Raw genomic sequence first — 103064 nt, 5'->3', positions numbered from 1 at the left:
ATCTCATAAATTGTTTTTGTTCTGTGTTTCAGAATCTGTGTTACTATAAACTCACATACATCTATAGTGACTGACCTCAAAGACCAAGTCTATTCCATATTTATATTCAACCAATAATGAGCAAGAGCCTATTATGTGAAGGTATATTAATGAGTAAAATGCTAAGGGCTGCAGGGGATACAAAAATATACCCCAGAATGGGCCCTTAAGGAACTAACATTCTCTCCCCTCCTTTGTGTCATGATCAATTATTGCATAAGATTTTGGTCTCCCTAATGCTCTGCTCAATGCCTTATTGATTAGAAAGTTTCTGAGATAAATGAATTCTCAATTGGATTAGCTCCTGCCACCCCCACTCCCAGTCCTTCTCTGCAGCTTTGCTGAGTTTGTGATACAGAATCAGACAGGTAAGTAGGTCAGCTTTTGCCAAGCTTATTACCTAGCATTTTCTTTCTTTGAAGTTCTCACACAGCCCAGCTATTCTTGTCACTGACACATACAGCTAGCTCTTTAAATGACAGCTTCTCTCTAACCTCATTGCTCCAGTCACCACGAAGTGAGGATATCTTTCCTTCCACAAAATTTACTCCATCTATGTCTCTTTTGAATTGCTCAGTTTATTATGTATTTTAGATTTGTAAAGATGCATACCTTTGAAAACTATTTTAAAAATTTAGTTGATTCCACTTCTCAGTTTTGAGTGTTTTTAACTATCTTCAAAAGTGACAATAGACTTTCTGAGTAGAATTCACTCAGAAAAATATAATCTGACTAGTTTTGAAACATAATGTAGTCACGATCAATTTAATACCTTTAATACCTTGGGCATGCCACCACTCACAGTGTAACCAAATGGTCATTGAGTCATTGTTTGCCTTCCCAACTTGTTAGTTATTTTTTAGGCACATATTATACAAGTAGTATTCAGCAATATAAAACTGTTTTAAAATATCTCGATTACATATGTGTTTATTATCCACAAAGAAATGTCACCAAATGGGACCAACCTCAGCTTGGGCAAAGATATAGGGCACCGAACAGGGTTCCCAGGCTTCCTTGTCTTCACTCTGTAGATACATCTCAGCCAAAGGAAGTAATTACTCAGGGTTGAGGGAAAATAGGGTGGCAGTAAACACTAGTTGTAATGCTAATACCTACATCAATCAATACTGTATTTCTTCAAGAGATTCACAAGATGCCAGAATTGCTCAGGCCCAGGAGAAGATACAAAATAAACATGGTATTTTCTTAGGTCTTAGGAGTAAGGACAGAATCTCTGGTGGGGGCCTTGGTGCATTTTTATAAATCATGGAAGACATCTGAGATTGAGAAGGAAGAAAATGCCAAAAGTAGGCTTTAATTTTTCATTTGATTTTTTACTCCAAATAAAAAATGAAATAGAATGGAAATAGAATGAAATAGAATGAAAATATTACATGGGAATTTATAATCCAGTCACAATAAAATATGTCATTTTACTGTTTATTCCTCAATAACAGTTAAGATATTGTCAACAATTTTAAGCATTATATGGAGTTTATGAAAAGGTACCTACTTTGACTTTTAGCAAACATTTGTGGAATGCCTGTTTGTGTACCAGGCATTGGGAAAGAGCTTCCAATCAAAATTTCCTGTTTGCCATTGTTTCTCACTCTTAGACTAGAGTTATGATCTAAAGTTACTGTCTGACTTTAAAAATTCATTTACTTGCAGATTACATTTAGAAAAAATATCTTTGGGATGAATATCAGTGCAAAATTTTAATCCCAGTAATATCTAGAAAATGCCTGTGTTATGATATTTAAATAACAATTTCTTTTTTTTTTAATTTTTTTTAACGTTTATTTATTTTTGAGACAGAGAGAGACAGAGCATGAATGGGGAAGGGTCAGAGAGAGGGAGACACAGAATCTGAAACAGGCTCCAGGCTCTGAGCTGTCAGCACAGAGCCCGACGCGGGGCTCGAACTCACGGACCGCGAAATCATGACTTGAGCCGAAGTCAGCCGCTTAACCTACTGAGCCACCCAGGCGCCCCTTAAATAACAATTTCTAACATACATACTAAGCTTTTTTATTGTTGTAAAATATACATAAATTTCTCACAAGTGACATTTCTTTACCATGTTCTGTAGCCATCACTATTAGTTCCAGGACATTTTCATCACCCTGAAAGGAAATTTCTTAGTCATTAAGTAGCCACCCCCTATTCCCTCTTCCTCTCAGATTTCGGCTATCTCTATGAATTTGCCTACTTTGTATATTTCATATAAATGGAATCATACAATATGGGGTCTTTTGTGTCTTGCTTATTTTACTTAGCATAATGTTTTCAAGATTCATCCATGTTGTAGTATGTATCTGTGCATTTCTTTTTATGGCTCAAAAAGATTCTATTATATTATGTACCACAATCTGTTTATTTATTCATCAGCTGATGGACATGTTTCCACCTTTTGGGTACTATGAATAATGTTGCTATGAATATTTGTGTACAAGTTTTTGTTTGAACACCTGTTTTCAGGGTTTTTTTTTTTTTGAGGGGGGATATATACCCAGGGGTGGAATTGGTCATCTGGTAATTCTATGTTTATTTTATTGAGGAACCACTAACTGTTTTCCATAATATCTGTACCATTTTACCATCCCACCAGCAATGTACAAAGGTTCTCATTTCTCCACATCCTCTCCAACACTTATTTTCTATTTTAAAAATTATAGTCATCCTAGTGGATTTGAAATGGTATCTAATTATGGTTTTGGTTGCACTTCTCTAATGATGAATGATGTTGAACACCTATTCCTAGGCTTGTTGGCCCATGAATTTATACCTTCATCAGAGAAATGTCTATTCAAATCCTTTGCCCATTTTTAAATGGGTTGTTTGTCTTTTTGTTGTTGAGTGTAGGGGTTCTTTATATTTTCTTGATAGACATGATTTGCAAGTATTTTCTCACATTCTGTTGGTTGTCTTTTCACTTTCCTAATAGTGTCCTGTGATGCATAGAAACTTTTTAATTTTAGTGAAGTCCAATTTATCTCTTGTTACCTTGTGCTTTTGGTGCCATATATATGAAACTATTGCCAAATCCAAGGTCATGAAGATTTATGCCTACGTTTTCTCAGTTTTATGGTTTTAACTCTTATGTCCAGCTTCATTCTTTTGCACATGAATATTGTTGTTCCAGCACCATTTGAAGAGATTATTCCTTCTTCATTGAATAGTCTTGGCACTCTCCTTGAAAATCAGTTGACCATAAGTGTATTGATGATAGTTTATTTCTGGACTTTCTATTTCATGCTACTGGTCTATATATTTATCCTTATAGCAGTACACACTCTTTTGAGTACTGTAGCTTTTAATACATTTTGAAATCAGGATATGTGAGTCCTTTATCTTTATTCTTTTTAAAGATCATTTTGGCTCCTTTGGGTTGCAATTCCATATGAATTTTAGGATTAGCTTTTCCATTTCTGCAAAAAAGGTCATTGGGTTTTTGATAAGGATTGCATGGAATCTGTACTCTACTTTGGAGAGTACTGCCATCTTAACTTTATTAAGTATTCCAAACCATGAACATGGGATGTCTTTCCACTTAAATAAATCTTTATTGCAGCAATGTTCTGTACTTCTCAGTGTGCAAGCTTTGCACTTCCTTGGTTAAATTTATTACCAAGTATTTTATTCTTTGTGATGCTACTGTAAATGGAATTATTTTTTAAAATTTCCTTTTTGGGTATTTTTTTTTTGCCAATGTATAGATATCAAATGACATTTGTGTGTTGATCTCATATCCTGCAACATTACTGAATTTGTTTATTAACTCTAAATAGTTTTGTGTGTGTGTGGATTCTTTGGAATTTTTAATATATAGAATCATGTAAGCTGCAAATAGAGATAGGCTTACTTCTTCCTAATTGGGATTCCTTTTATTTCTTTTTATTGCCTAATTGCTCATGTTAGAACTTCTGGTGCAATGATGAGTAGCAGTGATGAGAGTGGGCATTTTCTTGATCTTGAGATAGTTTTCAATCTTTCACCATTTAGTATGTTGTTAACTATTTGTTTTTCATGAATGCCTTTTAAGAGGTTGAGGAAATTCCATTCTCTTCCTAGTTTGCTGAGTGTTTTTTACTGGGAAAGAGTGTTGGATTTTGTCAAATGCCTTATCAATTGAGATGATCATGCTTCCCCCTTCATTCTATTTTTTTTAAATAAGACCATTATTTTCATGTCATTGTCCCAGTTTCTTCTAGCTGTTGCTTCCTTCATGCTATTAATGTGATATATTACATTGATTGATTTTCATATGTTGAAACATCCCTGTATTCCTGCAGTAATTACTAGTCTGTCATGGTGTACGATCTGTCTTTGGTATCAAGATAAAGCTGGTCTTACTGAATAAATAAGGAAGTGTTCCTCCCCTTTTATTTTAATTTAATTTAATTTAATTTAATTTAATTTAATTTAATTTTTTGGAAGAGTTAAGAAGAATTAGCATTAACTTCTCCTTACATATTTGGTAGAAAAAAAAATGTTTGGTAAACTTCTCCTTACATATTTGGTAGAAAAAAAAATGTTTGGTAGAATGAGTTCCCAGTGAACTCACCTGCTGCTGTACTTTCTTTGTTGGAAGTTTTTGATTATTGACTCAACCTCTTTACTTGTTATAGGTCTGTTCAGATTTTTTTATTCTTTCTTGAGTCAGTTTTGTTAATTTGTGTGTTTCTAAGAATTTGTCCATTTCATCTAGGTTATCTAATTTATTGGCAATAGAGCCTTTTTTGATACATTTGTTTATGTTTCAGTCATCCAAAATACCATGCAACTTATCTAATATTTATAAATGTTAAGTGCATATCATGTTTTCTTGCATTTACTTTTCTAAAGCAAATTGTATGTAAAATTCTGTAAGAGATTTAAACAAAATTTTCCCATGAGACTAAAGAACCAAAATTTTCTGAGAGGGATATGACTGATATAAATTTTCCTTCCAAGAAGCATAAACTTTCTTCATATTCTTTTTATTAAAATAAATGCTGGGGCGCCTGGGTGGCTCAGTCGGTTGAGCGTCCGACTTCACCTCAGGTCATCATCTCATGGCTTGTGAGTTCGAGCCCTGCATCCTGCTCTGTGCTGACAGCTCGGAGCCTGGAGCCTTCTTTGGATTCTGTGTCTCCCTCTCTCTCTCTGCCCTTCCCCCACTCATGCCATGTCTCGGTCTCTCAAAAATAAATAAACATTAAAAAAATTAAAAATAAATAAAATAAATGCTATTTATGATCTTGCTATTTATGCTCTTGGGGTTAACTCCTCTGTGCCTCAGTTTCCTCATCTGTAAAAATGGGATTAATAATAGACCTATCTCATAAAGTTGTTGTAAGGATTAAATGCATTAATGCATGCAAAAAACTTGGTTCTTAATTCATAATAAGCATTCAGTAATTATTAACAAATATTATTTTTATAAAGTGTCACCAATTGAGGTTAAAATAAAGAGCATCTAGACATCTTTAATGAACAAACTAATAGTAAAAGTCAAGGCAGCAATGTTGTATGGATACAAAAAGAGCCATATTTTTCTCTAGGTTTGTAAGACCCCAGACTGGGAGAAGAAGAATGAATATTTTGGCAAGTGTTCTGTCCCTAGAAAAGAAAAAGGTTCTTTTTATTAGTATTCAAGAAAGCAGGTCCTACTGAGTACAGTTGACCCTTGAGCAATACAGGTTTGAACAGTATGGGTCCTCTTATATGAGGATTTTTTTCCGATAAATACAATAGAGCCCTGTGCATGGGTTTTCTCTTCCTTATGATTTTTTAAATAACATTTTCTTTTCTGTAGCTTACTTTATTGTAAGAATACAGTATATAACACATACAAAATACAAAATATTTATAAATCGACTGTTTACATTACTGGTAAGGCTTCTGGTCAACAGTAGGCTAGCAGTAGTTAAGTTTTGGGGGAGTCGAAAGTTATACACAGGTCTTTTACTGTGTGGGGAGTTGGCACCCCTGACCCCCGTGTTGTTCAAGAGTCAACTATACAAAACTGCATTAGAGAGGCCCTCTATCAGGGTGGAAAAACCAAAGGCACTGTGCATGAATCCCATAAAGGAAAGCAAAGCCCTCACAGAGAAGAATCCGTTCCTTTACTTTAACATGAGTCTGGCCTCCACTGTGGGCCACAGGAAATCAGAGAGTGGATGGTGAGTGTTCAAAGAGATAATCATGTGTAGAAGTACTTCCTTTCAAATCACAGGCCTAGGCCTCCCCAAGAAGGTGATGATGTAACTAACACATTTCTGCTTTTGGTTTTTTGTTTTGTTTCTTATACCTTTTCCTCTCTCTTCCCTTAAATACATAAATACACTCTAAGGCTGATCCCTCCTTATCATGAAAAAAATGAATTCATGTCCATAATATAATGATTACATAAACATTAATGTGTTTTTCACTATCATTATTATTTCCTTTGTGGCTCCACCGATAACGACCACAAGATTTGCTTTGGGAATGGAAGTATTGTTTCTTGGTTCTCAACATTTCAAGAACATTTAAAACTGGCTCAAAAAAAAAAAGAGAAAAAAAAGAGTTTGGTTTAATTTTTTTTTTTTTTTTAATTTTTTTTTTTCAACGTTTATTTATTTTTGGGACAGAGAGAGACAGAGCATGAACGGGGGAGGGGCAGAGAGAGAGGGAGACACAGAATCAGAAACAGGCTCCAGGCTCTGAGCCATCAGCCCAGAGCCCGACGCGGGGCTCGAACTCACGGACCGTGAGATCGTGACCTGGCTGAAGTCGGACGCTTAACCGACTGCGCCACCCAGGCGCCCCCAGTTTGGTTTAATTTTTAAAGAAGGCAACTAAAATCAATCTACCTTGATATAAAATGTAAAAACACATTAATCACAGCATTGTATTTTAAAAGATGGGAATTTAGTTGATACTCATTTTTATATTAAGAAATAAGTTAATGACTTGTATATCTTAAAGGGTTTATCATAAAATGTTACTGCCCAGTGCATTTTTGCAAACAGTAAACAATTCACTGAGAGTATTAACATTCACATGTGTAATTGGAGTTTACAAATGTACAAAACTTTGGGTAATAAAGAGTTCAAACTTATTTTTCAACATCCGATAAGCTCATTCCCCTCAAACGGTTTGATTACAAAGAAGCACAAAGGGTTACCACCTGTGGCAAAATGTGAGCAACAAAAGCAAGGATGGTAACTACAGACTTGAGAACATAATATCCAAACAGTACCTGTCCATATCAAAAGACAAAATCAAAACATCTTTTATAACATAAAAGAAAACAAATCCATAGAATTAAATACTACTCAGGTGAAAGAACATTGTAGTGAATATAACATTTATTTTCTCTACATAAATTTGCATATCTTAAATTTAATACAAAACACCATGTGTCAATTATTCCAATTTGAGAATATCATAACACGTGGTTCTTAGTGAATCTAAATATAATAGGTTGAATATTTTAAAAGAACCCAAAGATCATTTTGTTTTCATCTGCTCATTATTGTTTTAATGCTCTAATGTTTTTCTTCACTCATTAGACTAAACCGATTTAGAAATAAAATACATCATCAAAGCTTATATAATACAGCTATTTCTGAAAAAAACTAAGTATTAGCATCGTCTTTAGTATGTCATTAAAATAGTGGTTGTGGTTAAACAAATACAAATTAGTGCAACTAATGTAGAATAAAGTTACAAAGCAAATGTTAAAAGTTTTATCTGGTGTATGTGCACTATAATAAAGGAAATCTGGATAATGGAGTAAAGTGTGGTTATTAATAAATGAAATTCCCAGTTGTGTTGTATTTAGGAGGACTGCATTTGTCTGCATATGTTAAACCAGGAACGTATGTTCACCACCCACCAGCTGTAGTTATGATCTGCTAAGAAATGACTTACTAAGAAATGCAGGATTTAATCCTGGTTCATCCACTCCTTTCTCCCTTGTTTTATCATCTTCACGTTGAGATTGGGCACTTTATGCCCAGGTATGTGGCATTGTGAATTTGCTAAAAAATGTGTCCAGTGGTGGTAGGATAATTTTCCTAAATTCATAAGGAAGAGGATATCTTCTTCACTTAGAAAACAAAGCACTACATTATAATTTGACAGTTACAACGCAAGCCCCAGCTCTTCCTAGACACAGTGGAGCAACCTAAAAAAGAAACAAAAAAATGTATTTGTTGGATTGGCAGGTACAAAAGTTGAGAAAACCATACCCAGTTTGAAAAGTACTGAAATAGTCTGTTTTTGTCAAGGAGCTCTGCCAAACCCTGCCGCCCCAGCCTTGCTGTGGGCCTGGTTCCTTCCCCCGGAATCCCTCCGGCTGCCAGAGTTTCACAGATTAAGTCGTTTAGGGTGTATCGCATTATTATGCAGTATTCGCTTCTCTTTAAAGGTAATTCTAAAAAAAACTGCTCAAGATTTTTCTACCTGACCCTTTGTTTTGGCCAAAATGATGCACGATATGGATAATGAGGAAATGCTGAACTTTAACTCTGTGGCCAATGTGGACAAAATATCAAGTATTATCTCGAAAAGCCCTTTACCAGATGTGCTGTCTCAGAGCACACCAAACACACCGCGTGCCTGGGGTCTGCTTATTCCAGGGGAACCAGTAATTTCACATTTACTGACTGCCTTCTCTGTGCATGGTGGAAAGGTCTAAACCCATTCGACTAATTTTTAGCAGAGTATATAAATAATAAATAGTACTCCTCCAGCTCCTGAGGAATTGAAACAAATCTGGTGAATAAACTCTATGACAATGAGACGGAAGTGCAGGGTGCCAGGGAAAGAGATAAGATCTCAGTTTATAGATAAAGGAATAATTCTTAAATCTTTCACTTACTCTTTTATTATTATTTTTTTAAGTAGCCTAGACACTGGGCAATTCATAGTGAAAATAAAAGTGTAGACAAGGATAGTTTTTAAATTTTTTTAAACGTTTTATTTATTTTTGAGAGACAGAGACAGAGCACAAGCGGGGGAGAGGCAGAGAGAGACACACACAGAATCCCAAGCAGGCTCCAGGCTCCGAGCTGCCAGCACAGAGCCTGGTGGGGCTCGAACCCATGAACTGTGAGATCATGACCCGAGCTGAAGTTGGACGCTTAACTGACTGAGCCACCCAGGCACCCCAAGGATAGTTTTTAAAGAAGGGCTACTTTGAGCACATTAAGACCTAAGAATTAAAACAACAGTATTTAGGGAAGGAGTGACTAATACAAAGTACTAAGAAAATGTGTTTTGTACTTATGTATGTAGGCGTACGTTAATGAAATGTTTTTGTCAAATACACGAAATCAAAATGACTTTCTAATCAGTTTGGCCTCTTTCCCAACCTTTCCAGTTGAATGACTGGATTTTAAGAACACACTGTAAGAGAATTCTCAGTTGTTCTCAATTTGAATCTATTGTTTTGATCACTGTTCTATCTCCCTGAACAATCAAATCACCTGCTTTAAAGCCAAATCTATTCACAGTATTCTAGGAGTAACCTCTAGGTCATTTCAATCACAAGTGTCTGTTTGTAATTAGGAGCTCTTCTCAAAACACCCATGACCTGAAGTCTTTACACTGTAAAGAGTTGATGTTGCCATAACAACCAGGGAGAAAGGCCAGCTTAGAGTATTTCTTCAATACAGTGCAGTCACCTCCTGCTTTGGGTCAAGGTGGGTTGTAGGGTGGGTGATGACTTCAGACTTTATAATCTCATTTCATTCCCTGACCAAATGTCCTCTTGTCCATTTGTTGGAACACTAAATGGAAAACATTTGTTTTTCAGATTCTGCGGCTATAAGTTCAAATTTAGGTGCTTTAAAATAGTAATAGAGGTGGCATGCAAACAAAAAAGCTATGTAGTCACAGATTGTTAATTTTGATAAGAGAGTAATTCAGCATAAAGTATTAATTACCTGTAATAACAAATCTTTTAAAAATATTTTTTAATGTTTATTTTTGAGAGAGAGAGAGAGAGAGAGAGAGAGAGAAAGAACACAAGCAGGGGAGGGACAAAGAGAAAGGGAGACACAGAATCTGAAGCAGGCTCCGGGCCCTGAACTGTCAGCACAGAGCCTGAAGCGGGGCTTGAATACACAAGTGAGATCATGACCTAAACTGAAGGTGGATGCTCAACTGACTGAGCCACCCAGGCATCCCAATAACAAGTCTTAAACACTGGCCAATAGATTTCCTTATAACTAGTCTAACAGCATAAATCAAATATATCTTAGAAAAAGAGATTTTTACATCTCATTTTGGGCTCCTTATCATTCATATTGCCATGGTGGGAGACTGATTTCATTTCTAATGAATTTCTGTAGCTCTGACTCAAGCCCTCAAATTATCTCTTCTTCCCTCTACCAAATAATCCTACTTAAACTTAAGAAACAAGATCAAGGTCACATGCTCAGTCCCTTTTTCTGTCTTTTTCATTTAAAAACTCTTTTTTCTCAATTCTGCTTCCTGCCCTTCTTTCAGTAGAGTGCCCTTCAATGTTACTCTCTCTTTCTAGCATCTGGAATCTCTACTCTTGTTTTCACCTCTATTTTGCAAAAGACCTGCAGCTCAAATTCTAACTCCATTTATTTGCTGTGTGACTTGGGTCAACTATTTAACCTCTCTGTGTCTCAGATTCCTCATCCAATAGAGCCTGGTACTTAAAATGTGTTTAATAAATGTTAACTTTCTATCATCATCATTATTTGAAAATTGTATGCCCCTCTAGCTCCTGCGTTTATTTTTCTCTTTACTTTTTACATTGTATGTAATCTGTCTCAAAATAAATAAATAAACATTTAATTTAAAAAAATTGCTCTAGGGGCGCCTGGGTGGCTCAGTCGGTTAAGCGTCCGACTTCAGCCAGGTCACGATCTCGCGGTCCGTGAGTTCGAGCCCCGCGTCGGGCTCTGGGCTGATGGCTCAGAGCCTGGAGCCTGTTTCCCATTCTGTGTCTCCCTCTCTCTCTGCCCCTCCCCCGTTCATGCTCTGTCTCTCTCTGTCCCAAAAATAAATAAAAAACGTTGAAAAAAAAAATTAAAAAAAAAATTGCTCTATTCCATTATCTTATCTAAGATATTGTCTGGTCATTCATTTGCTGTTTTCTTCACCTTCAATCCAACCCAGTAAGTGTAAAAAGAAAGAATAGATAGGACTTGGCAATATCTCTTGAATCCATCTATAGAGTTGACAGCTCAAGCCTTACAAGTGAAGCAATCTTCTAGATGTTTCATTTTTATCCAGCCTTCGCTTCCCCTGCTCCTGTCCCCAACTGCCACATGAACTTCCTATTACTGTATCACTCTCCTGGTTAAAAGTCTCCACTGGCTTCCTACTACCAAACTCTTTACCCATGGCCTTCACAGACCTCCATCCTGACCCCAACCTTGCTCTCTAGTAGGAACTCTTACTCTTGCTAAGCATGGATCCATATAACCAGCCACCCTTCCTCAATTATCTTGCGTATTTCTGCTTCAGTGACATTTCTTTTGTGTTTTTTCACACAGCTTCCCATTTCTTTCTACCTTTTTGAATTGGATCAATTCATTTAAGGCTTAACTTAAATCCAGCTTCTCCTCACTAAAGCCCTCTCAACAACCATTTTATTTTTTCTTTGACTTCATATACCACACAATACCTATACCATGGGACACTTCCCTACCAACTGTTCTACATTGTGGGTTCTCCCCTTACACATGCAGATCATACCTATTTAAGTAGCTAAGTTGTATGACAGTGGGGATGCTTTTAAATTTTGTTTTCTTGACAGTACTTACTACTGCTCCTTGTATGTAGGAAAACCTTGGCTCAATTAAACATTTGAGCATCTTTCAGTACCAGATACTAAATTGGGTCACAAAATTTCTAATTCTGTTCTTGGTAATGATGGAAACAAGGATCTCAGAAGATCATTCTTAGAAGTATGAAGCCCTCCAGAAATAGACATGGTTGGAATTCTGCTAATAAGCTTGCCAGGTCAAGACTTGTTAATATAATTTAAGATTGCTATCTTTATTAGGTGATGACCAGACATTTTATCTGCTTCCAGATATCAATAGCTTGAGTATTTAAAAATTATTGCTCATGTATGGATAATTGGTTCAAATTTTTCTGATTTCTATCTTTTTTCTTATTTTCCACCATCTCCCTCTCTTTTTCCCATAGCTCTCCTGTAGTCCTATCTGCTTTACCAATACTAGAATATCTCATCAATTCCCAGCAAGCAAATGGTGGCAGATCAAAACTATTAATAATTTCCTTGAGTATTAACTTCTACTTCAAAGATAATTTTGGATTTTAATTATGTTATAAAATTAAACAGTCCTTCTTGTTTTCATATATTTAATTCAGAGATGACCTTATCATGCTTATGCTATATATTTTGATATTGGATAAAATTTAAAGAATCAGTTTTACCAAACAAATTGTTTTAATAAAAACAGAGAAGTGTAATAATGAAAAATGAAATGCCATACCTGGGTCCACTCATTTGTCTGGGGATCATAAGCCTCCACTGTATTAAGGTAAGTCTGTCCATCATACCCTCCAACAGCATATAATTTATCACCAAGTAAACAGACCCCTACTGCATCTCTGCTGATGCTCATAGATGCCACTGCAGTCCACATATCTGTTTTGGGATCATATCTGAAAGAAAATTTTAGAACTGGAGCTGACATTGTCCTCACCACATTTTTATGTAAAAATTGTTTATGGATGAAAGACTTGCATATAAGACCTGATACCATAAAACTCCTAGAAGAAAACATGGGGGGAAGATCCTTGACATTGGTCTTCGCAATGATTTTCTGGATTTGACACCAAAAAGCAAAGGCAACAAAAGTAAAAATAAACACAAATGACCATATCAAACTAAGAACCTTCTGCATAGCAAAGGAAACCATCAACAAAATGAAAAGGCAACCTATAGAATGGGAAAAAATGCTTCCAAATTATGTATCTGATAAGAAGTTAATATCTAGAAGATATAAAGAATCATACAACTCAATAACCAAAAAACCCAAATAAACCAATTAAAAATGAGCAGAGGGTCTGAATAGGCATTTTTCCAAAGAAGACATCTACATCGCCAATAGGTACATGAAAAGGTGCTTAACATCACTAATCATCAGGAAAATGTAAATCAAAACTACAATGGCTGTTAGCAAAAAAGATAATAACAGTGTATGTGAGGATGTGGAGGAAAGGGAAAAACACTTGTGTACTGTTGGTGGGAATGTTAGTGCAATTGCTATAGAAAACAATATGGAGAGTCCTCAAAAAATTTAAAATAGAGATACCGTATGATCCAGTAATTCTACTTCTAGGTTTTTATCCAAAGAAAAGGAAAGCACTAATTTGAAAAGATATATGCACCCTCATGTTCACTGCAGCATTATTTACAGTAGCCAAGACATGGAAACAACCTAAGTGTTCATCAATGGATGAATGGATAAAGATGTAATACATCTAGAACACACACACACACACACACACACACACACACACACACAGTGTAATATTATTTGGCCCTAAAAAAGAATGAAATCTTGCTATTTCAAACACATGGATGAACCTTGAGGGCATTATACTAAGTGAAATAAGTCAGAGAAAACAAATACCTATTATCTCACTTAACATGTGGACCCTGAAACAAAACAAAACAAAACAAAAAACCTGGCACTCATAGGGTGCCAGAAGTAGGGCACGAGGTGGGGGGGGGGGGAGGAATGGGTGAAATGAGGGAGGGGGATCAAAAGGTACAAATTTCTATAGTTATAAAATACATGAATCATGGGGATATAATGCACAGCATGGTGATACAGTTAATAATAGTGTGCTTTCTATTTGAAAGTTGCTAAGGGTAAAAAGTTCTCATCACAAGAAAAAAATTTGTAACTATATATGGTGATGGATGTTAACTAGGCTTATTGTGATCATTTCTCAATATATACAAATGTCAAATCATTGTTATACACCTGAGACTAATATGACAATTACACCTCCATAAAAGAATACCTACATATCCAGAAACACCTGGGAGAGGCAGTATAGCAAAGTGGTTAGAGAACGCGCTTTGGATTTGGGCTGAACAATCTTAAGTCCTTATCCTTCCAATTATTAGCTCTGTGGTATTGTAAACTTACTTAAAATCTTTAAATCATAGTTTCTTTACTGGTAAATATTGCTCACCACATAGCATTGAAAATTAAATGAAATAATGCATAGTAAGCATTTGATAAATGTCATCTTAAAGATGGGTTCATTTATTACACTTGTTTCCTATTAGCAAGGAATACAATCTTGTAACAAAAATTCAAAGAATACAAAAATATGTAAAAAAGCAATAGCTAGCCTTTTTCATTCCAACTTTAATTACAGAGTCAAGTGGTAACGACTCTTAACAATTTAGTTAGTATTTGATCTTCTAAATATTTCACTTTTTATTCTGAGGACCCAGATGTCTATTTCAGAACATGTTTTTAATTCAATTTACTTTTTCTTTCCATGTGTAACATTAAAAGTTTTTTCATTAAAAAAATAAAAATAGTTTAGTTCTTTAAGCCTACCCCTTGTCTTATTACTGCTATCTAAAGTAAATTTGGACATATTTTTAGAAAAAATCAGTATTTCCCTGAAAACTTTTAATTTACAGTATTATAGCTTCATTTAGTAAATCCATGACACTTAAACTATCCAAAAGAGCTAAAGTAAATACTGAGACTGATTTATGGGTTTTGATTGTCCACTGAAAATCTGAGGAAATCAATACATGAAGCTCTGGGTTAAGATGGCTTATACACTCAATCATTATAGCTGTCCATTTTTGAAACGTCTTGTTCCTTTCATGAAATACATTACCTAGAACAGCCCAAAGTTGTCTAAGAGCAGATACATCATGCTACAATGACCTATACTGCTTGTAATACCTCTTGCATCAATGAACAATTTTTCATCAGGTGCGGTACTGCAGTGAGCTTGTAATGTATAAAGTATACAAAGGCTTCCATATTCCTTTTCTGAAATGTAACATGCAACAAGCATAGTCTGGATTACTTTCCCTAATACAGGGAAATGCAGGTGTAACTCTCCTGCTTTCTCAAAAGACAACAAACCAACCTTCCGTATTATTTCACAGAAAGCACTCATTGCCATCAAACCTGCATTTCACTTTTTATCCTTCTTCCAATCATGTATAAATAATACACACACACACACACACACACACACACACACTTCCAGTTGCTCATTAAAATCTAGACTCTTTGATAAGGCCTTAAAGACTCAACGTGATTTGCCCCTACTTCCACCCTAGTCCGCCTCCTTTCCTGACACTGTCTCCCTCATTCTTTGTTCTCCAGTCATAGTGTCTGCCTTTCAGCTTTCCGAATGAATCATATTCCTTTCTGCTTAGGAGTGTTTGTAATGTTCCCTTTGATTCTACCTCCTAAATCCATTCAATTCTCTCCATTCCTTAAATTAGACTAATAGTAACAGATGGGAGCCTGAACTATTGTCCAAATCGTCCATTGATGTTAGTCTCTTTACCTGGCCCATACTTGAGTTTCATGAGGCCAGTTTGGATGACTTGTTTATAGCCTTTCAGTCTGTTATTATTTCATGTTATTTCATTTTATATGAAAATGTGTTAGTAACGTTCCTCTCCTTTTTACTTCTTATTTAGCCTCCAGCCCCTATTCCTTCTCTCTGAAATTCATCAACCTCCTTTCCTTTTCTTATCAGGTACAGTGTCCAGTACAAAATTATGTACATAAGAAATGTTTGTCATTTGACTCAATTAATAAACTGTATAATCAATTCTAAGGTACGTTTTCTTTTTTTTTAATATGAAATTTATTGTCAAATTGGTTTCCATACAACACCCAGTGCTCATCCCAACAGGTGCCCTCCTCAATGCCCATCACCCACCCTCCCTTCCCTCCCACCCCCCCATCAACCCTGAGTTTATTCTTAGTTTTTAAGAGTCTCTTATGGTTTGCCTCCCTCCCTCTCTTTTTTTTCCCCCTTCCCCTCCCCCATGGTCTTCTGTTAAGTTTCTCCGGATCCACATAAGAGTGAAAACATATGGTATCTGTCTTTCTCTGTATGACTTATTTCACTTAGCATAACACTCTCCAGTTCCATCCACATTGCTACAAAAGGCCATATTTCATTCTTTCTCATTGCCAAGTAGTATTTCATTGTATATATAAACAACAATTTCTTTATCCATTCGTCAGTTGATGGACATTTAGGCTCTTTCCATAATTTGGCTATTGTTGAAAGTGCTGCTATAAACATTGGGGTACAAGTGCCCCTATGCATCAGCACTCCTGTATCTCTTGGGTAAATTCCTAGCAGTGCTATTCCTGGGTCATAGGGTAGATCTATTTTTAATTTTTTGAGGAACCTCCACACCGGTTTCCAGAGAGGCTGCACCAGTTTGCATTCCCATCTAAGGTACATTTTCAGTAGGCAGTAATACGATAAGAGAAGAATCTGAGTAGGCATTAGGAGACAGACTGACAGATGGGCAACTCAACGTTTACAAAGCTCTGAAGGAACTGCTTCGCATATGGTAGATGTTCACTAAAGAGTCATTAATTTGTCTGCAAGTGTCAAACTTTTCCTTCACAGGAAATTACCTTTCCACACAGTCTGAGAGTCTGGATGTCAAGTTGGATGCAGGAGCATCGTGTCCTCCAATAGCATACAGCAATCCATTCCAGGTAGTTACTCCGACTCCCCCTCTCCTTTTGGACATTTGCGCACAGAGTGTCCATTTATTAGTATGAGGATCAAAACATTCTACTGATTTGAGGCAAGAACTTCCATCACGACCACCAACTGCATAAAGTCTGTAAAAAACAGTGCCATCATTATGATTAAGACACAGAGGTTATTCTTATGGTATTTCATTGAATTTAAGATGCTACAGATTATAAGACAAACTGTCAATTTATGTGCCATCAAGAAAGAAGGTATGCTGGGGCGCCTGGATGGCTCTGCCGGTTGAGCGTCCGACTTTGGCTCAGGTCATGATCTCACAGTCCATGAGTTCAAGCCCCACGTCGGGCTCTGTGCTGACAGCTCAGAGCCTGGAGCCTGCTTCAGATTCTGTGTCTCCCTCTCTCTTTGACCCTCCCCCGTTCATGCTCTGTCTCTCTCTGTCTCAAAAAAATAAAATAAAAACATTAAAAAAGTTTTAAAAAAAAAAAGAAAGAAGATATGCTACCATTATATGACATATGTGTGTAACATATGTGTATGTGTATATATATACACACACACATACACTATATATACATACATACATCATGTATATAGATACGTAGATAGATAGATACATATCTATATATATAGATATCATCCTGCATAAAATAGAAGAGGGGTGCCTGGGTGGCTCAGTTGGTTAAGCATCTGACTCTTGGTTCTGGCTCTGGTTGTGATCTCAAGATTCATGGGTTCGAGCCCCATGTCAGGCTCTGAACTGATAGCATGGAGCCTGCTTGGGATTCTGTCTCTGCCCCTCCTCTGCTTGCATGTGCACTCTCTTTCTCTCTCTCCAAATGAATAAACATTAAAAAAAGAGAAAGTGACATGAAAGCAATGACCACTATTTCACAGCTGCCATCTGTTTGGCAGGTCACCACGGATTTTACAATGCATTACAATTTAGAGGTACAAGATGTGTCTTAGAATAAATGAAATGTGGTGTATAAATACACCATGACTTATTTCTTACATAGCTAAGATAGGACTGGATTATAAAGGAAAGAAACGAACCTTCTCTGCACCTACCACAGGCTAGACATTTTACCTGTATTAATTTAATCATACCAATGATGCTATGAGAAACCATTTATATTCCTGTTTCATGGGTGAAGAAACAGGCTCATGAAGATTAAGAGGCTAATACAGGGTCAGAAGCAGAACCAGGGCAGTTATAATAATGAGCAGTTGTATGGTGAGCAGTCGCCTGGGATGCTCTTGTAATAGTGAAATAGGAGGATAAAAGGATTGCTTGAAACAGTGGTATATAAATTAATATTTATTACATGTGAACAGTATCCTTCATTAATTCAAATTACTGCAGAGAATACTGTAAGTTATTGAAAATGAATATGGTATGTTAATGTCCTAAGTGTTGCCTAGTAGATAAATTTTAATTATCAGTCAATATATTTCATTAATTTAAAAGTCTTTTACTCTGAACTTAAAATATATAAAAAATATTTTAAATATTTGAGCATTTGAATATTTCTATTAAGCACAAAATCTTCTTGTACTTACTATTCACTTGGGAAGCTCTGTATAGATATTTTCCTAATCTTTTTTTCAAAAGAGTAAAAAAAATCAGTTCATTGCTTATATAAAAGTCCTCACATTTTGAATTTACAGATGCCTCAGTTAATATTTAACTATTTTTCTTACCTCAAGAAATAATATTTGAACTATACCAAATATCTGCCAATTAAAACTCTAAGTTATTATACTGAGGTGTATATATATGTGTGTATGTGTATATATTTAAAGACTTTTTTTAAATGTTTATTTATCTTGAGAGAGAGAGCATGTGTGGGAGGGGCAGAAAGAGAGAATATCAAGCAGGCTCCACACTGTCAGCCCAGACCCCAATGTGGGGTTTGAACTCATGAACTGTGAGATCATGACCTGAGCCAAAACCAAGAGTCAATGCTTAACTGACTGAGCCACACAAGCACCCCAAGACATTTGTTAAATTTTAATTCATAATGTAAAGTACACTATGCCACTTAAACTGGTTCTTTTTTTTTTTTATCTTCAAATTTTTCTTTAAATTCTAGTTAGTTAACGTATAGTGTAATATTAGTTTCAGGTATAGAATTTAGTGTTTCATCACTTACATACAACATCCAGTGCTCGTCACAGCAAATGCCCTCCTTAGTACCCATCAGCCGTTTAACCCATCTACCCTCCTGCTCAGCAATCCTCAGTTTGTTCTCTATAGTTAAGAATCTGTTTCAAGGTTTGCCTCTTTTTCTCCCCACTATGTTCATCTATTTTGTTTCTTAAATTCCACACCAGTGAAATCTTACTGATTTGTCTTTCTCTGATTTATTTCGCTTAGCATAATACTCTCCAGCTCCATGCATGTCATTGCAAATGACAAGATTTTGTTCTTTTTGAAGGCTGAGTAATATTCGTGTGTGTGTGTGTGTGTGTGTGTGCGCGTGCACATCTTCTTTACCCACTCAGCAGTTGATGGACATCTGGGCTCTTTCCATAATTTGACTACTGTTGATAATGCTGCTAGAAACATTGGGGTGCATGTACCCCTTAGAATCAGTATTCCTGTATCCTTTGGGTAAATATCTAGTAGTACAATTGCCAGATCATAGGGTAGTTCTGTTTTTAACTTTCTGAGGAACCTCCATACTGTTTTCCAGATTGGCTGCACCAGTTTGCATTCCCACCAACAGTGAAAGAGGGTTCTCTTTTCTCTGCATCTTTGCCAACATCTGTTGTTTCCTGTGTTATTAATTTTAGCCATTCTGACAGGTTTGAGATGATACCTCATTGTAGTTTTTATTTGTATTTCCCCAATGATCATTGATTCAAACTGGTTCTTAACTGAGATGATCATATCTTAAATAGCAACATGTGGCTGTAGCGATACCTTATTCTATCTAAACTTTATATTAATAGTATGGAAAGTGAAATTTATTTGAAACTGTGTTAAAAATTTTATTATCTCTTAAAAACTACTTTCCTGTGTTATTCTTAATGTTAAACTATTCTTATTTTCAACTAATACTTGTAGAATATTTGTCTGAATATAGGATCACAGAATATTAGAGGACACCAACAATTAGAAAATATTCATAATTAAAAAAACCATGTACAGGGGCACCTGGGTGGCTCAGTCCTTTAAGTGTCCAACTTTGGCTCAGGTAATGATCTCGCGGTTTGTGACTTTGAGTCCCACATCAGGCTCTGTGCTGACAGCTTAGAGCCTGGAGCCTGCTTCTGATTTGGTGTCTGCCCCTCTCTCTGCCCCTCCCATGCTCATGCTCTGTCTCTCTCTGTCTCTCAATAATAAATGTTAAAAAAAATTTAAAAAGCCATGTACACACACACAGAAACACAACAACAGGATTCAAGGCGCCACCCCCTCTTCACAGTGAACTCATGGGTCTTGACTATGAAAAGTGGTGTAGTATAGGGATTAAGAGATGAACTCTGGAGCCAGACTCTGGATTTGAAGCTTGGTTCTAACACTTACTAGCTCTGACTGTGGACAAGTTATTTAACCTCCACCTGCCTGAATTTCATCATCCAAAACATCTCTAAACCCTGTCTCAAAGGATTATTGGTGATCAAATTTAATATACTTTGAATAGTGCCTTACAATGGTTTAAGTGTTTAAGGGGAAAAATAAATTCTATCTCGATTTGTATTCTTTTAGAAAATAGCATTTTTATTTAAAAAATAGTTTTAAGCATTTATTTTGAGAGAGAGAGAGAGAGAGAGAGAGAGAGAGAGATTGCATGAGTGAGTGCAAGCAGGGGAGGGGCAGAGAGACAGGGAAAGAGAGAATCCCAAGCAGGCTCTGGGCTGTCTGTGCAGAAACTGATGTGGAGCTCCATGTCACAAGCCGCCAAGATACTGACCTGAGCTGAAATCAAGAGTTGGACACTTAACGAACTGAGGAAAATGGCATTTTTAGATCTTAAGTGTCCAGACAATGTTTACACTCAGTTGATGTTAAGGGCTAAAATGTATCAATAACATTTTCTGAAGAAACATGATCTCAAGCAATGGCTTTCAAATTGTTTTCTAAGAACAGAATTCTGTGGAGGACTTGAGGAGGTCCCAAAAACAGTGCATTTGAAATTTAAGTTTTAATAATTTTCAAAAATGTCACTTGGCTCAACTAAAGGCCATGAAAGATTCACAACTCATCTTTCTTTCCCATGACAGTATCTATTACAGTAAGAAAATAAACATTATGTCAAATTATGAAATTGTGCCCAATTGTATTGTACTATATGCTTTAAAATAAGACTTAGTCTTTTCTGACTTTTAAAATTAGGATCAAGAATGCAATGGGCTGGTGGATACTGAGATTTAACAGAAAAAAAATTCTACTACTTTTAATCTACAATACAGTTTAACTGAAAAGTTTCCTGAGATTCCAATTAAATTGCTCTATTAGTTAAAATAACTGTTATCATTTTCAGCTACTGATCTGTGAATAAGGATTTTCTTTATACTGAACAACAACAAAAACCAAACATAGAAATAATCTGGGTGTTTTTAAAAACAGAGTTGTTCTTCTACATTGATTTTTATAATAAGTATATGTTATAGGCTTAAACTTCAATTTACCTTAAGTATTGAGATTTTTATAAGGTTTCATTTGAAAGACAGATTCTACTACCAAAAAATATTTGCCAGTCAGTGGCTTAAAAGTAGCCTGAGCAATTGGAATTCTAAATAAAGCTTTTTTCTCTCAAACATGGTAGAAAGTGAAATTTTAACTTTTGACATTTTCAAGATATATTGACAGGATACAACTCATAAAAAAACATTCAAACAGTTCTCTTCTAAAGAAACAATTATATATATATATATATATATATACACACACACACACACACATCATGTGCATATAATGCACATATATATACATTTAAGAAACAATTATATTTTGCATCAGGAAGCATTGTAAAATTAAGTTCAAAATAACAAAAATAGTAATTAATTTAGGCTTTTCATTATGTAGATAAAAAAACCGAGGCACAGGGAAATGATTTGTTCTAAATCACAAGGAGTAGTGAGAAAAGATGCATAATTTTTTTCAATCTTCTTAAAAAACAACACGATTTCTATTTTTTCCAGATTCTGGATATGTACCTAAAAATGGAGAACAGGGGCACCTGGGAGGCTCAGTCAGCTAAGCCTCCGCCTTGATTTCAGATCAAGTCATGAACTCACAGTTTGTGGGTTTGAGCCCCTGCTGTCAGTGCAGAGCCGCTTGGGATTATCTCTTTCCCTCTCTCTCTGCCTCCCCCGACCCTCTCTCTCAAAATAAACAAAGAAACTTAAAAAATGGAAACCAACAAAATCTTTTAAAATATTGCTACTTTAGCAACGTGGATGGAACTGGAGAGTGTGATGCTAAGTGAAATAAGCCATACAGAGAAAGACAGATACCATATGTTTTCACTCTTATGTGGATCCTGAGAAACTTAACAGAAGACCTGGGGGGAGGGGAAGGAAAAAAAAAAAAAAGAGGTTAGAGTGGGAGAGAGCCAAAGCATAGAGACTCTTAAAAACTGAGAACAAACTGAGGGTTGATGGGGGGTGGGAGGGAGGGGGGGGTGGGTGATGGGTATTGAGGAGGGCACCTGTTGGGATGAGCACTGGGTGTTGTATGGAAACCAATTTGACAATAAATTTCATATATTAAAAAAAAAATAAAATAAAATATTGCTACTTTGTTTTAAAGCATGCTTAGAAAAATGTTAGTTGATAGATTTGCTGTGATTAAAGTACCATGTCATCTAAGTGGTATCAGGACATTCTTCAATAAGGTCCCACACTTCAGGTTATATTCCAGGTACCATGCTAGGTGTCAGGAACAAAAAGTTAGACCAGGTCACTCAAGACTATGATATACTATAGGAGATTGATGAGTAAATAACAACAACAACAGATTGGTACCTGCTATGATACAATCATACACATATTATGCACAGTAAAAATGCAGAGGCTAGAATGGACAATTAATATGGTGAGGGGCACTGAGGAGATGGAAGTGGAAAGTGGGGACAGTTTTCCAGAGATGACAGTTGAGTACGTTTCAAGGATGCTGAATTTGCCAGGTATGAAACCAGGGAAACAACACTCTAAGACAGATGGGATGGGTCAAAAGACAATGTGAGTGTGAAACAAAATACATTTTTCACAAATAAGTTAGTTTTGCTGGGGTGTAATATGCATGGGTAGAGGAGAGAGAGGTGGAGAGGGGTGGACAGAGGCAAGTAAGATATCTCTGTCTAGGAGTCAAAGCTGCTGTAGGTCTAGGAATAAGATTTTAGGTAAAGTGTTTTTCTTTTGTACTGTCAGAAAGAAATATTTCTAGCCAGAAATAAGGGCTAAGAAAAATGTCAGTGAACAAGAATTAGTTCAATGAAATAATCCCAGAAGTTAAAAAAAAATTTTTTTAATGTTTCTTTATTTTTTAAGAGACAGAGAGACAGAGTGTGAGTGGGGAAGGGGCAGAGAGAGAGAGGGAGATAAAGAATCTGAAGCAGGCTCCAGGCTCTGAGCTGTCAGCACATCGAACCCATCAGCCGTGAGATCATGACCTGAGCCGAAGTCAGACACTTAACTGACTGAGACACCCAAGCACCCCTCCCAAAAGTTTTAACTGAAGGGTCAAAACTGAAAAGATACTGTTAGTTTTCTCTTTTTTCTCATTCACTAGATTCTTTGGTGGCTAACTCTGCTACCAAAGAATTAGGAAGGATAAATTCTGAAATTCTTTCTTTATTTAAAACAAATGAAGAGAGGGGTGTGGAGATCACATACATTTTAAAAAGTAGGACATAACTAACATGTCCTGAGGAAATAAGACCTTAGGTGTGGAGAATAAGTTTAGGAATTCCCTGGGCTTGCACCAAGGGTTAACGGTTAACGAGGCATAAAGAATTACAAAACCATAGGGTGCTCTCACCCAAGTTTGGGTAAACAAGGTAAGACTCCCAGAATAAAGTAGGGAGGGGCCTAGGCCCCCAGAATAGAGAGGAAGAGGCAAAGGTCCCAGAATAGAGAGGGAGGCAAAGGCCCCCAATACATGGGTATATGAGGTAAGCAAGATTAGGCATTCAGATGACCCCCCCCCCCCCTCAATTTAGTACTATGGCAGAAAGCTGCTTTTACAGGAGGGAAGGACCAAGTTAGGTAAACAGGTAAATAGAGCTATGGACCTCTGCACTGCAGGTGAAGCTGCCCAGAGCAGAGCTGATTAGCAAAAGAAAAGGTGCCTCATTAACCCTGAGGTTATTTGACTTATCTGCCTTATCCCCCAGGGGAGCTAAGATCAACAGATAACTGGTACCTCCTGTCTGCCATTAACAACCATCTGCCCATCTGCCCAGTGCCAGGATTCTTCTATTGACCCAAACCACAAACACCCTATATCTTCAAAACCCCCTTCCCTCATGCTCATGAGTTAATGTTCACAGATGCATTGTCTCTTTGTGGATGCCCATCACGTTTGTAAGCCTTCTGATCTTAATAAATATGGGGCAAGGACCCTTATTCAGGGCTCTGGTCTTTTCCTGGACATTAGCCATCTGTTGCATTTCAATCCCGTGTCCTGCTTTCTTGCTAGACAAGAAAGAACTTTAGACTTAGAGTCTACGACACTTAGGTCATAAATTATAAACATTTTACTAATATTTTCTCATTTTTGTTTTGCCAATCGATCAGTAACACAATTCTACAAATAATTCTTGGTTTCTATATTTTAACTTTGATTCCTTCCCCTTTATGGAAGTGATGATAAAGCATTTTAAATGAGTAAAGGTATGCAACAAACAACTTTTATTTAATAACCATGCAGAGCTTCATTTTATGGAAGAAAGGTCTTTGATATGTATTTAGTCTCTGAGTTACCAAGAGCTATTGGTGATGGCTGTCCAAATCTGTTTACTCTGGTGAGAGCAGACTAGAGCCAAGACTACACCTTTCTAAATCCATTTCAGTTTTCAGCAGTTTTACCATGATAAGAAAGAAGTAAAAATAAAGATAAGTCAGTAGAAGAGATGGAAGGAATTACTTAGAAAAACACTGAGAGGGCCCATACTGTGCTTAAAACACTATATACTTTTGGGGCACTTGGGTGGCTCAGTCAGTTGAGCGTCTCACAGTTCATGAGTTCAAGGCCCACATCAGGCTCACTGCTTTCATTGCAGAGCCTGCTTCAGATCCTCTGTCTCCTCTCTTTCTCTGCCCCTGCCCACTTGTGCTGTCTCAAAAATAAAACTAATTTAAAACACTATATACTTTTAAAGCTATACAAACTACCAGATTTTTACTATATTGAATATTTATATAAAGTTTCTTCATGTAAAATAATTTGAAATTTACAATATCTGTACATTAAAATGAAAGCCTAACACTGCTAAGTTATTTATATTTAGAACTATGATAAAAAGAGACTATTTAAAAAAATTATTTTTATTTATTTTTGAGAGAGAGAGAGAGAGAGAGAGAGAGAGAGAGAGAGAAGGCACGAGTGGGAGAGGAGCAGAAAGAGAGGGAGACACAGAAACCAAAGCAGGCTCCAGGCTCTGAGCTGTCAGCACAGAGCCTGACACGGGGCTCAAACCCACAAACTGTGAAATCATGACCTGAGCTGAAGTCGGACGCTTAACCGACTGAGCCACCCGGGAGCCCCGAGACTATTTTAGAAGTTTGCATCACTAGGGGTGTCTGGGTGGCTCAGTCAGTTAAGCATCCAATTTTGGCTAAGGTCATGATCTCGAGGTTCATGAGTTTGAGTCCTGCGTCGGGCTCTGTGCTGACAGCTCAGAGCCTGGAGTCTGCTTCAGATTCTGTGTCTCCCTCTCTCTCTGCCCTCCCCTGCTCCTGCTCTCTCCTTTCGCTCTCTCAAAATAAATAAATATTAAAAAAAAAGGGGGGGGTGCCTGGGTGGCTCAGTTGGTTGAGTGTCTGACTTCAGCTCAGGTCATGATCTCATGGTTCGTGGGTTCGAGCCCCCCGTCAGGCTCTGGGCTGACAGCTCAGAGCCTGGAGCCCGCTTTGGATTCTGTGTCTCCCTTTCTCTCTGATCCTCTCCCACTCACGTTCTGTCTCTCTCTGCCTCTCAAAAATAAAGAAACCTAATAAAAAAAAATTTAACAGTTTGCATCACTCAAAGTATTTCTCTTTTATGATTTATTTATGAATATTTTTATTCATAAAAATGTATTTTTTATACATAAAATGTATTTTTATACATAAAAATGATGTAGCTCAATAAATTTGGTTTATTGTGTTTTAAATGGAATTTTAAATATTTCCTTACTTTCCACTTAGTACAGCCACACCTACTGTGCTTCTGGGGGTGGACATAGTGGCAACAAAATTCCACTGGCGAGCCTGAGGGTCCCATCTTTCCACTGTATTCAGATAGCTCCAGCCATCATGTCCTCCTACTGCATACATGGGACCTTCCAATACAGCCACACCTACAAGGGGACAGGAAAGAAGCAATGACTTAAGATTTACCACTAAGCCTTAAAGATCACATTTTAACTAAAATATAAATACACAGTTTACTGCCTATGATTTCTTCTATGAGTTTTATGGCTCCAGGTCTTATGCTCAAGTCTTTAGTCCATTTTGAGTTTATTTTCATGTTTGCTGTAGGATAATGGCCCACTTGCATTCTTTTGTATGTGACTATACAGTTTTCCCAGCACCATTTATTGAAGACTGTCCTTTCCCCATTGTATATTCTTGGCTCCTTTGTTGTAAATTAGTTGAGCACACATGCATGGGTTTATTTCTGGTCCACTGATCTATGTGTCTATTTTTAAGCCAAATACCATTATGTCTTCATTGCTATAACTTTGCAGTATAGTTTGAAATCAGGGGGCGTGATGCCTCTGCTTTGTTGTCCCTCAAGTTTGTTTTGGCTATTCTGTATTTTTGTGTGGTTCCATCCAAATTTTAGAATTATTTGTTCTATTTCTTTGAAAAATGTCATTGGAATTTTGAAAGGGATTTTATTGAATTGGTAGACTCCTTTGGGTGGTACAACGAACCTTAAACATACAAATTTAACTAAGGAAACATTTATAATAAAGGTATCTGGTTACCACATAGCTCTTCTTGGTGGTAGGGGGGTAGGTGAGGGGGAAAAATAGCAGTATAGCCCTGGTCTTGTAAGATTTTTTTTTTAATGTTTATTTATTTTTGAGAGAGAGAGAGAGAGAGAAATAGAGTGAGAGAGCGAACAAGCATGAGCGGGGCAGGGGTAGAGACAGAGGGACAGACTGAGAATCCCAAGCAGGCTCTGTGGTGTCAGTGTGGAGCCCAACTCTGGGCTCAAACCCACGAACTGTGTGACCTCAGCCAAAATTGAGAGTTGGACACTCAACCAACTGAGCCACCCAGGTGCTCCTGATCTTATAAGTTTTAGAGGCAGTATCTTGAGGTCCAACAGTGGAAACTTATTTAAAACTATATAAGATGCATACATTGCTATATTTAGAAGATTTTTTGGGGTGTCTGGGTGGCTAAGTTGGTTAAGCAACTGACTTTGGCTCAGGACATGATTTTGCAACTCATGGGTTCAAGGCCAGCATCAGACTTCAACACAGAGCCCGCTTTAGATCCTCTGTCTCTCTCTCTGCCCCTCCTCTGTTCTTTCTCTCAAAAATAAATAAACATTTTTTTAAAAATTTAAAAAAATAGGGACACCTGGGTGGCTCAATCAGTTAAGCATCTAACTCTTCATCTCAGCTTGGGTCATGATCTCACTGTTTGTGAGTTCAAGCCTTACATCTGGCTCTGTGCTGATGGCATGGAGCCTACGTGGGATTCTGTCTCTCCTTCTCTCTGCCCCTCACCTGCTTGTGCTCTCTCTCAAAATAAATAAATAAACTTAAATAACCTTAAAAAATAAATCCTCATTTAAAAATTTTTTAAAAACATTTATTCATTTTTGAGAGACAGAGACAGAGTGTGAGTGGGGCAGAGAGAGAGGGAGACACAGAATCCAAAACAGGCTCCAGGCTCTGAGCTGTTGGCACAGAGCCTGACGTGGGGCTTGAACTCACAGACCATAAGATCATGACCTGAGCTGAAATCCAACACTTAACCAACTGAGCTACCCAGGCACCCAATAAATCCTCCTTATAAAAAATTTTAAAAAATAAAAGATTTTTCAATAATTCAGATTTAAGATATGTTTGAAAAAATCATTTTTATTCCTTTCCCCCTATTAATTCAAATTCATGACATTTTACTGTAGTTAGAGGTGATACCACAATCATTGGTGTGATTCATCATCAGGGAACCAAGCCAGATTCATTTGTTCCCTTATTCAACAAATATCTATTTAGTGTTTATTAAGTGCCAAGCACTTAATAAAAGAACAGATAAGGGCCCTGCCATCATGGACCTAATATTTTAATCAGGAAACAGGCAAAATATATCTCAGGTATTGGTAAGTGCTAATAAGAAAAATGGAACTGAATAAAAGGGTAGAGAGGGTCAGGGAAGACCTCTTAGATAAAATTACATCTGAACAAAAACACAAATGAAGTTAGGAAGCCAGACAGAGAGACAACTGAGAGAAGAGATGGTGAGGTAAAGGGAGCAGTATGTACAAACTACACATACACACACACACACACACACACACACAGCTCCAAATATATATAAAATATATCCAATTATATGTGTATATGTATGTGTGCAAAGTTAACTAAAGGGCAGGAAGAAACAATAATGGGTCTAATTCAACTCCTTTAACAGTATCTTTGAAAATAAATTCTAGGAGCAGAACCACTTCTTCCAAATGAAGTCTTTAGGTAATTCTCACATATAAAAGAGATAAAAGGAGTGTTTCCTATGTAAGAATTTCTTTTATAAGGTCAAATTGATTTATTATAGGATAAATTAGTAAGAACAAGGCTGTCTTGAATGAAAGATCTAAAAAAAAAAAAAACTTAAGACATTTGAACTATAGGATTATTCTTCTCTGAACTTGCTTCAATAAAACCTTATATGGTACCTAGAATGAACAATAGTATTCTATGCACAATCTGGTCTGCATAAAACACAGCTGGATCATGGGCATTCTCATTCTGTGTACTCTAAGAATCTACCTTAAGTTAAAATTAAATTTCTTTTCTCCATGGTGGGGAAAAGTATGCATTTGAATCACACACTATTGACCCTGGATTTTATGGTCAACTCAAGGTTATAAGTCTCACTCATGCTGCTTTCAAGATACACTCCCATTCTGTGCCTATGTAATAAGTTGATTTTATGGACTAAAGATTAATATTTTATGGTTTCCTTAATTAAATTTCATATAGTTAATTTTTAGCTCCCCTCTCAATACCTTGCCCTTAATCCTCTGGTTTTACTGTCTTATCAAACTTGAAACTTAAGATCAACTTTAATTGAAACCTAATCACAAAAAGTAGAAGAACTTATTTCTTTGATTTTTTTGTTGTCCAACTATCACACCAATCTTCATGCCTAGATAATTTACATTACTGATACTGGCTTTTTTTGGCAGCCTCTGCTCTGGTGCTCAGCATTAATAAATTGAATGTAGTACAAAGCTATGCTATCTAAACTGAATGATGCCTTCATTGCTGCTCATCCATCTTTTAATTCATCTTTTATGATGACCTATCAAATTCTTTATTGCAATTAATTTAAACCTTTTCCAAACTGTGATACATTGACAATATAGCCACAAATTTGTCTTACCGCTGAATGCATGCCTATTTTCAATGTGACGCTGTAGCGCCTCCCATAAAGAACAGTGTCCATCAATAAATGAATAGATGAATGGTACACACACACACACACACACACACAGCCATAAAAATGATGAGGTCATCCCATATGAGACATGCATGGACCTAGAGGGTATTATGCTAAGTGAAATAAGTGAGACTCAGAAAGGCAAATCTAAGAAATGAATAAACAAAAAAAGAGCAGCATCAGAATTATAAATACAGGGGTGCCTGGGTGGCTCACTCAGTTAAGTGTCCGACATCTCATGGTTCATGAGTTCAACCCCGCATTGGGTTCTGTGCTGATGGCTCAGAGCCTGGAGCCCACTTTGAATTCTGTGTTTCCCTCTCTCTGTCCCTCCCCTGCTCACACTGTCTCTCTCTCTCTCTCTCTCTCAAAAATAAACATTAAAAATTTTTTAAAAAAGAACTATAAATACAGAGAATGAACTGATAGTTGCCAGAGGGGAGGGAGATGGAGGGCTGGGCAAAATGCGTGGAGAGGGAAATATAGGCCTCCAGTTATTGAATGAGTAAGTCATGGGAATAAAAGGCAGAGCATAAAGAATATAGTCAATGGTACTGAAATAGGGATGTATAACAGGACAGATAGTAGCTATACTTATGGTGAACACAGCAGAATGTAAAAACTTGTCAAATCATTAAGCTGTATACCTGAAGCCAATGTGACATGGTGTGTCAACTAGACTCAAATAAATATTAATATAAATACATACATACATATATAAATAAGAAGAGTAGTCTTGATCTCTACTCTTTGGATCTGGGCTTGCCCATGTGACTTGTTTTGGCCAGTGCAACATTAGCAAGTACAATGCTAGCAGAAGCTTGAAAATTCTTTGTGCACTGTGGCTTGCCTTCTCTTGCTGCTTTTGAAACCCTGTGACTGGCACCATGTGAAGAAGCCTGGCTAGCCTGGTGAATGATTACAGGCATGTGGCCCAGTTGTCTCTACCTCAACAATCTACCTACCACTACACATGTAAATGAGGCTATCCTAGATCACCTAGCTGACCTGTGAGCCCACCAGAGATCCATGAAAAAATCTAGCAGAAATCATCTAAGGCAGGCATGCCAGACCAGAAAAATGCCTCAGCTGACCCACAGTTCCAACAGCTAAATATATGGTTGTTGTTTTAAACCTTTGACCTTTCGAGTTAGGCAGCAAAAGCTGGGTGATACAGATTCATTTCAAGCCCCATCTAATTTTATGTCCATCTGCTTCACTCATCTAACAATTCTTTTTATTTCATCAATTCTGTCTCCTATCAGAAAAGATAGATCATCTGATATAAGGCCCTAAGTTATCTTCTATCAGCTCAGAGTGAGCCATAGTTCCTTCAGAGTAAAGATAGTGTCTTCTTCATCTTTGTACACCTACAGAACAAAGAGCATGATGGCACATAGTACCTGCTAATCAATGTCAGTTTAGTGTTTTTTTGAATGAAAGAATGAAAAGTCTCTATCATTATATTCTCTGTGCCAGCTCAAGATTTCTCTGGGTTTTTACTCATTTCTGCTTAAAAAACAGGGGATATAGATGAAAAACAATAATGCTAAATTTTTTTTTTAATTTTTTTTTCAACGTTTTTTATTTATTTTTAGGACAGAGAGAGACAGAGCATGAACGGGGGAGGGGCAGAGAGAGAGGGAGACACAGAATCGGAAACAGGCTCCAGGCTCCGAGCCATCAGCCCAGAGCCCGACGCGGGGCTCGAACTCACGGACCGCGAGATCGTGACCTGGCTGAAGTCGGACGCTTAACCGACTGCGCCACCCAGGCGCCCCTAATGCTAAATATTTTTAAATAAACATTTCAATCAGGTTAGATTAACACTGATTGACAGAACACACATTTTAAAACGTGTTACACTAGAATCCTTAAATATCCATGTTTTCACTTGTGCGAGTTGCTGTTACATTCATGTATATTCTACTTCCCAGTTAAAGAGCATGTGAAGGAATGCTTGGTGACTGATTGCTGCTGACTCAGCAGCTGCCACATTGGTTTTCTTCTGCCTGGTACAGAATGTAAAAATGCTGTGGAAGCTTAATGATGATATCATGAATGAACGTGCATGGTTATACTCACCAAGGCCATGCCTGTGGGTGGACATAGGAGGCATCACACTCCAGGTTTTTGTTTTGGGGTTGTAGCATTCTACAGTGTTCAAAGTCTTCAGTCCATCTCTTCCTCCAACCACATACAGTTTGTCGTCTAACACTGCAACACCAAACTGCAGCCTCCTCCCATTCATATTTGCTACAGGAGTCCACATATTTGTACGAAGATCATACTTTTCAATGCTTGTTGCTCCTTCACAGTAATATATAGATATTATATAAAAGAATTTCACATTTGAGTACTTTATGATTTTATACACATAAAAGTATAATTTATTAGCATTGACAATAATACTTTTATTATATTTCATTGAGCTCCTGCATGGTCAGGCCCCTGCTTATGTCTCTGACCTCATCTCCTACTATTCTCCTGGGCATACACAAGGCTCTACATTAAAAGGTCAAGTGAGAAAGGATTACTTGTAACAGCTAGAAGTGGCAGGAAAAGCAGGGAAGTTTAGTGTCATGGAACCCAAAATAAAAAAAAACTGTAGCAGGTAGTTTTGAAGGAAGATGGTGGCAGAATAGGACAACCCTAGACTTGCCTCATCTCATGAATACAACTAGATAACTATCAGATACTCAATACACGAGAAATCGGTACAAAGACTGGCAGAACAAACTCCACATCTAAGGGTAGGAAAAAGGCCACATCAAAGATGGTAGGAAGTATGGAGACATGACTTGGGAGAGAAATGGATCATGGTCAATGCAGTGAGGAGGGAGTCATGGTATTAGAGAAGGGTGAGAGACAAACCAGCACACAGGGAACTGCATGGGGAAAATGAATCCCCTTAGCAACTGGGCTTGGAAAATGAGAGGGCATGAATTTCATGAGTTCTTGCAACCAGTGGGGCTTAGAACCTGGGGTTTTAAAATTCAGCATGCTTGGCTCTTGGAGACCTTGAAGAACATTGGGGCTGCTCTTAGAGAAAAGCATATCTGCAAGCTGACATACAGCACAGAAACAGCGACCCGAAGAGCACCTGGAGACACAGTGGAGAGGTTAGTTGCTTATATCGGAGTGTGTCCCGGGGAGGCAGCATTCATGGAGAGACCTCTCTAGTAACAAAGAAACTGGCAGGTGCCATTCTCTCTCCCCATCCCTCATCATAAGCACAGGGCCACCTGCAGGAACCAGCACAGTGCCAACACTCACCACCTACCTTGCTTACATCCAGCCCAGCACCCCCCAAACTCCAGTGGAACTGCCCTTCCCAGTCACACTTGCCTTCGTCCCAGCACAGGGGACCCCTTTCTCCAGAAGACCAGCCAAAACTCCTGCCAACTCTGCATCTGCTGACTGAGGAGTTTTGTGAGGCCTCAATTCCAGTGGTGGTGGTGACAGGTCTCTTTTCACAAGCAAACCAGAGCACTTCTAGTTAAAATGCACTACATTCAGGCCAGGGACCAAACACTGCCCATAACAAGCAAAGAGAGTCTCTGCAGACAATTGGTATGAAGGATAAAGTGGCCAGGACACAGCAACAAAAGCACACGCAGCACACACTGTACACACTCCTGGAAGTACCAGGCCCTGGGGAACAGGAGATACTACACTGCAGGGTACTATAAGGTCTCTTCTTTATAAAGCCATTACTCTCAAGAACAGGAGACATAGCTGACTTTCCAGAGAAATAGGCACAGAGACTTAGACAAATGAGAAAACAGAGCACAAAGTTTGGCTATAAAAGGGAGGAGAGAGAGAGGAATTACTAGACCAGTTGAGAGAGGTTTTATTTTGTTTTTAAAGCTGGATAAACTTGAGTTTGCTTAAATGCTCATGGGAAAGATCTACTTGTGAGGAAAGAAGCTGTAAATACAGGAGAGAAGGGATCCTACTTAACAGTGAGGTTCCTGAGGAATCAAGAAAGGGCAATGTCAGAGCACAGATGTGGAGCTGGCTTTCCTAAGAGGAGGGAAGGGATATACATTCTCCTGCGACCTGGAAGGACAAGAGCCTAAGTGAACATCATGGATTTTGGAAACTATCAGTGTGAGAAGTCTGGGGATAACTGCCTGGTCCTGTCTCTCTCTCTCTCTCTCTCTCTCTCTCTCTCTCTCTATATATATATATATATATATATATATATATATTTTTTTTTTTTTTAAGAACTGGAAGATTCCAGGAACTTTTGTTTGCTTTATGAAATGAGAAAAAAATTTAAAAGCGCCACCCCTCTAAAAAAATCCAACTTCCAGTTATGAAGAGTTCAATTAGAATCTATTTTAATTCTAAGTGTTGAATATCATATGCAATCAGAGCTCTTTATAGAATTAAAATCATAACAAATATTTATTCTGAAGTATTTGTTATAATTACTTCATCAGAGCACTAGTACTACTGGAAACTCCTAAAATTTAGAAAGAGTTTTGTTATATATATTATACATATAATATTATATATATAATCTATTTAGAATACTGTATATATAATATATGTATTTCTTCTCATACATTATAGTTTTTATTTTATTAATTTAACCTATGAAAGTCTTAAGTTATTTGGGATAGATTACAAGTCTTTTTCCATCTCTGTATTCTTTTTTTTTTTTTTAAAGATTTTATTTTTACACCCAACATAGGGCTCAAACTTACAACCCTGAGATCAAGAGCCACAGGCTACTGACCAAGCCAGCCAGGTGACCCATCATCTCTGTATTCTTCACAGCAACAGAGTTTCTTGTATGCAGTAGCTGTTCAAAAATATTTTTTGGGGGGCGCCTGGGTGGCGCAGTTGGTTAAGCGTCAGACTTCAGCCAGGTCACGATCTCGCGGTCCGTGAGTTCGAGCCCCGCGTCGGGCTCTGGGCTGACGGCTCAGAGCCTGGAGCCTGTTTCCGATTCTGTGTCTCCCTCTCTCTCTACCCCTCCCCCGTTCATGCTCTGTCTCTCTCTGTCCCAAAAATAAATAAACGTTGAAAAAAAAATTTTTTAAAAAACAAACAAAAAAAACAAAAAAAAACAAAAATATTTTTTGAGCTTGAATAATCTTTCTTTATAATTTTTAGCTATAATGAGATTTTATTCATACACTCAGATTATTTTATGTAATAGTATACTTTATTCATCACTCTGAATTTGATCTTAAAAAATGTCTTCATTCCATTAAAAAGGCAATGCTAGTCATCTTTCCTCACTTATGAAGTTAAGGAATATTTCTTTCATTTTAAGTTCTTTCTTTTACTTCTAGCTCACTAGGCAGTATCATAGTCCTATGAACTGCTAAGTAAAATTTCCTTTGCTAACACCAAACATAATTCTTAAAATAAAAACAAAAACAAATATCCCCAAATAACAAATTCCTAATAATTACAAAATTCTGTGTAGAAGCTTAAAACTTCCTTGACTTATACTTAAAGATTAGCCTTTAAAAAAGTAAGCAGAAATATATGCTAACATTTTCTTAGTGGTTATTTAAAAACATTACCAGTTTATGTGTTAGGCTCTACACTAAGTTATATGTAGGGACCAAGAACCCAGTGATCAGATTGCCCTCCAATTAATGCAAATTGCTCTCCATTATAAAGACACTGGGTACAAAATAAGTTGAGGCCAGGGAAGATAGCTTGAATAGGATAGAAGGTAAGAGTAACTGATGTCTAGCAAAGACTCAGAAATAAAGTTGGTCAAGTAGTAAGGGCCAGATTACAGAAAGTCTTCAAACCTAAAAAGAGGAATTTATGTCTTATGTGGTAAGAAGTAAAGACTATTATAATTTTTAGCAGAGTAATGGCATATAAACAGAAGAAATAATGAAACAGAGGGTATAGTCTCCCACGTCAATGCCTGATCTGAATCCTGATTCCATCCCTAATTAGCTGTGTATTCTGGGGAAAGGTAGTTAACTTTTCTAAGTCCAGGTATCCTAGAGCAATAGCAACATTCAACTCTTACAGCTGTTATGAACATGAAATTAAAAATGATAGGTGAAGCACTTAACATAATGCCTAGCACATACTAACAACACAATGAGCACAATGAATGCTATTCCTATGTTAAATGAATGTGATCAAAAGATGTAGGCTGATAGGGGGCTACCTGGTACTAGAAAGTAGCAATGGAAATTTAGAAGAACAGACCCCTTTCAAAGACTATTTGGTGACTGTCAGAAGGTACGATTTAGAGGGAAGGGAGGGAGGGATGGGAAAGAAAGAAAGAGAGAGATATATTATTCACTTTGGGTACTTAGTATCTGAGTTCCTTCTCATGCAAGGGGAATTTTCCACCGTAGGAAAGAGCTTTGATGAGAGGCAGAAACCCATCTACCATGAAGCTGAAAAGACAGATATTGATCCTCATTGTCCTTGGAGGCTTAGGGCCCAGGAAGCTGGTAAAAATGGATGCTTAAACCTAGGATTTAAAATCTAAGGCAGGCATTATAAAGAAGGTGCAGTGGATATAGTTCCTGCCCATTTCTCAACAGCCTTCTTTATCTGCTTAAATGAGCCAGAGTTGGTATCCGTTGAAAGACACTGAATTACAGTTCCGAGTCCTCGAGTCTGGGAGACATGGGTCAGAACACACAAAATTTGAGATGAAAGTTGGACAACAAACAGATATTTTATACAAGTTGGAAATATGAGCATAAAAGCAACACAATGGTATAAGGAATACAGAAATAACCATTAAAGCCTTGAAAAAGAGAGGGAAAGATGGAGAGGAAGAAGTGCCAGTAACGACTACAAAGCTGAGCACCAGTTCCAAGCATGTAGTAAACACTTAATAAGTATTTGCAGATTGATTACCTGGACTGTAGAGTGCTCCAAAAATGCCAAATATTTATACTATAACTCTCATCAGTTATCTAACTTTATGTATTTCTGTAGCATTCAGTGATGAAGCCTATATTTAGAACTTCAGCATCTATAAATACATAGTACTCTATTATGTTCTGTGGGATAATATCTACAGCTATATCTTTGTTACCATGAGGCTAAAAGTTAAATCACAATAAAAGACTTTCGATTAGAGCTCATAGTTTTATATTCTTTAAAGATATCAGGTAGAAAAGAAATCTTTGAATGTGAATAATGCATCAAGGGCTTAAGTCATACAAATAATTCAAGAGATGGCAAAGGACAACCTTCATTCATCTGGCAAATATTTATTGATGTTATCTATGGGCAAGGCACTGATCTAGGCTCTGTGGGATATATTCTTGAAAAAAACAAAAAGCAAAAAACAAAAAAACCAAGTTTCTTGCTTTCCAGAGCTTACTTGTGGGTAAGAGGTAGACGATAAATCAATGGATCAGGTGCTATGAAGAAACATAAGAACAAGACAGAAAGAGGTAGGCCAAAGATTAGAGAGTGATGAACAGGTGATGACTGGCCATGGAAGTCTTCTTTGGTAAACTGATGTCTGGGAATCTAAGTGAATAAATTCTGCGAGGCATTCCAACATCAGAGCACATAGCATTCCAGTGAGAGGGAACAGCTAATATCCCCAGTGTGGGATAATGTTTGGCTTGTTACGTGAACAGGGAGGCCAGCGGGGCTAGAACACAAAAGAGAGGAGAAGTGGAATGAATGAGCTGAGCTCAGAAAGGTAGTCTGAAGTCAGACAGGTGTTGTCAGGGAATTTCAGGCGGCTATTAGTACTAGGAAATCAGAGGGAGATCAATGTACACTGAGAGATAATACACAGAAAGCTTCTAGCACAATACCTGACATTGGGTAGGCACTATATGTGGTATTTGTTACTATTATTGTTACTATTAGTAAAAACTGTTACAAGAACAACACAAAGAATTCCCAGATACCTTTGGTACAGATTTCCCAAATATTGAGGTTTTATATTTGCTCTCACTATATACGGGTATGTAGAATTTTTTTTTTTCCTGAACTGTTTAAGTTGTAGAAATGATACCTTGTACCCTAAATACTTCAGTGTGTCTTCCTCAAGACAAGAAACCCTATCACAAAACCACAATACAATGATCAAAATCTGGAAATTAACATTTATACAATGCCGTCATCTAATCTACAGACTTAATTTGGATCTTATCATTTGTTCCAATTATGTCCTTTATAGCAAAAGAAATTCAAGATGATGCATTATAATAGTTGTCATATCTCTTTAGTCTCCTGAAATGTGGAATAATTCCTGAATCTTTTCTGTATTTCATGATATTAGCATTTTGGAAAATTACAGACAGACTAGTTATTTTGTAGAATGTCTCTCAACTTGGATTTGTTTGTTTCTTTTCTCATGATTAAGTTTGGATTATACACTTTTGGCAAGCGTAACTACAGATGTACAGATGAGTTCTTCTTACTGTCTCCCACAAGAGGAACATACTACTGATTAGTCTTGTTACTGGCAATAAGACATCGATCATTTGGTTAAGGTGCTGTCTGCCATGTTTTCTCCACTGTAAAGATACTATTTCACCCTTTGTAACTACTAAGCAAGTGGTTGGAAGATACTTGGAGGCTAATTATCCTGTTCTCAAACCTTCACCTACTGATTGCAGCATCTATGAATGATTCTTGACTGAATTAGTTATCATTAAGGTGGTTGCCAAATGGTACTTTTTCTAGTCCCATCTTTCCTTCTATATTTATTAGTTGGCATTCAAAGAAAACCTTCCCTTCTCCAATCTTTATTTGTGTAAGAGTGGGCTCATGCATCCTTACTGATTTACTAAATGATAATCTTTTATCATCATTATCTATTTTGATGCTGAAATTATCCTAGATTTGGACAGTAGTAGCCTCTACAAATGGCCTCTTCTGTCCCTTGACTGTCTCCATTATTCTTTGACCACTTCTTTACTTTCTGGCACTACAAGATGTGCTGGGTTTATCTTGTCTTTTTCCAGTCCTGGAAACAGCCATTTCTCTAAAAAAGCTCATTGGCTATATGTATTACTAATTAAAGTTCTTTTTTCCCCTCTTCCCCCAAATAAAAAATGATTTAATACCTTTTGTTGAATCCATTCCTCCAACTGCAAATAGTGTTCCAACCGTTGACTTTCTAGGTTTTGTCCGAGGGCTTTGTAACATGGGTCGTCTCTCTGGTAATAAGTGGTACTTCATCGCTTCCATAATAAGTTTCTGACATTCTATATCATCCCGGAAAAGTGCATTATTTTCCATATCTGCCAGGAACTAGAAAAGAATAGGGAGTATGTACACCGAGTGACCAAGAAAATAGTAATTAAAAGAATAACCTGTATAGTTCACAAATGGGAATTATCTCATTGAGAAAAAAAATCCATGTGTGGACATCTATTTTTAACTAAAATGTGCAATATTTACAAGATTTACATTTTAAATTTCATTGAAAAACATAAACTGACCGGATAACTGGCATACTCTAAAACCTGAGTGGTGCTTATCTCTGGGTAGTGGGGAAACTGCTGCTTCTTAAATAAACTTTTTTACTGCTTTTCTATATTGTTTAGATTTTCTAAAATAAATCATTTTACTTTTTCTTTTAATTTATTTTTTTATTTACACCCAAGTTAGCATATAGTGCAATAATGATTTCAGGAGTAGATTCTTTAATGCCCCTTACCCATTTAGCCCATCCCCTCTCCCACAACCCCTCCAGAAACCCTCTGTTTGTTCTCCATATTTAAGAGTCTCTTATGTTTTGTCCACCTCCCTGTTTTTATATTATTTTTGCTTCCCTTATGTTCATCTGTTTTGTCTCTTAAAGTCCTCATATGAGTGAAGTCATATGATTTTTGTCTTTCTTGGACTAATTTTGCTTAGCATAATACCCTCTAGTTCCATCCATGTAGTTGCAAATGGCAAGATTTCATTCTTTTTGATTGCCAAGTAATACTCCATTGCATATATATACCACGTCTTCTTTATCCGTTCATCCATCGATGGACATTTGGGCTCTTTCCATACTTTGGCTATAAACATTGGGGTGCTTGTGCCCCTTCAAAAGAGCATACCTCTATCCCTTGGATAAATGCCAAGTAGGGCAATTGCTGGGTCGTGGGTAGTTCTATTTTTAATTTTTTGAGGAACATCCATACTGTTTTACAGAGTGGCTGCATCAGCTTGCATTGCCACCAGCAATGCAAAAGAGATCCTCTTTCTCAGCATCCTCATCAACATCTGTTGTTGCCTGAGTTGTTAATGTTAGTCATGCTGATAGGTGTGAGGTGGTATCTCATTGTGGTTTTGATTAGTATTTCTCTGATGATGAGTGATGTGGAGCATTTTTTCATGTGTCTGTCAGCCATTTGGATGTCTTCTTTGGAGAAGTGTCTATTCACATCTTTTGCCCATTTCTTCAATGCATTATTTGTTTTTTGGGTGTTGAGTTTGATCAGCTCTTTATAGATTTTGGATACTAACCCTTTATCTGATTGTTATTTGCAACTATCTTCTCCCATTCTATTGGCTTCCTTTTAGTTTTGCTGATTGTTTCCTTTGCTGTGCAGAAGCTTTTTATTTTGATGAGATCCCAATAGTTCATTTTTGCTTTTGTTTCCCTTGCCTCTGGAGACATGTTGAGTAAGAAGTTGCTGTGGCCAAGGTCAAAGAGGTTTTTGCCTGCTTTCTCCTCGAGGATTTTGATGGCTTCCTGTCTTACACTGAGGTCTTTCTTCCATTTTGAGTTTATTTTTGTGTATGGTGTAAGAAAGTGATCCAGGTTCATTCTTCTGCATGTTGCCGTCCGGTTTTCCCAGCACCACTTGCTGAAGAGACTGTCTTTATTCCATTGGGTATTCTTTCCTGCTTTGTCAAAGATTAGCTGGCCATACATGTTTGGGTCCATTTCTGGGTTCTCTATTCTGTACCATTGATCTGAGTGTCTGTTCTTCTGCCAGTACCATACTGTCTTGATGATTACAGCTTTGTAATATGGCTTGAAGTCTGGGATTGTGATGCCTCCAGCTTTGGTTTTGTTTTCAAGATTGCTTTGGCTATTCGGGGTCTTTTCTGGTTCCATACAAATTTTTAGGATTATTTGTTCTAGATCTGTGAAGAATGCTGTTGTTATTTTGATAGGGATTGCACTGAATATGTAGATTGCTTTGGGTAGTATCAACATTTTAACAGTATTTGTTCTTCCTATCTAGGAGCATGGAATCTTTTTCCATTTTTTTGTGTCTTCTTCAATTTCTTTCATAAGCTTTCTATACTTTTCAGCATATAGATTTTTCACCTCTTGGTTAGATTTATTCCTAGGTATTTTATGGTTTTTGGTGCAGCTGTAAATGGGATCAATTCCTTGATTTCTCTTTCTGTTGCTTCATTGTTGGTGTTTAGGAATGTAACCGATTTCTGTGCATTGATTTTATATCCTGCAACTTTGCTGAATTCATGAATCAGTTCTAGCAGTTTTTTGGTGGAATCTTTTGGGTTTTCCATATAGAGTATCATGTCATCTGCAAAGAGTGAAAGTTTGACCTCCTCCTGGCCCATTTGGATGCCTTTTATTTCTTTGTGTTGTCTGCCCATTCATTCTTTAGTAGGATGTTCTTTAGTCTCCCAAGTATTTGTTGTCTTCCCAACTTTTTTCTTGTGGTTGATTTTCAGTTTCATAGCGTTGTGAACTAAAAATATGCAAGGTATGATCTCGATCTTTTTGTACTTGTTGAGGACTGATTTGTGTCCCATTATGTGATCTATTCTGGAGAATGTTCCATGTGTACTCGAGAGGAATGTGTACTTTGCTGCTTTAGAATGAAATGTTCTGTATATATCTGTTAAGTCCATCTGGTCCAGTGTGTCATTCAAAGCCATTGTTTCCTTATTGATTTTGTTTAGATGATCTTTCCATTGTTGTAAGTGGGGTGTTGAAGTCCCCTACTATTTTGGTATTATTATCAATGAGTTTCTGTATATTTGTGATTAATTGATTTATATATTTGGATTCTTCTACATTTGGGGCATAGATGTTTACAACTGTTAGGTCTTCTTGGTCGATAGACCCCTTAGTTATGATATAATGCCCTTCTTCATCTCTTATTAGTTTTCATTTTAAAATCTAGATTGTCTGATATAAGTATGGCCACTCTGGCTTTCTCTTGGCGACCATTAGCATGATAGATGTTTCTCCATCCCCTTATTTTCAATTTGAAGGTGTTGTTAGGTCTAAAATGGGTCTCTTGTAAACATTAGGTAGATGGGTCTTGTTTTCTTATCCATTCTGTTACCCTATGTCTTTTGAATAGAGCGTTTAGTCCATTGACATTTAGAGTGAGTACTGAAAGATATGAATTTATTACCATTGTGTGTTGCCTGTAAGGTTGGCATTTCTGGTGGTGTTCTCTGGTCCTTTCTAGCCTTTGTTGCTTTTGGTCTTTTTTGTTTTGTTTTGTCCTTTCTCTCCTCAGAGAGTCCCCCTTAAAATTTCTTGCAGGGCTGGTTTAGTGGTCACTAACTCTGACTTTTTCTTTGTGTGGGAAACTTTTTCTCTCTCCTTCTATTTTGAATGACAGCCTTGCTGGATAAAGAATTCTTCACTGCATATTTTTCCGATTCAGCATATTGAATATATCCTGCCACTCTTTTCTGGCCTGCCAAGTTTCTGTGGATAGGTCTGCTGCGAACCTGATCTGTCTTCCCTTGTAGATTAGGACTTTTTTTCCCTTGCTGCTTTCAGGATTCTTTCCTTGTCTGTGTATTCTGTGAATTTGACTGATATGCCTTGTTGATGGTTTTTGTTGACTCTAATGGGAGTTCTCTGTGCTTCCTGGATTTTGATGTCTGTGTCTTTTCCCAGGTTAGGAAAGTTTTGTGCTATCATTTGCTCACATAAGCCTTCTACCCCTTTTTCTCTCTCTTCACCCTCTGGGACCCCTATAACCCAGATGTTATTTCTTTTTAATGAGTCACCGAGTTCTCTAATTCTTATATTTTATATTATATATATATCTTATATATAAGAATATATTCTTCTATTCTTTTGCCTTGGTTTCCCTCTTTTTTTCTGCTTCATTCTTCTCCATAGGTTTGTCCTCTATATCGCTGAGTTGCTGCCTTGCTTCATCCATCCTTACCGCTGTGGCATCCATTCAAGACTGCATCTCAGTTATAACATTTTTAATTTCGTCCTGACTACATTTTACTTCTTTTATCTCCACAGAAAGGGATTCTATGCTTTTTTCAACCCCAGTTAGTAATCTTATTATCATATTCTAAATTCTGGTTCAGACATCTTGCTTGTGTCTGTGTTGATTAAGTCCCTGGCTGTCATTTCTTCCTGTTCTTTCTTTTGGGGTGAATTCCTGCTGAGTTCTTGGTTCAAGTTATACAGATTGTTGAGTTAATCCTCAGATCAATATTTTAGGTGTGCAAGATGGTTTGGTGTTGTTCTAGCTGCATTTCAGGGACAAGAGACACAAGAAACTTCCATGCTGCTCTGCCATCTTGGTCCCTCCCCATAATTTATATTTTAAACAACTTCCCAGGTGATGCTGATCCTATACTTGGAGACCACAATTTGAAACAAATGGGCTAATCCAATGGATTTTCTGTCATTATCTTGTCTCTTTGAACAAGATCATAATATCTGATAATGTTAAAATTTCCTCCTTCTTAGACTGGAATCTCTTTTTAATCTTTATTTATGTTTGAGAGAGAGAGAGAGGGAGACACAGAATCTGAAGCAGGCTCCAGGCTCTGAGCTGTCAGCACAGAGCCCGACGTGGGGCTCGAACTCACAAACCGTGAGCTCATGACCTGAGCCAAAGTCAGATACTCAACCGACTGAGCCACCCAGGCACCCCAGACTTGAATCTGTTTTTAACAGCACTCCAGTTATTTAGGCAGGTTTAGGAACTACCACTAAATCCTACTATTTCCTAGGGTTCCACTCCTAGTGCCCTTGTGTTCTCTTTGGTCATGTCATTCTCTTCCTTTTGGCTTCAACAACCTAATAATAAATTTTCAAAACTCCTTCCTAGACTCCAAGAGGATTAAAGGTACCAAGAAGCTCTGGGAACATGATTCTTCCACTTTCTTCTCACCTTCAAAATCAGCTCTTCATCCTCAATTCCTTGTCTTAATTGACAGCACCTTCCTTAACCTACTTGGACAAATCAGAATCATTTTGGAGCCCTCTGTTATTTGTACCCTCCCCTTTCAACTGATCATTAACTTGTATCAATTCTAATTCCTAAATAGCTCTTGAGCCTGGTAATTTCTCTACCTCCACTGCCAGAGAGGGCTTAATTCACTTGCCTGAATCTAATAGTCTTCGTAATGGATTTCTACTTTGACCATTCCAATCCAATCTCTGCAACACTGTTAGAGGATCTTCCTAAATAAAATGTTAATTATGCCATTCTCTGTTTAAACTTTAGTGCTTCCTCAATGCTTCTGGGATAAAACACAAACTCTTTGGCATAACTAGAGATTCTGTTTCTCCACACCTTTTATTTCTGCTCTCAAGCCGTGCAAGCACTCTTCAAATTCCAGGGCATGAGGCATTGCTCATGACTCCATAACTAGGTATAATCTCCTATCTCTCCTGGGCTATCCTGCCCCCTCTTCTGGGTAGCTACACGGATTATTTCCATAATGCCATGTTCATGTATCTATCACAGCCCACCTCTCATTATACTGTAATTACAAATTTATGTTTTAATCTATTTCTTCCTCCACTTGATATTCTTCTTCTCACCCAGCAATTTTACATATAGTACATTCAAGAGGCATAATGGTTCTGTGAGAATGGCACAGAACTTAACTTGGGTTCAAGTTCTACCTCCATCTTTTACTAGCTCTATGTTAGTCAAGTAGCAAAGGCAAACAGAACTACAATGGAGAAGGACAGGAATTTATGCAATCACTTTATGATTTTGAGCATATGGTTTTACTTTTTTAGTCTGTTACTTCATTTGTACAACAGGTGTTAGACTAAATGGCTGCCTTTTAACTCTAAGATCTTACGCCTATGATTATCAGCAGTACCGTGGATAACAGAAATTTTAAAGAGTCATGCAAATACAGTATCATAAATATTTGAAACTGCAGCACTGAAGTCAATTATCAGGTTACTTAATTGCACAGATTTTTTTCAAAGTCTACTAGGATTTTTCACATTTTATTTTCTGTAATCTAGAAAAGGATAAGAAAAAAAAATTCTGCAAAGTATCAGTAAAATATAACTCTCTTTTTAAAACCTGATTTCAAAGGACATGTTTTACAATGTTATTTTTCCTGAATTGTCATAAATTCATGCAGTTTCATTCCTATGAATTCATAGAAAATTCTTCCTTCCAAAGAGAAGATCTTTCTTATAAAGTATCAGCGCTAATTTTTGTCTCTATAAGGTAGACAGCAAACAGTAACTTTTGCTAACAATGGCTGGAAATAATACATAATGCCCAAGATAAATGCAGGTAAGATAAAACTGATGGCACTTGAAACAACAAAAATCTGATCTCGAGTAGTAACAGCTCATTCTTTCTTCACTTTCAAGGCCTCTTTCTCTATTCAAGCCTTCAAGATACGCAGCAAAATAGGCAGTAGAAATTACTGTACAGAAGTCCCCCCTCCTAACCATGGGGGATATGTTCCAAGACCCTCAGTGGATGCCTGAAGCTGCAAATAGTACCGAACCCTGTGTACACTATGTTTTTTTCCTATACATACATGCCTATGAAAAAGTTTAATTTAAAAACGAGGCACAGTAAGAGATTAACAACAATACCAAGTAATAAAATAGAACAATTATAATACTGTAATACAAGTTACGTGAATGCAGCCTTTCTCTCTAAATATCTTATTGTACTGTACGTGCCCTTCTTTCTCTTGTGATGACAGAAGATGATAAAATGCCTGCGTGATGACCTGAAGTAAGGTGGATAACATAGGCACCGCGATGTAGTGTTAGGCTAACTAATGATCTGACAAGACGTCAGAAGGAGGATCATTTGCTTTCTGACCATGGCTGACTGTGGGTAACTGACACCACAAAACCAAACTGCTGATAAGGGGAGACTGCTGCACATTCCAGTTAGAACTGTACAAAGGGGAAACTATGCATGTAAATATGTTATGACTGATCACCTTGAATACACTAACTAGATGTCTCTCAATTCTAAAATGATGCTGATAATCCTACCATGATTCTTTATAGCACATTTGGTTTCACAGAGCCCTTTTCTCATCTTTATAGTAATCCTGTGAGACAGTCAAAGAGAATGTTATCTCCATCTGATAGACTAAGAGACTGAGGTGTGTGAAGATGCCCAGATACAGAATTTTAAAATGTCAGAGCTGGAACTCTTTATCATGTCTCAGTTTATATATCACCAGAATCCAGCATTTAGTGGATACTTAGTAAACATGTAGCAAATGAATTTATTGAATTTTTCTGGTTCCTAGTGTCCATTGCTACTTGCATTAGCAGCTTTACTAATTCTCAATTGCTAGGATAGGTTTCTAGTTGAGTCAAATAAAATTACTAACCCCTAAGTGAAAATGTTATTTAATTCATGCAATTTAGGTAGCCAGACCTTCTGGGTTGAATATATATATGCAGAGGGGCACCTGGGTGGCTCAGTTGGTTAAGCATCCAACTCTTGATTTTAGCTCAGGTTATGGTCTCACAGTTCATGAAATTGAGCCCCAGGCTGGGCTTTGTGCTCACAGCCCAGAGCCTGCTTAGGATTCTCTCTCTTCCTCCCCACCTCCCATGTGTGTGCATGCACACGTATTCTCTCTCAAAATAAATAAGCTTAAAAAAAAGAAAACATAAGCAGAAATTTTTTTTACCTAAGTATCTTTTCAACTATGCATTTCATAGGAGTATATGTAAAATGACCTTATCAGATAGAATAATCAAAGGAAAAAACCTACAGACATGTACATATTAACATAATTAGCATGAAGTAAATACTCAAATGTTGTTGAAATTATGATGCTGATTAAATAATCAAAAACAGTTTACCTGTGGTGCAAGAAGAGGTAGCCTAATATAAGCCAAAAGTTTACTGAGATCTTTCCGTCTCTGTTCCAAATCATGACGGACCCAAGTTAGAAGTGCATTCAGTATCGTCTCTTCATTAGGAATGTTCATGTCATCGCTGGCCAAGAGCTTCGCAATTTCGCTGGCTGGTAATAGTACAAATTCCTGGTTTCGAATTACTTCCATGAAATGTTCCTAGAGGGAATAAATAGCACATAAACAACACTGCTCCTCCTGTCCATCGGTTTATTTAAGATAAAATAAAAAATTCTGAATTAGATGCCAAAATACAGTTTGTACAGTTTGTACCTTCCTTACAATAGTATCACTAGGAAAGAAACACAGTAGAAAATAACATTTAAACTGCAATTATGTTGTTACATTTTAAGTCTCTATATCAGTAGAATTAAATTCTACCATTTGGTACATTTTAAAAATGGACCTGGGATTGGTACGTATTGCTTTGGTCAAGTTAGGGCATAGTTCTGGCAAGTCTTTCAAGAGATAGAAGGTAGAAAAAATGAATTAGACTCTGAGATGTAGGATAGTCTTAACATCAAATTTAGTTTACATTTGTAGTTGCCGAAGAATTTGGTTAACAGTACAGCTAAACACTTGGGTGAGAGATGAAGTTATTTCTCTTACCCAGAAAGGGCTGCCTGGCTGGCTAGATCGCTCAAGACCATTCCCAAGACCACAGAAGTCTTCTCAGACTCTGCCCAGGGAAGACTGTATGTCCTTAGGGCTATACTAGAACCTGATTAGCCTATACTAGAGTGTTTTAATGTAATTTATAAGACCACCCAGGATTTTAGATCTGTTTTAAAAACTTCTAATCTGATTTATGTATGAAATTCTTTTGGTCTCAAAGAAAAAGAGCCAAAGCAAGAGTGTTGACATAGAATGCACTGGGACCCTAAGCCCTTGCACCAAAGATCATTCATTTTCAGCCACATATTAGAATCAGGCTCCTTATAATTTGAAATGGGAGATAGAAATGACTTTAGCTGCAAGATAATGACTTTTGCTAGGTTATTATGCTAAACAGTCTGAAGAGACGGGAAATTTACTTTCTGGTGTGCAAGGTTACAAGTCTTAATGCATGGACTGTTTACATAACTATAAAATAAATGCAAAAGCTATGTATATTGTCCCTTAATGTTTTTCGTACATTTCCTAGTTTGCTATGGCTGTCTCAGCATACACTGTTCTAGTGAAATAGCTAGGGCTGTTTAAATTAGAGCTAGAGATAAGGACTGGTGACTATCTTCTATATTAAAATGAGAATTATATGTTCCACATAGCTTGCAGTAACCCAAATTAGGTACTAATCTAAAATATATCTTGGGTTGACATTCCTTTCTTAGAAATTCTTAAATAGGAAACCATACATGAATAATTAACTAAATTCAATTGCCTCAATTCATCATGATTTGTTAAAGATGCCCAAATGTATCTATTTTAAATGACTGATTATCATTTTCAGAAATGTATTTTAATAAAACCTTGATGTTGGCTTCAAGCAAACTGTTCGACCCAATTATATACTGACATTATAAAATGATTTGGTAACACATAGCAAGAGCTATAAAAATGCTTAAGCTCTCAGCCTAGTTACCCCACTAGCAGTTTAATACTTTATAAATAATTCACAAGGGAAAAAAAAAGCTGATGCTTCTCTAATGATGCTTCTCTGAATTATTATTTATAATAGTACAAAATAGGAATTAGCCTAAAGGTCTGGCTATAGGGGTTTGTTACTCAATGAACTATTAAGCAGGTATTAAAAATTTCAAAAACAAATATCATACAGGTACATGGAAACATTTATTACATAGTATTAGGAAAGATTCTCAAGAAATCAAAATTTCTTTTTTTCAACTTTAATTGTTTAGTCATTTAGTTATAGCAGATATGTGATTAATTAATTTTTAAATTTACATCCAAGTTAGTTAGCATATAATGCATATATATATATACACACACTCACACACACATACATATACATCTTCTTTATCCATTCATCCATCGACGGACATTTGCTCTTTCCATACTTTGGCTATTGTTGATAACACTGCTATAAACATTGGGGTGCATGCGCCCATTCGAAACAGCACACCCAATTCCCTTGGATAAGTACCTAGTAGGGCAATTGCTGGGTCGTAGGGCAGTTCTATTTTTAATTTTTTGAGGAACCTCCATGCTGTTTTCCAGAGTGGCTGCACCAGTTTGCACTCCCACCACCAGTGCAAAAGAGATCCTCTTTCTCAGCATCCTCACCAACATCTGTTGTTGCCTGAGTTGTTAATGTGAGCCATTCTGACAGGTGTAAGGTGGTATCTCATTGTGGTTTTGATTTGTATTTCCCTGATGATGAGTGATGTGGAGCATTTTTTAATGTGTCTGTCAGCCATTTGGATGTCTTCTTTAGAGAAGTGTCTATTCATGTCTTTGGCCCATTTCTTCACTGCATTATTTGGTTTTTGGGTGTTGAGTTTGATCAGTTCTTTATAGATTTTGGATACTAACCCTTTATCTGATTGTCATTTGCAAATATCTTCTCCCATTCTATTGGCTGTCTTTTAGTTTTGCTAACTGTTTCCTTCACTGTGCAGAAGCTTTTTATTTTGATGAGATCCCAATAGTTCATTTTTGTTTTGGTTTCCCTTGCCTCAGGAGACACGTTGAGTAAGAAGTTGCTGTGGCCAAGGTCAAAGAGGTTTTTGCCTGCCTTCTCCTCAAGGATTTGATGGCTTGCTGTCTTACGTTTAGGTCTTTCATCCACTTTGAGTTTATTTTTGTGTGTGGTGTAAGAAAGTGGTCCTGTCCAGTTTTCCCAGCACCACTTGCTGAAGAGATTGTCTTTATTCCATTGGATATTCTTTCCTGCTTTGTCAAAGATCAGTTGGCCATATGTTTGTGGGTCCGTTTCTGGGTTCTCTATTCTGTTCCATTGATCTGAGTGTCTGTTCTTCTGCCAGTACTATACTGTCTTGATGATTACAGCTTTGTAAAACATCTTGAAGTCCAGGATTGTGATGCCTCCAGCTTTGGTTTTCTTTTTCAAGATTGCTTTTGGTTATTTCGGGTCTTTTCTGGTTCCATACAAATTCTAGGATTGTTTGTTCTAGCTCTGTGAAGAATGCTGTTGTTATTTTGATAGGGATTGCATTGACTATGTAGATTGCTTTGGGTAGTATTGACATTTTTAACAGTATCTGTTCTTCCTATCCAGGAGCATGAATCTTTTCCCATTTTTTTTTTCTGTCTTCTTCAATTTCTTTCATAAGCTTTCTATAGTTTTCAGTGTATAGACTTTTCACCTTTTTGGTTAGATTTATTCTTAGGTATTTTATGGTTTTTGGTGCAATTGTAAATGGGATCACTTCTGTGATTTCTCTTTCTGTTGCTTCATTATTGGTGTACAGGAATACAACCTATTTCTGTACATTGACTTTATATCCTGCGACATTGCTAAATTCATGGATTGGATCAGTTCTGGCAGTTTTTTGGTGGAATCTTTTGGGTTTTCCATATAGAGTATAATGCCATCTGCAAAAAGTGAAAGTTGACCTCCTCCTGCCCGAGTTGGATGCCTTTTATTTCTTTGTGTTGTCTGATCGCTCAGGCTAAGGCTTCCAATACTATGCTGAGTAACAGTGGCAAGAGTGGACATGCCTGTTTTGTTCCTGACCTTAGGGGGAAAGCTCTCAGTTTTTCCCCATTGAGGATGATATTAGTGGTGGGTCTTTCATATATGGCTTTTATGATCTTGAGGTATGATCCTTCTATTCCTACTTTCTTGAGGGTTTTTATCCAGAAAGGATGCTGTATTTTGTCAAATGTTTTCCCTGCATCTATTGAGAGGATCATTTGGTTCTTGTCCTTTCTTTCATTAATGTGATGTATTGCATTGATTGTTTTGCAGATATTGAACCAGCCCTATATCGCAGGTATAAATCCCACTTGGTCGTGGTGAGTAATTTTTTTAATGTACTGTTGGATCCAGTTGGCTAGTATCTTGTTGAGGATTTTTTGCATCCATGTTCATCAGGGAAATTGGTCTATAGTTCTCCTTTTTAGTGGGGTCTGTCTGGTTTTGGAATCAAGGTAATGCTGGCTTCATAGAATGAGTTTGGAAGTTTTCCTTCCATTTCTATTTTTTGAAATAGCTTCAAAAAAATAGGTGTTAACTCTTCTTTAAATGTTTGGTAGGTTTCCCCTGGAAAGCAACCTGGCCCTGGAGTCTTGTTTTTTGGGAGATTCTTATTTCTAACTCAATTTCTTTACTGGTTATGGGTCTGTTCAAATTTTCTATTTCTTCCTGTTTCAGTTTTGGTAGTGTATATGTTTCTAGGAATTTGTCCATTTCTTCCAGATTGCCCAATTTATTGGTGTATAATTGCTCATAATATTCTCTTATTATTGTTTGTATTTCTGCTGTGTTGGCTGTGATCTCTCCTCTTTCATTCTTGATTTTATTTATTTGGGTTCTTTCCTTTTTCTTTTTCATCAAACTGGCTAGGTGTTTATCAATTTTGTTAATTCTTTCAAAGAACAAGCTTCTGGTTTCATTGATCTGTTCTATTGTTTTTTTTGTTGTTGTTGTTGTTGTTTTGTTTCTATAGCATTGATTTCTGCTCTAATCTTTATTATTTCTTGCTTTCTGCTGTTTTTGGGTTTTATTTGCTGTTCTTTTTCCAGCTATTTAAGGTGTAAGATTAGGTTGTGTATCTGAGACTTTCTTCCTTCTTTAGGAAGGCCTAGATTGCTATATGCTTCCCTCTTATGACCACTTTTGCTGCATCCCAGAGGTTTTGGGCTGTGGTGTTATCATTTTCATTGGCTTCCATGTACTTTTAAATTTCCTTTTTAACTTCTTGGTTAGTCCATTCATTCTTTGGTAGGATGTTCTTTAGTCTCCTAGTATTTGTTATCTTTCCAAATTTTTCTTGTGGTTGATTTTGAGTTTCATAGTGTTGTGGTCTGAAAACATGCACAGTATGATCTCGATCTTTTTGTACTTGCTGAGGGCTGATTTGTGTCCCAGTATATGATCTATTCTGAGGACTGTTCCGTGTGCACTGGAGAAGAATGTGTATTCTGCTGCCTTAGGATGAAATGTTCTGTATATCTCATAAGTCCATCTTGTCTAGTGTGTCATTCAAAGCCATTGTTTCCTTGTTGATTTTCTGTTTAGATGATATTTACATTGTTGTAAGTGGGGTGTTGAAGTCCCCTACTACTATGGTATTATTATCAATGAGTTTCTTTAGGTTTGTGATTGATTTAATTATTTGGATGCTTGCACATTTGGGGCACAGATGTTTACAACTGTTAGGTCTTCTTGGTCAATATACCTCTTAATTATGATATAATGCCCTTTTTCATCCCTTGTTAGAGCCTTTATTTTAAAATCTAGATTGCCTGATATAAGTATGGCTACTCTGGCTTTCTTTTGGTGACCATTAGCATGACAGATGTTTCTCCATCCCCTTATTTTCAATCTGAATGTGTCTTTAGGTTTAAAATGGGTCTCTTGTAAACAGCATATAGATGGATCTTGTTTTCTTATCCATTCTGTTACCCTATGTCTTTTGATTGGAGTGTTTAGTCCACTGACATTTAGAGTGAGTACTGAAAGATAAGAATTTATTGCCATTATGTTGCCTGTAGAGTTGTTCTCTGGTCCTTTCTAGTTTTTGTTGCTTTTGGTCTTTTTTGGTTTTTTTTCCTTGTCTTTTCTCCCCTCAGAGAGTCCCCCTTAAAATTTCTTGCAGGGCTGGTTTAGTTGTCATGAACTCCTTTAGTTTTTGTTTGTCTGGGAAACTTTTTTTTTTTAATTTTATTATTTATTATTTTTTTTAATATATGAAATTTATTATCAAATTGGTTTCCATACAACACCCAGTGCTCATCCCAAAAGATGACCTCTTCAATACCCATTACCTACCCTCCTCTCCCTCCCACCCCCCATTAACCCTCAGTTCGTTCTCAGTTTTTAAGAGTATTTTATGCTTTGGCTCTCTCCCACTCTAACCTCTTTTTTTTTTTTCCCTTCCCCTCCCCCATGGGTTTCTGTTAAGTTTCTCAGGATCCCACATAAGAGTGAAAACATACGGTATCTGTCTTTCTCTGTATGGCTTATTTCACTTAGCATCACACTCTCCAGTGGAAAACTTTTTCTCTCTCCTTCTATTTTGAATGACAGCCTTGCTGGATAAAGAATTCTTGGTTGCATATTTTTCTGATTCAGCACATTGAGTATATCCTGCCACTCTTTTCTGGCCCAAGTTTCTGTGGATAGGTCTGCTCAAACCTGATCTGTCTTCCTTTGCAGGTTAAGGGCTTTTTTCCCTTGCTGCTTTCATGATTCTTTCATTTTCTGTGTACTTTGTGAATTTGACTGATAATGCTTTGTTGATGGTTGGTTTTTGTTGAATCTAGTGGGAGTTCTCTGTGCTTCCTGGATTTTGATGTCTGTGTTATGTCTTTTCCCAGGTTAGGAAAGTTTTGTGCTATCATTTGCTCACATAAACCTTCTACCCCTTTTCTCTCTCTTCATCTTCTGGGATCTCTATGATTCTGATGTTATTCCTTTTTAGGGATTTAGTGAGTTCTCTAGTAATACACATTTGTAATTGCTCAAAGGTAGTGTATAGTATAATCAACATTCACACCATACTGCTGTTAACTATTGGTTTCCTTTCAAATGGTATTAGTGGCATTACCAATGCAAAGGGATTAATTCATCAATTAGAAAAGGACTATTACATAACAATATACATTTTATTATTTATTTGTTGATATACCTATTTCAGAATGCTGTCCATTCCATTCTAATTCATTTTAAGTGAAAATCAAGTCTCTCAACAACTTACAGAAAGACTACTGAACTCAAGGTTAAACACAAAGTGCTTTTCAAAAGTATTATTTGGTTTTAAAGCAGGGATTTTAACAGAATTCAATGTTTTTTTCAAGGTTTTCCAGATCAAGAAACAAAACTTAAAATTAAATGCTTGTATTTATTTCATAAATCCATAATGTCATTAGATATTTGTAATAATATACCCAGTCTTAGACTTTTTGGTGGAGGTTAAATAACTTGTGCCAGGTCACATTCAGTGGCAGCCAGAATGAGCACCAGTTTCCAGATTTCAGGATCAAAAGAAGGAACTCTTCATCCTCTCCTACCTGTGCTCACAGAGGACGAGTAAACATCCCCAATACATGCATCATTTACTGACTGTAACAACTGAATTCACTATGTGGTAGTATGCTTACTCTCTTTTGTGTTGTTGTGATGAGCACCAGGTGTTTTATGGAAGTGTTGAATCACTATATTGTGTACCTTGAAGCTAATATAACACTGTATGTTAACTCACTGGAATTAAGATAAAACCTTAAAATCTATTTTGTAATATAAATAGCTATCACGCTACCAAACACTTGCTAGCATTATGCCTTTCCTCCTTTTGGAATTAGGTTTTAAGCAAATGAAATTACTGAGGGATTTGTTTAAATTGAAGATTGAATTTTGTGATACATTTTCATCGAGTTCCCATAGCAACAATTCAAGTCAAACAATCTTCCTCTAAATGACTTACTGTTGTTAGACTTAAATTTCATGTCTCTGTTCAAACTGAATAATGTCAAATAAAGGTCTTGAGAAAAAAAATACCCAACTAATTGGATATGAAAATAGTTTTAAAAACATTGACCTGAATCAATAATATTGTAATAACTCTGTATGGCTATAGAAAGTAACTACACTTATCACGGTAAGCATGGCATAATGTATAGAACTGTTGAATCCCTACATTGTATACCTGAAACGAAACACTGCAAGCCAACTCTACTTTAATAAAAAAATAAGCCAATTTAATTTAAGTCTAAGCCATTATGTCTAAGCAGCCACTGTGCCTCTACTGTAAACAACAGGCGTGACCCCAGTGCATTCCTTCCTAAGAAAGAGGTATTACTTAAACTATGAACGGATTATGAAGAAAAGAAAACCAGCTTTACTTTATTTATATTCATCTTACTCCCCAAATTATTTGAAACTGAGGTTTAAGATCAAAATGAGAAATCTGCAGGGAAAGATAAAGACTGAGATGGGGGAAAAAATCTCCCCTGGGATTTAATTTAGAAGACACTAGATCTGTATGGTTTTGCCCTGTCATACAATCTCTAGCTTTTTACTCGAAGCACTATAGCCATTATAAACAAGCAACATTCCCGAGAAGTGACGACACCACAGGGGAAAAATGAATCATAAAGGTTGTACTTCTGTATGAGTGCTTGTATTCCCTCACATCAATCCCTACTGTGTCAAATAGAGTAAATCTCTATAATGATGGTAACGATGATGACACCATTTATTGACTGGGTATACTATGTATCAATTTTAAGCACTAAACTGCTATTAACTCATTTAATCCTCACATCAAGCTTATGAAGTTGGTGGAATTATTCTTCCCAGTTGTTGCAAACATCTGTTCTCACAATTCTTTCCAAATCTCTGTTTCTGTAGTGAAAGATTCTTAAAGTACCTGTCAATCCCTTCACAGACAAATCAATTCAGTGGAAGGATGGAGGATGGAAGACAAGGTAGACAAAAACATCTCCTGAATGTTGATAAAACAGTAGTATGGATAACTGGTATAAATGTGTGTGAATGTTCACACTCTCTCTTCTCTCAGAAGCTGTACTGTCCTGATTGTAGCAGGTCAAGCAATCTTGGCCCAGCTGTGGAGACCTAACTGCCTTGGTGTGACAAGATGGTCATTCCTTAAAAATCCAAATATCCTCCTTTGCGCAAACCTTCCTACTATGAAGTCTGTGGGACCTGGTCCTAACAATATGCCTTCAACATGCCCTTCTTTTCTTGGTATCCTAGAGCAACCTGTACCCATTATCCTCCAGGTTTCTGAATGAGAACCTCCTCTGCAATTTACTTTGTGCACATAATTTGCTACAGTTAACAAGAACATCTTTCTACATAGCTAAAAACCCTTCTTATATATAACCAGATTTATCTTTAATAAAAGCCTCCCCTTCCCAGGGGAGTTCTACCAGACGTTTAAAGCAGAGATAATACCTATCCTTCTCAAGCTATTCCAAGAAATAGAAAGGGAAGGAAAACTTCCAGACTCATTCTATGAAGCCAGTATTACTTTGATTCCTAAACCAGACAGAGACCCAGTAAAAAAAGAGAACTACAGGCCAATATCCCTGATGAATATGGATGCCAAAATTCTCAATAAGATACTAGCAAATCGAATTCAACAGCATATAAAAAGAATTATTCACCATGATCAAGTGGGATTCATTCCTGGGATGCAGGGCTGGTTCAACATTCGCAAATCAATCAACGTGATACATCACATTAACAAAAAAAAAGAGAAGAACCATATGATCCTGTCAATCGATGCAGAAAAGGCCTTTGATAAAATCCAGCACCCTTTCTTAATAAAAACCCTTGAGAAAGTCGGGATAGAAGGAACATACTTAAAGATCATAAAAGCCATTTATGAAAAGCCCACAGCTAACATCATCCTCAACGGGGAAAAACTGAGAGCTTTTTCCCTGAGATCAGGAACACGACAGGGATGCCCACTCTCACCGTTGTTATTTAACATAGTGCTGGAAGTTCTAGCATCAGCAATCAGACAACAAAAGGAAATCAAAGGCATCAAAATTGGCAAAGATGAAGTCAAGCTTTCGCTTTTTGCAGATGACATGATATTATACATGGAAAATCCGATAGACTCCACCAAAAGTCTGCTAGAACTGATACATGAATTCAGCAAAGTTGCAGGATACAAAATCAATGTACAAAAATCAGTTGCATTCTTATACACTAACAATGAAGCAACAGAAAGACAAATAAAGAAACTGATCCCATTCACAATTGCACCAAAAAGCATAAAATACCTAGGAATAAATCTAACCAAAGATGTAAAGGATCTGTATGCTGAAAACTATAGAAAGCTTATGAAGGTAATTGAAGAAGATTTAAAGAAATGGAAAGACATTCCCTGCTCATGGATTGGAAAAATAAATATTGTCAAAATGTCAATACTACCCAAAGCTATCTACACATTCAATGCAATCCCAATCAAAATTGCACCAGCATTCTTCTCGAAACTAGAACAAGCAATCCTAAAATTCATATGGAACCACAAAAGGCCCCGAATAGCCAAAGGAATTTTGAAGAAGAAGACCAAAGCAGGAGGCATCACAATCCCAGACTTCAGCCTCTACTACAAAGCTGTCATCATCAAGACAGCATGGTATTGGCACAAAAACAGACACACAGACCAATGGAATAGAATAGAAACCCCAGAACTAGACCCACAAACATATGGCCAACTCATCTTTGACAAAGCAGGAAAGAACATCCAATGGAAAAAAGACAGCCTCTTTAACAAATGGTGCTGGGAGAACTGGACAGCAACATGCAGAAGGTTGAAACTAGACCACTTTCTCACACCATTTACAAAAATAAACTCAAAATGGATAAAGGACCTAAATGTGAGACAGGAAACCATCAGAACCTTAGAGGAGAAAGCAGGAAAAGACCTCTCTGACCTCAGCCGTAGCAATCTCTTACTCGACACATCCCCAAAGGCAAGGGAATTAAAAGCAAAAGTGAATTACTGGGACCTTATGAAGATAAAAAGCTTCTGCACAGCAAAGGAAACAACCAACAAAACTAAAAGACAACCAACGGAATGGGAAAAGATATTTGCAAATGACATATCGGACAAAGGGCTAGTATCTAAAATCTATAAAGAGCTCACCAAACTCCACACCCGAAAAACTAATAACCCAGTGAAGAAATGGGCAGAAAACATGAATAGACACTTCTCTAAAGAAGACATCCAGATGGCCAACAGGCACATGAAAAGATGTTCAGCGTCGCTCCTTATCAGGGAAATACAAATCAAAACCACACTCAGGTATCACCTCACGCCAGTCAGAGTGGCCAAAATGAACAAATCAGGAGACTATAGATGCTGGAGAGGATGTGGAGAAACGGGAACCCTCTTGCACTGTTGGTGGGAATGCAAATTGGTGCAGCCGCTCTGGAAAACAGTGTGGAGGTTCCTCAGAAAATTAAAAATAGACCTACCCTATGACCCAGCAATAGCACTGCTAGGAATCTACCCAAGGGATACAGGAGTACTGATGCATAGGGGCACTTGTACCCCAATGTTCATAGCAGCACTCTCAACAATAGCCAAATTATGGAAAGAGCCTAAATGTCCATCAACTGATGAATGGATAAAGAAATTGTGGTTTATATACACAATGGAATACTACGTGGCAATGAGAAAAAATGAAATATGGCCTTTTGTAGCAAAGTGGATGGAACTGGAGAGTGTGATGCTAAGTGAAATAAGCCATACAGAGAAAGACAGATACCATATGGTTTCACTCTTATGTGGATCCTGAGAAACTCAACAGGAACCCATGGGGGAGGGGAAGGGAGAAAAAAAAAAAAGACGTTAGAGTGGGAGAGAGCCAAAGCATAAGAGACTGTTAAAAACTGAGAACAAACTGAGGGTTGATGGGGGGTGGGAGGGAGGGGCGGGTGGGTGATGGGTAGTGAGGAGGGCACCTTTTGGGATGAGCACTGGGTGTTGTATGGAAACCAATTTGTCAATAAACTTCATAAAAAAAAAAAAAAAAAAAATAAAAGCCTCCCTTTCATTCTATCATCTGTACTAGTACTGTACCAATACCCCACAGTCACCATCACCAATTTCCATCAGTGAGTATGTAGGCAATTCTGAAATACACCCAGGTGCTACAAAGGAAAATGTAGGGGAGATCCTGCTTTAAAAAGTGGCAGATCTGAAAACCTTGAATACAACAGTCCCAGGCCACTGCTCTGCTTCTCAGCAACTACAATAACTTCAGGCTTGACTCATATATCCAGGAGAAATATTACTTGGTGATTCCCCTCATAACTCAATGAAAATATTTTGCATTAGACAGTAAACCTGGACCTCACAACATATGGCAGAGCCATGGGGAAACAGCAACATGTAGATAAGCCCACAACAATAAGGAATGGGGTAAAGAGCATATATATATGCCTTTCTGCTTTTCAGAAAATACATACCATAGTATAATTGTGAGCCACTTTATGCAAATCTGTACAACCTTGGGCATCAGCAAAAGAACGGATTCCAAGACAGTTGGATGGGTGAAGCTGTTTCATTAAAAACTTACAGCAAGCTTCTACAACCTGTGAAAGCTGAAGAAGGCAAGCTGTAGATAGCAGGCACTCAATATTATCTTCTTTTAATTCAAGGCGGCCTTAATGATAAAAAGAAATTCCATGAACTATAGAGCTATATTAACTTTAATTTATAAAATAATCAATGTTAATAGTAATAATTCTAAACAAGAGTTCATTACATGAATTCCAGACCTGGATGGTTTAAGATAGTCCAAAAAGAAAAGTACTAAATACAAAAAAAAAATCATTAGCTCTTTGACTTCTATTAAAATAAAAAACTAATGGTTTATTTTCAGAATTTTTAAATGATGCTTTAAGTAGCATATCTAATTTTAAGTGCAAATAATTTATAAACATTACATAATTCATCTAATTATTATATTAACATTTAAAAATACCAATCATAAGCTTAGTTATGATAACCACTTTAAAGATTCTAATATAAAGATTTTAACTTATGAAGTATCATTAGGGGTGATGACAACAACAGAATTAACTGTTAGCTGTGGCAGGCTTTGCTAGAAGCAGAAATCTGAAATCTAAGAATATAACATAACCTTAAGAGGTTTTAAATTTACATTTTCAGACTTATTACCTGTATATGCATACTGAATCAAGGACCATAGTGAATTAGGTTCAACACCTTCCATTTTTATTTCCTCTTGTCTTGCTTCCCTGACATCATTAGTAAACATGGCAGCAAAATAATCAGAGACAGAGGAGAGCACCAATCTGAGAACATATCAGAAGAAGAAAAAATCAGTGACCACATTATAAAGTTGATGTTCATCAATAAATGCTGCTGCTTCTCTTTCTCTCTTTCCTTCTTTTTTTTTTCTCTTTCTCTCTTTCCTTCTTTTTTTTTTTTTTAATTTGTTACCCATAGAAAGTGCATGGTACTGGGAAATGCATTTTAAGTTTGACAAATTGCTTTATGCTCTAGTTCCTTCCTTGGAATAATAAATTACCATTACTGAAAATTTTCTGCTGAGGTAAATGATTTACCCATTCATTACTCAAATATCACTTTAAAACATCCAGAAGAAAAGCTAAAGCCCACAGCATGAAATTGACCATATAAAAAAAGAAAAAAAGTGTAGAGTTTATTTTCTGTTTATCACTTTTGGAAATAACCTAAGGTTTTGTGTGTGTGTGTTTTTTTAAATTTAATTGTAGAAACAGTAAATATATGGGAGACATTTGAGAATGGTTTTAGCAGGTTATTTTTAACTTTTGTGATTTTTTTATTACTGTATATTATAATGTTCATATTTTGTTATTATAGTATTTGTTGTAATACTATAAAACTATAATATTTTTGTAATAGTACATTATTATATATTATCTATATCTGATCAGATTTTTGATAGTCATGTATGAAGAAAAATAGGTTATACATATATATTTTGAAATGTGCATTTTTTATTTGATGTCTTGGAGACACTGCCATGTCAGCACACTTATATAGATTTATTTATTTTTTTTTAAATATTAACAGATAATAGTTGAAGCTCCCTCTGTGTTCCCCTCTACTTCCATTCTCCTCCCTCCCCAGGTGTGCAGTGCTAAGTCACAGTTTACCAGATTGCTCTCCAAGGTGCTATCCCAATTTAGACCCCCACCAGCACTGTATGAAAGAGAACATTTTCCCACAACATTGTCAGATGTTAAATTTGGGGGCCATGTGCAAGGTGTTAAGGGGCATCTCACTGTTGTTTAAAAAAATTTTTTTAATGCTTATTTTATTTTTGAAAGAGAGAGACAGAGCGTGAGTGGGGAAGGGGCAGAGAGAGAGGGAGACACAGAATCTGAAGCAGGCTCCAGGCTCTGAGCTGTCAGCAGTCATGAACTCATGAACTTGAGCTCATGACCTGTGAGCTCATGACCTGAGTGGAAGTTAGACGCTTAACCGACTGAACCACCCAGGTGCCCCTCGTTGTTTTAATTTTCATTCCTCTGATTGCTAGTGAGATTGAAGGTCTTTTCAAACAGTCATTGGTCATTCAGGTTTCCTCTGAGAACTGCCTATTCATTTATTTCATTTATTCACCAAACCAATTCATACCTAATAAGAACTGGGCACTGTTCTAGATATTGTCAGTATAAACAACAGACAAAAGATCCCTTCTCTCATGGAGTCTTACATTCTAGAGGGAAGGGAAATAAATAATAAACAGCAGAAGTAAATGCAATAGTGAATTAAAGAGTGGTAAGTGCTAAGGGGGAAAGGGAGGATAAGGGCAAATGGGGAGTAGGCAGTTGGGTTAAATAAGTGGTCTTACTGGAAAGTGGCACTTGGGCAAAGACTTGAAGGAGGTGTGGGAATTAGCCATACAGGTGCCTAGGAATAGCATTCAGGCAAAGTAGCAGCCAATGCAAAAGCAAAAACCCAAAGGTAGCAGTGGCATGCCTGGCACATACAAGGAACATGGTGGCTGTGAGTGCACGAGGACAGGAGCTGAACAGAGCATAAGAAGGCACTGGTAATCACACAGGCCACTGTGAGGACTTGGGCTTTCACAATCAGCGACGTGAGGAGTCACTGAAAAGTCTGATTGCAGGAGTGACTGTATCTGAGTTCTTTTTTAAAGGATCACTCAGGTAGCTGTGTAGAAAAAAGAATGTAGGGGGAAAAGGTGAAAGCAGGGAGACCAGTTGGCAGTGTCTGGCACTGGTAACCTGAGTTAGATGGTGAGAGTTTACACATACGTGGAAGGGAAGGTAATGAACTCTGTTTTAGAAATAATAGAATTTGAGGGGCCTCTATGAAATGCAGGTTGAAGTGTCTTTTCTAATAAACCAATGCTTTTTCTCACAGTATCTAGTAGCATCTCAATAAATGTATACTCATTGAATCACTGGAAACTAAGAACAAGCCCATTTTTCCTAAGGATTTCACTTCCACTTTGGAAAGTTTAAGAAAACCTTTGAGACAGAGTGTTAATTAGTTTTTGAAAGCATTAAAAAAAAACAACCCTTTGAGGTCCTCACAGTGATTAACACTGAACAATTGAATATGGAATTATGAAAAGAAACAATGAAATATTCTTTATTAAACACCTCTCTTTTCCTTTTCTTATTTCAAAAAATAGTAGCATCACTGCTTTTCATATTTCTTAGAGAAGTCAGCAAATAGAAGTTGGAACAGGTGTCACTATTTTAAAACTCTTCACAGGTTTTGCCATTTCCTTCCACTAGCTTTTTTGCTTCTAAATACAGCTCTCATTTCCACTGAGTTTGTTTAAAGTTATTTAATAGGTAGAATTTAGGAGGAAAGCTGCTCATAGTAGCTGAAATCTATACCAAACAATACTGACCAATCTGAGGCTAGTGTGCTTTGTTTTTGTCATTCTGCAGAGGGAAAGTGACCCTTCTGGGGTCATTTAATGTGTAATAATTTCACATGCACTGTTTTCTTTGTAGAAATTCCATGAAAGATACCCTTTCCCAAAAGCATCCTATCCTAATAGTTAGTTGGAACAAATTATTTCAACATACATCACTAAGTTAGCAAGGAAATACTTTCACATATAGAGACTTAGAAAACAATTTACCTGTGAGCTGGAATTCTGCGATCACCAGCAACCAGAATTACATCACATAACTGTTTATGTCTCAAATAGTTTTCCATCTTTTTAAATGTTTGCTCCGCATGATTAAGGGCTTGGAAAAATTCATCTGATGAACATGGCTCCATAGTATGGCAGGATGATAATGTCTGACTACTATTGGAAGTCCTGAAAAGAAAGAGAACACACCTTTTGAAATATTACTATCACGGGGTGCCTGGGTGGCGCAGTCGGTTAAGCGTCCGACTTCAGCCAGGTCACGATCTCGCGGTCCGTGAGTTCGAGCCCCGCGTCGGGCTCTGGGCTGATGGCTCAGAGCCTGGAGCCTGTTTCCGATTCTGTGTCTCCCTCTCTCTCTGCCCCTCCCCCGTTCATGCTCTGTCTCTCTCTGTCCCAAAAATAAATAAACGTTGAAATATTACTATCACATTGAAAATATATTTTCTATCACGTCCTTTAAAACCCTTTAAATGTAATAGAAGTAATTGATGCTATCAGTCAACAGTAACGTGTAATGATTCATTTTTGCCTTTTAAATTCAATGATGGCTCAAAAAATGCATGTGTCTTGTAAACATTGTGAGTGAATGTGACACCTATTAGTAACTATACATACTCTTTGTGGTGTCTGTTTTTGAGATCTTTTTACTGGTCAACATAATATCTCTGTTGAAAAAGAGCCAAATTATATTCATAATGATAGTTGTATCTCCTAACATTATGTTTCAGGGTGTAAGACATTATTCTTTGAAGGAGGGAAGGCAATGAAACTATTTTAGAGATATAAATCCAAGCCACCCTTTACTTAAAAATGGGTTATATTCCACAGTTCATTTTATAGGGTAACTGTTTAGAATATAAAACATAGTTGACCTGTGACTAATACAGGTTTGAATTGTGTGGGTCCACTTACACATGGATTTTTTTCAGTACACATAGTACAGTACTAAAAATGTATTTTCTCCTTATGAGAGATATATATATATATATATATATATATATATATTTTTTTTTTTTTTTTTTTTTTTTTTTTTTTGAGAGAGAGCGCATGCAGGGGAGGGGCAGAGAGAGGGCACAGAGGTAACAGCTCTGCTGTGTGGGGCCTGAACTCAAAAACTGTGAGATCATGACCTGAGCTGAAGTCCACACTCAACCAACTGAGCCACCCAGAGGCCCCTCTTTCTTATGATATTAATAACATTTTCTTTACTCTCTAGCTTACTTTACTATAAGAATACAGTATATAATATATATAATATACAAAATATATGTTAATTGACTGTTATTTTTAAGGTTTCTAGTCAAGAGCAGACCATAGTTAAGTTTTCAGGGAATCAAAAGTTATATGGGGATTTTCAAATGTGTGTGGTTGGTGTCCCTAATTCCCATATTGTTCAAGGGTCAACTGTACACTGTCATAAAAATAATGTTATAAATAATTCATTTGACCCTCTAGTCACTATTCAAAAGCCCAGGTAAACTACAACTTATATTATAGGTAAAGGAAATTTGATGGTCTAACCCAGATATCTAAAAATTATTTGAGATTTCCAAATTATAATTTGAAAAGTGTGAGTTTTCATATGATTTACTGATGGAAATGGTGAAAAAGTAAAAAGGTTAACATCAAGAATTAAGTTCTAGGTCCACCCCTCTCCACCACCCCCACAATCACTTGAATCACATAATCAACATCCATTGGCTATGCAATTAATTACATAACCACTGACTATGCCATAACTTAGCTCTCATTTCTTGCCAGATCTACTTTTAGGGATAATTATGATTTTGACAAATGCTTTGTTGATTCAATTCTCATCGTATCTTAAGAGAATATTCTTAATATAAACCACTAATAATCTTACCAAAAAAGAAAAAGTCATTGTATCTTTTATGTTTAAGGTAAAGAGAACTGAAGCCAAGGAGAGCAAGTGCCTTGCCAGGAGTCATGCAGTTCATACATGACAGAAACAGGCCTGTCACAGAGATCACTGTGTGTTCACCTTTAAAACCCTTTTACTTTTACTTGTGAGAATATAGCTAGACTGCATCTCCCAGCCTCTGTCAGAGATAGGTGTGGTCTTATAATAGAAATGAACTGTGTCACCTCCAGGCTAAAGTGGCTAAGAGCAGGTGTTCCTTTCTCGTGCTTTCCTTCTCTTATAGGAGTTGAATGGAGAGGACTGAGGGCTTAGATCAAGGAAGAGGTAGTATAGACACATGGAAGATCATTCATATAGGTTATAGTCACAAGAATTCTCACATTGTATTGAGATTTATCTGTCTTAGATGGTAGCAGTATATTGACTAATATATATCTCTCCTAAATTCTCCCAGCCCAACACGTTTTTAATGCATATAAATATGGGCCCTAAAAAATGTTCTGGGAGGAAAACTGTCAATAATAATAACAGAAGCAAAATATATATTATCTAGAATGCATGTGTCATACACTATGAATACTGGTGTAGTGACTTTGGAAATCCAATATAATATACTCAAATTTACATTTGAGATAATTATTATAAAAATAAAGTAATATGTAAATATATGTGTATTTATACAAATAAATGAGAATTAAAAATTATTTTAAAATCTAGGAGAAAACATGAGCAAAAACAAATGATGGTAACTGGTGAATAATGATTTGAAGATTTAAAATATTTTTCAATAAAATGAAGTTTTATATTGTCAAAACATTGACAAGTGATTTTAAGAGTTTTACTGATCTAAGAATGAAAGAAAATTAGAACATTTAATTTTCATAAACCACAAATTATTTCAAGAACAAGATCAAGTGAATAAATCAAGTGCTTCTTTCTTAGGGTTCCTACATTTCCGATCACATTTCTTATGTTAAATTCTCAGTAATGGCGAGGCAATGAGTTAGCTGAATGTTTTTGAGTGATGAATTGCCATTATCCAAGCATAAATTCTAATCAATGTTAAATTCTGAAAGAACAATAGAGCTTTATAATATCATTACAGGCTAGTTTTGATGTTGGTATAAGCCCAATTAATAAATAGGCCATCTCTTTCCTTGTCAAGAACTTTCAGGATGTTTGGTTCTTTAACCTCTGCAATGAATAAGAATAGCTTGGGGAGCCTTTCAGCATCTGTATTCAGAGCCTCATTCTCTAAGACTGATTCACTAGGTCTGAGGTAGGACCTAAACATCACATTTTTTGAAAGCCCTACAGGCGATCTGAACACACATCACAGGCTGAAGGGTAGTGGTGTGCACTTCAGGGAGAGACAAATACATTATACAAATCAGCATGTGATGAACTTACAACTTTACACAATAGATACTTTAAACATGTGTAAACTGAATTTTTGACTAAAATATTTTAATGTGTGTTTTTTTTTTTTTTTTTTTTTTTTTTTTTGAGAGAGAGACAGAGTGTGAATGGGGGAAGGGGTAGAGACAGAGGAAGACACAGAAACTGAAGCAGGCTCCAGGCTCTGAGCTGTCAGCACAGAGCCCCACGTGGGGTTCGAACTCACAAACCGTGAGATCGTGACTTGAGTTGAAGTTGGACGCTTAACTGACTGAGCCACCCAGGTGCCCTTGACTAAAATATTTTAAATGAACTAGTTGAACTTAATGGAATATTTGTCATTTTTTAAATGAACATAAAGGTAACACATCAAAATCGTTTATACATATACATATTAACAAACAACAACTTTTGTTTCTAAAATAACATTTCAAACTTTGTTATTTCCTTTTCAAGGCTTCCACTGCCATCACATATTAAATAAACATATTATTTCAATATGACAATTAATAACTGAGATCTCTGGGCATAGAAATCACTTCAATCCACTGCTACAAATGAAAGATCAAAAGAGGTGCAGGCTTCTGATTTGTATACATGGAAAAGTGAAGCCATCCATTCACAAAAGGATCATGAAAGAGGAAGAAACAGCTACTCAAAAGACTTAAAGAGCTGCACAGCTTCCTAGCATTTCTTGTTTTAAGAAATCAGGGGGTTTACATATACACTTTTGATAATGCAAGAATTAAACTTAAAAAAATTACCACATCTCCATACAACTATAGGACCTTGGCCATTAGAAAAACTATATATAGAATTTTTACATCTAGGAGAAATCTAGTTGCATTTAACCCAATTCCCTTATTTTGAGATAAAATCCAGAGCCCAAAATGGCCAATGTAATCAACCAAAGACACACAGGCAGCCAGTTACAGAGCCAGGATCAGGAAGCATTGAGTGTTGCCCAAACCACTCACAAAGAAATGGAAATTCTTGCCTACCTTCATCCTTAAGGATGAAGCTCCCTGTATATACTCTAAGGGTATGAAAGGAGGAGGATGGTACAATATGAATGAGGGTGATTTCACAGGTGATATAATTAAGAATTTTAGACAAATGTTTACTTCTATATGACTACCCTTTTGCTAGGTATAAGAGAAAAGTCTTTTAGGTTTTCATGGGACAGAGATCACATCTCTATCCCTGGCTAATCAGACTGCTTTTAATACTATGGCTCCATGTAATTTATAATGTTAGTATTTCCTTATCATTTCTTTTCCTGTTATGTATTTCGGTTTGGAGAGTTGAACTGGAGAGGTATAGGGTAGTGAACATTTTAGGAAAATTCTAGAGTTGTGCTTTCCAGTAAATTAGCCACTAGCCTCATAGTGCTATTATAATTTTTAAAAAAATGTTTTTTTAATCTTTATTTTTGAGAGAGAGAGAGAGAGAGAGAGAGACAGAGTGTGAGTGGGGGAGGGGCAGAGAGAGAAGGAGACACAGAATCTGAAGCAGGCTCCAGGCTCTGAGCTGTCAGCACCAGAGCCCAACGCAGGGCTTGAACTCACAAACTGTGAGATCATGACCTAAGCTGAAGTCAGATGCTTAACTGACTGAGCCACCCAGGCGCCCCTACAATTTAATTACAATTAAATTTAATTAAACATTCAGTTCTAGTAGATAGACTAGTCATATTTTAAATGCTCAATAACCTCAGGGGGCTAATGGTTGCCAAAATGAATGGTACAGATATAGGACATTTCCATCAATGCAGAAAGTTCTATTAACTTCTTCAATAGAGAAATAGGAATAAGTAATACCTAGTACTTTCTTTAGAGAATCTGTCATGGGAGGATTATTAAATGAAATGATGAATGCATAGTAGCTCTAGCACAAAGTACACAGTCAAGGTAAGCTACTGTTGGTAGATCCTATGTTTTCACTGGCAAATGGAAAGGCCTGTCTTTTGTTTTTGTACAATGTTGTTTGGCTGGTTTGTTGGTTGTCTTTTTTAAAAATGATCCCCAGCATTATCAATTTTATAACTAAATTTCATACTTCCTAATTAAAATGGTCTTTTGTAAACCCAGTAGACATCAAAACCCACAATACAATCATTTAAGAATAGGCCACTTACAGAGCATTAAAAATATATTTCTCTGAGATTCTACACAATCTTTCACATAACAGAGGAAACACATCTAACATCTCTGCTTTGTTTTAGTTATATGATGTTACTACAATGGTAAATCATTAAAATCTTTCATAATGGATATTCACTGTGGAGAACTATGCATTGCTGAATATTTCCAAGCTACAAAGAAACATTTAATTTTTAGCTTACTGCCCCGCTGCAGTAGGCAATGAACTTATAAGTCATGAAAACGCCTAAACATAGCAAGGAGGCAAGTATTAAACAGAATAAACTCATCAACTATTTCCAGAGTAACTCTTAATAGACAATATTGCACCAGAAGTTAGAAACTGTGGGGCTGCAAACAAAGATAGAATCTTTAGTGAAGGAATTTGAAAAGTTTCATGAACTGGAAAGAAAATTAAATAGCAACACTGCCTAACCCTTGCAATTCCTCAGATTTCATACATGTGACACTCACACGTACAAAATACGTACCAAGACCAACATTGCCTTTTATTGAAAAACTACTTAGATTTCTTCACTTTCATCATCAGAATTTGCTTTAGGCTTTCTTCATGGAGTAAATCTTCAAAATGAGTTTAAAAAATCACTTCATAAAAATTACACTGTATGTAGATTTGAATAGAAAACAAAGCTGCATGAGACTCAAACTGGTCTGCTTGGCTTGCTCTCTCTGTGATTTACTCCTAGCTATCTGCCTCATAGCTTCTGGCATTCAGAATTCATGCTTTTGCAAATTGCAAATTACTAGATCATGAATCTTTTGGCATCCTCTACAAATATTCAAAACCACAAATGTAAAATAAGAATGTAAATTGCTTAGTATAGGCTAGCAGTCTCTAAATCTTTTTTATGCATGTCCTTTTCAGTATACTTTTAAGCATGTGCCCAAATATATGGATATTTACTAATTTATAAAAGATATACAGATACCGTTGTACAGTTTTTATATTCTAAAACATAGCAAAGATAGAGCTTTGAAGAGTAAGATAAAGGAATGTGGTTAATAATATTCTAATAACTGTATGGTGACAGATGGTAGCTAGATTTATTGTGGTGATCACTTTATAATGTATACAAATGCTCCCTGTTGTAGATCTGAAACTAATACAATATTGCTTGTCACTACACTTCAATAAAAAAGCATAAGATAAAATGTAAATAGAAGATCTATTTTTGCCATTTCTCCAGCTGATCATTTTGTATATCCCCAGTTGGAGTGTAAGTGCTACTGGAATATAGAGAAGGGAAAGATCAATATGAGCTAGTGTTTGGAAAGGCAACAAGTAGCAGGTGAGATCTGAAATGTGTCTTGGAATTAAGTGGGTGAGGAAGAAGAAGGTAAGAAGATTTGAGGTTGTGTCCTTTAAGAGGAGGACAAGGCAGGTGTATAAAAAGAAATGACAAGAGGAAAGGCAAAAGAATACCTTCACCTCTTCCCTTCTCAAGACAAATACTTTTTATTTGAGAGAGAGAGAACATGCGTGCATGAGGGCACAGGGCAGGGGCAGAGGAAGAGGGAGAGAGAGAATCATAAGCAGGTCCCATGCCCAGCACAGAGCCAGACATGGGGCTCGATCTCACGACCATGAGATCATGACCTGAGCTGAAATCGAAGAGTAGGACACTTAACTGACTGAGCTACCCAGGCGCCCAAGACAAATATTTTTGATCTTGGAATTTAAGGGAGTTTTTCCTGGTACCAGGGCCAGAATACCTATGGTGGAGAGAATTAAATGTCTTAGAAGAATCAAATTGTCTTAATAACCAGTGTGAAGGGAAAGGACCAATGGGTACTCTTATACAATGCTGCAGAGAATTAAAATAGTAGTAATGTTCCTGGGACGCCTGGGTGGCTCAGTCGGTTTAGAGTCTGACTCTTGATTTCAGCTCAGGTCATGATCCCGGATTCATGGGATCAAGTCCCATGTTGGGCTCTGCACTGACTGCAGCGCCTGCTTGAGATTCTTTCCCCCTCTCTCTGCCCCTCCCCTGCTCGTGTGCTCTCTCTCTCAAAAACAGAAATAAATTAAAAACAATAGTAGTATTGTTCCTGAAATGACTCTGACAATACAAATAAAAAACCCTAAAAACGTGCACACCTTTGGGACTTTATCCAAAGAAAACAATCATTTGTATGTATAGAGATGAATAGAGATCTTGCTACAGGGAAGGCTTATCACAGGCTGTTTCTAACAGGAAAATACTGAAAACAACCCAAATTCTAAAAAAGAAACAGAACATTGGTTAAACAAAAGGTGTATCTGTGCAGGGGAGGATGAAGCAGCCATTTAAAAAGATGTAACAGTTAACGACAAGGAAAACTGTTCTAGCGGACGTTGTTTTTGCCTATCCAGGATCCCTTCTTATGGTAACAGATCCATGTCTACCTTTTGGGAAACCACACATTCCCCTATCTCAGTCCACATGGCTTGGGAAGAGATGGATCTTCCCCCTGAACAGGGTTGGACTGGGACCTGGCTGGTAAGAGTATCACATCTCCTAGCAATTATGATTGGTTTGAATGAACCCATGACCCAAACAAGGCCAGTAAGAGTCAATTTCAAGATGTTAGCTGGCACTCTTTGAAGAGTCACTCTCTTTCCATTGAGGTTGCTAAGCTGATAAAAAGTAAACATGCAGCTGCCAGTGGCTTTTTTGCTACCATCCTGTGAACCTGCCCGAGAAAATGCTGTCACAAAGGAAAACAGAATCTAGAGAGGAAGAGTAATAAGATTTGTGGTGTTATTTGAGTATCTGCATTCAGCCATGAATAAAACTAAGCTTTAACCGTGGATTTTTAATTTATTTATATGAACCAAAAATTTCTCGTTTTTTGCTTTAGTCAGTTTGAGCTGGGCTTCTGTCTTCTACAACAACAACAAAAAATCCCAATTTTAATATTTGCATCAGGGCAAAAAAGTGGGTTACAAAATAGAATCTACAGTAAGATTCAGATTTTCACTTGAAAAATACATATATTTATTAAATATGTATAGAAAATATACTTGAAGAACACTTCTCCAAATTCTTAATGGCTGTTATTTTTGGGGTGGCAGGATAGTGGTTCTTATTTTTCTGTTTATACTTATCTCTATTTTCCAATATCTCTGTGGTAAAAATACTACATAAAATGGAAAAAACTAATTAAAAAACTCTAAAGAACTCTATTCAGCTGTCTTCATCCCTTGCTCTCTGTTGTTTATAACTCCAAAATCATTCTTTCCTTCTACCACAGTAGTGAATTTTGCTGGACACATCGCTACCCAGGTAAAGATCACATTTCTGAGCCTCCCTTGCAACTGGCTGTGGCCACGTGACTAGGTTTTCAACAAAAGAGTATGAGCAGAATTGATACATGCAACTTGTGCTATTCGCTTAATATCTTCCCTTTTCTTTTGTTGGTCCTTCCCACAGGCTAGAATGAAGAGTTGAGTAGCTTTGAGAAGGAGTTGAGTAAGCTTTGAATGTGAAGGATGGAGAAACAATATGGAAGGAATCTGGATCTCTGTGTAAACTTGTGAAGCAGAGCTACTTATCAGCCCTGAGCTGCTTGCTTATCTGTTAGGAAATAGAAAAATAAACTTCTATTTTATTTGAGCCACTGTACTTCTGAATCTCTTTGTTTATATCATCTTAACCTATCCCTTACTAATATGCTCCCTAAAGTTAAATGACCAAATTATATGGCTATGTGCATATGGGTGTATATGTGTGTGTGTGGCAGGGTGTGATTGTTTTCATGCCTAATATACCTAACATTAAAATTGTAAAACCTTGCTATCTAGTTCCAAATGGATAAAAATAAAGAACAAGCAATAAGTGGCATAAAGGCAGTTTCTCTGCCTTTAAAATTTGGAGTTATAAAGGCCAGTTGTGCAATTGTAGCACCAATCCTTTTTCCTAGGCTGATTCTTCAGCTTTCTCAGCAGCTCTGCGAACTCATATGATTCCAACAAATTCCTATTCTGTTAAACCAGCCAATTTCAGTTGCTTAAAACTAAGAAGGCACAGTGATGCAGCATACAGGGATGCTTTAGAAGGTTCATGAACTCCTTGCACTGTATACTAAATATTTAACACATACACATACACACCTACATGTGCACACACACACATGTGTTCTTCAGTTTTAGGTCAAGGGAATCCATGCTATGATTTGGGCATATATGTGTGACAGAACATGCAATACAACCTTCCCAGATACAAGTACATTACAGTTGAACTTCTTTGCAATCCCCGGAAACAGAATTCGTTTCATGTGGAAATGTAGAGGATTTAAATTTCAGACCATACCAGAAATAATAGACTGGTTCAAACAAGGAGATGTGGAGACAACATAAAGAGGGTTAAGAAAAGAAGGTAGCTAGCGCTTAAAAAAAGTGGAGATAACCCCTTGTTGGGAAAGCCTCGAGGAGGACCTAAATGCTTCAAGAAGAGTTAAAGAATAGCAAGGATATCTGTAATTGAAACACAAAGGAATGAGCAGCCAATTAAGATGGGTCAGATGGAAGACTGTGGATAAAGAGTTGTGGCCATGTTAAGAAACTATACCTGTTAGCCAGCCAGGCTTGGCATTTTCAAGAACCAGGCTAAGAAAATTAGCTGAGGAGAGAAAGTGAAATTGGTTTAGAATGAATCATTAACTATTATGTTAATCCAAGCTGAACTTAGTGATGAAATAGTCACAGACAACTGCCTACTGGTGTGTGAGCATGAAATCTACATCTTAATTGCTTGAGCTCAAAATGCAGCCACTTCCAAGTGATCAAGGTCAATATCAACAGTGTAAGTGAGGTTGATAGTATTTATCCTTGATATGTTGACTAAAATGTACTTTACTTTGTGGTCTTACTCCCCACAACTCATAACCCCAGTCTAATCATGAGAAAAACATCAGACAAATATCAATTGAGTAAGACATTCTACAAAACACCTGACCAGTACTAGTACTCCCCAAACTGCCAAAGTCATCAAAGAGAAGGAAAGTCTGAGAAACTGTCACAGCCCAGAGGAGCCTAAGGAGACATGCTAACTAAATATACCATGGGATTCTGGGATTCTGGAGAGGATCCCACAATAAAAAAAGTACATTAGGTAGAAATTCAGAAAATCTGAATGAAGTATGGACTTCAGTTAATAATAATGTATCAACACTGGCTCATTAATAGTAACATGTACCACACTAATATATTAAAAATACGAAAAACTGAGGGTAGGAATTCACTACACTATTTTGCAACTTTCCTGTAAATCTAAAACAGTTGTAAAAACACAAAGTTCATTTTTTTTTAATTTTTTTTTTCAACGTTTTTTATTTATTTTTGGGACAGAGAGAGACAGAGCATGAACGGCGGAGGGGCAGAGAGAGAGGGAGACACAGAATCGGAAACAGGCTCCAGGCTCCGAGCCATCAGCCCAGAGCCCGACGCGGGGCTTGAACTCACGGACCGCGAGATCGTGACCTGGCTGATGTCGGATGCTTAACCGACTGCGCCACCCAGGCGCCCCATAAGTTCATTTTTTTTAAATGCAGTTTTATTTCACTTACAAACTTGGAGGAAGTTATCTAGGCTTTCTGTTCTTCATTGGTTTCATCTATAAAATTAGAATGGTAACAGTGGCTATCTCAAATTTGTTGTGAAGACCAAATGACTTAATACTAAAATGCATAAAACAGTGCCTCACAGATACTAAGCAGCCAGTCAGTATTAGCTATTATTAGTTTTGAATGTTTGTAAAGTACAGTAATATTTTATGCATATTGCCTAAAGTATGATATCGAGATCTGACATGTAAAATATTAAGGTCTAACTTTATGAACAAAGCTGGAAATAATGAAATTTCCCCCAATATGTCAAAAATGACATAATTTCAAAGCTGGCAAATCAAGTGAAGTATAAACTGTGTTAGTATTAATCTATGGTCACAAGGTAGGTCAAAATGTAAACTTTGCTGGCCCTGGTAAGAATTCATCCTGCATTAAGGGCTTAGGAACCTAGTACTCACATAAAAGGTGGCAACTCTCACTTAGGATCTAAAATTCTTCACGGTATAAAAAATAAATGTTGTATTTTAATGTCAATGTAATGACTTAGATGATTCCCACGGAGAAAATGCTGGCTAGGTTACAGACCCAAGATCAAAGTCAAAAGATAAAAACTTTTAAATCATTTAGATGTGTGGCAGGAGAAATGAGTGGAAGTCTAAGGTCTGAGACAGACATTTCTTCTTGTTAGAATACAACTAATCAAACACAGGGAACCTACGATGCTTTTAACTACTACCTTGAATTGCGCAGACCCACTGTAAGTGCTGGCATTTTTGTGCAGGTAAAACCACTCAGCTGTTTTCCCTTTCTTTCTAATAACTCAAAATTTCAATCTAAGTTCTCAGATTTACCTATGTAAGTAACACGAATGCTTAAAAAAGAAATTCTCTCTTTACCGTTAAGTATCTCCCTGTTATGTCTTTGACATTTTAAAATACCAATCTATAATATACTCAAATAAAATGTTTACTATGTTTTCTTTTTTGTAAATATTATGTAAGAAAAAGAATTATTCCCAGTTATATACAAAAATGTGATGAATGTCAGCATAGCTTCTTTTGACATTAACAGTGACAGCTTTTGATTTGTTTACAGTAGAAGGGCAACCACCCAGAGACTGCTCACTTAATCACAAAGCTGGGGGCAAATACATATATCCTTATGACAAAGATCAAAGACTCAGAGCTGAAGGACTGAAGGAAGATGTGAGAATCAGATATTTAATCTAGTATAAAACAGGGGAGTAATAGCGACACACAAATGTCAATTCTAAATCCAGAATGGTGGGATTTTTTCCCTTTTTGCAATAATATGTTAGGACAGAGATTTCAAAACCTTTGGGAATATTAAGATGCTTTGACACATTTATTTCCCTTCTTATATCTAAAAATCAGAGACTTTTTAAAAGTACATTTTATTTTTGAAATTATAATGTTAGGATTAGTTTGGTCACTGCAAATCTAAATTATTTACTCCCATCTTATTATTTACTTTCTCAATCTTCTTGATTAGCATTTTTAAAGCAACTACATTTAGATTTTTTAAAATACCATTTTCTTACTTTTATATCCCCTGTAAGTAAAAATGTCAATTTTATATTCTTGAATTATGCATAATCTCTCACTTTAAAAAAAAAAAAAAAAGGCAACCTTTTTCTTTCATAATGAATATCCCACTAAGATGATATTTTGATATGGATACTAAAGAATACATTAACTTAATTTTAATAATCATTAGTTATGCATACAACCTTTGTTGTAAGAAAGTAAATTATAGCAACTAAGGTGTGTATAACCTTTCCAACTTTATATATTGTATATGTTCACATATGTATAATCTCTCCAGGTAGTAGTTACAGGTTAAGATTTTTTAAATTTATGGTGATAAATAAATGCTTTGTTTTTCTGATTTTGTTAAAATATTCTTGATACAGTGTATTGATTTTCAAATGGAAAGATGATTATTTTTTGGTTTTCCACAAAAATGATACACCGTGAACCTTTTACTATATACATTATTATTCTCTTTATGGCAACAAGTCTCCAAAGAAAATACAAAGCAATGAAACCACACTAACTCAACTGCTCTCCATATTAAAATTATTTGTGTCTCCTATTCACTTAAGATAATGCCAAATCACAAACTAATTACATTGTTTAAAAATTAAATACACTAGTTACCTATGTAAAGATATGCCCCTCTCTCCAGTATACAAATGATTATAGATGACTGGTCTATATTTATTATTATTCCAACACCACAGTTCAGAATTCCATGTTCTGAAGGTTAGAAGAGAAGGCAGTAAATATCCCTAAGTAATAGATACTTGAATATATGAACTCATTTTGTCTCCATCTCTTATGATGCCTATAATTGACAATAATCACCATACAAATTACAAGTGTTATCAAAACCTGAAAGAAATTTTAAAAGAAGAATCCAGTAATCAAATTAGACAAATAGCCTTTAAATATTTAGAAATATTCCTGAATGAAGCTGAATCAGAAAGATGATTTTCATGCTATAACTTATTACATAATATAGTGTAGTAGTTTAAACTGATTAATGAGAAAATTCATTTCAAAGATAAAGCCAGGTTCCAAAGGTGAAGATGAATGAAGTCATTGTGAAATCACCAATTTATTCTTTATGTTCTCTCCTCAAACTCACTTCCCCTTGTTGCTCTGCCTTCACCCATTAACCACATCTAGCTCCTCTATGTTCCCTTATACTCTCCTGAAGGAATGCCCTTCACTTCCCTAAACAGCACAATTTTCAGTGAAGTGAAGGTAACAGGAATTAGTAGCTGTCATCTTAGAAAGAGACATGTTACTGTATTTTCTGTATTAGTCTGGAGAGCTACAACATAGACAGGACAAAGAGAAATAACCATAAGAAAAATATTATTGTAACTACAATGCTGTAAAAAAATTATTGACAACTACAATGTGCATCTCCTTGTAAATCCTTTCATTTTCATTAAAATTAAAACATGACTCACTAATGTGCTGCAAACTAAAGTGTCATGTCTCCTACAGTTTTCATATGACTATAGAAGGTAAATGAATGAAGCAAACTGCAAGGCAATGATGCATAAAATTGCTACTATATATTACTTTCCAGGCAGAACGATATCTATATATGGAACACAAGATATTTCAAAATGAATGCTACTTGTTGTCTTTATAATTTACAGAATTGAAATTAGTATTAGAACATGTTAATAAACCCTAGCAAAAGTACCATATATGCATACCAAGGTATTATGTGTATACATGCAGTGCTATATAGATTTCATACATAAATAATAACACTAAATTATTAACACTATAGAGAATATACCCCCATACCCCATTTCTAACAGTAAGAAAATAATCAACCTGCATGAACTGGAATCAGATTCATTTTCTTCTTCACTAGTGCCATCATCCACTTCTGGTCTATCCAGCCAGTGTGCACCGCCACAATCTTCTGCTGTAAACTCAAATGCAGGGACTTCAGGGGTGGATGCCATTGGCCAAGAAGGTGAATTCTGAAAATCCAGTTGGCTGGACCTTCGGTAACCAATTGAAGCCAAAGGCAATTGTAGGCTACATGGATCTAAAAACTTTCTCCCACCGTTTGCTCCAGTCTGTCCTCGATTCCAAAATTCTCCCTGCTGGCTGTCAACTGTAGAATTAGATGATGCTTGATGGCTAAACCACCTCCATCTGATTTTCAAAATCTGCTTCACATCAAACTCTTTACGAGAACCAGACATCCTCAGAGAAACCAAGTGATCGTCTAGGCAACGGGCAAAAAGCACTGCACACAGATTTGTGCATCCAACCAAGACAAGAGAAGTCTATGCCCTGCTGTGCACAATAAACAGATTGAAAGGAAATAAATCACATTCACATATATATCTACATTAACTTTTATACGACTATAGCGGAATATAAAGAACAAAGGAGAATGAATAACGATGAAACAGGGTGGAACATTCCATTCAATCAGAGCAAACTCTCATCCACCTATCCTGAAGCAGCTAGAGCACTTTCCCCCTTTCTCCTTTCCCATACTGACCATTAGCTCTCACAAACACTGACAGCATTCATTAAAGTCCTTTCAAATGCAGAACACCCCCCTCTTTTCTTAAACCACAAGTGACAGAAACTGAAAGCACTATCCCGTTGCAATATCTCAGTCTCTGCTGCTTAGTGTATTAACTCTTTCATTGCTACAACAAGGAATTTATTCCAGAGCATTTTCCTTTGTACATAAAAATCACTGTAAAACTAAAATGTTTCTATTTTTATACTAAATTCCTAAATGAGATATCACAAAATAATCATTTTTAAAAAGCATGTTTAATTAGATGAGTAATAATGACTTTTAAGCTGTGCTTTTTTGGGGGAAGGGAGGGGGAGGAATAAAAAGGTGGGGCTCCAGTTTGTGGCTTTCAGTTTCTATCTTCTTCCTTCAGGAAAGGAGTGTATTTAATTAATACAGTAAGATCTGGGGTAGGATTTCATTTGAGCAAAGAATAGGAAAAAGGAGAAAGAAAAAGTCTGAAAACTACACAGGATCAAAATATGACAGTACTTACTCTTTTCTTCAAATAAACAACTTGAAGCCAGTATTGCCCTATAGTTGGGATTGGGCTGCTTTAATTTAGTATAGTTTCCAAATTTCTATGACACCACTTAGAAGGAGGAAAGTATAGTTCAAGAAAGCAACCCAGTACTGACAGGATTACTTCTTGGCTGTACAAGTACCCTAATGGTGCCCTCTGTTGTTAGCAAAACAGAAAAATAGTCTGAAGATGGTGACAGTCAAGGCAAGCTGATAAAGCAAATAAAAAAATCAAAATTTAAAATACTGAATAGTTACCGTGAGCCAGACACCCTACTAAGCGTTATGAGGGACACAGTTGCATAACATCTTGGTTCCTACCTTCAAAAAGAACTCAATCAAGTTACTGACACAAAAAGCATTTGATAATTTAAATATAAGAAACATTACAATGTTGCAATATTAATATACTGTGATCTACAAATAGAGAATTTGAGTTTTCAAGGTGCTCAGCATCTAATGCTATTCACTCGAAAGACAATGCCTATTATCAACTGACCAGAAAAAAAAAAAAAAAAAGTCTGCTTTGGAGGCTTACAACAATACTGGGAGGTATAGATTTTAACCTCACACAGCTCTCGAGAAGAATAAAAATTATTCAGAGAAACAAGAATGAGAGGCATGAAAAGCTATCTACAATTTTGTGCTCAATATGGTAGAACAAACCATAAATACTGTAAGAAACAGAAAGGAGGTATCGGGATGGTGTGGAGTGGCATGGGCCAGTTTCATTAGGGAGAAAGCCTCTAGGGATAGTAAGCTATGTAGACAGAATGGGGATAGATTTTATTAAAGAAGGAAGATATTAATAAAAACATGAAGTGAGCATATTGACAAAGAAAGGGGGAAAAACAGCAATGGACCAGCCAGCCAGACATACCTAATTAATTTTAAGGAGCAAAAAGACATAAATTGGAATGAATATGATGAGATAAAATGCCTTGAGCACAAAGCAAAGGTGTAAAGGCTCATAGGCAATAACAAGTGGACCGTTGAGCGGGGCACTGTTTTAAAAAATTAATTTGGCAGTAGCATGAAGGATGCATTCGAGAGTAAAATGACTTTCTCTGTCTGCTCACCTGTCATAACTCCACTCTATCCACCTTTATTTCTAACCATTTTCCAACAAGGACACATTGCTTCTTTGGTTGAGATAGAGTCTACATTATGTTGCTCCCTCTTCTACATGCTGTTTGTGTCCCAAGGTCTCTGGTTTTAAGATATTACTCATCCTGGGGTGTCTGGGTGGGTCAGTTGGTTAAGCAACTGACTCTTAATTTTGGCTCAGGTCATGATCTCAAAGCTCATGAGTTCGAGCCCCACGTCGGGCTCCGTGCTGCCAGCACGGGGCTTGCCTGGGATTCTCTCTCTCTCCCCCTCCCTCTGCCCCTACCTTGCTCTCGTTCTCTCTCTCAAAATAAATACATAAACATTAAGATCTTACTCATCTTTTGAGGTTAGCACAGGCACTACTGCCCCAAGAGGCTCCTCCAATTACTCTAGCTTTGTGGTTCTCAACAGAGGTAGCACCAACCCTCCACTCCTACACCCCCAAAAAGGGATTCTGGAAGTCGCGGGGGCAGGGGGAAATTTGTAGTTGTTTGATGACCACAGAGTGCTACAGACATGAAATGGGTGAAAATGGCAAACATCTTGCAGTTCATGGTACAGACCCTCATAATGGAGAAATGCCACTGCAGTAGTGCATAAGGATCTTGCCATCATCTCCATTCAGCTTTACATAAAAGAATTCTTTTCTCTCCATTGTTTTGAAATTCATCTGTGTTGCTGCCTGTAGCAGCTGATAGTTGGTTTTTATAGCTATACAGTATTTCACTATATAAACATACAACCAAAAAAATGCATTCTATTGCTCATTTTAGTTGTTTCTAGTTTTAGATTTTTAGAAGTAATCCTGCTATGAACACTCCTGTCCATGTTATCTGGTGCACATGTATATGCATTCCTATTGAGTATATATATACAGAAACAAAACTGCTACATCATAAGGTATGCGCATGTTCAACTTTGATTATTATTGATTTACACTCCTAAACCATATGAGGATTCCAGTTACTCCATAAACACTGGGACTGTCAGTCTTTAATGTTAGTCATACTGATGGGTGTGTAGTGAAATCCCATTTGATTTTACATTTCTCGTTATTAATGTTATTGGGTAACTTTTTGTATTTACTGGGCATTTGGACATCCTTTTGTGAAAGGGCCTTTGTCTCTTGATCTTTTTGATTTATTGGCGCTTTTTATTTCTAATATGAGTCTTCTATTATCCATATAATTTTAATGTAGACCACCCTTTTCCACTGAATTGAGGTATTACTTTTGTTATTAATTAGCATCTCACATATACAGAGATCAATTTGGGGATGCTAATTGTTCTATTTGTTTATTTTTTTAATGCTTATTTATTTTGAGACAGAGAGAGAGAGAGAGAGAGCACGCGCGCGCAGGGAAAGGGCAGAAAGAGAGGGAGAGAATCCCAAACAGGCTCCATGCTGTCAGCAGAGCCCAATGTGGGGCTCGATCCCACCAACCATGAGATCATGAGATCCCACCAAAATCAAGAGTTGGATGCTTAAGACTGAGACACCCAGGTGACCCTACTGTCTACTTCTATGCCAATAGTAGAGTGTCTTAATTATAGTCTACCTATAAGATGTCTAATATCCATTAAAGCAAGTTCCTATCTCCACATATATCCTTTTAGAATAATTTTTAAAGCTAATTTTAGATATTTACCCTTCTCTATATACTTTAAAGTAATTCTACCCAATCCTTTTCTCAACAAAAAGCCCCAACCCTATTGAGATTCTAATTGAAATTGCATTAAATTTGTGTATTAATTTTGAAATGATTGGCATTTTATGATAGTAAGGCTTCACATCTAAGCATATATGCTGTTTAGTTTGTTCAGAGCTCATGCTCACCAATAAGATTTTGAAATCTTTTGACTATAGGTTCTGTGCCTTTCTTACAAAACTTTTTATCATGTTCTTTTCTTTCTTCTTGTCAGTGTAGTAAATGCAATATTTTATTTCTAGTTCAATTTCCACACGGTTATTGCAATTATAACAAAAGTATTGAGTACATTTATCTTGTATCTAGTCATCTTATCACACTTCTTCATTAGTTATATTTTAAAAATTGGTGTTCATTTTTAAGTTAGAGGTACTTTGAGACATCTAAGTGGAGACGTCAGATAGTTGGATAAATGTTTCTGGAACTCTGATCCAAGCTCCAAAACCTCTAACAGAAGTCTAGTAGTGGAGAAGCCACTAAAGGAGACTGAAAAGGAATAACCAACGAAGAAGAAGAAAATCTACAGGGTCTGGTGTCAGGCAAGTCAAAAGATAAAGGTATTTCATGGTAAAAGGCATGGTCACAATGTCAAATAAGAGGTCAAGTATTATATGCAAAGAAATATGTCCACTGGAGTGGGCAACATAAAAAAATTGCCAAATAAGATAGGAGGAGTCTCAGTAAAGGAGTGGGGACCAAAGCCAGCCTGTGGTGGGTTGAAGGTTAACGGAATATGAGAGGAATAAGAGAAGACGTGTATAGACAACTCATTCAGAAAATCTGAACAGTGGGGCACCTGGTTGGCTCAGTCGGTTAAGCAACTAACTCTTGATTTCAGCTCAGGTCATGATCTCACAATTTGTTAAGTTCGAGCCCTATGTAGGGCTCTGTGCTGACAGTGCAGAACTTGCTTGGGATTCTCTCTCTTTGCCCTTCCCCTGCTCGTTCTCTCTCTCTCAAAATAAATAAGTAAACTTAAAAAAAAAAAAGAAAATTTGAACAGTGAGGCTGTATAATGGGATTGTAGCTGGAAGAGGTGAAGGATCAAAGTAATGGCTTTGCTTACTTCTTTATTTGTTGCTTTTTAAAAATATGAAGCATATTGGAATGATGAGAATGATCCAGTAGGAAGAAGAGACTGATGACTATAAGGAGAATCACTGGAGCAAAAAACAGTGAAGACTCTGATAAAAGGAAAAGAATGGCACCTGAGTGCAGCAGATGGCTTAGATAGTCATAGGAGGAGGGATACTTCCTCTGTTGTAAGATTTATAACTTTCTAAATGCATCGATTATTTAAAAGGATAGATATGCATTAAGCAATCTACTCAAGATGAAAATCAAATCAGCCCTCTAAAAGGAATCATGAAATAATAAAGATTAGAGGAGACACTGAAGAATTAAGAAATAAAATGACAGAATAAAGATCCAGCTCCTAAAAACATTTGCCAGTATTTTCTCTTACTTCTAGCAAATTTAACCAAAGAAAAAACAAATCAGAATTCAGAAAGAGGATAAAATAAGTTATAATAAAATAGAATATTTAAATAAAGAGTTAAAAACACTAATATGGCTACAAAAATTTTAAATGTCAAGTTGAATAAGGGAAATGCTGACAAATGGAGAGAATTTAGGCAAGCAAAGTTGGAAAATAGTCTTCAAAGATAGAATTTGCTCAAAATCCCTTACAGCTAGATCTCTATTTAATAATTTTGCCTAAGGTTAAGCTTGTCTAAGCATGGGCACTTTGGAGAAAAATCTTCATTCTAACAAAAAACATTAAAAAATTATCTATTGATACAGTAGCTTGTTATAATGCCCATGTTAGAAAGAGCTTTATGGAAATTATTTCCCAGCTTTAATTCAATTCTTGGGCCAAATACTTTCTTTATAAAAAATGTGTAGTTAGCTTAAGAGTTAACGCTTTAGTGGCATGAAATTTAATATTTACATAACACCTTTTCTTCTGTTTCATCAGCTTTTGCCAAACAATATATAACTGTTTTGCTCAAAAACTTACCCAGCTCGGTTAAGGAGTACTTCTTAAAGTAATTATTCTCACAAGATCAATACGTATTAAAAGTCATTACATTGCTAAATTATTAAAATGGTCTGCCTGGACTACTCCATATCAATTAGATCCCTTCCTATTCTCTGTACCCCAACTCCTTAAATTTTTTTTATAGCACCTATCATTGCCTTGCATACTAGCTGTTTATTTCCTTACTTATTGTCTTTATCCTCACTACAAAGTAAGCTATAGTAAAGCTTTGGTTAATCACTACAACCTTATAACTTAGTATGGTAGCTGGCAGACAGTAGGTGCTCTATAAATACTTCTCTAATGACTGAATGTATCGAACAATTACAAGAGCAATAATAAAAATATATACATTTTTGAAATTATAAAGAATCTAATTGAAAAAATATTAGAGGGACACCTGGTGGCTCAGTCAGTTGAGTGTCCCACTCTGGATTTTGGCTCAGGTCATGATCTAACAGTTCGTGAGTTCAAGCCCTGCATTGGGCTCTGTGCTGACAGTGTGAAGCCTGCTTGGGATTCTCTCTCTCCCTCTCCCTCTGCCCCTCCTACATCTCTCTCTCTCTCTCAAAATAAATAAATAAACTTAAAAATACATTAAAAAACATTTATCTCTGGTGACAAAATCTTTTCAGTATTTTTTCAACTTAAGAAAAAAACCCTTAATATGTAATACATTACCCTAAGTGTTTCCTTTTTCTATTTCACTCTTTAGGCATAAGAAATTTTTTATCACTTTGAAATCTAATGACTAAATAGATGTCTTTTTAGAGTGACCAACATTTTCTTCAAACTGATCATCAAATTCTATTCTGTATCTCTCTCTTAAGAAGTTGCCTTTCCTTAAACTGGAGATGCAGCTCACACTACTTAAAGTAGAAAAGTCTCAATTATGAATACATTTTTCAAAATGTAATTAAAAAATCCACATGCAATTTCTGCTTCAAATCTGCTCAAATGTTAGTTTGTGAATTCAAAAGATGACTCTATTCAGTATTATAATAGCAATACTGAAATGCCATTAAGATAGACTGCAGACAAGCTCACTTCAACAGTGTGACTTTTAAAGGCATGGCTTCACTCAATAAAAATCACAGCTATTGAGTAACCGAGTTATATGGGTAATCATTATTATACAAACCTCTCTTCACATAGTTTTTAAGACAACAGCTTTGCTCTATGAGCAATCAATTGTAATAAATTTATTCCTATAGTTTTAAGTGTGTAATATAGATCGCATAAAACACTTCAGGAATTAATTTCACTGTACTAGCCCAGCAGCATTTCACCTTCCCAAGTTTTCCCTCAACTATAAAGAGTTACAACATATGATTTCAAAGAACACTTTAAAGTTTGATGTTCTAGGATAGACTTTAAACTTAGTCAAATTAGGTTTTTTATCAGAATTTGGCTTAATTATCTGAAAACTAATATAATTCCACTAACACTTAAAAATGATGGCAGAAAATAGTTAATTCTTTACACATATTAGAAAAGATGTGAAATTTAAACTTTAATTTCAGAAATATGTCAGGTATTCTGTACCTCTTCTCCAACTCCATAAAAAGTCATTATTATAAACGTAAAAACAAAATCCTACTTATGTAAATTCAACACATCTCTGTGCTATATGCAGAAAAAACTTAAAGATAAGAACACAGAAAATAAAATCTTTCAGGGCAGGGACCACCATATCCCTAACAACTTGTACAGTGCATGGCATTCAAATATTACTAAATTTAAATCAAAGAATAAATGAATAAATTAATGACCCAGACCTTGATTGGAAAGATCTGAAAATCTAGCAGAAGAGGGTTTTGAATGAAACACTTACTGAATTATCAAGAAATAAATATGTCCTTTATGTGGGAGGGGATGAGGTTCTTGAGTCCATTTAGATGTATGCTTCAAAAAAATTTGGCAACAGTGAAGAATGGATTTGTGAGGGAAGGCACCATCAGGAGAGAGACCGGTTAGAAAGCTCTTCAAGGTAAGAGGTACAGCTTAACCATGGCTGGAGGCAAGGAGATCTGAAAGGGGGATGGACATTAAAGATATTACAGAGACAGGCCTCATAGAAGCTCTGTGGCAAATGGAAAGGAAGCAGTCAAAGATGATAGCATTTTCAAACTTGGGTGACTGGAAGAAGTAGGGTAACATCGACATAGAAAAGGAAGTAAGAAGGCTACAGCTTCAGGAGGATTGAGTGTAGCTTCAGATAAATTTGGTTTTAATTAAGTACTGGGAATAGGGGTCTGGAGTCTTATCCAGCTTATACTTCAGTATCAATCTATTTAGGAAATTAGAAATTTAGAGTGTGGATAGAGGGGTCCTGGGCTGTTAACACTTGTTATCTTTTCATTCTTTCTACTAGTTACACACACGGCATCAAAATTTCTTTTGTAATGAAAAGAAGAACGTTAGAATATAATCCGAAATCCAAAATAAGGTTTCTGGTACAGTGTTAAATCTTTCACGTTGTTAAAAATAATTGGGTAATATTTCTGCTTTAATCAATAAATTAAAGATGAGTATTGGATTTAAATTCAGCTGTAACAAACCAAGAGATTTAGCTTTGTAAACTACACGGTGAACTGAAAGGTCAGCAGTTGAGAACTCTGATATATACGGAAAACTGAAGGTGCTTCATGGTAAAAGCCATCTAATATAGAAATTTTACTTCTTTGTGTACCCTAAAAGCACTCTGTGACATATATAATATCAAGGTGAAAAAAAATGTGTGAGGTAAATTTTAACCTTTAAACTAAATTATGTCTCCTTGCTAAATGATCATACATTATCCCAAACTACTTGCTCAGATAACTTCTTCCCTAGACTGGAAACTCTATTAAGGTTACAGAAAGAGCCATGGCTTTTGAGACACTTAAAATACAAGAACTGACATTCAATTTTAAAAGTTCCATACAGCATGATACAGACATAGAGGCAGGCATAGGGTACTAAGGTCAAAGCAAAATTTTCAATCTAGCTGGACCTCTCTAAAAGCCCCTTGTCAGATGAAACCTCATAATTGGTCCATTAAATGAAAAAGTCAGTAACTGTAAAAATTATACTCACATATCCTTAAAGATTTTAACTGAAACACATACATGTACATTCATTCACAAATCTTTTCGTATAGGGTTAATGCATATATTTTACGTGGGCCCCCTGCTGAGTTTGTGTCCTCTTTCTTGTATAAGCCATGTCCACAATGACCCAACATCCATGATTTCCATTTATGATTTCTATAAATGGAAAACTTAAAAGCACTTCAAAAATAATACAAATACAGAATCTATTAGACCAGTGGTCTGTCCACCTTGAGATAAAAAGCTTCTGCCATAATGAAATTAATGTACTTCCTTCTAGCAGAAAGTGTTACCATGAAAAAAATGTCAGCTGAACAAAACAGTGTGCTTAGTGATGTGTCTAATTTACATTTCAGTATGAGCTCATTTCCTTGAGAATTACTAATAGTCTAAAACCAGTTAGCTGGCCCATGAACTTTGACAGGCACTGCTTTAGACTTTGATGATCTCCAACAGACACACACACCCTCCCTCACCCCTACCCAGTCATTTTACAGTTTTCCAGCCTTCGTCAAATTTGATAGCCAATCTGTTAAGAACTCATTTATATTAAGATCTCCCAGAGCATTCAACTTAATTTTCAAAGAATGACTTTTTTCTTTACCCTCATTAATTAACATGTTTACAAATGTTTCATAATTATTAAAACAAGCATAACTGTTAAAAATGGGTTTGTGAATAAACACAACCAACTTTTGGTGAGTATCCAACTCAAGAGGTAAGCACAGAGTTGTGCGGAGTTGTGCCCTACTGTAGGGCATTCTATTTAGCCAAGAGTGTTTAATTGGCCCTGGGGATCAGTAAGTACAATGGACAGAGGGAAGAGGGTGCATTAGGTTAAAGCTATGAGTCAGTTCAGAGGTAGCTAGTTGAGGGTGCTTCTGTTGTTATTTTCCCACATTATTACTTATTAATGATAAGCCTAAGTGATATAGCAGAAAGCCTGAGTCAATAACTAAGCCACTCACCAGCTAGCTGTATAATTTAGGCAAATCACCTCTTTGGTTTTCAGTTTCGTGTGTGTGTACATGTGTGTGTTTCAGTTAAATCAGATTAGGTAAGTAACATATGCAAGCATTGAGTAAGGACCTAGATTTCTAATAGCAGCTACTATTTCCTAAGTGTGTAAGTGTGCGTGATAATATGTGAAGTACTGTACATTGAATGGGGCTTTAGTTGTCTCAAACACTCTGGCAAACAGGTCATTCCTTTCTCCCCTTACACATGAGGACGCTGAAGTCAAGTGAGGTTATAAGATATGTGGGTAGCAGGGTTCAATGTGAATACAAAGACCAGATACTTTCAAATATGCCACATTGCTGCTTGCTTATAAAATATTCTCATCTGGAACTCATAACTACTTTGTGAGAAGGCAGAGTAGGTATTTCCCCCCATTGTCCAAATCAGGAAGCAGATTCATTTTCTTTTTTTTTTTTTTAAATTTTTTTTTTTTTTCAACGTTTATTTATTTTTGGGACAGAGAGAGACAGAGCATGAACGGGGGAGGGGCAGAGAGAGAGGGAGACACAGAATCAGAAACAGGCTCCAGGCTCTGAGCCATCAGCCCAGAGCCCGACGCGGGGCTCGAACTCACGGGCCGCGAGATCGTGACCTGGCTGAAGTCGGACGCTTAACCGACTGCGCCACCCAGGCGCCCCAGGAAGCAGATTCAGAGTATAGTTGATTTGTAGGTTAGATATCAAGGAGTAGTAGAGTGGACTTAAATTCTTTACCAGTAAGATCTGACCAAACTAAAAGCAAATAAGGCACAAAAAGAGAAAAAAAAAAAAACAAACAGTCCTTAAAGAACGTATCACTTCTAATATAACAAAATACTGTTTATCATAATTGCAATTAAATGCCAAAGTGGTCTTTAACTCCTGAAGCACAAGAGCCTCCTAGGTTTCTCCCCACTCGACTCCTTCCCAGTTTCTGTCACAAATTCTTATAGGACAACATGTTGACCCACATTAATATATATCAAAAGTACCTTTTCATCATTCAACTGCTTATTGGTACTAATAACTGGTAGTAAAGCAAGCAACATTTTAAAAATCAGTTAAATTAACATTATATGGTGTTTTTATCCCCACACTCATCTATAAAAGTTATCACAGTTGATACTATGAAGACCATAGTATAATTGTAGCAAAATATTTCCTTTTAAAAATAGCCCTTTAGGGTGAGCTCAGTTGGTTAAGCATCCAACTTTGACTCAGGTCATGATCTCATGGTTTGTGAGTTTGAGCCCCATGTCAGACTCTCTGCTGTCGCCACAGAGCCTGCTTTGGATACTCTGTCTCCCTCGCTTTCTGCCCCTCCCTGGCTCATTCTTTCTCTTTTAAAAAACAGTCCTTTAGGGGCATCTGGGTGGCTCAGTTGGTTGGGCGCCTGACTTCGCCTCAGGTCATGATCTCACCGTTCTCATGAGTTTAGAGTTTGAGCCCCCAGTCAGGCTCTGTGCTGACAGCTCAGAGCCTGGAGCCTACCTCAGATTCTGTGTCTCCCTCTCTCTCTGCCCCTTCCCTGCTTGCACTCTGTCTCTGTCTCTCTCTCTCTCTCAAAAACAAACATTAAAAAAAAATTTTTTTTAAATAGCCCTTTAACTTGATGACAGGTAGAAAAGATTTCCTTGCCACTCACTCTTGGATTTTATAAATTTAGGTATATATTTGCTGCAGCACAAGGATGAAAGCTATAATACTATAAAGGTAATGGCAAACCACCAATAAACTCCGTCTTGATCCTTCATGGTTGGCATGTGCTGAGACACCCAACTGTCTTATGTGCCATAAAAAGTAATAATCTGGATAACCATCATTTTGTCTTTTACTGACCTGAACCAAATTCAGCATTTCTATCTTCTATGTAGCTTTATGGTGATGGAGGGAAATAAAGTAATCAATCAGTACTCTCTAGACACAAATATAATAAAACAAAATTGGCTGGGTTCTGTGTATACATAATGAGCCAATCACAGATCCAGCTGATTCTACTGCAGAACCAATCAGATTTTATAGATGGTATATTAGCTGGAACAGTGAAAGCTGGGTAAGGAAAGGGTAGTAAAGAGCAATGTAAGCAACAGAGAAAAACGTGAAGCACTGTTTCTCAGCTGCTTGTAATTAGAAATAGTTAATCAATACAAATGTTACACCAGTTCACCATTATAAAGAAACTCCCTGGCTTGCCCTACAACTAGACCTTAAAAAGAAGCCACCAATTCATTCTATTATTCTCGAATTCATTCATTCTGTAATTCAGTTCCAGCAAAAAGCAAAATGAGTTATGTGAGTGAGTCAAATGGCAAGCAGTGGAGACCAGTGGAGGCTAGAATTATTCTTAACAATATTGCTAGGAGGCAGTTCAGAACAGTCCTCCCCAACTCCCCATCTCTGTGGGGCAGGGGGGTAGGACAAATTGGTTCAGGCCCTTCCAAAGCACCATGCTGAATCTGTCCACCAATTCTAAACAACTATGGAGCAGGAGAATTGGGTATTTCTTCTTTCTACTTATCAGAGAACTATCGCCCCAAAGACAGGTATATATTAAGAAAAAGTGAACCAACCAGACTCAAGTCTAAATTTCCTCATCTACTTTCCATACTATAGCCAAAGTAACCTCCCAAAATCTATTCTTGACCATCTTACTTTTACTTAAAACTTGTTCTCGGTCACCTACAAGAACAATAAAATCCAAGATCTTTACAATGGAAACCAGTGTTTCTAACAATCTAGTAGTTCTTGCTACCTTTCCAGCCTTACCTTTCTCTCAACCTCTCTTCCTATTTCACACTTTTTCTGTCATAAGAGCTAAAACACACTACATCAAAGGAAGCAAAATGAGTTATTATTGCAATATTTCCCAAATGAAAAGGACTATGGAAGATACTGCAGATAATACAAGTGTGAGTGGAGTTAATTTTTTTTCCCTTCTCCATTTAGCCTTCAGTTAACTCTCTTAGCTCTGTTCCCTGGTGATCTGATAAACACAGGTATGCCAACTATGTCACTAGGCAACACTGCTTATAGTAAAAATGATGAGTAAATTTGCACCTGAACTCAGAGGAACTACAAATAAACTATAAATACCTCACAGGTAGCCATAGCTTTGACCTCCCTGAGTGTGACAGCTCTTGTAATTGGCGTATCCCTCATGGGGACCCTGGAAACTAAGTCTATGGAGTGGTGTGGCACATCGTTTCCTGTGAGACCCGAGATGTTTAAAACCAAGACAGCCACCTACGTCCACCTGTTGCGAGCTTTCTCTCCTTCAGCTTTCACTTGGAGCAGGGACTCCCAGATGGCTACGGGAACTGCTTACATGGACTGCTGTGAGGATCACAACCACGGGTGAGGGACACTGGATGCTGTCTTGCTTGAAAGCTGTGGTTCCTGTCTGATGTCCTTCTAAGTAAACACACCTATGGTAGATTTCTGACTGTTCAGCTGAACCTAAAAAGACCCATACATTTGCACGGCAGTAAAAGGACGTCTCAGAATGACACTGCAGATGTTTTACAATTGGTACCCCAGCCTCTCCCCTCTGTCTGTTCTTTTAGACTAACATATATCCCTGACAAATAAAATACACAGCTTGTACTCACCTTTCTTTGTTGTTATTCCTTTTCTGAGGAGCCCATCTTCCAGGTAACATATCCTACCTCCCCATAGTCCATTCCTTCAGCCATCTGCTGAGGTGAAGCTATGGATATTTGCAACCAGAAAGAAAGGAGATATTGCATAGGTAAAGAATGCAAGGAAACTTTGCTGAAAGGCTAACTGTATACACAGAAAAAGAATGGAAATTTATTAAGAATAAAAAATAGGCAAAATTGGTGGAAAGATATGGCAATAGCATGTTAAAGTGTAAAATATCCAGATAGAGTGTCTAGACCAATTGAAGAAAAGAGCAGAGTAAGGCAGTATATCAAATGCGCCCTTCCTTCTGCATTATTAGCCATGGGGAGAAGCCAGGGAGCCCTGGATCAGCATCAAAGGCAGGGGACTTTAAGAGTTAGGCAATTTGGTAATCTGTAACTTGGGAGAGGGAGAAGGGGTGGAGGGAAGGATAACAAAGGAGATGGTTTACCAGTAGTTCAGGGAGGGAATAGTGTTGCTATAAGTCAGCTCCACCTCTATCTTCTTAACCTGATTATCCTAATCAGCCTGTCCCCGTGGAATCTGTAAGCTGATTGTTAATTGTATAGCAGAATTTTCAATGGTATTACAGCTTTCTTTAATCCCAAACTATTCAGATCTGTCTCCTCTATTACAGGTTGCCAAATACCCTAACTTGTTATACTTTAGGGCCAACTCCATTATTTCCAAACTCTGAGAGTGGTTAACTTGAAAACTAACCAACATGTGGCACTTAGAAAAAAATTTAGTTCTTCTAGACTTGCTAAGGGCTCTAGTTAGTCTCCTTTCAGTGTGTGAATTCTTAGGTTAAAACACCCAGTATTCAAAAGCAAAATAAAGAAAACCAGTCAACAGAACGAGGAATGAAGTATACGTGCAGAGACACTAGCAAGGTATCCTGGAGACCTGGAGGGGAAACAGCCCCAGCTCCTAACTTGCTGTTGTTGATGTCAGTTGCCTCTGAGACTGCTGCACTCCCTGCTCTTGGACTCTGTGACATAAAGCTATATCCTTCTTTTAACAAAACACTGTTTTTGCTCAAGCTGTTTTGTCGCCAAAAATTCCCTAAAACCAAAAACAGTGGTTGGGGCAAAGTATACAGAATCAGGTTTTATCATATGGAAAGATTCTACTGATGAATCTATTGATGAGAAGGAGAGAGAGAACTCAATTAGTGCTATTTTATTTGGGGTTGTAAATTTCCCATTCATCTTTTTATTCTCACAGGAGCTAACATAGTGCCTTATACACACCACATTTAACACATTTAAATATTTTTTGAATGAACATATAATTAAAAAACAATGAATCTACTTGGTCAAAATAGTATGTCTAATTATGGAGTTTTTCAAAAGCATTTCATTTCCAATTAATAAAAAATATTCTTTGCAATTCTCATTAGCATAATTCTATGATTAAACACACATGCTTTTACCCACACCAAAAAAAAAAAAATGCTGTTTTCTATGCTCTAAATGCTGAAAAGCATATTTTGGATTTCATTTCTCTGGATTTTATGTTAACTCATAGGACTATAAAGCCTGCATAGCGTAGTCATTAAGACTGTCTGCAGAATATTCCAGTTCTCCTCCTGCTGGGCACATGATAGAATTGCATTTTTCAACCTCCTTGAAGTTGGGTGTAGCCACATGACTTGTTGGGCCAATAAAATGGCAGCAGAAGTTATATGTGTCACTTCCAGGTAGAAGCCTTCAAGAGCCAATGTGCAATTCATCACCTCCTTTTCCCTGCCCTAGCAATTGTGGAAGCATGTGTTGGGATGGAGCCTCTGATAAACTGGGGCTCCAAATGACCACCTGTAACAGAGTTCTGCTGACCCTAATTGGATATGCCCTGTGACTAAGAAACAAACCTTTTTCTAAACCAGGAAGATGTGAGGGTCTTTTGTTACAACAGCAAAATTTACCTGATATATTCATCAGACACCTCTCTCAAAAGTGGAATGAAAGCAATGAATAGCTCCAGCCTTCAATCTGTCTTCAGAATAGTAACATTTTGTATAGCATTGCATCATTTATAGAATACTTTCTTATAGAAGTATACCTCATTATCCAAATTCTCAAAATCCAAACACAGGAACTGAATGAAGTCAGATACATTTTTGGACCAATCCCCCATTCTCTAAACCCTCACTACCTGCTATCTGAAATTCAGGAACCAGATACATTTAGATGAGGTGATACTCCTTGCCTTTCAAACTCTTGCCACCTGAACTCAGGAATGGAAAAAATTTAGCCAGTAAAGGATTCTTGATACATTATTTTACTTGTACCCTTAAAACTGTTTTTCTATTACATTACCTATGAGACCCTCAACATCTATTGAATGAACTGTGTGCTGTCATCATTCTAATTTTACAAACAAGGGAAAAGAGTCAGGGAGGTTCATAAACTTGCTGGGAATAACCTAACACTTTAGTGGCACAATCCCAGACTTTCTGGCTTCAAATCCCTTGCTCTTTTCACTAGGTACCAAGCTTCCTAAGGTCTCTTACAGCTGTAAAATTCCAAGATTTGATACTAAATTAACAGTATCAAAAGTGTGATTTAAAAAAATGTCAATAGCATATTTACAGCCAAGAATAATTAAAGTCATTCTTTAAGCAATTCTACTTGCCTGAACCTAGTCTAATTCAGTATCCTGAAGCACAGGACAGGAAGAAATCCTAGAGATCATTACCTGCAGAACTATGAGGCACTATGAAAGAATTTAGGGGGAATTAGACTTTTCCTTTGACATACAGTATATTTAAAATGCTGACTTAAAAAAAAATGCTTTTAGATTATCTTCACTTTGGTTCTTACCAAATTGGCTAACCTCAAACTCTTTGCTCTCCCAATTTTTATAAAGCCTCTGTTTAAAGAAATACTCCTGAAGAATTGCCTGTCTGTCCATTTCTATAGGTTCAGTGGTTCTCAACAAATGAATTTGGAAAAGGTCACAAAATATATTCCCCTTTAAAACGGTTATCTCTAACATTAGCCAAGAAGTTGAGTAAAAAACTGTTGAAATTTGACTAACCCAGTGATTTCAAAGTTATTTGACTTCAGACTCTTATTTCAAAGAAATAAACCACTGATTTCTCATTTCCTGGAACAGAGTTTGGGAAATACTGTTCTAGGTAATTCTAAGTGTTATGAATGGTTCAAGTTAAGCCTTTAGGCAACTTATCTTTAGAGTTTTATTACTGTCCTTCATTGAAGAACACTGTCTAAGATTCATTATTTTGCGTAGGAATATTTTAAAGATACTGCCAACCTTACCATGCCATCTCCCTTTTTATTAGGGCCCATGAGAGAATGTTTCTTCTGAGGCCTCATCACCAGAAAATATCCTGCTTAGGCAGAACTGATCTGTTTTTATCGTGTAATTAGAAACACACTGAAACTTAGTGTCCCCCTCCCCCCCCCCGCCTTTTTTTTTTTTTTTTTTTTTTTTTTTGCTAGCTGCTATGAAGCCCAGAGCCAAAACTGTGACTCACTTTTAGTACAGGGTCTTACAGTATGCACTTGGTATTATCTTTTTCCTTGACTTGGTATTATTTTTCTTGCTCTGCCTCAATTTTCTCATTTAGTTTTGTTTTATCCTTTTGTACCACATGGAGACTAAGGGGCTTCAAATCATTTTTGGAACTCTATATTGTATATATTAAGTCCTGCCTTACTAGTTTCATGTTGATTTTTCCCTACCTGCCCCATTACCTGAAAATATCAGTGTATTCACCTTTGTGTAAAAGTATTCATAGTGACGACAAACCAACAGAACATACACATTCACTATACAGGCAAATCCGCAAATGCTTAAAACCTGAAAAAAGAGTTACTATTGCTCTTTTAGCGGGCTAACAATCAAAACGACTCATTAAACTGTTTTCTAAACGGAAGGAGAATTACCATTTATTGGGTACCAGTAACTGCTAGGCACTTAATATACAACCGTTTCACTTCAGCGTATTTGCACATACACTGTCTCTGAAAGGACAAATTAGAAACTGGTAAAATTGGTGGGCTGCGGGGCGGGGGGAGGGGGCGGGGAGAGAATTTGTACAGATCCCTCTTGTCCCTTGTGAATTTTGTGACTACATCAACTATTCCAAGATGTTTTTTTTAAAAATCAAATGGGACTTTAGGAAAGGCGGCAGTAACGCTTTACTCTCTGCTACCGCAAACTTTTTTCCTCGTCAGCTTTGGATCCCCGAGTATGTCACTGAAATGCCCAACGGAGTTTCCAGGAGGCACGCCAGCTTTTACTGAAATAAAGTCCCTTTCTGATTCTCCACGCTCCGGGATGAGGCAATTACTTAAAATGAAAACTGAGATTGTGATAGCCTGCGAATAACAGTGGAAAAAAAAAAAATCCGAAATGGTTTCCAGTTGGTTTTATTAGTGGAAGAGTGCCGGGAAGAAGCCGCGCAGTCCTGCCTCGGCCGGCGGGCCGGCCGCACCACCGCGTGCAGAACTTCGCCCAAGTCAGAGCGCGGCCCACACGCAGCTCCGGGCCCCCCGCTGCGCGGCGGGGAGGCCGGGCCGGGGTTCGAGCCCCGGGCGCGGCTGGGGCAGGGCCCCGCTCGGCCCACCCCTCCGCTCGGAGGTGCCCCGGAGGGCCCCGCGGGACCCCGGCCACCACGGCCCGGAGGAAGGGTCGCGTGGGGGCGGGGAGCGGGCCTCGGTGCGCGACCAGCCCGCCGCGGCCCCCTCCCCGACGCCGAGCAGGAAGGAGCACTTACCGCGTCGGGCTCCGGAGGCGGCCGGGGGTCACGGCGGGGCGAGGCAGCCAGGAGTGAGGCAGGGGGCAGGCGGGGGGCGGGGGGCAGCGGGCCGGGGAAAGGGATGCTCGGCCCCACGGGCGTCCCCAACCCCTCCCCGGCAGCCTCACCCCCGGTGCCGGCCGGCCCGGAGCCGGCCACTCCCCCTCCGTCAGGCTGCGCTAGGCCGAGGAGGCACGAACTCGTCGGGCAGCCCTGGAGGGGGCGGGCGAGCGGGCTAGCGAGCGAGCGGGCGAGCGGGCGGGGGTCGGACCGGCTCGCCCGTCAGACCCGGCGCGGCGCGAGCGGCTGCCAGCCCCGCCCCCTGCCGCCAGGCCCCGCCCCCTCCGCGCGGGGCCGCGAGCCCTGGGGACAGCCGCCGCCGCAGCCGCCGCCGCGGGCTTGGCGGTTTTTCTTTCCCTCCACCCCCAGCGCGGCGCGCGCGGACGGCTTGGGCCGAGGAGGGAGGAGGTGGAAGGAGGTGGAGGGAGAGGGAGACCGAGGAGGATGCGAAGGAAGGGCGAGGCGCGGGCTCTGGCGACGGGAGCTCTTGGGGGAGGGGAGCGATGGGGGAAGGGGCGGAGGAGGGACGCCGGGCTGGGCGGGGCTCTGGGGGAGTGGGCGGGGCGCGACGGACCTGACAAAAAATTCCGGTTGTTCCCGCCCCTTGAAGCTGGGATGAGGGGAATTCCTGGGGCTGGAAGTTTAGGAAGAGGCCCCTCTTCAGAGCAAGAAGAGAGCGGGGGCCTGTGGATTTTGATTCCTTGGAGAACAGGACTGTATTGTCCTAGAGTTTTGGGGGAACTCACCAAGAGTCGCCTCTCGTCTCCATGTCCTGTAACTCTTCCCTTTGCAACAACCTGATAATTATTGTGCCCCAGGCAGTGGGTTTGTGGCACAGCAATTATGATCCTCAACTCTGTCACCGTAATCCTTGTTTTCCAACGGTGGGATAATAGGAATTCAACAAAAGAAGGTTTTTTATTCATACCTGTAGGCAACGTATGTTAAGCAACAACTATACGCTAGGTGATGAGAATACCAAGAACTAATTTATTCGGCGCCTATATGCCAAACACAAATCTAAAGGACTTTGCATATATCAGCTCGTAATCAATCAGTCGGACAAAACAGCTAAGGTCTCTGTTCTCCGTGGAGTTCTTGGGGGAATAAAGGAGGGAGGGAGTTTTCTTCTTTTGTCTCAGAGTGACGTATGAAAGAAATGTTCACCTGCTTTTAGTTCTCAAAGTAATGCACATGTTCATTATTTGCAGATTCAGTGTTTGCTACTTTGAGCTAGCTATATGCCGTCCTGAGGACTGAATGCGTTCATGTGTTATTTCTCCCCCACAAAATGACATTTCCTTAGGAGGTCTTCAGTATATCTCCACAATAAAAATCCAGTGCAAGCATGTGGCCCAGAAAACTGATGGATCAAATCATTAGCAGGACAACATAGCCCTAATATGATAGCGCCTGGGATGGCTGGCTGATTTATTTTGTACCCTCCCTCTTGGGGAAATGGTTAAGGAAAAGCACCATAGTGTAAAACAATGAAGCATTGACATGGACTGTTAGTTCAAAAGGAAGCGGATGGGCCTATTTAAAACTGTTACAGTCAGGAAAGGTACATCACAAAAGCTACCAGTGAGGGCTCCAATCACAAAGCTCAGGATATATATATATATATATATATTATCAGAGCCATGTGTTTGTGACTTCCACCCCTTCCCATCCCTTTGCAACCATATCCACATGCACAAACAAAAATTATTTCAGTAGTATTGTGTTTGTTTTATTTGAGAGAGAGAGAAGGTGCGCACGCATGCACGCATGAGCGAGCAGGGGAGAGGGATAGAGCGAGAGGGAAAGAGAGAATCTTAAGCAGGCTCCACACCCATAACCAAGATGGATGCTGAACTCCATCCCATAACCCTGGGGTCATGACCTGAGCCAAGATCAAGAGTTGGATGCTCAACCAACTGAGCCACCCAGGCACCCAAGTAGCATTGTTTTTAAGTACACAAGTTGTGTAAACTTTTGGCCTGAATTTTTGGGATTTGGTACTATTTTTCAGCCCCCATTTGATTTTTTTTCAGTGTTAACATTTGTGTAAGTAACAGCAAATGACATTCTTCTCATAGTTTTTTTTCCCCCTCTCATTTGTTGTTCAGTTTTGGAATTTTAATTCAGTCTTTCTCATTTGGGTTTATAGTGAGAAAGACTAGAAAAGCATTGCAATCAAATCACATTGCAATTGCGGTAAAAATTAATCCTAATTTAAGACATAGGAATTCCCATAAATCCTTTCCTTTTTTTCATGTCAAATATATTTTTTCATCTCAAAATCTATTCTCTTTGATTTACTCACCTGTATTTTCAGTTTATCTGCTCTACCACTCCAGTAAAAGCAAATTAAATAAAACATTCCTCATGGTTTCGCACCCTGCTGCTGGCCTCAGCTCCAACCTTGCTTGTTCTCAGGCTGTTCCCCACACTGGACTCCTTCTCTTCTGCCAACACATCAAGCACTTGCCAGTGAAGCTTTTACATGTCCCTTTGTCTGGATGGCTTTTAGCTAATCGCGTGACTGTCTCCCTTTTCCTTCATGTCACTTTTCCTGACTACCCTATGTAAACCTGCAAACTGTGCCTCCCCCCTCTCTCTAGCTCCTCATTTCTCAGCACTTAGTACACGTGACATATATCTCTATTCCCACTAGAATGTGAACTCTGTGAGAACAGAATCTTGTCTGTTTGGTTCAATATACATCTCCAGTGTCTCTTACTTATGGAGTCTGTCACATAGTAGATACTCAGCAATTTTTTTTTCATTAATATCTATTCATCATTTATTCTGGGTTTGTTCAATTAGCAGATAGCTGTTACTCCTCAGTAAATATTTTTGAATGAATGAATGAATGACTTCAGGTGAGAAAGATAGTGTGTATTCCTTTTTGTAATGGTCAAAGGACTTTCATGCAATTTGCCTTACAACTGACTCATAGGACTTAGATGTATTAATAAGGTCTAAAATAAATAAGTATCACCCTAGTTAAAATTAGTATTTGAAATAGCTGTTTTTAATCTCCTATTCTGGCAATATACTAAGGAACAGGATTTGAAAAAGCATTCACAGCTAAGAACTTATGCTGAGATTTTACAGCATGGCCCATAAATGGGTCTATGGTATCAGAGAATAATGATGGATTAATAAATCCTGTCAAAGTCTTAATATTTTTCCGTGAGATCAAATAATATAGCACTGATCAGAAGTGGAATAATTAGACCTAAAATTTGATTAATGATAACTTGATAGATGGTATTAATACTCCTTTGTCGGTGCTGTAATAATTTTAATTGATAATCATGATGGTGAAGTTAACACTGTCTTAATTTGGTTAAAGCATAGTACTGATAGGGACGTTTGGGTGCCTGAGTCGGTTAAGGGTCTGACTTCAGCTCAGATCATGATCTCACAGTTCCATTCGTGAGTTGGAGCCTTGCGTCAGCTCTGAGCTGATGGTACAGGGCCTGCTTGGGATTCTCCCTCTCTCTTCTTTCTCTGCCCCTTCCCTACTTGAGCTTTCTCTCTCAAAATAAATAAAAACTTTAAAATAAAAGTTTAGTACTGATAGCAAACAGAACTTATCCTAGTGTGTAGGCACTTTTAATAAAGAAATGATGTGACTTTTCATTCTCTGCCCTGATTACCAGTTTGGGTGAGTGGGTGGGGGGATTAAAGTCTTAAATATCATTATATACAGTATCTGTGTTCAAAATCTGGATCCTGGTAATGGGATGTCTTTTAGAGGATTTAGAATTTTTTCAGCAGTACTGCTGCTATCCATGTTTTGGCATGAAACAGCCTCCTATTAAAATACAGAGCTTATTTATTTTTTTAAGTTATTTATTTTGAGAGAAGGGAGGGGCAGAGAGAGACAGGGAGACAGAGAATCCCAAGTAGGGTCTGCCAGCACTGAGCCTGATGCGAGGCTCAAACTCATGAACTTCAAGATCATGACCTGAGCAAAATACGGAGCTTTATTATTATTATTATCATTATTATTATTTTTGGGAGATAGGCCGCAAATGAGCAAGGGGCAGAGAGAGAGAGAGAGGGAGAGAGGGAGAGAAGTGGGGCTCACCCAAAGTGGGGCTCATGCTCCTCCGATGTGGGACTTGAACTTGCAAACTGTGAGATCATGAACTGAGCCCAAGTCAGATGCTTAATGGCTGAGCCACCCAGGTGCCCAAAATACAGAGCTTCAAAAGGCAGAAGCAGATCATACCCCTGGAAGGAGAATCTCCATGTTGACAGAGACAGGTGGCCAAGTAAACCCAACTCAAACTTTATCCTCTTGAAGTTCACCTCAAATTTTTGCTCTGATTTCTCTTGATTTCCCAGAGTAATTTAATCCCCTTTTAACTTGGTTTAAATTCAAAAAAGGCGGGGGCAGGGAACAAAAGAAAGAAAAGGGGGGAAAAAAGCTTCCTTGGCTTCTTTTACCACAACCAAACCCATCTAGAATTTTCACAATGAACTTTACTAAAATCTAAAGGAGAATAAAAATGAAATTGTTATGGAAAATGTAAACAACATATATAACTCCACTCATTATCAAGTGACTCTTTCACAGTTTGCATTCTTCTAAGAACATCTGTTTCCAAAAGGCAGGTGTAAATTTGCAGACAATCTCTGTAGTTTCCTCCCCTCTTGGCTCCCTTTCTTTCTCCACATGGTAGGTCACTTTTCTGTCTTTTGCATGGGAGCCATCAAGCCTGTCCCAATTACAGCCAAGGCTAAAAGCCTCACTTATACTGTTCAATTCCTACCTGTGGCTCAGAAGGATACAGCATGGTCCCAGTTCAATCACAAAACTTGGGGGCTGACACCACCTATAAGCTCCTTCTTCAGGTGGGACTCTTCTTACACACAAAGGGAAGGTCACTCCAGCCCCTGGTCAGGCCACCTCCCTCCATTCCCCAGAACTGCTCTCACAGTGCTGGGGACATGGGGAAGGAATGTGCATTCTCTCATGCACATATTTCCATCCACCCATACGTAAGTAGCCCTCCTACAATCAATCAGGCCACATTCTCTGACTGGAAAAAAGGTTTTTGTAAAACAACTTTAAACACTTCCTGCCAGTCCCCTCAACCTAAAACACAAACCTGATTCTGTTCATTCCCTGGTATCCTACTTAAAACAGTTTAGTGACCTTTCATTGTCTTTGAGGTAAAGGTCAAATATCTTTGCATGTTTGTAACATCCTTCATAATTTAACCCTTGTCTCCCCAGGCCTATGCCCATTGCAGTGTCCAGCATGTATCATTTCTCCCACAATTATGTCTTTAAATATGTTTCCTCCATCTGGACTTCCCTGCCTTTCCAATTCCTGCTTGCCTAACTCCCTTAAGACTCAACTCAAGGGTCACCTCTTTATCCTGATGCCTCCAGGCTGAGTGTGTTCTTCCTCTGAAAACACGTAATACTGTAGGGGAGGAAAAGTAATTTTCCCTCTACCCTTCTAAGGTTCTTGGCTGAGACACTCTCTGTAATAAAAGACAGATTAATAGGAGAAAAACAAAAGTTTAGTAATATATATACCTTCTGAATACATGGGAAATACCCAGGAAAACTGGATAACTCCCCCAAATAACCCAAGCCACCACCTTAAATATCATCTCCAGCTAAAGACAAAAGATGTTGGAGTGGGGAGGAGGGCGGTTATGGGAGGTTACCAGGCAAAGCACACTAAACAAGGGTATGGTTGTTGTGCAGATTTAAGTCAGTTGCCTTCTCTATATATAAGAGTTTCTAGAGATTTAGTCATCTTCCTCTTCCTGGTACAGAGGAGACACCCTTAAAAATGGAGATTTGCCTTATGAATGTAAATGTTTCTTACAAAAGGGTGACTTCTACTTGGTTTTCAGAACTTTTCCTGTGTCTGTGCTTCTTAAAAATAATCAGCGACAATTAATCCTTATGCCAAAGGGGTGTATTTGGGGGTGGTATATTTTTCTCCCCTTCCAAACCTCTACTGTGCCCTCTAGTGTAGCAGTTACTTGATGGGCTGTGAACATTGGCTAACTTGTCTATCTCCCTGACTAGCTAAAAGTCCATAATTGCAGGCCATAGTGATTTGTTGAATGAATGAATGAAAAACTACCACTTGTCTATGAAGCCTTGAGAAATAACAACTTATTAGAGTAAGGCCAATGTTTCCTTGGAGCTCTAGAACATACACAAACAAGACCTTTCCTCTAATTTTTAACATCACTTATAGCATTACCAGCAGTTTCATGACACTTTAGAAGGGCCTTAATTTAGGATTCCATAAACTTACAAGGCAAGGGAATGAACACATAGTTCTTATATTTATTTTTACCCACTAAAATAATTTTTTCAGTATTTCAATATACTTGTTTTATTTAAAAAAAATCACAGTTGCAAGGTGACAAATTGATGTTGATTTCTTATGCGTTAAAAAATGTTCCAGGATGTATCTTCATACTTGATACATTACTTCCTGATTCACTAACAGACAAGAAGCACTCAATCTGGCTTCCATTTTAATGTTCTCAGATCCTAAGTTCATAACCACATCACCGTGCTGATGGTTTGCTTATAGAATATTCATTTCAGCAACGCTCACCAGCTATGAAGAGGCCCACAGCAGAGGAGACGCTGTGTTACTTGTTATGGGGGAGAGAACAAACAAAGATGAATCAGACAGATATGTAAACTGAAAAGTCCTTATCAATCATTATGCTTCCTCTTCCTCCTCCATTTTGTTCATCTTTTTAAAAAGCACACATGCCTCTGTGTTCACACTTGCATTCTATATTCAGTGACTATACTTAGCACAGAATTCTCAGGGAAAGATTCTGGCTGAGTAACAAGCAGCTGACTTGAGACTGGAAAAGAATGGGTGAAAAGAAGGAGGCATGCACTATATAGATTCGAAGACATTTGAGTCAATGGTCGGAAGAGGCAGAGGGCTCTTCTGAATCTAAGTAATACTATTTCTTGATTGTCTTGGTGGATGGAGAGGAAAAGAATAAAATGCATTCATAATTTGACATTGAAATGCCCTCTTGTTACACTCAGTTCTTTTTACCTCAGGCTGAACCTATTGGACCTAATACTTTCAGACTCTGAACAATTGATTTCACTCTATTTCCTAGAGAATCAAAGATTGTTAGTATTCTAGCATCATGAAGAATGTTTCGATCTATGCTTTTCTGTCTCTTTATTCGTGTAATTAACAAGAGAGTCCATTTCTTTTTTTTAAATTTTTTTTTTTCAACGTTTATTTATTTTTGGGACAGAGAGAGGCAGAGCATGAACGGGCGAGGGGCAGAGAGAGAGGGAGACACAGAATCGGAAACAGGCTCCAGGCTCTGAGCCATCAGCCCAGAGCCCGACGCGGGGCTCGAACTCACCAACCGCGAGATCGTGACCTGGCTGAAGTCGGACGCTTAACCGACTGCGCCACCCAGGCGCCCCAAGAGAGTCCATTTCAATGTCAAAGTTAGTTGCCAGAAACTGTTCCTGGAGGCCAAAAAACTGCAGCGGTTACAGGGATCCGTTCCAGGGTGGTTTTCCCTTCTTGCTTGCCCTCTCTGAGCATACTGGTGGGGACAGACAAGCCT

At 37.4% G+C, this 103064-nt stretch overlaps 1 protein-coding gene across 3 annotated transcripts; it reads right to left on the bottom strand.

Annotated features, from left to right (window-relative positions):
• Positions 1 to 6827: 6827 nt before the first annotated feature.
• Positions 6828 to 95574, bottom strand: KLHL5 (kelch like family member 5). 3 transcript variants are annotated; one of them, XM_047091345.1, is made up of 12 exons: positions 76816 to 78422; positions 75616 to 75714; positions 62432 to 62614; positions 59473 to 59609; positions 58758 to 58954; positions 46607 to 46819; positions 38658 to 38844; positions 31699 to 31923; positions 26129 to 26291; positions 16692 to 16904; positions 12522 to 12693; positions 6828 to 8200 (listed from the first exon to the last, which is right to left on the bottom strand). In XM_047091345.1, exons 1-12 carry the CDS (start codon positions 77193 to 77195, stop codon positions 8144 to 8146), a joined length of 2226 nt encoding a protein of 741 aa, XP_046947301.1. In that variant the 5' UTR covers positions 77196 to 78422; the 3' UTR covers positions 6828 to 8143. The 3 variants fall into 3 exon arrangements, with proteins under 3 accessions (XP_046947301.1, XP_046947299.1, XP_046947300.1); XM_047091343.1 differs by lacking the exon at positions 75616 to 75714 and having other exon boundaries at positions 6829 to 8200; positions 76816 to 77265; XM_047091344.1 differs by lacking the exons at positions 75616 to 75714; positions 76816 to 78422 and adding an exon at positions 95389 to 95574 and having other exon boundaries at positions 6830 to 8200.
• Between the last annotated feature and the right edge of the window lie 7490 nt (positions 95575 to 103064).

The sequence above is a fragment of the Lynx rufus genome, unplaced genomic scaffold, assembly GCF_022079265.1.
Source record: "Lynx rufus isolate CCGP_SWC_20201006 ecotype Redwood Valley unplaced genomic scaffold, mLynRuf1.p SCAF_3, whole genome shotgun sequence".
Classification (NCBI taxonomy): Eukaryota; Metazoa; Chordata; class Mammalia; order Carnivora; family Felidae; genus Lynx; species Lynx rufus.
This window is presented reverse-complemented; position numbering and strand designations above follow the sequence as displayed.

Excerpts from the sequence above, each read along its gene's own strand:
- KLHL5 (XM_047091345.1), bottom strand. The coding sequence starts at position 77,195 with ATGTCTGGTTCTCGTAAAGAGTTTGATGTGAAGCAGATTTTGAAAATC. Across the intron at positions 58,955-59,472 it reads GATTCAGTATGCATATACAG|GCCGCCTTGAATTAAAAGAA; the intron begins GTAATAAGTCTG and ends TTTATCATTAAG. Across the intron at positions 16,905-26,128 it reads GTGGCTGTACTAAGTGGAAA|ACTTTATGCAGTTGGTGGTC; the intron begins GTAAGGAAATAT and ends TGTTTTTTACAG.